The following is a 144,179-nucleotide window of genomic DNA, read 5'->3' on the forward strand; positions in this document are numbered from 1 at the left end:
GTAGGTACAGAGGACATTTTGCCAAATCGACCACATTCAGAGTCAGACGTTTGGGTATCCACTACATGTCAAAATATTTAAAGGGGTTGTCTCAAGAGGGACACATACCTAGTAATAATCAGTTTCTAAAAATGCCCCTGCCTAAACTGTTCCTTGTCATGTAAAAGTATAAAATGAGGTTATAAAGTAGTACCCACTGGATGTTGCTTACATGTGAAGAGTCCAGTGGGCGGTCCTAGCCTCCTGAGACCTGGCTAGTTTCACAGATCAGGAGGTGACATTACAATCCAGCGCATTTTGGTGACTTACTAATACTTCACCAGGCTTGTAACATTATACCTAAGCCTATGGGACACAAATCAGGACCCACCCACATGACTCTTCAGAGGGAAATAAGGTTATAATGTAGCCCATTATTTTATACTTTTTCCTGAAAGGGACGGTTTAGACAGGTGTATCTATTGAACGCTAAATCCGTCAGGTTTAGAATAAAATGCTGGAGGTTTCAGAGGAACAAATGGCTTAAAAGGCACGTGCACCTCTAGAATAATCATTTTCCATTGAGATGAGGAAAGCCCCTCTAAGGCCATGTTGGCACAACAATTATTTGTTGGGTTTTTGATATTCTGCAGCTATATCATCAGTTAGGAGAGGGAGGACGGGGAGCTTGCATCGCATCCAAATGAAAACCACTTTGGGCTGAGTTCATTAATCCACAGATGGGTGCATGAATACGCTGGTGAGCACAGCAGATGTCCACAAGAAGAAAAAAGTTCGTTCAGCACACCGACATAAATGAAAAAAAAAATGAAAAAAACTTTATTAGGCTAATATGCCATATTAAAATGCAAAAAACACCTGACGCGTTTCCGGTGCACAAAGGCACCCTTAGTCATAGGTAAATAAAAACAATATGCATAGAAAAATATATACAGGTTACAAACCAATCACAAAGCTTGCAATTAATTACAAAAAGTGACAACAGATGAAAGGAAAAGTGAGCGGTTCCTTGCAATGATACAGATCACTCCAGGATTGAAGTTCCCAAGGAAAAAAAAAAAAAAAAAAAGGGTACAATAATATAAATGGATATATCTAAAAGTAATTAAATAACTCCAAGATGATCTTCCAATCATCTTAGCCTAATAAAGTTTTTTTCATTTATGCCGGTGTGCTGAACGAACTTTTTTCTTCTTATATCATCAGTTAGTAACACTTTGGGGCACATTTAGCATGCTTTCGGTTGTCAAAAAGTTGCAAAATTTGTGATATTTTGCTATGGTATATGGTATGATATATGCTATATGCCAGCTTATATCTGGTAACCAGTTTTTCCAATCTCTGCTCTGAATCCACTCCTGTGTCTCCATTCAATATCAGCAAGCAGTTAATCCTGAATGCTATCTATGTGTTTTTAACTATGCAAGCTTATATCTGGTATATAGTTTTTTTTTTTCAACTTACTCTGCTTGTCCCCTTATGTTGTGAGGTCAAGAAACTTTTCAAAGTGCTTTATGATCCATGTAGTGCTGGACATGTGTTTATTTGACCACAACACTTTATTGGGTCCTGGTGTCTCAATTTAGTGTGATTGATTAACGAGAAGAGAGAGAGCAAAAAAAAAAAAAAAATCTTAGCCTTAACCTCCTATATATTCAGACCTAGCTAGGGGGAGCATTTATGCAGGGGTGGCATTTATGCACATGTATCAAAGTACTACTGGCAGTTATAACATGGCAGTTGGGCAGGAGACCGGTAAGACATTTATATACATCTACTCCCTGTACATTAGGAGTACAACAAATATATACCATATGCATTTGTGTAATTTTTATTCTGGCCGCTGCATTCACACACATCCACCGCCCTGGCATTAGCTCTCTACACTCCATCCATATCGGCCCCTCACTCCTTTCCTCTCCTATGTATAGCACTCACGCTCTTTTCACATTGTTAAATTGCACAGATCCAGTCAGTCCCACCATTCAACATCAGAGACGCTCTCACAAATCACTTAACCATCTGCTCACTCTTTCTATCCTCCTTCTCCTAGTTGCAGGAGACATTGCTCCCAACCCTGGTCCCCCATGTTATAGAAAGTCAAACCCCCCGACTGCTACACTTAGAAACCCCTCTAATCTTATTAATATTCCCTGCATGCCATCTGTCTCTCTTAATTGTGCACTTTGGAATTCTCGCTCAGTGTGTAACAAACTCTCCTTCATCCATGACTTCTTCCTTTCTAATTCTCTTAACCTCCTGGCTCTTACTGAAACCTGGATCCAGCAGTCAGATACTACCGCTGCTGCTGCTCTTTCATACGGGAGGCTACACTTCTCTCATACCCCAAGATCAGACAATAGAGCAGGTGGAGGCATTGGTCTGCTCCTATCACAAAAATGTACCTTTCAGGTTATCCCTCAAGTACCCTCACTAGTCTTCCCTTCTTTTGAGGTCCATGCCGTCAGACTCTACACCCCCTTCTCCATGCGAGTGGCGGTGGTGTATCGTCCTCCCGGCCCCTCCCATCAGTTCCTGGATCATTTTGCCACTTGGCTTCCACATTTTCTCTCCTTTGACATCCCTACCCTCATCATGGGAGATTTCAACATCCCCATTGCTCTTCCCCTCTCATCATCTGCTACTCACCTTTTATCTCTAACCTCCTCATTTGGCCTTTCGCAGCTTACTAATTCTCCAACGCATGAAGACGGTAACTCCCTCGACTTGGTCTTCTCGGCTTTGTGCAGTGGATGATTTTGCAAACTCCCCTCTCCCGCTCTCTGACCACAATCTTCTTTCATTCTCTATCAAGAACTGCCAGGCTGCTCAGGTCACCCCCACTGTCCAGACTTATAGAAACATACAGGCCATTAACACCCAGAAACTTATGAAGAACTTACAGTCTTCATTGGCCCCTATCTCCTCCCTCTCATGTCCAGATTCTGCATTGAAGCATTACAATGAAACACTTCAAAGTGCCCTGGATGAATTTGCACCCCCTATAAATAGAACACCACAACGCAGACGGCGACAACCCTGGCACACGGTGCAAACACATTTCCTGCAGCGGTGCGCCGAACGTCTGTGGAGAAAATCCAATCTACACGAAGATTTCATCCATTTTAAGTTTATGCTTAGAACATACAACACTGCCCTTCACCTCTCCAAACAAACCTATTTCAACACCCTCATCACCTCACTGTCCAATAACCCGAAACGTCTCTTTGACACTTTTAATTCTCTACTCAATCCAAGAGTACAGGCCCCAACCACGGAGCTCCGAGCTGACGATCTGGCCAATTACTTCAAAGAAAAATTGACCAGATTCGACAGGAAATTATCTCCCAATCACCTCATACCATGCACTGTCCTCCCTCCCCCACTGCATCTAGCTCACTCTCTGATTTTGAACCAGTCACAGAAGAAGTAAGCAGGCTCCTTGCATCTTCTCGCCCAACTACTTGCACTAGTGACTCATTTCCGTCACATCTCCTCCAGTCCCTTTCCCCTGCTGTCACCCCTCACCTAACTAAAATATTTAACCTCTCTCTTTCTTCTGGTATTTTTCCCTCCTCATTTAAGCATGCCATCATACATCCACTACTTAAAAAACCATCCCTCGACCAAAACTGTGCCGCTAACTATAGACCTGTCTCTAATCTTCCCTTCATCTCTAAACTCCTGGAACGCCTGGTCCACTCACAGAACCACATAGCCTCAGTTATCGCATTTGCTGCGGGTTCTATGGCACATATATAGTATATCAGATAGAAATGTATCATGTGTCCTAATAAAGATATAATCCCGCATACCCTTCATCTATATCAGTAACAAATCTGAATCCACCAGGTATGCATAAATATCTTAGATAGACCGTCTCTTATATAGTGAGACCAATATCTGGACACCAAAGTATTAAATAAAACACAGAACAATCTCACCCAATTAACAGGGGCATTCTCTGATTGATTGCCATCTCCGTGACTAGTCAGCGCGATACCCCCTTCTCCCGACGCGTTTCGTCCAATCTCATCAGGGGAGTCAAGTGGGGTTCATCTGAATGGTGTATCACGCATGGCCATTCTATACTTCATCCGACATTATGTGTACATACACTCATGCATGCCTCCTTTTAAATGTTGGCGCCGTGGCGTCTCGGGAAGCCGACACTTCCGGTCCCTGATCCACCTCACATCCTGTGTTCAGGTCGCGTGCATCATCAGTGTGCTCGCTCAACAGAGCGCGTCACACGCTGAGAGTGCGTCTACCACCAACTGGGCATGCGCACATAGCGCTGCCCGCTCCAAAGGGAGAATGATATATATACATTATATTATATTATAATGGCGTTATTTAATTGCGGCATCAGACAGCCCCTGTTGCACTACATATGCGCCTATCATTACCATCCATACAACAGCAAAATATCATCTCATGCTAATTGTGGGAGCCCCTTTAGAGTTTTAATTCTTGGAGATATTACCATATTTTGGAGTATCCCCTACTTCAATCATGTGCAGGAATTCATATATAAGGGATTAGTTCCATGTTTAATCAGGGGTTTTAGTTAGTACAGCTGCAGAATCAACAGACCCCTTCAGAGATATATCAGTTCTAGAAAAACAGGCAGTTATGAAAATTATTGCTATGACAGTACCGACTCACTTTGACCAGATGGGCCTTATTACCACCGAAAAGTGAAAGGGGGTGCCACTACATTCTCCCTATAACAGTTCCTAGACTACCTCTCCCTACCTACCGCGGAGATTGGCACCCTAAGACCTGCGCAGATGGCGTCCCCACTCAACGTCGGCTGTCCCTCACTGCTGACCCTATTAATCCCTTTGCTAAATGAAAGATACAAATGATAGTTGATCATTAAGGCCCTTTGGATATGTAGTTTGTAACCAGAAGATCCATTTTGTTTCCTTTTGGAGGATCATCTGGTCCCAATTGCCCCCACGTATGGGTGGTTTTATTTTGTCAATACCCATAAATGTAATAGCCTTGGAGTTACCCTGATGGTATCCATTTATGTGGTTGGCAATAGACGTGTCCCTTTTATTGCTGATGTCACGCATGTGTTCTCCTACCCTCCTCCGAAATTCTCTCTTGGTCTTTCCTACGTATTCCAGACCGCATTCACATGTTGCCTTATACACCACCCCTGTGCTTTGGCAATTGATAAACTGTCTAATAGAGTACACTTTACCAGTGTTACTGCTTTTAAAGGTTTTACCAGGGGATATAGAAAGTCTTAGTTACTCACCGGTTAACGGTGTTTTTCGGGGTCCATGACAGCACCACCTGAGAGAGGGGATCCGCCCTTCAGGAACAGGAAACCTACAGATACAAAAGGGCGGCACCTCTCCCACGCATCAGTTGGATTACAGAGCACAAGAGGACCACAATGGTTAATGGCAAAATTTATATACAGTACTTTTACACAACTATTCCTTACCAGTGTACATACAAGAGGAAGAAGTGCACACCCAAATTTAAACTAAAGGGAGGGAATATACGGGTGCGGTCATGGACTCCGAAAAACACCGTTAACCGGTGAGTAACTAAGACTTTATCGGTCGTCCATGACAGCACCACCTGAGAGAATTACAGAGAGTAATCACCACTTTAGGGGGGGACTACAGCCTGCAGAACCCTGATACCGAAGGAGAGGTCTGCAGAAGCACCCAAGTCTAGCCTATAATGACTATAAAAAGTGCTCGGAGAGGACCAAGTGGCCGCCTTACAAATCTGGTCGATGGAGACTTCCGATCTCTCGGCCCACGAGGTCGCCACGGCTCTGGTGGAATGCGCCTTCAATTTCTCCGGAGCTACTCTACCTTTTGAGGTGTAAGCTAGCGAGATTGCTTCTCTAATCCATCTGGCTAGTGTACTTTTGGACACCCTAAGACCTTTCCTAGGGCCTTGGTAGGAGACAAAGAGGGCATTGTCCTTCTTCCAGGGATCGGTAGCCGCTACATACTCCAAGAGGCATCTCCTAACGTCTAAAGTGTGTAGCTTCTCCTCTTTCTCATTAGTTGGTTTAGGGAGGAAGGATGGAAGGACTATTTCCTGCGACCTATGAAAGCTGGAGGCTACTTTTGGTAAATACGCTGGGTCAGGTCTAAGTATTACCCTATCCTCTTTTACCTGAAGAAAAGGTGGGTGCCTAGACAATGCCTGAATGTCGCTTACCCTACGGGCTGACGTTATGGCTATCAGGAAAGCTATCTTGAGGGACAGGCTCCTAATAGAGGCTGACGAGATGGGTTCAAATGGCACTTCTGTCATAGCTGTGAGGACTAGGTTCAAATCCCATGGCGTGAGTCTAGTCTTTACTATTGGTCTGGATCTACTCGCTGCTTTGATAAACCTATTAACCCAGTAATTAGCCGCGATGTTGCAGCTAAAGAGGGCCCCTAAGGCGGATACCTGTACTTTGAGGGTACTGGTGGAGAGACCCAGGTCCAGCCCTTTTTGTAAAAATTCCAAGATCTGGCCTATAGGGACAGAATCATCAGTATTTATATTTGAGCTTTGGAGGAATCTTTTCCAAATTCTGACGTAAATCTTAGTTGTCACCACTTTCCTACTTTTTAGTAGAGTGTCAATTAGGTCTGGGGAGAAGCCTTTACTTTTTAGCAGTGACCGCTCAAATTCCACGCCGTGAGATGTAGGCCAGCCACCTGAGGGTGGAAGACCGGGCCCTGGGACAGAAGGTCCGGGATGTCCGGGAGAACCCAAGGATCGTCTACCGACATGATCCTGAGGTTCGAGAACCATGCCCTTCTGGGCCAGAACGGGGCGATGACTATGACCCTTGCCCTGTCCTTCCTGATCTTCCTCAACACCAGAGGAAGTAGAGATAGGGGAGGAAAGGCGTAGGCTAGCGTGAAGTCCCATTTTATCAGTAGCGCATCTACTGCCAGAGGAGTCTCCCTGGGATTTAGGGAGCAAAACTGTCTCGTTTTCGAGTTCTCCTTGGTGGCGAATAGATCCACCTCTGGTTGACCCCATCTCTGCACGATCTGAACGAAAATGGAGGTGTTTAAGGCCCACTCTCCTTGTTTTAACAGATTGCGGCTTAGGAAATCTGCCGCAACGTTTTCTTTCCCTCTTATGTGAAGAGCCGAGAGAGATAAAAAATGCCGCTCTGCTAGCTGGAACAACTGTCCTGCCACATTCATCAGAGTTTTGGATCGAGTTCCGCCTTGGTGGTTGATATAGGCCACGACCACTCGATTGTCCGAGAGAACTCGTACGTGATGGCCCTGTAGATACATAAGGAGCTCTTTAGCTGCGTGTACTACCGCTGTCAATTCTTTTAAATTAGAAGACATTGGTATCTGATCCCGTTCCCATAGGCCCTGAACCAGAATTTCCTCCATATGCGCCCCCCAACCGGAAGGACTTGCATCCGTGGTGACCACGCGGGTAATGTTATACTCCCAAGGGACCCCTCTAGACAAATTATTTCTTTCTAGCCACCACTCCAGGGACTCTATTGTGTTTCTGGATAAGGTCAGTCGACCTTCTAAGTTACCCCCAAGAATCCTCTGATACCATAAAACTTCGCCCTGTAGAGTTCTCGTATGAACTTGGGCCCACTGGACCGCGGGAATGCAGGACGAGAGGGACCCAACAGGGACATGGCTTTCCTGAGGGACATGGAGGGGTTGTTGGAAGCGTTCAGGACCCGGCCATGCAGGTGCAGCAGCTTCTCTGGGGGCAGACGGCATTCCTGCTTTTTAGAATCTAGGGTTAGGCCTAAAAATTGTTGAATTTTTAATGGCTGCAAACGGGATTTTTTGATATTAAGTAGCCATCCCAACCGCTCTAGAGCCGCCGTTGTTTTCTGTAATTGTTCTAAACATTGCTCGGCTGAACTGCCTATTATAAGGAGGTCATCTAGGTAGGGAACGACTAGAATGTTTAGCTCGCGCAGGTGGGCCATCACCTCTGCCATCACTTTGGTGAATACTCGGGGCGCAACTGCCACCCCGAAGGGTAAGGCCGCGTACCGGAAGTGCTGGATTGACCCCTCCAACTGAACCGCCAGTCTAAGGAAAGGTTGGTGTGCTAGACATATGGGTATATGGTAGTAAGCGTCTTTCAGATCTAGGACCACCATGAAGCAGTTTTGAAACAGCATTTTTATTGCGGTGTTAATAGTTTCCATTTTAAACGGACGTACGACCAAGAATTTATTGAGGGCTTTTAGGTTAAATATAGCCCTAAATGAGCCGTCCGGTTTACGGACCAAGAACAGGGGGGAATAGAAGCCTTTCCCCCTCTCTTCCTCTGGAACTCTCGTCAGGACTTTTTTGTCCAGTAGCTCGAGGACCTCGGTCTCCAGGGCAGCTTGTTCTAGCGGGGAAGATTTGAGCGGAGTTACCCTGAACCGATCTTGGGGAACGCAGGAGAACTCTAGATGCAGTCCTGTAGCTATCACCCCCAGTATCCAGCTGCTATTTGAGATTCTGGCCCAGGCCGGGTAGAAGGCAGATAATCTTCCTCCTACCGGGGCCACTAGTCATTGGGGCGGCTTCTTATTATCCCGTGATTGACCTTCTTGGCGCCCCCCTCCTCCAAACATGAAGCCCGTACCTCTGGTTTTCTTGTTGTCCCATCTGTTCTGATCTCTGGCCTGCCTCCTGCGGGAATACCCTTTCCTAGAAAAAGGACGTCTCCAGGATGTATTCGGCAGACTCGGGAATTTCTTTTTGTCATCCCCGGCTTTCTCTAACAGTTCGTCTAGGACGGGGCCGAACAAGTATTCACCCTCACAGGGGATAGAACAGAGATGGGACCTGGCTTGGATATCTCCCGGCCAGCATTTTAACCAGAGGGCTCTTCGGGCTGAATTAGACAAACTTGCAGACCTGGCCGCCATGCTTATTGAGTCTGCCGAGGCGTCGGCCAGAAAGGCAGCAGCATTTTGGATAATTGGAAGAGACTTACGGATGGAAGCTCGCGAGGTTCCCTCCTTTAGCTGGGAGTCCAATTGATCCAGCCAAACCATCATGGATCTGGCTGCGCACATGGCTGCTATTGCTGGCCTTAGGGCGCCTGCTGACATCTCCCATGTGCCCTTTAAAAAGGAATCTGCCTTTTTATCTAGAGGGTCTTTAAGGGAGGCCATGTCGTCGAAGGGTATAGATGACTTTTTGGAGGCCTTAGCTACCGCTGCATCCAGCTTGGGGGCCTTATCCCATCGATTTACTATTGGGTCCTCAAAGGGGTATCTTCGCTTGAAAGCAGGCGGCATAGAACCCCTTTTTTCCGTTTTTTTCCACTCCCTGTCTATCAGGCTCTGGACTCTTTCGTTTAGTGGAAAAGTCTTTTGCTTTCTGGGGTCTAGACCCCCGAACATAATGTTCTGAGCAGACAGTTTTGTCTTTTTTTCTTCTATCCCCATGGTTGACCTTATGGTTCTAATTAATTTATCCATTTGGTCCAAGGGAAAACAGAACCGGCTGGAATCCTCGTCGGAAGAAGAGGAGGCTGAGGACTCTGAGGAGATATCTTCCCTCCTAGGGCCGACTGAAGATTCTGAGCCTGAACCACTAGCCCGTCTTCTTTTAGAAGAATCTTCTTTTGATAGGGCTTTTATTTCAGTCCTGATTAACTGCCTCAGGTCTGTAGCGAAGCTTGGAGCTTCTTCCGCTACCTGCATAAATAGGGAAGAGTGTAAGAGTCTGATACTCCACTCACGTTCTACCCCTCATCTCCGTCCCTACCGTCTGTCTCACGCAAGACTGACACAATCTTTTAGGGTGGCCATCTGGTAAGGGGCAACTACAGAGGGCACATTCCTTGTGCTTCTGCTTCCCTGTGGCCTTCTTCCCGAGAATCAAAAAACATAAGGGGACACTGCATCAGGGTACATTCTCGCAGATCTCTTACCCTTGCAGATGAGGACAGGTACCGGATCATGGGGGGCTGCAGGAGGATCCTTTGACCTAGAGGAACTACTGTGGCTCTGTCTACTCGAACGTCCCTCCTTCCGCCTCTTAGGCTGGTCACTGGGGTGCTTTGCCACGGGCTGCACCTCTTGTGGGTCCATGGGGGCTTCTGTCGTGTCCATCGCTGGGCCTCCAGAAGCACCTCAGCAGCGCTGCCTTCTGTCTTAAGAAGGCTTCCCCTCCGGATCAGCAGGAACTCTGTCCGGCGTTCGGGCCCCCTATTGGGCCGCTCCCCGCGATCCTCCCCCTCCCCTTCAGGTGCCCGGTCCCCTCAGGCGGCGGGCGCGCATCGGCGCGCGTCCTCAACAACCGGAAGTCGAACGGCATCCGACTTCCGGTTTCGGCACTAGGCCCCGCCCCCTCCGCCGCGTCACTTCCGCCGCGCGCCAGAGGCTGCGGGGACGCGCGGCAAGGGGCTAGCACTGCGCCGCCGGCTCGGAACCGCCGCTCCCTTTGTGGGACACAGCCGGCGGCGCCCGCCCAAACGGACCTCACCCCCGGGGGAAGGAGACACAGGGGGACCCGCTTACCTCACCGGCTCCATGGAGAAGGCGCCCACCGGACCCTGTCTCCGCCTGCTCTTACCACTGGCCGTGGAAATCCTACCCGGACCCACCGTGGCGCATCCAGGGCCTCCAGCGAGACCGAGGTAGGAGAACCCCCCGCTACCTGAGTCGGTCCGCTGGCTTGGGAATTCGGTTATCCATGACGGACGATCTGTAGGGAGTTCTGTCCTTGTCAGGAACAGGAAACCAACTGATGCGTGGGAGAGGTGCCGCCCTTTTGTATCTGTAGGTTTCCTGTTCCTGAAGGGCGGATCCCCTCTCTCAGGTGGTGCTGTCATGGACGACCGATAAACACATGCTTTGCATTTCCCACATCTATGGCATCCCAGTGGAGGTGACCCCAACCATGTCTGGTTACACGGATTCTGAAAATGACTGTGGACCAATCTATCCCTCAGTGATCTACCTCGACGAAAGGTGACCTGAGGGGTAGGGCCCACTGTATCCCTGACATCCACGTCCATACACAACACTGCCCAGTGTCGTTCTAAGATTTTACGTATCTCTTTAGCCCCACTAGAAAACTTCGTTATAAACCTAGAGATATTATCCTCCCGTTTCGGAGGTGCATGGCTCAATAGATCTCTTCTGTTTTTTGTCAGAGAGTTTTTGTAGGCTTCAGTTAACACATTCTTAGGATAGCCTCTATCCAAAAACCTTTGCTTTAAATCATCAGCCTGTTCCTTATAATTGGCTGTATTTGAGCAATTCCGACGAATTCTAAGATATTGTCCCTTCGGAATGCCTCTCTTCAGGGAGTTGGGATGCCCACTTTCCCATCTCAAGAGGGAATTTGTAGCCGTAGGTTTACGGTAGTTTTTTGTCATAAGCTCACCATTCTCATTCTTTTGGACTAGGATGTCTAGGAATGTCAGACTGCATTTATTAACCTCATAGGTGAAATGCAAACCTATCTCATTGTCATTCAGTCCCCCAACGAACTGACCAAAGTCAACCTCTGTACCTTTCCATATGACGAACACGTCGTCTATGTAGCGTACCCACATCACTATCTTCTCGCTGAATTCAGTGAATGTATCATTGAATACTATATTCTCCTCCCACCAGCCCAGGAGCAAATTTGCATACGTAGGGGCACAGCAAATGCGATAACTGAGGCTATGTGGTTCTGTTTTATGCTGTATAGCAGTATTGTACCCTGTAATATATAGTACTCCTGATGAGGAGAGGGAAACGGGTATGCCATATTTGGGAACATATTGATGGCATGACACCGGTTTCCAATAAAAGACGGCCAATGCTATGATATGATAAGCCTAGAGACTATTTTGAGAACTATGTACTTTATGTCTTTAGAAGAGGTCGGCTGTTTTTGATTGATTTCAAGTACCCAATGAATATGCTTGATAATTGGGATACCTAGTAACGATGGGCAATACTAGCTTTTTTCATTTATGCGTTCTTTGTTGTGTTTAACGTAACTTGAGCACCTTGCACTTTATTTTATATAAACTAATAAAAGGTATATTTTAAATATTCTATCCATTGGCTGGTTATATACAGTAACTATAGACCTGTCTCTAATCTTCCCTTCATCTCTAAACTCCTGGAACGCCTGGTCCACTCCAGTCTTATCCGCTATCTCTCAGAAAACTCTGTTCTCGACCCTCTCCAATCCGGTTTCCGCTCTTTACACTCCACTGAAACTGCCCTCACTAAAGTCTCTAATGATCTACTAACAGCTAAATCAAATGGTCATTACTCCATGCTAATTCTCTTGGATCTCTCTGCAGCATTCGACACTGTGGATCATCAGCTCCTCCTCACTATACTCCGTTCCATTGGCCTCAAGGACACCGTTCTCTCCTGATTCTCCTCCTATCTCTCCGACCGCTCCTTTACTGTATCTTTTGCCGGTTCCTCCTCCTCTCACCTTCCCCTTACTGTTGGGGTCCCCCAAGGATCGGTTCTAGGCCCCCTCCTCTTCTCCTTGTACAGTGCCCCTATTGGTCAAACAATCAGTAGATTTGGTTTCCAGTACCATCTCTATGCTGATGACACCCAATTATACGCTTCTTCTCCTGACATCACGCCAGCCTTTCTAGAAAACACCGGCGATTGTCTAAACGCTGTGTCTAATATCATGTCCTCACTATATCTGAAACTGAACCTGTCAAAGACTGAACTCCATGTGTTTCCTCCCTGTACTAATGTACCTATACCCGAAATTGCTATTTCTGTGGGTGGTTCCACTATTACTCCCCAGCAACAGGCCCACTGTCTTGGGGTCATGCTTGATTCCGAGCTTTCCTTTGCCCTCCACATTCGATCACTGGCTTGCTCTTGTCATCTGCACCTCAAACATTTCTAGAATTCGACCTTTTCTTACTTTTGACTCTACAAAAACTCTTACTGTTTCTCTTATTCATTCTCGTCTCTACTATTGTAACTCTTCTAATCGGTCTCCCTCTTACCAAACTCTCCCCTCTCCAATCTGTCTTGAATGCTGCAGCCAGGATCATATTCCTCACCAATCGTTACACCGATGCCTCTACCTTGTGCCAGTCACTACACTGGCTACCCATCCACTCCAGAATTCAGTATAAACTTATTACCCTCACCCACAAAGCCCTCCATGGCTCAGCACCACCCTACATCTCCTCCCTTGTTTCAGTATACCACCCTACCCGCGCCCTCCGTTCTGCTGATGACCTGAGGTTAGCATCCTCAATAGTCAGAACCTCCCACTCCCGTCTCCAAGACTTTACACGTGCCGCGCCAATTCTTTGGAATGCACTTCCCAGGTCAATACGATTAGTCCCCAATCTCCACAATTTTATGCGTGCCCTGAAAACGCATTTATTCAGACTGGCCTATCGCCTCAACACATTAACCTAATCTATCCCTGTGTGGCACAGCCAAAAGTTTTACCATAACCAGATTTCCCGCATCATGTTCCCACATGCTTTATGCATCCATTAGCCCTCTGTGTCCGTACTGTCACACACCTAACATTATGGCTGGTCCATACAATCAGGGCAACTGTTACCACCCACCTTTCGTGTCTACCTCTTTCCTCATAGACTGTAAGCTTGCGAGCAGGGCCCTCTTTCCTCTTGGTATTTGTTATAATCTATGTGATTATTGTTATGCTGTAATGTCTATTGTCTGTACAAATCCCCTCTGAAATGTAAAGTGCTGCGGAATATGTCGGCGCTATAAAAATAAAATTTATTGTTATTATGATGGTGTGTGCCAGAATATTGGCGTAAATTGTAGCCAGCTCAGGGCTTGGATACATTTCAACCCTTTGTTGCACAGAATCCAGTGATGAACCAATTGAAGGGGCACACGTGCCCTACTGAGCTTTAGGTCAAGTTCAGACCAGTGCAGAACTTTAGAGACCAGACACCAGTGCAGAATTGACCGGCGTCACGTTATTGTCCGCAGCACTGACAAGTGCACTAGATCGCTCTGTAAATTGGATGCTACAATTTTATTCCCATGCGGACAATAGCCCACTTGTATGAGCAATAGCCCAGCAGAGTCTCGTCTGGACTTGGCGCACGGTTGGGTTGAGACTGGCGCTGTATGAAGGGTCCGAATGCTAAAAATTCCCCAAAAATTGTCTAATTCACCTGTATAACAAAAAAAAAAAAATGCTGAGGATGGTTGTGTCAAAATCTAACATCAAATGTGATTAATTCTTAAGCTTGTGGTTAACTATTTAATATTCCTTCCGTCCCTTTTATGCCTGATGAGACGACAGGTTTAATAAAATCCTCGGTAAGATATCTGATTAATCTACATCTCACTGGTCGCTTTTATGAGGTTTGTGGTTTATGTGGCGGGTCTTAAACTGAACACAAGAGTGAAAACAAATGTAGCGACTAAGTCTTTTCTTTATGCTTTTTCTATTATTTTTAGTCCACTTTTGCACACAAAACATTAAACATACCAACTTAATTAACCGCTTAAGGCCTCTTTCAGACGTCACTGTATCCGGTACGTGTGGTGACAGTTATCACACGCTGACCCATTCAAGTGAATGGGTCTGTGCACATGTCAGTGTGTGGTCACGGACCTTGGGGCAATGAGCCAAATACGCTGACATGACAGTTTTTTTTTTTTTTATAACAGTAGCACAGGCCGCAAAATGACCCGCACACAGGGATGTCATCCATGTGAGGTGTACTGCCACCTGGGAAACAGCGGTACTGTTAGCGCAGTTCCTCGGCACCAGGTGCTGAAGAAGACAACTCATCTCTGTCCCCGACTTGTGCTGCAATCAGCGGAGAATGTTGAGTTACATTCAAATGACAGTGAGAGCAGTGTCTGATGGGACTACTTCAACAGCCACCACCTGCACTATGAAGAAATAAAAAAAACTATATGCCACTTTTTTTTTTTGATAACCAGCCAGGCAAAACTGACAGCTGTGGGCGGCAATACTCTGCGAGGCTGGTGATCAAGAGTAGAAGGGTCCCTGTGTGTTTTTTTTAAATTAAAAAAAAAGTGGCGTGGGGCCCCCCCTTTTTAGACAACTAGCCTTGCTAAAGCAGACAGCTGGGAGAAGGTATGCTCAGGCTGGTTAAAGGGCCATTAATATTGACAAAACAAAGATGATATCAACCCCACAAGTATTACCCCACTTGACACAGCCACAGGGCAAGTGGGAAAAGCCGGGTAAAGCACAAGTTTTCCAGGGCTGCCATGTTCAGGTTGGGAGGGGCTCAATATCCATGGCCCCCTTACCAGCCTGAGAATACCAGCCCCCAGGTGTTTGCTTTAGCTTGGCTGGTTGCCAAAAATGAGGGGAACCCTGTGCCATTTTTTAAAATTAAAAAAAAAACAAAAAAAAAAACAGCATTAGCGAGGCTGCGTAAGTGTTGCAGCACCCAGTTGTCAGTTTTGCCTGACTATTTATCCAAAAAATACAGGGGAACCCACATCTTTTTTCATTTACGCAGGCGGCCGCTGATGAACAGTCCCCATCAGCCGCCGCCCGCTCTCCCTGTTATTAGCGGCAAAATGATGAGAGCTGTGTTCAGCATCCAGAAACAGCACTAACAGCACCACTGCTTCCCAGGTGTCAGTACATGTGATACTGCTGTGGCACACGGTTGCCACACGTATTACACACATGGACTATCTTCGGTATTGTTTTTTTCTGGTACCAGAAGTATCGGGTTGTCTGAAACCGGCCTAATACTACATGTGATGTGGTTCTTCATGGGCATTTTTATTATACATATAAGTTTTGCAATTCGGTGTCATTGAAAACGTTGAACCAATCAGCTTCTATGTATCACTGTCCGCAGCTGGCTGCAGAATGAGCTAATTTTAATAGCAGTCTGCATCTCGTCAAAGCAAACTTATGACGACATCAGCGTTCATCTCAATTTTGGCTTGGATGTGAAGCAGTTTCTAAGAGTTCACATGAGCGAAAGAGGTTACAGATTCTGAACGAGCTCACCAACAAGTTCACTAGTAACTCATCTGCAGCCGCCTATGTAGAGAATGTAGAACAGTAGAAAATTAAAGTTCTAATGTAAAAAGAGGGATTTTTGGGTTCTTACCGTAAAATCTCTTTCTTGAAGCCTTCATTGGGGGACACAGGTTACCATGGGGTGTATGCTGCTGCTAGGAGGCTGACACTATGCAAAACGAGAAAATTAGCTCCTCCCCGGCAGCATACACCCACCGATAGGCACCAAGTACCTCAGTTGGTGAAAAAAGCAGTAGGAGAAGCAACAATAGCTCTCAAAATATGTACCAGCCCAACAAGGGACTCGTAGGCCCAACATGGTCCAACTTAAACAGGGAGGGTGTTGTGTCCCCCAATGAAGGCTTCAAGAGATTTTACGGTAAGAACCCAAAAATCCCTCTTTCTTTATCGCCTCATTGGGGGACACAGGTTACCATGTGACGTCTCAAAGCAGTCCCAAGGGTGGGAAAAGAGCTTAGGGGAACGTGAAGACAGGACTTAGGTCGGCCGGTGTGCTACCGCCGCCTGCAGAACCTTCCTACCCAAGCCTGCATCAGACGAGGCCTGGGTATGAACCTTGTAGAACCTCGCAAAGGTGTGTAAGGATGACCAGGTCACGGCCTTGCACAGTTGTAAACCCGAAGCCTGGTGTCGGACAGCCCAAGAAGCACATACAGCCCGGGTGGAGTGGGCTCTCACTCCCGGAGGGGGCCCGTTTTTCCTCAACACGGTAAGCTTCCAGGATAGTAGAACGAACCCAGCGAGAGATAGTGGATTTGGATGCCGGGAATCCTTTCCGGCGACCTTCAGGGATGACAAGCAGGGAATCGGATTGACGAAAGCAAGCGGTCCTAGCTAGATAGACATGCATTGCTCTCACCACATCCAGCTTGTGGAGCGACTTTTCCAGCGGGTGAACAGGCGAAGGACAAAAGGAGGGGAGGACGATGTCCTCATTAATGTGGAAGGAAAATACCACCTTGGGAAGGAAGGAGGGAACGGGCATGAGAACGACCTTATCCTGATGGATTAGGTACGGGGAACGACAGGATAAAGGCGCCAGCTCAGAAACTCTCCTAATGGATGTAATGGCAATCAGAAAAGTCACCTTCCATGAGAGAAGGGAAAGAGGAATGTCCTGGATAGACTCGAAAGGCGCACTTTGGAGAGCGCCGAGAACGAGATTAAGATCCCACGGATCTATCAGAGAATGGTGAGGAGGGACAACATGGGCAACTCCCTGGAGAAAAGTCTTAACTTGAGGCAAGGGGGCCAGATCCCTGGAATAGAATTGACAGAGCTGAAACCTGGCCTTTGAGAGTACCGAGGGACAGGCTTGCATCTAGGCCGGATTGAAGGAAGCCAAGTAAGGATGGAATAGAGAACGACATTGGAAAAACATTGTTGTCGTCGTACCAACGGAAAAAGGCGTTCTAGTACCTATGGTAAATGCGGGAGGAGGCTGGTTTTCTAGCTCTAATCATGGTCTGAATGACCTGGTTGGAAAAACCTGATTCTCTTAGAATCGCGGCCTCAACAGTCATGCCATTAAACTCAGAGACTGAGAACTCTGGTGGTAAAGGGGGCCTTGTGAGAGAAGATCTGGACGGTCTGGAAGCATCCAGTGGACGTCCGAAAGCATGTTCACCAGATCTGCATACCAAGGTCGTCTTGGTCAGTCTGGGGCTACCAGAATTACTGGGATGCCTTCTGATTTTATCTTCTTGACCACCCTTGGGATCAAGGCAAGTGGAGGAAACAAGTACGGGAGTCGGAACTGAGACCACGGGATTACCAGAGCATCGCAACAGACGGCCAGAGGGTCCCTGGACCTGGCTACGAAGCGGGGAACTTTGTGGTTCATCCGAGACGCCATGAGGTCGACGTCCGGAGTGCCCCAAACGCTGGCATATCTGATTGAAGACCGTGGGGTGGAGAGACCATTCGCCTGATGCTAGGCTCTGGCGAATTAGGAAGTCGGCTGCCCAATTTTGCACCCCTGGAATATGAACGGCGGAGATTGCCGGAACGCAACGCTCAGCCCAACAAAGAATCTTTGCTACCTCTGTCATTACTTGTTTGCTTTGAGTACCGCCCTGGTGGTTTATGTACGCCACAGCCGTGGCGTTGTCTGATTGGATACGGACTGGTTTGCCCACAAGGAGAGGATGCCAGCTGAGGAGAGCAAGGAAGATCACTCTGATTTCCAGAAGGTTGATGGGGAGCAGATACTCTTGGGCGTTCCAGCGCCCTTGGGCAGTCTTCCGCTGGAAACCCACTCCCCACCCGAGAAGACTGGCATCGGTAGTGATGACTTGCCACTGAAGAGGAAGAAAGGACCTCCCTTGCCTGACTGACGAAGGCATTGACCACCAAGTCAGGGATTGCCTCACTCTTGAGAGGCAGGAGTATGGGCAGTCCAGGGAGACTGAAGTCTTGTCCCAGACTGAAAGGAGGGACAGCTGAAGGGGACGAGTGTGGAATTGGGCAAAGGGGACGGCCTCCATGGAGGCTATCATCTTCCCCAGGACCCTCATGAAGAACCGAAGGGGGACGGGGACTGTCTGCTTCAGGGATCGGATACCTTTGCAGAGAGCTGAAAATTTGTCCCTCGGAAGGAACATCCGGGCCAGGTTCGTGTCGAACTCCATGCCCAGGAATGTCAGTCGCTGAGTTGGGAGCAGGTTGGACTTCTCTCTGTTGATTATCCAAGACGTGTGAGAGTATCCAGGGTAATCTGAAGACTCTGAAGGCAGTCTCGGCGGGACGAGCCCTTGATCAACAGATCGTCCAGGTAAGGGATTAGGAGGATCCCCCTGGTGCGAAGGATGGCCATGACTGCTGCCATGACCTTTGTGAAGACCCGAGGAGCCGAGGCTAGGCCAAAGGGGAGGGCCGTGAATTGGTAGTGATCCTCCTGAATCGCAAACCGAAGAAATCTCTGATGTTGCAAACAAACAGGGATGTGGAGGTAGGCATCCTGTATGTCTACAGAGCAGAGAAACTCCCCCGGCTCCATTGAGGCGATTACCGAGCGAAGGGACTCCATCTTGAAGTGGAGGATCCTCACGTGGCGATTGAGTAGTTTGAGATCCAAGATTGGACGAAGCGAGCCGTCTTTTTTCGGGACTATGAAGAGATTTGAGCAGAACCCCGAAAATCGTTCGTTTGGAGGAACGGGAACAATTACTCCAGTGGATAGGAGGGAAGAGACGGCCTGGAGGAACCCTGGGGTGAGGGACGATTGTTTGGGAGGATGAGACAGAAAGAAGCGTCTCTTTGGGAGGGAAGAAAATTTGATTTTGTAGCCGGATGTGATGATTTCCCTGACCCATGCGTCGTTGACAACAGACAGCCACGCGTCTTTGAAAGTAGAAAGCCTGCCTCCCACCCTGGAAGAACTTCCAGGTGGGGGGTGACCCGTCAGTTGGAGGAAAATCTACTGGAGCGGGACCCTGAGGGCTTGGAGGGTCGGCCCTTTGGTCTCCAGTGGGGTGCGGGTTTATACGATGGTTTTCTCCATTCCCCGGAGGTAGAGGGCCAGTCCTGCGGGGAGGAATTTTCCGAGGAAGGAAAGGGGCGAAAGGACCTAAACTGACAAGGAGCTTTTCTGTTGAAAAAACTTCTAGGCCGAGACTGAGGAAGGGAGGTACTTTTACCTCCAGTGGCATCAGAAATGATCTGATCCAGCCTGGCGCCAAAGAGCCTAGATCCCTGAAAGGCTAGGTTAGTGAGCGACTTCTTAGAGGTGGAGTCTGCACTCCATGTCTTCAACCAAAGGATACAGCGTATGGCTACTATGCTGCTGTTAGCTCTTGCTGAACACCCGACTGCATCCAAAAAGGCGGCCAAGAGGTATTTACCAGCATGATCAATTTGGTCAGCCAACTCTGCTAGCTCATCTTGAGGAGCTGAATCTAAAATACCCTTGCGAAGAATTTTTGCCCAGGCTGAAATGGCTTTCGTTACCCATGCGGAGGCGAAACTGGGACAGAGAGAGGCGCCAGTTGCCTCAAAAATCTATTTGGCCAGCGATTCGATCTGCCTGTCCGTTGAATCCTAAGTGATGCGCCGTCCGGAAGGGAGAACTGTTTTTGAGGAAAGACGGGAAACTGGTGGGTCCACCTCGGGAGCTTTGGCCCATTTCGTGAGAAGGTCCGCATTAAAGGGATATAAGACGTCTAGGTGCCTGCGTCCAGGGAACCGCTTTTCAGGATGCTCCCAGTGTTTGGTTAACGTAGCCTTGAACTCCTTTGAATGGGAAAGGTTCGGGAGAGAGGTTTCGCTCGTTTGAAGGGGACAGAGCATTCTTGTGGGGGCGTCTTGTCCTCCTTTATTTTGAGCGTTTGGGTAATTACCGATATGAGACTATCTACCATGTCCTGTGTTTTGGACATGTGGTCCGAATCCGAGTCAGACCCCGATTGGGAGTCTACGTTTGACCCAATGTCGTCCTCCGAAGGTGACTGAGGCGAGGAAAGCAGCCTGGATGATGCGGAGGGGCCTTGTGAGCTGGAAGAAGAGTCAGACACATTGCACACTTCCTGGAACTCCTACCCGGTCTGTCCCTCTGAAGGTCACGGTTAGGTGCGGACGACTCACCGTGTGAGGCGGTCGGAGCACAGGTGGCTGTAGATAGCCGAGGTAATCGTTCTAAGACCTGGACCAGGGACTGAGACACTTTAGTCAGGTCCGCAACCGACAGACACTGCAACAGCCCACTCTGGGGGCGGGGGGGTGCTCTCATCCCGGGGTTAGGTGTGCTCCTGAGGGGCAGACATAGTAGAAGGACTGCAGGACGGGCAGAAAGGTGACGACTGACCTGATGCCCACTTTTTACAGGGCGCACAGGCGTAGTGAGTAGCGGTGGGCCTAGAATAGGGAGCCCTTGCAGGGTCGGGCATATGTGAAGTCTGCGGCAGTATAGCAGCACGTATCTGGTGAGAGTACTGCCGAGGGGTGCTAATTAGAGCCTCAGGAAGGCAGAGCCTACCGTAGCCTTATGCGCAGCAGAGCGCCGGGTAGATGTGTCCCCCAGCAGAGGTCCGTGGGATGAGGAACGCAAGATTCCAGAGCAGAAGGACCTTAGCGGTGGGCAGAGCTTAGCGGCCGTGCCGCGCGATTGGCTTAACACTGCGGGAGGCGCGGTTAAGGGGGGGAAGAAGCTCTGTGATGGGCTAGGAAAGAGGGAAAAGAGCATGCGCAGAGCGGGGGGGCGTGAGCAGATGAAGCCGCCCGCAAACGAAAGTGAAAGTAAAAAAATCGCCCGGAGACGCTCTTGAAGCCCGTGACGCCGCCAATACCAGTAGGTACCGGGAGACTAGCTGCGGGGGTCCCTTGCCGAGCTCCCGACTGCGGCCGATGAACAGAGAACCTGGCGAGGCGCGCGCCTGTGAAGAGAAAAAGGCGCAATTTTTTTTTTTTTTTTTTAAAGGGAGCGCAGGCAATGAAGGGCTACCCGAGGCCCGATGACTTCTATGTGACAGGAGCACGGGGCCGGTGGGGGGCAGTCAGACCACTTACCTGACGCCCACTTCTTGAACGTGAAGAGGATGACCACAGGGGCCCACGAATTGGGGAAAAGCCGCTAAGAGGGAAGATCCTCTGTACCCACACTCTGTCCGAGCAGTGCAGAAGACTGCGTCAACCCCTTGCTAGAAGGGGGAAGGTCACCGCTGATGACAGTCTTCCTCTCAGCCCTCTCCCGGGAGAGGGGTGAGGAGGGGAATTGGCTAGGACCGGCCACCTGTCATCAGCCCGTAGCACCCGAATGATGATAGGGAAAGGGTCCTGCCTGCGGTACTGAGAGTTACGATGTGGGCGACACCACATTGCTCGCTCAGCCGCCTGATATGGGAAGGCAGGGTGAGAAATTACACCGTTTCCCGACGCTGTATCTGGAAAATAAATGGAAAAGATTAATAACACACAACTAAAACCTGAAAGGAAAAAAGGATAGTTAACTGTGGATCTGGGGAGATCCCGGTCCGCCTCCTACAGACACTAAGCACAAACTGAGGTACTTGGTAAGAGAAAAAAAAGCCAGCTCACCTGAAGGCATGTGTAGTGGATAGCCCGGACCACGTGCAGTCTTCACGCAGTAACCAAGGAAAAAAAAAAAAAAAAAAGGTCCAGCTTTGCAAATTCAAGTCCAATTTATTGTTAAAAACAAGTCCAAAACAGAGCAAAAAATGGTGTTCACATGAGTAACAAGTAGTAGATTACGCGTTTCGAACAATAGCTTGTTTTGAGAAAGAACAAGCTATTGTTCGAAACGCGTAATCTACTACTTGTTACTCATGTGAACACACCATTTTTTGCTCTGTTTTGGACTTGTTTTTAACAATAAATTGGACTTGAATTTGCAAAGCTGGACCTTTTTTTTTTTTTTTCCTGAGGTACTTGGTGCCTGTCGGTGGGTATATACTGCCGGGGAGGAGCTAATTTTCTCGTTTTGCATAGTGTCAGCCTCCTAGCAGCAGCAGCATACACCCCATGGTAACCTGTGTCTCTCAAGGAGGCGATAAAGAAATTATTTTTTTTAGCCATAAATGTATGCACAAATAAATGCCCAAATTGTCCTTATAGGATTAGGGTGTGAGGAATATTGGAGATATAATTTAACATCAATCATTTGTATCATATTTGGCATGGAGTTATAAAACCCCCTTTCTTTGTACAGCTATAACAGGACACACAGCTCAGCAGAGGTGCCAGCCTTCTGAACTTCAAAGAAGAAATTTACACCCCCACCAGCTAGCTAGGAACCAAGCTCCTCCAGGAAGACCTCGTCGATTCCATGTGGTCTAACTGCTTTGTTAAGGCAGCTATAATTTCATAAGAACATGGCCTTGTCGTACATCCCAGCCACACACCCTTGCTCAATACAAGTTTATGGAGAACGAGGTCGCACCCACTGGCCAGGGATGTGTTTAACTCATACATACTCTCCCTTCCCAGGTTGGAAACCGTCGCATCCCCCAAGTGCACAGTGCTTGCGTCGGGGGGCTTCTCAAGTCTGCAGACTTATCGGTTTTGACCAGACAACCCCTTTAACTATTAACACTTCTCTTTTGAAATATTAATTACACAGTTCTTTACTGCATGGGAAAAAAATTTTTTTTTGAAGAAGAGCTACACTTGTCTATTACTCTTCAAAAAAAAGCACTGCTGTTCCAGTCTCGGCCACTAGGAGGTGCCAGTCCGTCACTTCGCCATCAGACTCGGGGATGGCTGTTCCTGCCTCGGCCACTGGGAGGCGCCGTGGTTCGCCCGTGGGTGACTTCTCAAGTCTGCAGACTTATCGGTTGCACAATGTAGAGAAAACACCAAGGTTACTTACCGGTAGCCGGTTTTTCCGGAGCCCATGACGGCACACATGAGAGAGGGGATCCGCCCAGTCAGGACAGGAACCCTACTGAAGATAAAAGGGGCGGTACCTCTCCCTCGCTTCAGTTGGTTTACAGAGCATGAGAGGCCCCCCCAGGTTAGTACACATGGTAAAACTATCACATTATATCTAACTAAAAAACACCCAAACTATAGTGCAGACCAAAAGGAGTGAAAAGGGGGGGAATATACAGGTGCCGTCATGGGCTCCGGAAAAACCGGCTACCGGTAAGTAACCTTGGTGTTTTCCTGTCTCCCATGACAGCACACATGAGAGACTTTTGTAGAATAAGACACCTTAGGGAGGGACCACCGCTTGCAGCACCCTTCTACCAAAGGTTAGGTCAGTAGAGGAAGATCAGTAGTGCTTAAAAAAGGTTGAAGGTGAGGACCAGGTAGCAGCTTTACAAATCTGCTCAATCGATACCTCAGCCTTCTCTGCCCAGGAGGTAGCCACGGCTCTGGTGGAGCGCCACTTGCGGAGTAAGATAACATAATGGCCTCCCTGATCCATCTGGCAATGGTACTCTTAGCTACCCCGTGCCCTTTTCTACTACCCTGAAAGGCTACAAAAAGGGACTGATCTTTCCTCCACTGACTAGTTACTGACATATATTGTACTATGGCTCTTCTTACATCTAATGTATGGAACTTTTGCTCCCCAGGGTTTCTAGGATTATTACAGAAAGATGACAAGGAGATCTCCTGAGTCCTATGAAACTTTTGGACTACCTTGGGGAGATAGGCCGGGTCTGGTCTTAGAACCACTCGGTCATCCAAGATCTGTGTATATGGAGGACATATAGAGCTTGTAGGTCGCTCACTCTTCGGGCTGATGTTAAGGCTACCAGTAAGAGTTTTAAGTGTAAGTAGCTTTGGTGACAGCTCTAGTAGTGGTTCAAAGGGGTCTTTGGTTAAGGCCTCTAAGACTAGGTTGAGGTCCCAGGGTGGTATCTTTGGGATAATGACCGGCCTTGACCTGCCACAGGATTTTATGAATCGGGACACCCACCTATTGGCTGCTAAGTTGCAGTTATATAGGGCCCCCAAAGCTGAGACTTGGACTTTGAGTGTGTTAGTGGCTAACCCCAGTTGCAGCCCCGACTGTAAGAATTCTAGGATAGGTCCCACTGGCGCTACATCCCCTAAAGGTTCCCCCAGGAAGTCTAGGAACTTTTTCCACATTCTACCCTAGATTTGGGATGTTATAGGTTTCCTACTTTTCAACAGGGTGGAGACTAACCCTGGAGAGAATCCTTGGCGACTCAGTAGCACCCTCTCAAATTCCAGGCTGCTAGATGGAAGCCCTTCACCTGAGAGTGGACCACTGGTCCCTGGGAAAGCAGGTCTGGAATCTCCGGTAATATCCATGGATCTGTCACCGACATGAGTCTCAGAAGGGAGAACCAAGGCCTCCTCGGCCAAAACGGAGCTATAAGAATTATTCTCGCTCGATCCTCCCTGATTTTCCTGACCACTACTGGGATCATTGTTATCGGGGGAAATGCATAGGCCAGGATGAACTTCCAGGGCATCTACTGCGAAGGGGTTTTCCCTTGGATTTAGTGAGCAGAACTTCCTGACCTTCCGGTTGTGTGCGGTAGCGAACAGGTCTATTTCTGGTTTGCCCCAGGCCTGAACTATTTGTTGGAAGACTTGGGGGTTTAGGGACCATTCCCCTTGTCTTAGGTGCCTGCTACTCAGGAAGTCTGCCTGTATTTTCTACCCCCTTTATATGCAGTGCTGTGATGGATAACAGATGTTGTTCTGCTAGCTGGAAGCGTAGATCCGATATTTGCATGAGGCCCAGAGATCTCGTTCCACCCTGGTGATTGATGTAGGCTACTACTGTCTGATTATCCGTCATGACCCCATGACCCGGGTGTGGCGGCCCCGATGTAAGGGAAGGAAATGTTTCATGGCTTTTTCCACTGCCCATAGTTCTTTTACATTTGAACTCTGATTGTTTTCTAGTGAGGACCAGGTCCCCTGTATTAAGTGGGATCTCAGGTGTGCTCCCCATCCTGTGGCACTCGCGTCTGTTGTAATGATGTCCTCGACTAGTTTTTGCCACAGGACACCGGCTGTTAAGATTCTTTTCTACAGTCCACCAGAGCAGGGAATCTCTTACAGCCACTGAGAGACATAGTTTGCCTTCTAAATGCCCTTTTAATTGTTTCTGTGCTGACAGAACTTCCCACTGTAGTTGTCTTAAGTGGTACTGCGCCCATGCTACTGCGGGTATGCATGATGTCAACGAGCCTAAAAGGGACACTGCGTTCCTCAGTGTCATATTTGGTTTTTGTATTGCTGTGCGAGCTAGGCCCCTTTTCTTGGTCACTTTGTTCTCTGGCAGGAGGCAGTGTTGTCGCTCGGAGTCCAATATCAACCCTAGGAAGGATTGCTCTTTTACTGGGGTTAACCTTGACTTGGGGACGTTTACTATCCATCCTAGTCCTACTAGAGTTGCTATTACTTCTTTCACTTGATATGCACAGTGGGACTCCGATCTCCCTATTACAAGAAAGTCGTCTAGGTATGGGACGATCACTATGTCCCTGGAACGAAGAAAAGACATTACTTCCGCCATCACTTTGGTGAATACTCTGGGGGCTGTAGACAGGCCAAACGGAAGGGCTGCATATTGGTAGTGTTTCACCTGCCCCTGGACATAGAGCGCTACTCAAATATTTTTGATACTCCCGATGAATTGGGATGTGATAGTAGTCATCTTTTAAGTCTATCACTGCCATGAGGCAATGCTGGAACAGGATCTTTGTGGCCGTGTTGATTGACTCCATTTTGAAGGAGCAATTGTCTACCCACTGATTGAGTCTCCTCAGGTTGACAATGGTTCTCCAAGAGCCGTCTGGTTTTTGTATTAAGAAGAGGGGGGAGTAGAACCCCCTTCCTTCTTCTTGCACTGGGACTTCCTGTAGGACTTGTTTTTCCACTAGTCCCAAGACTTCAGTCTCCAGGGCCAGCTGTTGCTCTTGGACTTTCCTTCGGGGTGTCATTATGAAAGTACGCCTGGGCGGACGGATGAATTTTATTTTTAACCCGTCCTTTATTATGTTTAGGACCCATGTACTGGGGGAGATATTCGCCCAGGCGGAAAGGAAGAGAGAAAGCCTTCCCCCTACCTCCGGCCTGATGTCATTGGGGAGATTTTTTGGATGAAGTGGAGGCCCCTTTAAACATATAGCCCGATCGATCCTCTTCTTTCTTTAAAGTCCCAGTTTTTTCTATCTCCCGGGGGACGACCCCCTGTTAAATCTCCTCCTCCGAAAGGGCTGCTTTTTAGGTTCTCCCGGAAATTGGAGACAGCTTTTCTTCCAATCCCCTGCATGTTCCAAAATCTCTTCTAGGTTTTTTTCCGAAGAGGAATTGGCCATCACATGGAATGGAACATAACCTATGTTTTGATGGTAAATCTCCAGGACACCCTTTAAGCCACAGGGCTCGTCTTGCCGCATTTGACAGGCTTGCTGCTCAAGCTGTCAATCTTGCGGAGTCTGCAGAGGAATCCGCTAGGAAAGCCGCTGCTCCGTGTACCAGTGTCAGATTAGACAGAATTTCGTCCCTAGGAACGCTATCCCTGATCTGGTCTTCTATTTGTTGTAGCCAGACCATGAGGGCACGAGCGGTACAGGTACCAGCTATCGCTGGCTTTAACCCTCCTGCTGAAGCTTCCCAGATATGCTTTAGGAAACCATCTGCTTTTTTATCAAGCGGGTCTTTCAACATGCCAGAGTCCTCTAATGGTAGAGATACCTTTTTTGAGGATTTGGCTACAGCCCCATCAATTTTTGAGACTTTTTCCCAGGTCTCTGAATCCTTTTGTTCAAAAGGGTACCTCCTTTTTGATGTAGAAGGCAAGCTCCCTGACCGCTCTGGTTTTTTCCATTCCCTGTCAATTAGGGCCTTTACTTTCTCATTTACAGGGAAGGTGCGTTTTTTCCTTTCCTCCAAACATCATATCCTCTAACGATTTAGGAGTCTTTTCCGCCTTCAGGCCCATCGTAGCCCTAATAGCTTTGACCAGCTTTTCCACATCTTCTGTTGGGAAACATGGACGGCCGCCTATATCGCTGTCCGAGGAGGATTCTGAGGACTGAGTAGAGTAAGAGGAGGTGGACGGGGACAAGGATCTTTCCCGCCCCTTCTGCCCTGGCGAGGCCTCTGAATCAGAATCCCTTCTATGACTTCTTTTATCCTTTTTTTTTTTAAGGGCTGCTTTTCGGGAACCTTTCACCTCATGTTGTATTAACGCCTTAAGGGTAGTTACCAAATCAGGGGTTTCCTCCTGTATAGTTTTATTTATACAGTCAGCGCAGAGGTCTTTCTGCCACTGATCTGCCAGCGGGTGTTTGCATAGGGCGCATTCTCTATTTTTGGTTTTGCTGCTGGCCTTCCTCGACCCCTAGTGATCAGAGAAAAATGGAACCCCGTTACTATAAGGGTGACATTCACGTAGATCACTCACCACCGCTGTCAATCTGGGGTACCGATCTCGGAGGCTCCTCAGATGCACTCGTGACGTTTCTTCTGGACGTCTCAGTCATGCCGGTTGTGTTTACGACTGCCGCTCACACCACTCGAGCGGCTGCTCCTGGTATGCTGGCGGCTTGGCCTGGCATCTGGAGAGAGCTCTTGCTGCTGACGCTGTTGTCGCTGCTGCTCGTCTTGCCCCACTTCCATCATGAAGCTTTGGCATGAGTGCGTCTTCTGTGGTCATCTCCCTTATGTAAGGGAGATCCACTGCACTCTTCGCCTCCTCCGGTTACCCACAGACCCTCCCCCCCCCTGCCACGCCGCCGGGATCTTCTCTTGCCGGCCGGCGTTTTTTCCTATGGGCGCCGCCATTTTGGATCCTGGCGCCGCCTCCCGACGTCATGCGGGCACGCCCCTTCCCAGCGTTCCCTGCGTGTGACGTCAGAGTGGCGCGACCCGGAAGCGCTGCGCTGTGCTTTCTGGATGCGGCAGAGGGGGAGAGGGTGGCGCAGCAGCCACGGCAGAGCCCCAGGACCCCAGGCCGTACTAACTCTGCGCCTGCTCGGACGCTGAGCCCCCGGGGGACCCGCGGACGGCGCTTCCCCCTCCCGACACACAGCGCTCAGGAACCAGCCTGATCTTCCACACCGGCACGAGAGAGTGGCAGGTACGTGATCTTCAGTGCACGGGTCCCTGTCAGGACAGGAAACCCAACTTGAAGCGAGGGAGAGGTACCGCCCCTTTTATCTTCAGTAGGGTTCCTGTCCTGACTGGGCGGATCCCCTCTCTCATGTGTGCCGTCATGGGAGACGGGAAAACCACCATGGTTACTTACCGGTAGCCGGTTTTTCCGGAATCCATGACAGCACCACATGAGAGAGGGATCCGCCCCGCCAGGACAGGAACCTACTGAGACATAAGGGGCGGCACCTCTCCCCCGCTTCAGTTGGGTTACAGAGCATTGAGAGGACTTCCCGGTTAGTTACATGTTTATCCAACACCACAACACTCAAAACACCCTACTAATTGTGCACACCATACAGTGAAAAAGGGGGGGAATGTACGGGTGCTGTCATGGGTTCCGGAAAAACCGGCTACCGGTAAGTAACCATGGTGGTTTTCCCTTCACCCATGACAGCACCACATGAGAGATTTTTGGAGACTTCGAAACACCTTAGGGAGGGACCACCGCTTGCAGCACCCTTCTACCAAAGGTTAAGTCAGCAGAGGAGGATAGATTTAATCTATAGTGCTTAAAGAAGGTTGAAGGTGAGGCCCAGGTAGCGGCCTTACAAATTTGTTCGATTGATACCTCTGCCTTTTCAGCCCAGGAGGTCGCCACGGCTCTGGTGGAATGAGCCTTGATGCCGTCAGGAATCGGAACACCACTAGCTGAGTAGGCTACACTAATGGCCTCCCTGATCCATCTGGCAATAGTCCCTTTTGAAACCCCATAGCCTTTCCTGGCACCCTGAAAAGCTACGAATAGGGACTGTGACCTCCTCCACTGGCTAGTGGCAGATATATATTCTACAAGAGCTCTTTTAACATCCAGACTATGGAATTTTTCCTCCCCCAGATTTTTTGGATTTTCGCAAAAGGATGGAAGAACAATTTCCTGACCCCGATGGAAATCTGACACTACCTTGGGCAGATAACTGGGGTCTGTTCTTAACACTACCCTATCCTGAAAGACTTGCGTATAAGGAGGATTTACTGAGAGAGCCTGTAAGTCGCTTATCCTGCGGGCTGATGTGAGGGCTACTAACAGGATCGTTTTTAGGGTCAAAAACTTTAGGGGTAGCTGATGTAATGGCTCATACGGTTCTTTTGTAAGGGCTTCTAACACCAGGTTTAAATCCCAGGGGGCTATTCTAGGTATTGGAATAGGTCTAGCTCTATGGCAGGATTTAATAAATCTGGCTATCCACCTATCTGATGCCAGTTTGCAATTGTAGAGCGCCCCTAGTGCCGACACCTGAACCTTAAGTGTGTTTACTGCTAACCCCATCTGCAACCCAGATTGTAAGAACTCTAGGATGTCACTAATCGGAGGTTCTTTCCCTAACGGCTTACCCAAGAACTGTAGGAACTTATCCCATGTTCTGCCGTAGATGTTAGTAGTCACCGGTTTCCTGCTTTTTTGCAGAGTGGCCACCAGCCCAGGGGAGAACCCCCTATCTATTAAAAGCGACCTTTCAAATTCCACGCCGTCAGATGGAATCCTTTGACCTGAGCGTGTAATATTGGACCCTGAACTAGTAGGTCCGGGATTTCTGGCAGAACCCAAGGATCGGAGAGGGACATCTTCCGTAGCAGAGCGAACCAGGGCCTTTTTGGCCAAAATGGAGCTATTAGAATCACCCTGGCTTGATCGTTTCTGATTTTTCTTACCACAGTCGGGATCAGAGCTACTGGGGGGAACGCGTAAGCCAGTCTGAAGTTCCACTGGATGTGCAATGAGTCCACTGCCCATGGGTTTTCCCTTGGGTTTAGAGAGCAGAACCTTTCTGTTTGCCTGTTGTGCTTGTTTGCAAAGAGGTCTATCACCGGTTCCCCCCAAAGCTGAATTAACTTTTGAAAAATGGATCGGTTTAGTGCCCATTCTCCTTGCCTCAGGGTATTGCGACTCAGGAAATCTGCCTCTATGTTTTCTGCCCCTTTTATGTGTAGGGCTGTCACGGAGTGTAGGTGATCCTCTGCCCTGCTCAGAATGTTTGTTGCTGCTTCCATTAAGGAGTGTGATCTTGTCCCTCCTTGGTGGTTGATGTATGCCACTGCTACCTTGTTGTCTGACATGATGCGTACATCTTGACCCTGGAGTAGCGGAATGAAGTGGTTTAGGGCCTTGCCCACTGCCCACAGTTCTCTCAGGTTGGAGGATGCCTTCCTTTCTTGAGGTGTCCAGGAACCCTGACCTATGAGGCCCCTTAGGTGTGCCCCCCACCCCGAGGAGCTTGCATCTGTTAAAATTATATCTGTCGCCTGTCTGTCCCATGGTATTCCTAAGGTCAGATTTGTCTCGTTCAACCACCAGTTGAGAGAGTCTCTGGTTTTTAAGGAAAGCTCCAGCTTTCCTTCCAAACGCCCTCTTAGCGATCTTTGTGCTCTTAGTATCTCCCTCTGGAGTTGCCGGGTGTGAAACTGAGCCCACCTGACCGCCGGAATACAGGATGTTAGGGTACCTAGCAGGGACATTGCTTTTCTTAATGTCATACATGGTTGGTTTCGGCCCGCCAAGGCCAGATTTTGCACCTTCTCTATCTTGGACTCTGGGAGCAGACACTCTTGCCTTTCTGAGTCCAGTATAAATCCTAGGAAGGTCTGTTTCTTTAGGGGTTGTAATTTTGATTTTTTGAAATTGACTATCCACCCTAACTCTTGCAAGGTGTTGATCACCTGAGTCAGCTGTGCTGTACAGTGGTCCTCTGAACTGCCCACTATAAGAAAATCGTCCAGGTATGGTATTATGACCGTATCGTGAATCCGGAGAAAGGCTGTCACTTCCGCTATGACCTTGGTGAAGACCCTCGGGGCTATGGATATGCCAAACTGAAGAGCCCTGAACTGAAAGTGCCTTAGTGTGCCCTGAATATAAAGCGCTACCCTCAGGTATTTCTGGTAATCTGGATGGATAGGGATGTGGTAATACGCATCCTTTAAATCGACTACGGCCATGAAGCAATCTTGATGTAGCAGCTTCACTGCCGTAGTTACTGATTCCATCTTGAAGGTCGGGTTCTTTATCCATAGATTGAGGCGTCTGAGATTTATGATTGTCCTGAACGACTGATCCGGTTTTTTTATTAGGAAAAGGGGCGAATAAAACCCCTTTCCCTCCTGTAAGCGTGGCACCTCGGACAGTACCCGCTTGTCTATCAGGCTCAGGATTTCTGTTTCTAAGGCCAGTTGTTCTTCGGTCATCTTCCTGATAGGTGTGATGACGACCACGGATTTTGGCTGACGAATAAAGGGGATTTTCAGGCCTTCTTTTAGGATGCTCAGAATCCAGGTGTTGGAGGAGATCTTTTCCCAGGCCTGGAAAAAGAGTGCCAATCTCGCTCCTACTGGAATACTGGCGTCACTGTGGTGACTTTTTGGAGGTGGAGGTGCCTCCACCAAACATAAACCCTGATTCTTTCTTCTTTTTATCCTCCCATCTTCTCCTGTCAGCGGGAGGACGTCCTCTATTGAATCTTCCCCTCCGAAAGGGCTGTCTCCTCTGATCCATAGGGAATCTGGGGAAGCCTTTTTTCTTATCGCCTGCTTTCTCCAGAATATCGTCCAAGTTTTTGCCGAACAGGAATCGGCCATCGCAGGGGAGAGAGCACAATTTGGCCTTGGACTGAAGGTCACCCGGACAGCCTTTAAGCCATAACGCGCGTCTAGCAGCATTTGATAGTGACGCTGCTCTGGCTGTTAATCGCATAGAGTCCGCCGAGGTATCTGCCAGAAAAGCCGCTGCCCCGTGCAAGAGATACATGTCTGATAAGATCTTCTCTCTTGGGACCCTTGACGCCAGCTTCTCTTCTAACTGCTGCAGCCAGATCATGAGGGAGCGTGCCGTGCAGGTGCCCGCTATCGCCGGCTTAAGACCTCCTGCTGTTGCTTCCCATGCGTGCCTCAAATATGAGTCCGCTTTTTTGTCTAGCGGGTCTCTAAGAACCCCTGCGTCTTCCAAGGGCAGGGCCGACCTTTTGGAAGACCTGGACACCGCTGCATCTATTTTTGGGACTTTGTCCCATATTTCCGTATCCTTGTATTCAAAGGGGTATCGCCTCTTAGAAGCGGATGGAAGGGCCCCCGATTTTTCAGGCTTTTTCCACTCCTTCTCAATAAGCGCCTGGATTTTCGCGTTTACTGGAAAGGTTCGTTTTTTCCTCTCCTGAAGCCCCCCAAACATGACGTCCTCTAGGGTTTTGGCCGCCCTTTCTTCCTGTAGGCCCATTGTGGTTCTAATGGCCTTTAGGAGGGCATCTGTATCTTCTACAGGGAAACATGGCTTACCCCCTGTGTCACTATCTGAGGAGTCTGAGGAGGATGATTTTTCCGCCTGAGATGATACTGATGCGGAATCTGAGGGGGAACTAGGGAAATCCTTCCTGCTTTTTTTCCCTTTTTTCAATAAGGACTTAATTGAGCCTTCCATTTCTGACCTGAGGGCAGATATTAGATTGGCTGCGAAACTAGGCGCTTCCTCCGCCATAGTTCGCTGAATGCACGAAGCACAGAGATCTTTTTGCCAGTCTCTTGCTAGGGGAGATTTACATATAGCACAATCCCTATTGTTCTTCTTGCTTCCTGCTTTTCTGGGCCTTTCCTACAGGGTGAAGCATACAATAGAAAAACTCCCTATTAATATACTGCTGACATTCACGAAGATCACTCACCACCCGTAATCAAGGGTACCGGATTTGGAGGCTGCGTCGGAGCACCTGACCCGCGCTCTTTGGACCTTGAGGAGTGCCCCGACCTGCGGCTGGGGCGACTGCTGCTTGAATGGCTTCCATGCTTTCTGCCAGAGGGCTGTGAGGGAGGCAGGGACGCTGAACGTTCCTGCTCGGACTCCATCTTGCACCGCCGATCTACCGCTGTCTTCCCCTTTTAATTTGCATGCCTCCGCCTGGTGAGCGTCTTCCTCCCCTCCCCCCTGCGACCGCCGGCCCAGCGCTTCAGAAAGCCGGCCGGCGTCGCACCCGGCGCCATTACACCGTCGCCTTCTGCTGACGTCAGCCGGCGCACCCAGCATTCCAAGCGCCGCTGACGTCAGCGGCCGGAAGACGCCAGCGTCTCTCCCCTGCCACGGGGATCGAGATGCGGCGTGCGCGAGGGGAGGGCGGCGCGGTGGGGGCTTCCCGGAGCCACCGGGATCCCATCCACGCCCGCACGAACCCGGAGCCCCAGGGACCCCGGGGACTGCGCTTCCAGGACCCGACGGCCGGCGCTACAGGTAAGCTACCTGTTCTTCCCGCGCCGGGACGGGCCTGGGTCTTCTTTCTCTTCGCCCATGACAGGCACCGCCACAGTGGGATTCCTTCCAGGACAGGAACCCAACTGAAGCGGGGGAGAGGTGCCGCCCCTTATGTCTCAGTAGGTTCCTGTCCTGGCGGGGCGGATCCCTCTCTCATGTGGTGCTGTCATGGGTGAAGGGAAAACAATCTTTTTCTGAATCGCCTCTATAAAAAGAGAATCACATCAGACGTCGGCTGCCATCAAAACCGTAGCCGTGATTCTAGCCTAAAGTGCATCTTGAGTATGTGATGGACCCTAGAAAGCAGTGATCGCTACACACAAAGCAAAATAAGTCCACACGAGCGCATGATTTGTTACATTTATTTCCTTAATCAAGCACATGACAATTTCTACAGTCATATAGTTAACCTTCGAGAAGGGTCCTGAAGCGTAAGGGACTGGAGTTATTTTTGTATTTAGTTTAAAAGGTTGTATTCGACTCAAACTCTCAGCTTACAGATGAGGTGGACATCTTAAAATGAGTGCACCTTCCACCCACCCAGGCATTGGGGTGCGAAGCCAACCAGCTTAGAAAAAAATGAAATAGAAAACAGAACCCACAGAGATGGAATGCTACGGACACAGCCCGAGTCCAGAAAATGTCAGTAGATAAGCACTGTCCCTAATCATGCCCGGCATGCAAAAATATTGGCCACCGTACAATTGCTATGTCATTCCAGTGCCTGCAGCAACAGACAGGATTGGAAAGCAAAACGTAAGAGGGAAAGAGCGCACTTCTTGGGGGGGTCTTCATTCAGATATCAAGCCCTAGGTACAAGTATACAATATCGGATATGGAAATATTGCAAGAATAGAGCGTGAAAAGGAATCCAATCTGTAACAGTTAAAGGGGTCACCAAATATCACATACACTGAGAAAACTGTTCAATCCTCCGTTCTTCTATGGAAGACCAAGGGAAATCTACCGAAGTAGCAGGGAATGTATGCACGATGGCCGCAGTCTTGCGCAGGTGGCACATGCACGATGCAGCGCTATGCAACTTGTTTTGGCCCTTAAGGTGAGCTACTGAAAAGTTCCCCCATTCTGGTGATCGGTGGGAGTTGTGTCGTAATAAATAACACTTATTCACTCAATCTTGTAGAGACCAGAATACTCCACACCCGCCAATACTTCTAGAATCTCTTCACCCCTCTACAAAATCCTCACCAATATGGACCTATGCACAATGACCATGGAGGCCAAAAATGGGCAAATCCACAATCAAATATTAATTTGTGGCACCTGATATATTCGAGAAGATTAAAACAAGGAAATGCCCGACAAATCAGGAGCTCATGACTGGGTGTTCATCTGACTGAAGACTGCGCTGTCTGCCCTAACCAAAAACACCAATACCCAATAATACACCGACCACCACCAGTAACAAGTAAGACTCCTGTGTACTGCAAATAAAAAGGAGACTGGAAATACATAAATAAAATAGGTAAAATAATAATAATAATAAAAAAAAGTCTTTTAGAAGAGGCACATATGCAGGGAATGTGGTCTTCCAACAGTAGTTGCCATTTGTTCCTGTGAGGTCTTGGATGGTTGTTCCGCAGGTTCAAAACATCATTCTACTACATACTGAACATACACGGAGGGGACGGGTTGGCTGAAACTTCTTATGCCAAGGCAAGAACTGCAGAGAGAATTAAAAGGGTAAGTAACAAGACTATGTCAAAAGCTGTGGAGCAGGGACCACTTATCAGAATAAATGTAACTATTGATGAATCTTTGATTATTCCCCATTACATTATTTTGCTTCATTCTAACACCAAGCTGAGAGTGCTGTTTTATCTGCCTAGTTCGTTCTCTTTTACAAGAATCTGTACTCAAACACTGAGCATGAGTGAACATGCTGAGATAAGGTGCTATCCGAGTGCTTAGGCGTGTTCAAATGATATGATTGAGTTCTCGAGTCTGCATGGCTCGCGGCTGTTAGGCAATTCCTGCATATGTTGCGAGTGTCGAACAGCCGCGAGACATGCAGCCGCGGGGACTCGAACACATTTCTCGAGCATGCTGAAGACACTCAGTTAGCACCTTATACCAGCACATTCACTCGTCACTGTTAGCAAGCAGTTTGAGTGGGAATCCTTCCTACAGCTGCAGATCAAAGCAACTTGTAAAAGCACATGTACATGCACAAGTAAAAGAACAGCACAGGCTGTTTAACACAATGTTGAAAGTGCTGTTTTGAGAGAAGGAAGCAAAATAACATCATGGAACAAGTTACAAAGAATCAGAACTTTGCAAAGGCTGATCAATAAATATAAAGCCAGTCCAATGCCGCTCATAGATAAGGAGTCAAATCGGTGCCAATGACGTTATCTGTCGGAATACATGTAAGACTAGCAGGTAGAGTTGAGCGACTTTGGTTGGATCGGGTTTCAAGAAACAAAATTTGAATCGGATGAAACTGGTCCGACTAAGGCAAAAAAAGTCGGAGTTTCGTCCGAAACCGGACCCCAATGCAAGTCAATGGGGAATAAAAGTTGGCATTGAGTGGATGACATTCATCCGCTCAATGCCGACTTTTATTTCCCATTGACTTGCATTGGCGTCGGGTTTCGGATGAAACTCCGACTTTTTTTGCCCTAGTCGGACCAGTTTCATCTGAAACGAATTTTGTTTCATGAAACCCGATCCAACCAAAGTCGCTCAACTCTACTAGCAGGTACTATGCATGCATATTGGACTGATGCACAATACGTGCAGATAGCGCAGATTAGTTACATGATGGCCACTGTGCTTTGTTTCTTACTTTTTTGGGGTCAATGAATGGAACGACTGCTCCGCATTTCCATCGACATTCAAGATAAATGTAAAAAAAATGCCGCCAAAACTACTTTGCTCATTATGTATAAATGTATAAAATCAAGTCATAAAAAACCCATACCAGTCATGGCTTCCTGGGCAAAATATTTCACATCCATATCTTCATCCTGGCCCAGTTTCTGAAGTACAGGCTTGACGTCTGATTGTAATGTACTGAAATAATACCACAGAGAGCAATCAATGTTCGCTTCAATTTACCCAGACAAGACAGATAAAAGTTTAAAAGTTACAACCTCCATGACCGGACAAGCTCACTGACAAAATATCAGCCAACTCATTTTGTAACCAACAATATAAGGAAAAGCTGAAGCATAAATGGTGCAAAAGTGTTTATTAAAATCCAACTGCAAAAATTAATTTAGCCTAAAATACATGCATTTAAGTTATTAAAAAGAAAAAAACTTGTTTGGCATGGAAAAGGCAGTTGCACTTAGTCCAAGTTTCCCACTTTTCTCTTGTGGACATACCCCCTCCCATCAATAGATGCTGGATGCCCTGAATTCTGCTGCTCCCTTCACTAGCTTTCATGATCAGCGCAGCATTATTTTTGGAGCAATTTGTTTCTTTTGTAGCTCATAGAAATCTTTTCCCTGAAGAAGTTTGAGATTTTCCACCTCCCTCCTTCCCTCTAAAGAAGCCAACAGTTCCAATCGTCTCTGTACGCAGTCTGTGGTCCATCTCCTCGTCTGTTGATTGCAGTGTGCACCATCCCCTATGTTTTAACTGCAACCTGTGTGATCTGCCCTCTCTGAGGACTGAGTTTTACAATCAAAGGTGAAGAGAGCAGCTTATACAGAAACTCTTTATGAAGCATTTGCTGTATAATTTCATAATATTACAATGAGTTGGACTCCTAAAACATTCATTTTAAATATTATACAGCAATTCAACAGATTTTCAATGTAAGTACACCAGCCTCATCCCAAGATCTGATGCCATCTTCATTACTGAAAGGTGGGGAGAGTACAAACCCAACAGTGCCAAAAGCAATCTGCAGTGGAATCTGTGTAAAAAACAGCAGGATAATATGCTATGTGAAGGAGTTACACTGATCTGCGGCAGCAAACTGGTAAGAATTTCTTAGACTAATTATAAAATTGCAGAATTTTACAACAAAGAAAAAAATACAAAAAAGTATCCAAAGCCTTTAAAGCAGATCTATGAAATTGCATACAGCATTAAATAGATCTTAGAGCGGATGGGGCCGGTGTATATTCTTTGAAAACGTAAGAATTGCTGTAAAGTCCTTAGGGATTGCTTTACTGCCTGATATTAAAATGAGCATTTTAGGAGCCCAGTCATGACGTTCCCCAAGTGCTAAGGCTGGTTTCACATTTGCGTTTGGAGGCGCAGCGGACGCTCGTCGTGAAGCTCCGCCCCCTGCCACACCTACGCCTATGCAATGTGTTCCATTTTGGTGCGGTCGGCGCACTGTCAAAAGGACACATGCGGCGGCAAAAGCATACCTGCGCACGGCCTGCGTACCCAATGCTAAAGATAGGGAACGCAGGCCGCATGCCGTGGCATGCACCCATAGGCGGAGCTGACGGAGGAAGCGCGGCAGGGGGCGGACCTTCACTGCGAGCGTCCACTGTGCCTCCAAACGCAAATGTGAAACTAGCCTAAGTGATGGGAAACACAGGATCAACCTGAACTAAGACAATGGTGAGATTAGTAATGACTCTTGAAAAAGTACTTTTTAAAAAATATTTTAGACCCTTTAATTGACTGCAGGTCAAGGTAGGTCCCAGTACGGAGATACAGCCCCCATCCCAACGGATCGCTGAAAACACCTCTGAGGAGCGAGCAACTCAAGAGTGCACAAAACAGAGCACAGATTCAATAGAAAGTCATAGGCTCAGGCTTATTATTGATTCCATAATTCGTTCTAAGAATGAATAAAAAATAGAGAAACCAAATTTTTGACTTTTTTTTTTTTTTTAACACTAGTTTTAGACTACAGAATTGACTGATGCATAATTCCCATATGAGGACCCCCTGTATGTAGGGGAAACACGCACTTGCTATCCAGGACTGGCCCTATCCTTTGTAGTGATTTGGCTACGTTGAATCGGACATTCGCCACTTGATCGGCTGCCATCTTTAGTACAATAGGCAGCATCAGTTTAGTGGTGATTTCCTTCCCGCAAGCTTCAGAAAGGGCCTGTATGTAGAAGGAAAAAAACAAAACAAATGAAATAAAGACTTCCCACTAACACTGCCCCTAATCCCGCGACGGCAACATCAGCAGCCGAACACTTACGTTAACGCAGAACAGAGTCGTCATTCGATGCAGGTAGTTGGGATCGTTAGCCATGGCCAGGACCTTCGGGACAATGGTATTTTGGGCCCACTCTGCTCCAAACTTTTCTACCAGCTTCATTAAATTGTTGGTGGCAGCTTCTCTGATTGCATAGACTGAAAACAAGTTGCGGACATTATGATTTGCTCAGCATTTCACGCCTGCATTATTGGACCTCATAAATGTGTCCTGTGCAGGCTACAGACCGTTAATCCCTTGTTTTCCCGTATGCTAGTGTTGTCCTATGAGTATGAACCAGGTAGGAGGAAGATTGCAGCCACAGATTACTGCCCAGGCCCTGTGCATAATATTCCTGGGAATCGAACTGCTCTAATAAATACCAAATGAAATTAAGTAAAGAAAATCTGGTGCCTATGATAGGCGCCTTGCAGTGCCAGACGTGGGGATTTACCGGAAGAACTCTGCACCTTGGTTTATTTATTAAGTTGAATAATTCAGCACTACATTATAGAAGTGGACGTCTCCAACCATTACTGAAAATCTCCAGCAGCCATACGGCGTAAATCGAGAGAAATCTGCCAAAATCAATGTGCTTTTGTGCAATCCAAACTAACGCTGTGATATCAGCGGCAGTTCCTGCTATGCCTAATTATGATAAGAGAATTGCTGACTGATAAAAGCCACCACAGGAACCCAGACCGAGACATAATTAATACCATTATCTTTGGCTCGCTCGTAGCACTTACCGTGGTCAACAAGCCAAGCCATGCACAGAGAATTCAGCTTTTCATCGAAAAACTCTACACCCTATGAAGACAGGAGGAGTAATGCTCAATACAGGAAAATAGACCCTGACAAGCGTCAGTAATAGTATCACTTACCAGCTGCCCAGCCAGCAGAGGCATGTATTCGATGATTGCCAGTCTCACTCTCCACTTGGTATCTTCTGCCAGCTCCACAATAGCCGGCAGCAGGGACTGAGAAAGCTGGCGAATGCCAATCACCTCATTGACACAGTCTAGGTTAGATATGATGTTCAGCCGCACTTCAGGACACTGGAGAAAAAAAATTCAACGAACATTTCAGGATGTGCACGTTTTCACGGAAATAGACAATGATCACGTATGATCATCATTTATCCACATCACCTCATCTTTCAGCTGCGCCAAGAAGAGAGGTAGAAGGTGCTCTATGGTGTTCTCTTTGCCTAAAATTGTGGATAACCCCATGATTACTGAGGCCAGGGCAGATTTCACGTGTTGATTGGAGTCCGATACCAGTTCCTGAAGAGAAAAAAAAGAAAATGTCTTGTGCCATGTGCGAGCTTACAGGACGTCCGCACGTAACAGAATTTTAATTTTGCGGGAATTATAAGGATTGTGATGAAAATTTTGCCCCATTATAAAAGGTAAAATCCACAGTGGTCAGCAACTAGCTGCAGTGGTCACAAGTCAGGAAATCATTATAAAGCAGGAAGTAAAAATCGCCAACTGGGTGGCGCCGCAGTGTGAATGGTAGAAAACAGTGAGTACTGGTATTATTTAACCCATTCTGACCATCTGGTGAAAAAGTCCTGCTGTCCGTATAATTCAATATGAGAAGTGTCTATATGCCAGGACTGTAGACTATACATCAGTACAGGAGACATGATGGGATGAGTGCCATCGAAAGAAAAAACAGAGCCGCTTACAATGCGCATGTGATGTCCCAGCTTTCCACTAGACATCAATGTGAAGCTACTCTGCAAAAAAAAAATTATACCATCGCAATCTGCCCCTGCGCCAAGCCCCTGCGTCCAGCCGTGAAGCAGTCATGATCACCAGTTACCTGACCGCCACTTACTGGTGGTCATGCTGCTGTTCCTGGCAGTGCCATGACATTGCTGTGTCACATGACAGCTGCAACAAATGAGTGGCCGCAGCTCATCAATATTCCATCAGGATGAACATCCGCTCTGATGAAATAGTAAAGGCTGAAGCGGACTAGCGTCCGCTCACTGGCTGCGGTATGCACTTGATGCAGACATCACAGGAACGGCGTCACTGCAGGTGGGCAAGTAAAGGATTTTTTTTAATCAAGGTCCTGAACTGATTAATCTGGGGTTGTCTGGTAATGAAGCACCTCCTTTATTAAGAGTATGTTAATAATTCTTACCTTTACATAGGGCAAAATGTGGTTCATGATTACGGCCTCTCTCCCGTCAACAGGCAGGTTCTCACAAAATTCTTAACATGAAAAAAATAAATCAATTTCATCAAAGCAAATTCAAGAACAGAGCCAAATTCTTGCAAAAAGGAAGCTACAACACTAAAGTGAATACAGGCTTAGCTATTTAAAAATGGTGTTTTTCTCCTAAATTGGCCACATCATTCATTACTAGTGTTGAGCTTTCCGATACCGCAAGTATCGGGTATCGGCCGATATTAGCTGTATCGGAATTCCGATACTGACTTCCGATACTTTTTTCGTATCAGATACCGGAATCGGAAGTTCCCATAAAGCTATCAGCCTGCTCGATTTGATTCAGCCAATGGGAATCCTCAGAAATGTGGGCACATCCTGTTAGGCATGTTAACTATTGGCATGGCTGTGTTTGGCTGCTGAAATGACATCATCATGATGCGCGGTCTGTGCCGACTGCGGGGGGTCTGTGCCGACTGTCGTGGGTCTGTACGGGCCTGCTGGGTGCCTGTGCCGGCTGTCTGTGCAGGCCTCTCGGGGGTCTTGTGTGTGTGTGCAGGCATCGTCCGATGGGGCTACAAGTCTGCCTGCTACACTGACAGTGATTGACACATTAGCCAATGATGGGACAGTAGTAGTCCCATCATCCGGCTAATGTGTTGAATGTAAAAAAAAAAATACAACATACATACATACAGCACACATACATGCTACATATATACAACATACATATATACTACATACATGCTACATATATACTACATTCATATATACTACATACTACATATATACTACATACAACATACATACTACATACATGCTTCATATATACTACATTCATACAACATACATATATACTACATACATGCTACATATATACTACATTCATACAACATACATACCGTATATACTCGAGTATAAGTCGATCCGAGTATAAGTCGACCCCCCTAATTTTGCCACAAAAAACTGGGAGAACTTATTGACTCGAGTATAAGTCTAGGGTGGGAAATGCTCCATAGATTATTCCCCCATATGGTGTCCTCAGAAGAAGCTCCATAGATTGTTCCCCCATATGCTGCCCCACAAGAAGCTCCATAGATTGTTCCCCCATATGCTGCCCCCATAAATAGCTCCATAGATTGTTCCCTCATATGCTGCCCCCCATAAATAGCTCCATAGATTGTTCCCTCATATGCTGCCCCCATGCTGCTGCTGCATGTAAAAATTAAAAAAATGACATACTCACCTCTCCGTCGCTGGGTGTCAGATTCTCACCTGTCCTGCGTCCATGGCTGCTCACCGCTATCTGCACGTCATCAGTCAGTGACGTTCAGACTGCAGGGGGCGCGGCGCGCACTAACCACGTCACCGCGCCCTCTGCTGTCTGAAGTCACTGACCGATGACAGACAGCAGCAAGCAGCCATGGACGCAGGACAGGTAAGTATCGCTATACTTACCCGTCCTGACGCTGTCGCTTGAGTCCCCAGCTTCTCCGCGCTCTCTCTTCCTGCATTCAGCAGTCTTGTGATACCGCTCATTAATATGCGCATATTCATGAGTTTTAATGAGCGGCACCACGTGACCGCTGAAGGCAGGAAGAGAGAGCACGGGGAGAAGCTGGGGGCTCAAGACACAGCGTCAGGGCGGGTAAGTATGACCTGACACCCCCGCCCCCCCTCCCCCTCTGACCCCCTTTGTATATGACTCGAATATAAGACGAGAGGGGGACTTTCAGCCCAATTTTTTGGGCTGAAAATCTCATAGTAACATAGTTATTAAGGTTGAAGGGAGACTTTAAGTCCATCTAGTTCAACCCATATCCTATCCTAACTTGCCCTAACATGTTGATCCAGAGGAAGGCAAAAAAAACCCATGTGGCAACAGTAAGCTTCACATTGGGGGAAAAAATTCCTTCCCGACTCCACATACGGCAATCAGACTAGCTCCCTGGATCAACGCAATATTAAGGAGACTAGTGTATATACCCTGTAATATTATACTTAAACTTTAGTAGTGAATCACTCATTACAACATCATATGGCAGAGAGTTCCATAGTCTCACTGCTCTTACAGTAAAGAATCCGCGTCTGTGAGTATGCTTAAATCTTCTTTCCTCCAGACGTAGAGGATGCCCCCTTGTCCCCGTCACAGGTCTAAGAGTAAAAAGATCATTAGAAAGGTCTTTGTATTGTCCCCACATATATTTATACATTGTAATAAGATCACCCCTAAGCCTTCGATTCTCCAAACTAAATAACCCCAAGTGTAATAACCTGTCTTGGTATTGCAGACCCCCTACTTCCCTAATAACCTTGGTCGCACTTCTCTGCACCCGCTCCAGTTCAGCTATGTCTTTCTTATACACCGGAGACCAGAACTGTACACAGTATTCTAAGTGTGGTCGCACTAGTGACTTATATAGAGGTAAAATTATGTTCTCCTCATGAGCATCTATGCCTCTTTTAATGCATCCCATTATTTTATTTGCCTTTGCAGCAGCTGCTTGACTCTGGCCACTAAATGTGAGTTTGTCGTCCACCCATACACCCAGGTCTTTTTCAGTGACTGTTTTGCCCAGTGTTTTACAATTAAGCACATAATTATACAACTTGTTCGTTCTACCCAAGTGCATGACCTTACATTTATCCCCATTAAAGCTCATTTGCCATTTATCAGCCCAAGCTTCTAGTTTACATAAATCCTCCTGTAATATAAAATTGTCCTCCTCTGTATTAATTACCCTGCAGAGTTTAGTGTCATCTGCAAATATTGAAATTCTACTCTCTATGCCCCCTACAAGGTCATTAATAAATGTTAAAAAGAAGCGGGCCCAAAACTGACCCCTGTGGTACCCCACTGCTAACCGTGACCCAGTCCGAGTGTGCTCCATTAATAACCACCCTTTGTTTCCTATCCCTGAGCCAGCTCTTAACCCACTTACACATATTTTCCCCTATCCCCATTGTTCTCATTTTATGTATCAACCTTTTGTGTGGCACCGTATCAAAAGCTTTTGAAAAGTCCATGTACACCACGTCCACTGCATTCCCTTGGTCCAGTCCGGAACTTACCTCTTCATAAAAGCTTATCAGATTAGTCTGACAGGAACGGTCTCTTGTAAACCCATGTTGATATTGGGTCATAAGGTTATTCTTCTCCAGATACTCCAGTATAGTATCTCTTAGAAAACCCTCCAGGATTTTACCCACAGTTGAGGTTAAACTTACTGGCCTATAATTTCCAAGTTCAGTTTTTGTCCCCTTTTTGAATATTGGCACCACATTTGCTATACGCCAGTCCTGTGGTACAGACCCTGTTATTATGGAATCTTTAAAGATTAAAAATAGTGGTCTATCTATGACTGTGCTTAATTCCTGCAGTACTCGGGGGTGTATCCCATCCGGGCCTGGGGATTTGTCAATTTTAGTGATTTGTAGACGCCGCCGTACTTCCTGCTGGGTTAAGCAGGTGACATTTAATGGAGAATTTTTATCCCTGATCATGTTATCCGTCATGGGATTTTCTTGTGTAAATACTGTTGAAAAAAAGTCATTTAGCACATTGGCTTTTTCCTCATCCTCATCCACCATTTCACCCAGACTATTTTTAAGGGGACCAACACTATCATTTTTTAGCTTCTTACTATTTATGTAGTTAAAGAATATTTTGGGATTATTTTTACTTTCTCTGGCAATGAGTCTCTCTGTCTCAATCTTTGCTGTCTTGATTTGCTTTTTACAGAATTTATTTAATCTTCTGTATTTATTTAATGCCTCATCACTACCTACTTGCTTTAATTCTCTAAATGCTTTATTTTTATCTCTTATTGCGCCCCTTACAGCTCTATTTAGCCATAGTGGTTTCCTCCTATTTCTCGCATGTTTATTCCCATACGGTATATATTGTGCACAGGTCCTATTCAGGATGCTAATAAACGTCTCCCATTTTCTTTGTGTATTTTTATGTCTCAGGATATCGTCCCAGTTAATTGCACCAAGATCATCTCTCATCCGTTGGAAATTTGCCTTCCTGAAGTTTAGTGTCCTTGTAACCCCTCTACTACACATCTTATTAAAGGATACATGAAAACTTATTAATTTGCGATCACTATTACCCAAGTGACCCTCAACCCTTACATTTGATATGCGGTCTGGCCTGTTTAATATTAGGTCTAGCAGTGCCCCCCCTCTTGTTGGGTCCTGAACCAGTTGTGAAAGGTAATTGTCTCTCATCGTTGTCAGAAACCTATTACCTTTGCTGGAACTGCAGGTTTCGGTTCCCCAATGTATTTCAGGGTAGTTGAAGTCCCCCATAATAATGACTTCTCCTTGAGTCGCAGCTTCATCTATTCTCTGTAGCTTCCATTATTTTTGGAGATTTATAACAAACCCCTATCAGTAATTTATTATTTTTCCCCCCTCCCCTTATCTCTACCCACAGGGACTCTACATTTTCATTAGATTCATATATATTATCACGAAGGATGGTTTTTAAGGATGATTTTACATATAAACACACGCCTCCACCTCGCTTATTTGTTCGGTCATTTCTGAACAGACTATAGCCCTGTAAATTAACCGCCCAGTCATGGCTCTCATCCAGCCATGTCTCAGATATCCCCACCATGTCATAATTATGTTCCAACAACATTAACTCCAATTCCTCCATTTTGTTGGCAAGACTTCTGGCATAGTATACATGCACTTTATGTATCTCTCTGTACCTCTATTCTTTCTTAAATTATTAACTGTTCTAACCCCACCCCCCATGCCACCTCCACCCCCAATTTCATTATTTGTGCCCAGGTCTCTATCTGCACTGTCTTCCCCTCCTATAAAGGGAATACCCCCCCCCCCCCCCCCGTCCCTAGTTTAAACACTCCTCCAACCTTCTAGCCATTTTCTCCCCCAGCACAGCTGCACCCTCCCCATTGAGGTGCAGCCCGTCCCTAGCGTAGACCCTGTAGCCAACTGAGAAGTCGGCCCAGTTCTGCAGGAACCCAAACCCCTCCTTCCTACACAAATTCCTGAGCCACTTATTAACCTTATTATCTCGACTTATATTCGAGTATATACGGTACATGTTTCATATATACTACATTCATACAACATACATACTGCATACAACATACATACTACATTCATACTACATACATGCTTCATATATACTACATTCATACTACATACATGCTGCATATATACTACATTCATATACATACATACTACATACATGCTACATATATACTACATTCATGCAACATACATACATACTACATACTGCATACATACAACATACAGACAATACATACATACTGCATACAATACATACATAGACATACAGTACATATAACATAGAGAACATACTCACCCTTACTTGTCACATTGTTCCCCGACGCCAGTGTCATCTAAGGAAAAATATGAAAATAACAAACAAGCCATATACTCCCTGATCCGCAGAAATCCACGCGTGTCCCACGCCGATCTCCTGTGGAGAGCAGCAGCATTAGCTGATGCGACCGCTCTCTAGGGGCTCAAGGAATCCAGTGTCGGGAGGTAGGTATCCTTCCGCACTGTAAAAAAATAGTCCCTAGTCTCACTTTTGGCATTGCTGTGTGAAAAAGTTCCCACGCAGCATTTGCCATAAAGTGAGACCAGGGACTATTTTTTTACAGTGGCGGAGGAATACAGTGCGGAAGGATACCTACCTCCCGACACTGGATTCCTGAGCCCCGTAGAGAGCGGTCGCATCAGCTGATGCTGCTGCTCTCCACGGAAGATCAGCGTGGGACACTCACTCGTGGATTTCTGCGGATCAGGGAGTATTTGGTGGTTTGTTATTTTCATATTTTTCCTTAGATGACACTGGCTTCGGGGATCAAAGTGACAAGTAATGGTGAGTATGTACTCTATGTTGTATGTACTGTATGTCTATATGTATGTATTGTATGAATGTATTGTATGTAGTATGTATGTTGTATGTATGTAGTATATATGTATGTCGTATGTATGTAGTATATATGTATGTCGTATGAATGTAGTATATATGTATGTCGTATGAATGTAGTATATATGTATGTCGTATGAATGTAGTATATATGTAGTATGTATATAGTATATATGTAGTATGTATATATGTAGTATGTATATATGTAGTATGTATGTAGTATGTATATATGTAGTATGTATGTAGTATGTATGTAGTTATATATATATATAATATGTATATATGTAGTATATATATATATATATATAGTATGTATATAAGTAGTATGTATATATGTAGTATGTAGTATGTATATAAAAAAATGTAGTAAGTATGTATATATGTAGTATGTATATATGTAGTATGTATGTAGTATGCATATATGTAGTATATATGTAGTATGTATATATGTAGTATGTATATATGTAGTATGTATATATGTAGTATGTATGAAGTATGTATGGTTTGTTTTTTGTTTTTTGTTTTTTTTTACATTCAACACATTAGCCGGATGATGGGACTACTACTGTCCCATCATTGGCTAGTGTGTCAATCACCGTCATGGTAGCAGGCATAGCCCGATGGGACTTGTAGTCCCATCGGACGATGCCTGCACAGACCCCCGGACAGTCGGCACAGCCCCCCGGCAGGCCGGTACAGACCCCCGGCAGTCGGCACAGACCCCCGGCAGTCGGCACAGACCCCTGGAAGGTCCGTACACACCCCCGAGAGGCTGTACAAGGACAGAAAAGAGTTTTTCTTATTCCGATATCGGAAGTCCCATAGACTTGAATGAGACTTCCGGTATCGGAATCGGCGATACCCGATACTTTTTTTTAGATCGGCCGATCCATTCCGATACGATATTTTTCAGTATCGGCTGGTATCGCTCAACACTATTCATTACATAAAATAAAATAGTGTTAAAAAAAATGCCTGAATATCATTAAATAGACCCACGATCCCAAAAGAAGGGGGCTCTGCAACGTATGCACACCTCTGCCCTATTAATTCTTGATAAGAGTACGGGGGTCTGCCAACGCTGTAGACAATGAAAAGCACACAGGGGGACAAATCCTCAACTTCTGCTCCATTCAGGCCGTTCCCTTCTGCGTCTGAGGTCCCAGTAATCAATAAGTTATTGGTAACTTAACATTTGTTAGCCTGATACAAGTCTATTATCATCCTCACCTTTTACTTTGTGGGCCCCCGCAGCCCGGACCTCAGCTTCACAATCTTTCAGCAGGTTCTGGAAAGCCGGCACCAGGTCGTTCTTGGTGATCTCTGGACCGACTGCTTTTTGAAGCTTAAATAAGACATAGTACATATTAATTTCACTACTTGAATTTTGTTCATCAAGTTTATCCTGCAAATATTACCTTTATGTTAGAAATGACATATCATATGCCGTATTTTTCGGATTATAACTTGCACTTTTTTCCCAAAAAATTTTGGGGGAAAATGGGGATGCGTCTTATAATGCCGGCCACTGCTGGAGGAGGAAAGAGTGGCTCGTTGTTGCAGGCCGCAATGAGGTGGTGTTCCGATGTGAGCCTCTGCGGGTGAAAATGGCTGCGATACTCTGTGGTGCGGGGGGGCTCCGCCTGGATTTTATGAAAGCCCAGAGCCCCCGCATACCCACTACTGCCATGTGATGGCCTCCGGGAAAATGGCCGCTGGGGGCAGCACATACTCAGATTGAGATCTTGTGAGACAAAATCTCGGCACCCGGGATTCTCAATCTGAGCATGCGTTGCCCCCGGCGGCCATTTTCCCGGAGGCCACCACATCGCAGTAATGGATATGCAGGGGCTCCAGGCTTTCACAAAATGCTGACGGAGCCCCCCCGCAGCCATTTTTACCTGCAGCGGCGCACATCGGAAAACTCCTCATCCCAGCTTGCCATAACTTGTCACTCCTGCCTCCTCCAGCAGCGACCCTGGGACCTCGCTTCATCACAGCCACCACCCCCGGTAAGCAATAAGCCGCATGGATTATAAGAGGCTCCACCATTTTATTAAAAAAAGCTTTTTTCCTATTTTTCTTCTCAAAACTTGGGGTGCGTCTTATAATCTGCAAAATATGGTGTATACAGCGCGGACTGAGCAATTAAATGACATAGGCAGCGCAGGTGGAAATGAGGCGCAGGCAGCACTGGTGGAGACACAACATTCTCCCTGTGCTACTCTCTACTTTAAAAAAGGCAGGCGGCACTTTTGCACACAAAGTGATATCGGCTCCAGTACTGAAGAAACTTCAGTCATCAAAATAAAAAGCATTTTTCCCCAGAATCTTCATAGGAAAATGAAAACATTTCCTCATTAATTTAGTGACAAAGCTCTGGCTCTTTAAGAGAAGATTGATGTCTGCCCTAGTCAGGAGAAGTCGGCGCTCAAACGCAGGAGAGTCTAAACTTTATGCAAAATGTAGTTATTGATGTGACAAAATAAGACTAAACACTGTATATTATACAGCAGAAGTAAATCCTACAGCCTTCTCTGAATTATATACCTGCACCTGACTAACCCTTTACAAGCAGTAGTGTCCTCCTATTAGCAAATTAACCCTTTATAAACAGCTATGGCCTCTTGCTTTAGCAGATCTGCAGTATACACAGGATATCTTACTGCATGCATAATAGGGTATAATGTATTTGAGAAAAAGCTTACAATCTCATCTACGGATACTTCTTGTGCTTTTTCTCAGAACAGATATTTCTACTTTCAATGAGAAAATGAATTCAAGAAAATCATGTGCATCATCGGGAGGTTTACCTCAGAAAACTTGTCAGCTACCATATAGCGGACGCGCCAGGATTTGTCCTCCGTAGCTTGGCGGAGGGTAGGCATCACCAGGGCTTCAAGATCTTCTTCAGGGAGCAGCTGGGCGATGCTGACACAGGCTTCCACTGCCAGCAAGCGGACAGAGTCCTACAGGGATAGAGAAACTTACCTTTAAGGCACGTCCAGATGACTGTAGTTTTGGTCAGAGTGAGATCTGACAAAACACCAGATTGCACTAGGACCAATGTTATTCTATGGGCCGTGAACATGTCCAATTTTTCCCTTGTGCAGACTCTTGCAGCATAGCCGTGTTTGATCAGATATTCGGATCACACTCGGCCATGCGAGTCAACATTAGAATGCACTCGGCAGATCATTCAGCCCATACCCATCGCTCGCCTACCTGCTCGTCTGAAGCCAGGTTTGTAAACAGAGGAATAATGTCATTTTTCACATACTCCAGTTCAAGTACTTTAGCAAACTCCCCAAGCTTGGAAGCGGCAGCGCGGCGGACCATCGGAGTGTCATCAGAGCACAAGTTGCGGAAATGTCTATAAAAAAAAAAAAACATTAATATTTCTACAGGAAGAGCAAGCTATACTGAATGACCTATGCGGGATCATTAAACTGAAAAAAACATAATATATAAATACCTGTCCTTTCACTTCATATATGTTTCCTTCCATTCTAAAGACTTCTGTTCATTATTAACCCCTTAGTGACAGAGCCATTTTACAGCTAAATGACCGGGCCAATTTTTACAATTCTGACCACTGTCACTTTATGAGGTTATAACTCTGGAACGCTTTAACGGATCCCGCTGATTCTGAGACTGTTTTTTCGTGACATACCGTATTTTCCGCTTTGTAAGACGCACTTTTATTCCCCCAAATTTAGGGGGAAAACGGGGGGGGTGTCTTACAAAGCGGACATGCCTTACCTAGGCTGTGATCGGGGGCATCTGGCGGTTGCTGGCCAGTGCTGCGGGTATCTACGGTGCCGCGTTGTGTGCCCGTCGATGCCCGGGGCTCTGCCGACATTGTGCGACAGGCCAGAGCCCTGGCATTTCCTCGGTTCCCTGTGTGCCGGTAAAAAAATGGCCGACGTCGCGTGCGCAGATGGGATCTCGGGACCCAGTTCTCGAGAGATGAGATCTGAAATCTCATCTCTCGAGAGCAGGGTCTCGAGATCCCATCTGCGCACGTGCCGGTGGCCATTTTCCCTGGGTTCCCTGTGTGCGCGCGGTGGTGCCGGTAAAAAAAATGCCGCCGCGCATGCGCAGATGGGATCTCGGGACCCAGCTCTCGAGAGATGAGATTTCAGATCTCATCTCTCGAGAACTGGGTCCCGAGATCTCATCTGCGCACGCGCCGGCGGCCATTTCTTTTTACCGGCACCACAGCGCGCACACACAGGGAGCCGAGGAAATGCTGGGGCTCTGGCCTGTCGCACAATGTCGGCAGAGCCCCAGGCATCGACAGGCACACAACGCCGCACCACTGCTCACCGGAAACACCCGCAGCACCGGCCAGCAACCGCCGGACAAGCGGAGAAACCAGGCAGCAGCACAAGACCCTGCAGCAGCAACAGCACACATCGGAGCCCCCCCTCATCCCTGAATGCGGCCTGCAGCATCACTCCACAGCTGCCTCCTCCAGCAGCGAGCCTGGGACCCCGCTACACCGCAGCCACCAACCCCGGTAAGCAATAAGATGCAAGGATTATAAGAGGCACCATCATTTTATTAAAAAATATTTTTTTCTTATTTTTCTCCTCAAAATTTGTGGTGCGTCTTATAATCCGGAGCATCTTATAAAGCGAAAAATACGGTATTGTACTTCATGTTAGTGGTAAAATTTCTTCGATATGCCTTGTGTTTATTTATGAAAAAAAAGGAAATATGCCGAAAATTTTGAAAATTTTGCAATTTTAAAACTTTAAATTTTTATGCCCTTAAATCAGAGAGATGTGTCACATAAATTTCTTAATAAATAACATTTCCCACATGTCTACTTTACATCAGCACAATTTTGGAAACAATTTTTTTTGTTAGGAAGTTATAAGGGTTAAAAGTTGACCAGCGATTTCTCATTTTTACAACAAAATTTACAAAATCATTTTTTTTTTTTTTTTAGGGACCACATCATATTTAAAGTCATTTTGAAGGGTGTACATGACAGAAAATACCCAAAAGTGACACCGTTCTAAAAACTAGACCCCTCAAGGTGCTCAAAACCACATTCAAGAAGTTTATTAACCCTTAACGTGCTTCACAGAACTAAAGCAATGTGGAAGGAAAAAATTAACATTTAACTTTTTTTGCAAAAAATTTAATTCAGAACCAATTTTTTTTATTTCCGCAAGTGGTAAAAGAGAAAATAAACCACAAAATTTGTTGTGCAATTTCTTCTGAATACGCCAATACCCCATATGTGGGGGTAAACCACTTTCAGCGCACGGCAGAGCTCACAAGGGAAGGAGCGCCGTTTGACTTTTTCAACGCAGAGTTGGCTGCAATTGAGATCGGATGCCATGTTGCGTTCGGAGAGCCCCTAAAGTTCCTAAACAGTGGAAACCCCCAACAAGTGACTAAATTTTGGAAACTAGACCCCTTAAGGAACTTATCTAGATGTGTGGTGCGCACTTTGAACCTTCAAGTGCTTCACAGAAGTTTATAACGTAGAGCCGTGAAAATAAAAAAAATTTGTTCCACAAAAATGATCTTTTCGCCAAAATTTTTATTTTTACAAAGGTAACAGGAGAAATCAAACCCCCACAGTTGTTGTGCGATTTGTCCTGAGTACGCTGATACCCCATATGTGGGGGTAAACCACTGTATGGGCGCACGGCAGAGCTCAGAAGGGAAGGAGTACCGTTTGACTTTTTCAATGCAGAATTGGCTGGAATTAAGATTGGACGCCATGTCGCTTTTGGAGAGCCCCCGATGTGCCTAAACAGTGAAAAAACCCCACAAGTGACACCATTTTGGAAACTAGACCCCTGAAGGAACTTATCTAGATATGTGGTGAGCACTTTGAACCCCCCAAGTGCTTCACAGAAGTTTATAACGCAGAGCAGTGAAAATAAAAAAATCACTTTTTAAAATGATTTTTTAGCCCGCTATGTTTTATTTTATCAAGGGTAACAGGAGAAATTGGACCACAAAAGTTGTTGTGCAATTTGTCCTGAGTACGATGATACCCCATATGTGGGGGGAACCATTGTTTGGGTGCATGGGAGAGCTCGAAAGGGAACACCATTTTGGAATGCAGACTTTGATGGAATGGTTTGCGGGCGTCATGTTGTGTTTGCAGAGCCCCTGATGTGCCTAAACAGTATAAACCCCCCACAAGTGACCCCATTTTGGAAACTAGACCCCAGAAGGAGCTTATCTAGATATGTGGTGAGCACTTTGAACCCCCAAGTGCTTCACAGAAGTTAATAAACGCAGAGCCGTGAAAATAAAAAAAGTCTTTTTCCACAAAAGTGATTTTTTTTTAGCCCCCAATTTTTTTTATTTTCCCAAGGGTAACAGGAGAAATTACATCCCCAAAGTTGGTAAATAGTGGAAACCCTTCAATTCTTGCTCCAACCCCAACACACCCCTAACCCTAATCCCAACCCTAATCCTAACTTGCCCTAACCCTAATTCTAACCCTAGCCCTAACCCTAATTCCAACCCTAACCCAAACCCTGACCCTAGCCCTAATGGAGAAATGAAGAAAAAAAAAATATTTTCTTTATTTCATTATGTTTGCCTATCTAAGGGGGTGATAAGGGGGGGGGGGCTATTTACTATTTTTTTTATTTTGATCACTATGATAGTTTATCATAGTGATCAAAATGAATGAAATCTGCCAGCCGGAGCCTGCAGATTCCCGGAGGGCGCACTACGCATGCGTCCGCCATTTTCTCCGGATCCAAGATGGCGGCGCCCACCGGAGGAAGCCGCAGGGACCCAGGATCACCGGGAGGGAACAGAGGACCACCGGGAGGTACCGGGGGGGGGTGAGATCGGGGACCTTATTTCTCTCCCCTCTGATGTGCGATGACAACAGAGGAAAGAGAAATTAAATGCAAAATCGCGGCTTTTTTGCAGTCGCCGTTATAGGGTTAATAACGGTGATCGCAAAAGCGGGGTCGGTAAAAACCGACCCATGTTCTCTGGGGTCTCAGCTACCCCCTGCAGCCGAGACCCCGGAGAAAATCCGACACTGGGGGGCGCTATTTACTTACTCCACAGCGCCGTGAATTAGCGGCGCTGTGGTTTAAGTACCCTTAATTACCGCCGTTAAAAGGCGTATCGGCGGTTGTTAAGGTTAAGCCCCTCCTAATAATCAGGTCTATTTCCCGCGCAACTCTCGACAGTGAGGCTTGTGTGCGTGATTTCTGCGGCGCAGTGAGGACACTTACTGCCGGATCTCCGCCTTCACAGTACTAGACACTCTCGGGTAACACACGCTGAAGAGGCCACATGCCGACGTGCGAGAAGTGAACCAGTCACCGCTGGCAAGACGTTTCACCAGTGGCACAAAGTGAGCTTCAAGGTCGACAGGAGAGTGTTCATGAGAGATTTTCCTCAAGGATTCCACCGCTTTGTCACGAACCACGGTCTCTTCAACGGTGGCCAGGCTTTCCAGGGGCGGCTGCGAACACAGGAGACACCGATAAATCAGATACTAATCACACAATTATTACTGCCCCAAAGGCCATCTATCGAAATTATCACAAGGTGCCATATACAATGACCAGCAAGACACAGGCACTGCAAAATAGCAGCCGACCGCATCACTGACCGTTCTAATTAAAGGATAAAGCAGATACAACTCAGTGGCCATAGCAGCTGCTGCCGGCTATTCCTGCCTTACCCACATGTACATGCTCAGTGCACCATGTCATTTAATAGGAAGCAGATTCCAGACACTTATGCAATTCAGATCAGGTATATTGAATCCAGCATGCCCAACCTTCCTCAACATGTGTCTTTGGGGGCAAGTATCGGGACCCCCCCTCCCTTAATTCAATACACATTACATGGTCAGCAGGTCCCGCCACAATCAATCGGCCTGGTGATGTCCATCTAACGAGACCACATGATCAGCTGATCCGGAAATAAATATGGGGACACGGGACGTGTTAAGCCACGCCCCCCCCGAGGAAGGAACTTGTACCGAAACGTACGTCAGGGATCCGGTCTCCTGCCTCCACGTTTCAACATGACGGGTAAACATTGAATTACTTTTCTCAAATTATTTACTTTGTTGCCACATCTGCTCCTTATTAACCCTATGGCTTCCCTATGAGTATGGTCTGCATTAACAAATTGTATAGGACCAATGTAAAAGTACGCTGGTCCAGGGTGTTACACTTTAGCAGCAAGCATTTGGGGAAACAGAGCATTATGCCAATTTATATTCCGTTTTTGGAACCACCTGTTATGGGGCTTTTTCACCGGTTGAAGTATACTACATACTGAGGCATATACCGTATATTTCATATTTTATATTGAGGCACTAATACTTTATACCCGAAATGTATGAATGTGGAAGCAGGGTTTTCATGCTACGATAATGGGATCAAGTCACTAACTGATGTTTACATTTTGTCATATTTGTATCTGCTCATCTTAACTAATTTAGTGTTTTTTTTGCATATGACTAGTTATGTCCTTTAATCCTCTAAATAAAATCTACTATTTTTTTGTAAATTAGCTTAGACTCAGGTTCTCTGTTCTTTTCAATACATGTATATGAGTCGCTGCTGTAATGCAACATAAGGTGGAATGTGTACCGCAGCTAGGTTCTAAATACCGATTTGGAGAATTTTTACATTATATGGTCAGCAGGTCCCGCCACAATCAATAGGCCTGGTGATGTCCACCTAACGAGTATAGGGGGGGTGGGGGTGGCGACAGCTTCTCTATAATGTGTCTTCTTTGATAAAAGAGAGAACAGAGGATCACACATGCTGAAATCAAGCATTAGTCATCTGTCGCAACAGCCCCATACACATTACATGGTGGTCCAGTCTTATCGATTACTCCACAAGGGCAGAAATAAATTTATTATAAGACCAAGGTATCAAACATGGGAATTTTAACCAGGAGGCCGGGCAGCACCATTCACCATGCAGAAAGCAGTGCTGCCGGGGCAGAAATCATATGACCCATGTCTGCACATGGCTCAAGATCAAACCAGTCTCTGACCCCGTTCGGACATGAAGCAACGTCGCCGACCATCTACATTGAAAAAGTCAGGCCAAACAATGCTCTGCAGACACATCTAATGTATATAGCCACAGTGAGGGCAATCCCTTCTCAGGAGGTGAAGACAATGGCTAGGACAGACCATCGGTCACTTATCTCACAATGCAGAAGTGAGGATAACCCCATAATGATGGATGGTGGGAGGAGGGTGAGTAAAACCGCTGATCTGGAGAATGAAGGGCTACAGAGGTGGGCCCCCTTCATAGGGGCATTCCTAGTCAATCAGTGAAACATGTCTCCATTTAAGTGTTTGGGGCCAGCTGCGTTTTCCTGCACAGGTGAACTGTGAGCCCCACTCGTGAAAGGGACGCAGCTCTTCGGCCCATCATTCTCAGGATTAGTGGGGGTCCATGTTGGTTGATCAATAAGCGATTGTTTATACAGAATAGCCGAGATTGCAATACCCGTTTTAAAACTCAGCTCTTTAGGGCATTTTTTTTCCCAAGTGCTTGCGACTTTTTAATTCGTATCTGTGTGTGCTCAGTGACTTCTAGTATAGGTTCTAGTCTGATCCTAGGATCTGAAAACCGCTGAGCGATAATCCGCCAGCAAATGAGAAAATCCTATCTAAGATGCAGGTCAGGAGCGCGAGGACTCACGTGGAGAATGCGGTGTGGCCAATTAGGTGCAGTGTCACTGTGTGCGGATTACAAGAACTTTCCTCCGACGCGCACAGTCTGAGCAGCCGTCGATGACTACTAATCCCGCTGCACCATAAGCTTATTATGTGTACACTTATAGGACCACCTGGAGCTGCCTGTTATGTTCCTGCCACATCTGCTACCGACATACATAAATTACTTTCAACTGAGCCGGTGACGTAGAGAGAAATATTTCAGAGCTGCCAAACTGAACGCAAGTGTGGGCCGGGAGCCAGGAGAGTAGGGCCCCCCAGATGGCACCTAATGTCTCAATGCCAGCACTGCTCGCAAGCCTTTCGCTCCAGAAGGCGGAAAAGGCTCAGAAGACATCTAAGACTTTGGCAGCTTTACTTGCTGACGCACAGAGTAGATTGACAGGGAAGTGGGGAGCCAGATGCGAGCTTTGTAGCTGGAGCCAATGGAGGACAAAGCAGGACGAGGCAGAAGTCTATTAACAACTTTCATGTTTGATGGAGTTAAGGCCATGAAGAACTAGAGTAGAGAAAAAAAAAAAAAACACAAGAGCAAAGGACGAATTCAAACATGGCCGCAGACGGTGTATGAACTAAAGCTATAAAACGGCCCATCTATGCAAAGAAAAGTGAACCAATGGTGACAAGCCATATAAGCACAGGACGGATGTGGGCGAATGGAAAACCTCAGGTCTAGTAGTTGCTGTTTAACTCTTTAGATGCAACTAACAATTGCTGACAGCAGCACTTAAGCAGTATGTTCCAGCTACACTGCAATCGTGGGATGGAATACCAATGGGGTTACACCGGAGGCCCCCCATCAATGCCATCCCTTTACACATACACAGGCCAGCAGGTGGACAATAATCTGCAATGCTTATATTGTTACAACAGACTGCAAGGTCAAATCACCTAGTGGGGCTAAAAAGAAAAAATACTTATGAATAGAAATGCACAAAACTTTGTAGGACCCCTGTTCTAGCAGCCACATCAGTATTTCTTGACCACTGGACGGGAGCCCGGCGAACGGCCTCCTACCTCCCGACATACATGGCTCTTCTTCTGGAGAACTCCCCCACATCACCCTGGCTTCATTCATTATGGCATCCGACATCTCTGATATCGCTATTGTGAAGGCCTCGTGATGCATCGTGACAGTGGGGAAACGCGTCAGGGCGCATCCTGTGCACGATAAGTGATCCCTATACTGTGGCATATAGCTTTTGCCAATGCATTAATTACATCTGGCCTATGATTTAGGCATTAATCATCAAATGCCATTGTTATTTTTGGAGTACAAAACCGCTGTATGGGATGACAGTCTAACATTGCCATCAATTTTTTCATTTGTATTTTATGGTCTACAATATACCTGCAAGCTCTCTCTTCTTATGTTAATTTTCTTGCTTTTTTCATCTCTTCCCTATAAAATATTTTTTTCCCACCTTTATTGCTAGGGAGAGGTAGGGGAGTGAGGAATAGTCCTTGGTGAGTGGGGGCGCCAATTCGTTTCTTAGGGCGCCAACCTTCACAGCAAGGCAGGTTCTGAGCAAGGTTTATCACACTGTCATTGTAGGACTTTATGTGGTCTTTTTTCAATTTTGGTATTTTACCAATTTGTTCACTGGGTAGGTGTTTTTTAAGTATTGGATAATTAAAGAATTGTACAATGTTATCCTCAGAGGTGGCCGGTTTCCTTGGCACTTACAAGCGTTTGGCTATGTAGTTTGCAAACGCTGCTCTGAAGTGGTCTAGATGGATGGGCTCCATTCAGCCTCCAACCCCCTGCACTTCTCCAATGCTACAGAGGCAGAACAGTTTCCCCTTGCAATTTTGGAGACTGTATATTTTTATATTTGGAAACTGTATATTTTTGTACAGTACCATTTAAGGCTATGTAAAACAAAAAACGCTGTGCACATGCTACAGATTTTTCCGCGCAGATTTGGTGCGGATTTAAAACTGCAGCATGTCACTTCTTTTTACATCTGCTCCATTATAGAAATCCGCAGTGTAAAACTGCAGGGGAAATCTGCAAACAAAACTGCATTAAATCTGCAGGTAAAACGCAGGTCATTTTTCCTGCGGATTTAGCAAAATCTGCGAGGAAAATTCCACAGGAGAATCTGCAACGTGTGCACACACCCTTAGGCTAAAAGCTCAATCCTGCCGCTGGTCCATATTGGCAACCTACACAACAAACCCCAACAAGTCCATGTACTTTCACCATGTACAATGTTTCCTACTCTAGAGACTAGCGTAGGAAAAAGTAACGGAAGCTGGTCTAAACAATGTCTACAGTATGAAATCGAGAATCAGAAAGAAAGAAAACGAGTGCTGCAATTTTTTTTTTTTTTTAGTTTCTCCTTTAAAGAACAGCTAAACGATCCATATATTGACCACTTAATTACAAAAGCAGCCTGATAATAAAAAGAAAGAACCAAACACTCACAAGCAAACAATGCACAAATTCCGGTCCGCCAACCAGAGTGGTGAAGCTTCCCAGCTGCTCGGCAAGTGCCAGGAGCACCTCGTCTTCATCGTATATGGTATCTGGGAAAGGAGAGAAGAAATACTGAAAAGCTCTAAATCATCAGCAGTCCCAACAAAGATAAGAAGTAGATGTACATCACACCAAATTGTTCTGATTTTTTCAGATTATCTGCAGCAGATTTGAACTGCCACAGCATGTGATTGCCGAAAGCCGGAAACAGACCAGCGGGGGAACAGACCAGTGTGGCCAGAGAAGAGGCAGATAGTTGTTTTTCAGTTATGCATCAGATTTAGTTTTTTTTTTTCCTCCAACCGCCTAATGCCGGCCAGCTCACTGTACAGCTAATATGGAGCACAGCTGTGCAGAAGCAAACTTCATGCAGGTTCCAGCACTGAGTCTGCATGTTTTCATCAGCTGACACATGCCCCTAACAGCCACGGGTGGAATCACTATCCATCCGCGGCTGTTAACATGTAAAATGCCGCTGTCAAACTCCTACAGCAACATTTGACATGAGCGAGTTGAAAGCATGTCACAAACCCCGCCTATCGGCACCCATGTCACATGAACGTGGGGTGCCTAAGAATTAGCATGACTACCCAGGGTCTGCAGGCGACCCTTGTGGTTGTCCTTGCCGGATTGCTATGAGCGACGCCCTGTTAATGTCGCTCATAGCAGATAAGCATTTTTGTTACAGAAACCAGGGCTGAAGCCCTGCTACGTGTAGCACAGGTGATAGGATGATTGTAGATTCTGGTCTGCCATGGAGACTATTGAAGCAATTAAAAAGTTTTTAAAAAAAAGTTTTAAAAAATATTAAATAAAAAATATATAAAAGTTCAAATCATCCCCATTTGCCCCATTTAAAATAATAATAAAAAAAAAATCAAATACACATAATTGGTATCGCCGCGTTCAGAAACGCCCGATCAAAATATAAAATGAATTAACCTGATTGGCTAACAGTGTAACAAGAAAAAAAAAATCACAACGCCAGAATGACGTGTTTTTGGCTGGCGCAATAAACTGCAATAACGGGCGATCAAAAGATCATATGTACACCAAAATGGTATCAATAAAAACATCCACTCGGCGTGCAAAAAATAAGCCCTCACCGAGGCCAATATCCCCAAAAAATGGAGATGCTATGGGTCTCGAAAATGGCACCAGTTTTTGGTTTTTTTTTTTTTTTTTTTTACAAACTTTGATTTTTTTTCACCATTTAAATAAAACAGAACCTAGACATGTTTGTTATCTACGAATTTGTAATGAACTGGAGAATCACAATGGCATTTAGTGAACATGGCAAAAGAACCCGACAAACAATTGTGGAATTGCACTTTTCTTTTGCAATTTCACCGCACTTCAAATTTTTTTCCTGCTTTCCAGCATGCGAGATGGTAAAACCATGCATGTTGATCTCATATTCCCACGATGGCGAAACTGGATCCAGCTTAACGGCTTACTGATCTACATTAGTGTCAGATATCAGTCTAATTTGGATTATATATATATATATATATATATATATATATATATATATATACACATACATACATACAGTGGGGAAAAAAAGTATTTAGTCAGTCAGCAATAGTGCAAGTTCCACCACTTAAAAAGATGAGAGGCGTCTGTAATTTACATCATAGGTAGACCTCAGCTATGGGAGACAAACTGAGAAAAAAAAAATCCAGAAAATCACATTGTCTGTTTTTTTTTTTCATTTTATTTGCATATTATGGTGGAAAATAAGTATTTGGTCAGAAACAAAATTTCATCTCAATACTTTGTGATATATCCTTTGTTGGCAATGACAGAGGTCAAACGTTTTCTGTAAGTCTTCACAAGGTTGCCACACACTGTTGTTGGTATGTTGGCCCATTCCTCCATGCAGATCTCATCTAGAGCAGTGATGTTTTTGGCTTTTCACTTGGCAACACGGACTTTCAACTCCCTCCAAAGGTTTTCTATAGGGTTGAGATCTGGAGACTGGCTAGGCCACTCCAGGACCTTGAAATGCTTCTTACGAAGCCACTCCTTCGTTGCCCTGGCGGTGTGCTTTGGATCATTGTCATGTTGAAAGACCCAGCCACGTTTCATCTTCAATGCCCTTGCTGATGGAAGGAGGTTTGCACTCAAAATCTCACGATACATGGCCCCATTCATTCTTTCATGTACCCGGATCAGTCGTCCTGGCCCCTTTGCAGAGAAACAGCCCCAAAGCATGATGTTTCCACCACCATGCTTTACAGTAGGTATGGTGTTTGATGGATGCAACTCAATATTCTTTTTCCTCCAAACACGACAAGTTGTGTTTCTACCAAACAGTTCCAGTTTGGTTTCATCAGACCATAGGACATTCTCCCAAAACTCCTCTGGATCATCCAAATGCTCTCTAGCAAACTTCAGACGGGCCCGGACATGTACAGGCTTAAGCAGTGGGACACGTCTGGCACTGCAGGATCTGAGTCCATGGTGGCGTAGTGTGTTACTTATGGTAGGCCTTGTTACATTGGTCCCAGCTCTCTGCAGTTCATTCACTAGGTCCCCCCGCGTGGTTCTGGGATTTTTGCTCACCGTTCTTGTGATCATTCTGACCCCTCGGGGTGGGATTTTGCGTGGAGCACCAGATCGAGGGAGATTATCAGTGGTCTTGTATGTCTTCCATTTTCTAATTATTGCTCCCACAGTTGATTTCTTCACTCCAAGCTGGTTGGCTATTGCAGATTCAGTCTTCCCAGCCTGGTGCAGGGCTACAATTTTGTTTCTGGTGTCCTTTGACAGCTCTTTGGTCTTCACCATAGTGGAGTTTGGAGTCAGACTGTTTGAGGGTGTGCACAGGTGTCTTTTTATACTGATAACAAGTTTAAACAGGTGCCATTACTACAGTTAATGAGTGGAGGAAAGAGGAGACTCTTAAAGAAGAAGTTACAGGTCTGTGAGAGCCAGAAATCTTGATTGCTTGTTTCTGACCAAATACTTATTCTCCACCATAATATGCAAATAAAATGAAAAAAAAAAACAGACAATGTGATTTTCTGGATTTTTTTTTCCTCAGTTTGTCTCCCATAGTTGAGGTCTACCTATGATGTAAATTACAGACGCCTCTCATCTTTTTAAGTGGTGGAACTTGCACTATTGCTGACTGACTAAATACTTTTTTTCCCCCACTATATATATATATATATATATATATATATATATATATATATATATATATATATATATATATATATATATATATATATACACACACATACACTCACACACACATATTAGTGTAATCGACTGCAGGCTGTCAGGGCACACTGGGTGGTAGTTTCACAACAGCTTACTGGAGTGTCACAAATTGGCAATCTCTGGGCATAGGATATATGGAGAGCAGCTGCATACTACATTATATACACCATAAGTTCAGTTGAGTCAGATCAACAATAAAAGATTAGGATCCAGAGGGGACCCTAACCAGGTCACAACACGCCAGGATACTGGGATAAATAGGACTTACTATACATGTATGGCTGCACAAAGCTGGGGGTCCGCTCCAGACTCCTATGATAGCCGTACCCTACATCACAATATTACTATATACTCACCAGTGAGAAATGGAAGCAGCTCCGTCCTGGTCCTCTCCACCCCCAGAGCTAGCGCTATGGTGGACAACTTCTTGATGCTGTTCAGACGTAGCTGCAAGAAAAGAACCGAGCATTATTGTGGGTACTGATAAGATCACAGGGATGTAAAACAGAGACACCGATAAAGTTTTTCCTTCATCAGAATTTTCTCACAGCAAAGCCTCTCAGCTCCGGCACCTATAAAGTTGGTCAATGGGGCCGATATATCAATAGAATAATTTTTAGACAGTTCAAGTTGGCAACAAAACGTGCTGGATTTATCACACTGGGGTATGTCTAGTTTTAGGCTATGTGCACACGTATGCAGAAAATTTCTGCATAAAAACAGGACTCCTTCCCAGAAAACGCACGTTTTTGCCGCGATTTTTTCCGCGCGTCCCCAGACACATAGAAAATAGCCAGAATTTACCGCGAAATTAATTAGCATGCTGCGTTTTTTTACCGCAAAGCGTTTTTTTTCGAGGTAAAAAACGCATCAATATGCACGAAAAGTGCAAAATGCATTAAAATGAATGGGAAGCTTCTTTTAAGCGTTTTTTTGAGCGGATTTTTTGGTAAATCCGCGGGAAAAACTCGAAAAAAAATGCTGTGTGTGAGCACCGCCTTAAGGGGTTTTCCACTCTCAACAATGTAGTTATCAAACAACTTGAAACAAGTAAAAAACCCACATTGTACTCACAGTCCCCTGGTTCAGGAATGGCTCTCCACCGCTGCCCAATCTGTGTTCTGGCTACATCATGACTACAGCCGATCACTGAACACAGGGGCTCAGCTGATGTGGCGACATCATGACTACAGCCGATCACTGAACACGGGGGCTCAGCTGATGTGGCGACATCGTGACTACAGCCGATCACTGAACACGGGGGCTCAGCTGATGTGGTGACATCATAACTACAGCCGACAACTGAACACGGGGGCTCAGCTGATGTGGTGACAACATGACTACAGCTGATCACTGAACACAGGGGCTCAACTGATGTGGCGACATCATGACTACAGCCTATCACTGAACACGGGGGCTCAACTGATGTGTGGTGATATCATGACTACAGCCGATCACTGAACACAGGGGCTCAGCTGATGTGGGACATCATGACTACAGCCGATCACTGAACACGGGGGCTCAGCCGATGTGGCGACATCATGACTACAGCCGATCACTGAACACGGGGGCTCAGCTGATGTGGTGACATCATGACTACAGCCGATCACTGAACACGGGGGCTCAGCTGATGTGGCGACATCATGACTACAGCCGATCACTGAACACGGGGGCTCAGCTGATGTGGTGACATCATGACTACAGCCGATCACTGAACACGGGGGCTCAGCTGATGTGGCGACATCATGACTACAGCCGATCACTGAACACGGGGGCTCAGCTGATGTGGTGACATCATGACTACAGCCGATCACTGAACACGGGGGCTCAGCTGATGTGGTGACATCATGACTACAGCCGATCACTGAACGTGGGGGCTCAGCTGATGTGGTGACATCATGACTACAGCCGATCACTGAACACGGGGGCTCAGCTGATGTGGTGATATCACAACTGGAGGAAATCACTGAACATGGGGGTCAGCTGATGTGGTAACATCACACCTAGAGGCAATCACTGAACATGGGGCTGAGCTGATGTGACGTCACTAGAGATTATTACTGAACATGGGGCTCTGTTGATATGGAGACATCATGACTATAGGCAATCACTGAACACGGGGGCTCAGCTGATGTAGTCGCTGTAGTTGTGATGTTACCACCGCAGCCAAAACATAAGAGACCAGAGCAGCGGCAGACTACCAGGAGCTGAACCTGGGGGAGTAAAACCTAGCTTTCTTATTTTACTTGACTGCAATAGTTTGGGGGCTGTGCTGACGAAACTAGAAACCCCTTAAAATTTTACACCCTCTTTCAGCTGGTTTACTTTGAGCCAGAAATTTGCTTGAAAATATTAGCGCTTTTTGTGTGCACTGGTCAGAATGAGTTACGCTATCTTTCCAGTGAGGACATGCCCCTTATTAGACAAGGCGCAGAAAATATCTAAAATACATGAATATAGTTCAAGTCAAACATTTTTGCACATTCTGCTTGATAAATCTCCATCCCAACATATCAGTAAGTTAATGGGTTAATTCCATCATTGTAAGTTTTCACTATCACCTATCCACAGAATTGGGTTTCTGTGACCGGAAATGCACGGCCACCGCTGCATTCATTATCTATGGGACTGCTGCAGACGAAGGTGACAGTGCATTTCATGCCCCGTTCTTCGGATCGGTGGGGGTCTCAGCAGTCAGACCACCACCACCATTCAGTAAGATTCACCTTTACTGTGGATAGGTAACAACTTGCAATGCTGGGAATAACCTTTTAAGCCAATTACTGAGCCCACACATTGCAATCAGGGTTGCTCTAACTCCCCCACGGACTCAATCATCACAGGCAGATTTACCACCTCTCAGAATAGGGGGTAGTCTTATCCTGAATTTATCATGTCACTATCGGAGGATCCAGGATCAGATCCCGCACCGTGGGCGTCACTGGCTCACACACAAGTCATTATACAGGAACACTCCACAGATTGCAGCTATGACTACGGGATGACTTTATACCAGGACGGGCCATAATGGACACATGCTGATGAGTGTGCACAGCTAGGGGGAGGAACACGTCATCCATCAGCCTTTGTTGATGGTGCCTGAAATGCTCTTACATTGATAAGTTGTACAGTAAGCAAGTCCGGACAGGCAATGTTATAGAGCATTCCTTTCTAAGGACTAACCACCTGTGTGTAAATAGGTACAACCCCCCCGTAATCACTTCATCAGTGGTCCCTTAACCCACCAGTCCAAAAAAGTTTACGGTTCATTCCTACTCCAGTCAATTCAGCGCTGAGCAGTGGCTAATAAACGGGACGGGTGCATGGCACCCGCCGATCGCGAGTCCAGCAGACGAGACGTCACCTCTCGATGTGCAAGTGAGCGGAACCGGAACAGGTATAACCTGTGATCAGCACAGGAGGATCCAATTGTTTTAAGAAGTCAATTATATTTCACAAAATTTGACACATCATAGAGGAAGGTCCAAGGATTTTAGAAGTGGGGCTCCTAACTGCTGACAAGTGCTCAGCTCTGATCATTTTCTCTGGCCTCCATAGGTGCTACTAGGGAACATGTCAGGGCACATTTGACAACCAAAAAAAAAATAAAAAAAAAATCAATCTTGAGGCATCAGATTAATTACAGCTCTCAAGAATAAAAGCTGGTGACTGACCGATTACAATAAGTCACTGCTCCACCATAAAGCTGTAATGTGCTGATATACAGAGAGGGGGCGCTGTCACTATTGTCACCCAAACACAAGCCACACTTACTATACTGACCGACCATAGACACGAGATACACTTTAATACTGTGGCAACACAGTTACACCTGACTACCAAGCAAACACTAGAGCAGCAAGACACCCTCAGGGACATTTGGTTTTTTTCTTTATTACGGTACATTTAATTTTGGGTTAAAAATATATTTTTAATTGGATTTCAATGAAAATTTTGCACAGTTTTGTTTCTTGGTTCCCTGCACATTGTCATTGCTTGTAAGGGCACATGCACACATCCACGTGACACGTCCGTGTGTGGCCGGATTACATAAACCCATTGGGTTTCATTGATCTATACACACTTCTTTATAAAAAAAAAAAAAAAGGATCCGCGTCTGATCTGTGCCTCAAAGAATCGCCTTTTGTATTCTTCACTGATGCCAAATCTGGTAATAAATCAGATTTTTTTGCAAGCAAGAATAGTCTCTCTTTTGTGCAGTGCTTGGGTTCTCTATATTTATGTCACGGGATCCATATCCTTTTCACAACCACTTTCATAGAGTACAGGCTTCTTGTTATCTACATGGATGCGTGAATTTGGCTTTAATTAAAAAAAAAAATTATAATATTATATATATATATATATATATATATATGACACAAATGTAGAACAGAGGCAATGTGAAGTAGATGAAAAGTTGGAAGCCACATCAAAGTTTAGCTTAACGTTCATGTGGTCATTTTAGAACAGAGAAGTTTAGAAAAACCCAAATAAGCCTACGTACCTCCTGGCTGCCTATGGGACCGTGGGAACATTACAGTATATGTTGGGAAAGGCTCCCGATGTATACTGCTGGCACAGTGTGCACATAGCCTTACAAGCTCCCAGACCGAACAAGCTCACTGACAGATTCTCAAGTCAACTAATTCTGCAGCCAGCAATGTTCAAGTGAACCTATAAATGGTCAATGTTTTTAATATAATCCAACAGCAAAAATTAATTTGAGCCAAAAACACCTCCATTTAAGACTATGTGCACACGCTGCAGATTCACCTGCCTTTTTTTCCGCGCGGAACCGCAGGTAAAGTGACCTGCGATTTTGCCCTGCGGTTTCACACCTCTACTATGTTAAAGTTGTGAAACCGCTGCGGAAACCGCCCAAACAATTGACATGCTGCGGTTTGTAAACCGAGGCAAAACCGTGCAGAAAAAACTGCACCGTCAGCACAGCGTTTTTGAAAACCCATAGGGTTTCATTGTACTGTACTTGGTCTGCGGAACTGCTGCGTTTCCGCAGGGCCAAAACCGCTGCGGAAACGCAGCAGAATCCGCACCGTGTGCACATAGTCTTAGAAAACAAACGTCCATGGGGGGTGGCATGCTTGCAAATTTGTCTAAGACATACTTTTGATGATAAAAACATATTTATGGACACCAACATTAAGCTGGAGTCACACATAGCGACTTACCAGCGATCCCGACACCGATATCAAGGTGTCAGGATCGCTGGTAAGTCGCTATGTGATCGCTGGTGAGCTGTCACACAGACAGCTTCACCAGCGATTAGCACAGCGATGCCGAGCGCCCGGCATCGCTGGCCATCCCTGTAAAAAATAGAATTAAAATAAAAAATATAGTTATTCTCACCTTCCGACGTCCCGCGCAGCCATCCTGCCTCTCTCCGGTCCCAGTAATCCTTTGCGAAAATGACCAAGAGACGTCACGGTCTCGCGGGAGCGCGAAGTCTCGCGGTCATTCGTGCAAAGGATCACTGGGACCGAAGCGTGGAGAGAGGAATGCTGCACAGGACGTCGGAAGGTGAGAATAACAATATTTTTTATTTTAATTCTATTTTTTACAGCTGATCGCTGGTCTCCCGCCTGTCACACACAGCGATGCGTGCTGGCCAGCGGGAGACCAGCGACGAAAAATATGTCCAGAGGTTTCTTACAGCGATCAGCGATACCGGCAGGGGGGCCGCTCGCTGATCGCTGTCACACACAGCGATCTCGCTGGTGAGATCGCTGTTACGTCACAAAAGTTGTGACTCAGCAGCGATATCGCTAGCGAGATTGCTATGTGTGACTCCCGCTTTAGCCGTGCTCTGATATCACAGTTTATAAATGATTTATTCTTGTTTATTTTTCTTTTACGGCACCAACAAATTCTGCCGCGCAGTACAGGGATAGATCCCATTCAAATCAGTCCCTCTTCCCAATCTAATTAACTTATTTCAGTCATATTGGAGTCAATCCCAAAGGAAACCAAATAATATAATTTACTCAAACATTGTGGATGATCCAGTTGATCTAGAGTTGGAGTGATATGTGGGAATCCATTCACACCATTAACCATGACGGTGATTTGTGGTCGCTGCAAAGGAGCGAGAGAATCATCTTTTACCTGTCAACACCCACTGCTATTATTTTGCTTTGCCAGCTCAGCATGACATCATGGTTGCGGCATGTTGCACGCGTGACATCACATCAGGTTGGCTAATCCATAGAAGAGCCCCGGATGCTGGCAGGAAAAAGGTGGTTCTCCTGCTCCTGGGCAGCAGTCACAGATCACTGTGATGGCCAATGGAACAGGCTGTGCGAACTGATTAACACAACACACTCACAGGGGTAAATCTGCCCCGTTATGTTCATGGAGTGTGGGAGGAAACCCATGCAAAATAAAATTCCATCCTTTGACGATCTTGCCAAAAGATTTGCCACTTTACACATGGGCAAAAAAACTGACCTCATAAAAGCAAATAAATTGCCTGTTTTTTTTTTTATTTGACACTATTGAGTACTGCCTGCATTATTTCTTTTTTTTCCATTCATCTGTATAGATAGATTTGCACTAGGGAAAAATAAAGTCAGAGTCACTGGCCAGTGTTGTCTCTGTTCTTGCTCTTTGTTGATTGGTTGCAGTGGTGATATAATGCTTTAGTCATGACATCACTGGTGCAGTCAATCACTAGGCTCAATGTCTCAAACTGTCTACATTGACATTTCTGTTGGATCTAGCGATTGACTGCAGCAGTACGTGCTGTAATCGTGATGTCACAGCTACAGATTGTCAACAAAGAACGGGTGCAACAGCTGATGTTCTGATATGTTGCCACTATACAGCCAGAGGATGTGAAGTGGGAATATGGGTTCACCCAACCTGTGCACCCCTGTGCTACAGAAGAGAGACTACTTGCTCCTGCATAGCTCACACACCTTTTTATACAGATTTCTAGAGATGCAACAAAGTCAAGAGAAAAACTAAAAAAAACCCCAAAAACATTATTTGAAGCAGTTTCCAGATGGACTGTGCCCCCGAAAACTGCAGCAGAGCCACATGAGGATAGCAGACCCATGGCGGCTCCAAATCCACAGATCAGCCCCATATTTCTGCAGCGTATACTGCAAACACAAAGGCGTATTCTCACCTCACAATTATAGCAAATCCTCAGGAAGTGGCAAAAATGCACGGTAGGAAAGTTCCACCGATGGGACACGAATCAATCTTGAGAACAGGGTCCAGTCATGTGCAGCCGTCAGTGGAGAGGTGGTCAGACTTCCAATGCAAAGAATGGACGTGTACAGAAAGTATGATCCCCCCCCCCATTGACAGCGGCATGCATGAGGGTCCTATTCTTGACCACCATATCTTTCATACAGTTATGACAAATCTTGTGACTACAAGCTGCAAATACCCTTTAGGAGGAAAAAAAAAATAAATAAACCACACACTGCTTGGGCTACATGGATGCAACACACTCTGGGCGAGTCAACCTATATCGTGTGTAGTAATATGGTTGGGGGAGGGTTTACTGTATAATTAAAGGGAGTATTCCATTCTGGACAACCCCTTATTAAATGGCTCCAGGCAGAAACAAAATAAAAAAAAAAAAATTATATATACAGTACAGACCAAAAGTTTGGACACACCTTCTCATTCAGAGCGTTTTCTTTATTTTCATGACTATGAATTAACACATGTGGAATTATACAAGTAACAAAAAAGTGTGAAACAACTGAAAATATGTCTTATATTCTAGGTTCTTTGCTTTGATTACTGCTTTGCACACTCTTGGCATTCTCTTGATAAGCTTCAAGAGGTAGTCACCGGAAATGGTCTTCCAACCAGGGCTGTGGAGTCGGTAAGCCAAACCTGCAACTCTGACTCCTCAATTTCCCTTCCACCGACTCCACGACTCCGACTCCAACATATACTGCTTATATTTAAGTGAAAAATGTATTGCAGTAGAATGTGAACATCAGACATTTAATCATTTTTATGATACAATAATCAAGACATTTAGGTAGAACATAATATATATTTATTGGAATACAACTTTAGAACACAAAAAACTGTAATAAATTGTAAATATGTAATACACTATGTAATATCGATTACATATAAACATACAGTATATATATACACTCACTGGCCACTTTATTAGGTACACCTGTCCAACTGTGTGTTAAGACTTAATTTCTAATCAGCCAATCACATGGCGGCAACTCAGTGCATTTAGGCATGTAGACATGGTCAAGACAATCTCCTGCAGTTCAAACCGAGCATCAGTATGGGGAAGAAAGGTGATTTGAGTGCCTTTGAACGTGGCATGATTGTTGGTGCCAGAAGGGCTGGTCTGAGAATTTCAGAAACTGCTGATCTACTGGGATTTTCACGCACAACCATCTCTAGGGTTTACAGAGAATGGTCCGAAAAAGAAAAAAAATCCAGTGAGCGGCAGTTCTGTGGCCGGAAATGCCTTGTTGATGCCAGAGGTCAGAGGAGAATGGGCAGACTGGTTCGAGCTGATAGAAAGGCAACAGTGACTCAAATTGCCACCCGTTACAACCAAGGTAGGCAGAAGAGCATCTCTGAACGCACAGTGCGTCGAACTTTGAGGCAGATGGGCTACAGCAGCAGAAGACCACACTGGGTACCACTCCTCTCAGCTAAGAACAGGAAACTGAGGCTACAATTTGCACAAGCTCATCGAAATTGGACAGTAGAAGATTGGAAAAACGTTGCCTGGTCTGATGAGTCTCGATTTCTGCTGCGACATTCGGATGGTAGGGTCAGAATTTGGCCTAACCAACATGAAAGCATGGATCCATCCTGCCTTGTATCAACGGTTCAGGCTGGTGGTGGTGGTGTCATGGTGTGGGGAATTTTTTCTTGGCACTCTTTGGGCCCCTTGGTACCAATTGAGCATCGTTGCAACGCCACAGCCTACATGAGTATTGTTGCTGACCATGTCCATCCCTTTATGACCACAATGTACCCAACATCTGATGGCTACTTTCAGCAGGATAATGCGCCATGTCATAAAGCTCGAATCATCTCAGATTGGTTTCTTGAACATGACAATGAGTTCACTGTACTCAAATGGCCTCCTCAGTCACCAGATCTCAATCCAATAGAGCATCTTTGGGATGTGGTGGAACGGGAGATTCGCATCAGGGATGTGCAGCCGACAAATCTGCGCCAACTGTGTGATGCCATCATGTCAATATGGTCCAAAATCTCTGAGGAATGCTTCCAGCACCTTGTTGAATCTCTGCCACGAAGAATTGAGGCAGTTCTGAAGGCAAAAGGGGGTCCAACCCGTTACTAGCATGGTGTACCTAATAAAGTGGCCAGTGAGTGTGTGTATATATATATATATATATATATATATATATATATATATATATATCTCTATCTATCTCACTATGTAATAAACTATGTAAGTGGCAAAAAACAGTTTTCAACAAAAACATACTAAATAACATTTGTGCAGTGTATGAATTTGTTCTAAGAAATAGAATTGCCTCCATCAGATCCTCCTTCATAGATGACCTAAAATCAACCTAATAATTTTAACCCCTTCACTACCAAGGGTGGTTTGCACGTTAACTACCGGGCCAATTTTTACAATTCTGACCACTGTACCTTTATGAGGTCATAACTCTGGAACGCTTTCATGGATCCTGGTGATTCTGACATTGTTTTCTCGTGACATATTGTACTTCATGTTAGTGGTAAAATTGCATTCAAATAACTTGCGTTTATTTGTGAAAAAAACGGAAATTTGGCGAAAATTTTGAAAATTTCGCAATTTTCCAACTTTGAATTTTTATGCCCTTAAATCACAGCGATACGGCACACAAAAAACTTAATACATAACATTTCCCACATGTTTACTTTACATCAGCACAATTTTGCAACCAAAATTTTTTTTTGCTAGGAAGTTATAAGGGTTAAAAATTGACCAGCGATTTCTCATTTTTGCAACACCATTTTATTTTTAGGGACCACTTCACATTTGAAGCCACTTTGAGGGGTCTATATGATAGAAAATACCCAAAAGTGACACCATTCTAAAAACTGCACCCCTCAAGGTGCTTAAAACCACATTCAAGAAGTTTATTAACCCTTTAGGTGCGTCACAGGAATTTTTTGAATATTAAAAAAAAAATGAACATTTAACTTTTTTTCACCAAAAAAATACTTCAGGTTCAATTTTCTTTATTTTACCAAGGGTAACAGGAGAAATTGGACTGCAAAAGTTATTGTGCAATTTGTCCTGACTACGCTGATACCTGATATGTGGGGGGGAACCACTGTTTCGGCGCATGGCAGAGCTCAGAATGGAAGGAGCGCCGTTTGACTTTTTCAATGCAAAATTGGCTGGAATTCAGATCGGACGCCATGTCACGTTTGGCGAGCCCCTGATGTACCTAAACAGTGGAAACCCCCCCAAGTGACCCCATTTTGGAAACTAGACCCCCCAAGGAACTTATCTAGATATGTGGTGAGAACTTTGAACCCACAAGGGCTTCACAGAAGTTTATAACGTACAGCGGTACAATTAAAAAATCATATTTTTTCCACAAAAATGATCTTTTCACCCACAATTTTTATTTTTCCAAGGGTAACAGGACCCTAAAAGTTATTGTGCAATTTGTCCTGAGTACGCTGATATCCCATATGTGGGTGTAAATGACTATTTGGGCGCATAGCAGAGCTCGGAAGGGAAGCAGCGCCATTTGACGTTTTTGGCTAGAATTGAGATCGGACACCATGTCGCGATTGGAAAACCCCTGATGTACCAAAACAGTGGAAACCCCCCACAAATGACACCATTTTGGAATCTAGACCCCCCAAGGAACTTATCTAGATGTGTGGTGAGAACTTTGAACCCCCAAGGGCTTCACAGAAGTTTATAACGTACAGCAGTACAATTAAAAAATCATATTTTTTCCACAAAAATGATCTTTTCACCCTCAATTCTTATTTTTCCAAAAGTAACAGGACCCTAAAAGATATTGTGCAATTTATCCTGAGTACGCTGATACCCCACATGTGGGTGTAAACCACTATTTGGGCGTATGGCAGAGCTCGTAAGGGAAGCAGCGCCATTTGACGTTTTTGGCTGGAATTGAGATCGGACACCATGTCGCATTAGGAAAGCCCCTGATGTACCAAAACAGTAGAAACCCCCCACAAATGACACCATTTTGGAAACTAGACCCCCCAAGGAACTTATCTAGATGTGTGGTGAGCACTTTGAACCCCCCAGTGCTTCACTGAAGTTTATAACGTCCGGGCGTGAAAATAAAAAAAATCGTATTTTTTCCACAAACATGATCTTTTAGTCCCCATTTTTTTATTTTCCCAAGGGTAACAGGAGAAATTGGACCCCAAAAGTTGTTGTCCAATTTGTCCTGAGTACGCTGATACCTCATATGTGGGAGAAAACTACTGTATGGGCACACGTCGGGGCTCGGAAGGGAAGTAGTGACGTTTTGGAATGCAGACTTTGATGGAATGGTCTGCGGGTGTCATGTTGCGTTTGGAGAGCCCCTGATGTACCTAAACAGTGGAAACCCCCCACAAGTGACCCCATTTTGGAAACTAGACCCCCTAATGAACTTATCTAGATGTGTGGTGAGCACTTTGAACCCCCCAGTGCTTCACAGAAGTTTATAACGACCGGGCATGAAAATAAAAATATCGTATTTTTTCAACAAACATCATCTTTTAGTCCCCATTTTTTTTATTTTCCCAAGGGTAACAGGAGAAATTGGACCCCAAAAGTTGTTGTCCAATTTGTCCTGAGTACGCTGATATCTCATATGTGGGAGAAAACTACTGTATGGGCACACGTCGGGGCTCGGAAGGGAAGTAGTGACGTTTTGGAATGCAGACTTTGATGGATTGGTATGCGGGTGTCATGTGCGTTTGGAGAGCCCCTGATGTACCTAAACTATTGAAACTCCCCACAAGTGACCCCATTTTGGAAACTAGACCCCCCACGGAGCTTATCTAGATGTGTGGAGAGCACTTTGAACCCCCAAGTGCTTCACAGAAGTTTATAACGCCTGGGCGTGAAAATAAAAAAAACATTTTTTTCCGCAAAATTATATTTTTGCCCCCAATTTTTTATTTTCCTAAGGGTTACAGGAGAAATTGGACCCCAAAAGTTGTTTTGTAATTTGTCCTGAGTAGGCTGATACCTTACATGTGGGGGTAAAACACTGTTTGGGCACATGGCAGAGCTTGGAAGGGAAGGAGCACCATTTGACTTTTTCAACGCAGAATTGGCTGGAATTGAGATCAGACGCCATGTTGCCTTTGGAGAGCACCTGATGTGCCCAAACAGTGGAAACCCCCAATTATAACTCCAACCCTAACCTCAACACACCCCTAACCCTAATCTGAGCCCTAGCCCTAACCCTATCCCTAACCCTAACCCTAGCCCTAACCCTAGCCCTAACCCTAGCCCTAGCCCTAACCCTAGCGGGAAAATGGAAATAAATACATTTTCTTTTAGTTTTATTATTTTTCTCTAACTAAGGGGGTGATAACGGGGGGTTTGATTTACGATTTATGGCGGTTTTTATGTTTGGCGGCTGTCGCACGCTAAAAGACGCTTTTTATTGTAAAAATAGTTTTTGCATCACCACATATTGTGAGCTATAATTTTTCCATATTTTGACCCACCGAGTCATGTGAGGTCTTATTTTTTGCGGGACGAGTTGACGTTTTTATTGGTACCATTTTCGGGCACGTGACATTTTTTGATCGCTTTTTATTCCGATTTTTGGGATGCAGAATGAACAAAAACCAGCTTTTCATGAATTTCTTTTGGGGGGTGCGTTTACACCGTTCCGCGTGCGGTAAAATTGATAACGCGTTTTTATTCTTCGGGTCAGTACGGTTACAGCGATACCTCATTTAGGTCGTTTTTTTATGTTTTGTCGGTTTTTTGCAATGAAAACAATTTTATATAAAAAATAATTATTTTTGTATCGCTTTATTCTGCGAGCTATAACTTTTTTATTTTTTTGCGGATGATGCTGTATGGTGGCTCGTTTTTTGCGGGACAAGATGACGTTTTCAGCGGTACCATGCATATTTATATGCGTCTTTTTGATCGTGCGTTATTGCACTTTTTGTTCGGTGGTATGATAATAAATCATTATTTTTTGCTTCGTTTTTTATTTTTATTTTTTAAGGGGTTCGCTAAAGGGGTTAACTAATGGGACAGTTTTATAGGGCAGGTCATTACGGACGCGGCGATACCAAATATGTGTACTTTTATTGTTTTGGGTTTTTTTTATTTTCAAAAAATGGATTTATTGGGGAATATTTTTTTTTTTTTTAACTAATTTATTTAGCGATTTTTTTTAAATTATTTTTAACACTTTTTTTTTTTTTTTTTTTACTTTATTACCTTGTCCCAGGTGGGACATCACTGTCCTGTGACAGATCGCTGATCTGTCACATCACAGATCACTGTGACAGATCAGCGATCTGTCACAGGCACTGCTGCAGACTTCCTCATGCCTGCGCTTTGCAGGCACTGAGGAAGCCAGCTTCCTCAGGCCCCCGAAGGCCCCCGTCGCCATCTTGGATTCGGGGGCCTGGAGGAAGGGAGTCCCCCGCAGCAGCGCTGCACATTGCGCTGCCGTGGGGGGCTCAGGGAAGCACGGAGGGAGCCCCCTCCCTGCCGATGCTTCCCTTTAACCCCCGGTACACCGCGATCGCGTTTGATCGCGGTGTGCAAGGGGTTAACGTGTCGGGGGCGGTCCGTGACCGCCCCTGACACATTGTGCCGGGTGTCAGCTATGATAATTAGCTGACACTCGGCCGCGATCAGCGGCGCTCACCACGTGGGCGCCGCTGATCGCGATGACGTAATATTCCGTCCATGGTAATTAGGTCCATGGTCACATGGACGGAATATTACGTCAATTGTAGGTAAGGGGTTAAGGCCAGAGAACAACCTTTCTACACTAACTTGAGTTGGAGGCAAAGCCGTAACCACATGGGCAACATCTCTAACAATTTCCGTGTATAAAGGAATTGCCTCATGCACAGTCAGTTTTGATGAACGGTTGAATTTTTCTTTGAGAGCAAGTGAAACATTTTGCTGAAATATGGTCAATATGCTTGCTATAGGAGACAGAGTGAAATCTTTTTCCTTGCAGCAACACTTTGCCTGCTCCATATCATCCAAATACTTGTCAAAGTCAAACTCCTCATCTGATGAGGATAAAGATATGGCAGCAGTAGCACTGTCAGGACCCAAGTCCTCTTGCGCCTGGCAGTCCTCCTGTAGGCCACTCATCCTAACTGCTACCTCAGTCAGAGCTTCTTTTCCTTTAGTAAGCTGTTTATCATCAAACAATATACGATGACTTGGGTCCACATAAACAGCTGCCAGAAAAATTTTATTTTCCAATAGCTATGTCTCCGTTTCATTGAAGCAGAAATGCCATCTGCGATTAAATCTCCTCTTTGGGACAGGCAAAATAGCAAGTTCTTCCACTCCCTTATGAAAATGCCAGGAGTTAAATCCTCAGCTTGTAATTTTTTAGTCACGGTAAATTGGTGATTAAGAAATTCCTTCAATTCAGCCACCTGTGTCCATTGACCTTCATTTAGGGTTACCTGAGGGTTCACCATATCTATAAGAAACGGTTTTGGCCAGGATCAAAACCGGGGGGGGGGGGGGGGTGGGGCAGAACCTCATACTGCACACCTCAGCTGCTGCAGAACCTTATACTGCACACCCCTACACTTGAAAATAAAGCCTGCACCTTAAGATGTGGTGAATGCAGTCTATTTATTCCAACTATCAATTGATGTTGATGTGTTACTGAAGACGAGCAATGCCTGTCCTGGGCGTCCTTTTGGGCAGCTATGAAGTGTACCTGACTGGTGCTAAAAAAAAAAAAAAAAAAAAAAAAAAAAGGAGTGTTAGTCTGTGTGCTACCCGGATTTCATTCTTTTGGTACAGATAAGATATGGATAGACAGATATGGATAAATGGATAGAGCAGATTTCAAATCTGCTTTTGCTATTGAAATTATCTTTGAGCTCAAAAACCTTTCAGGTGATGCGGTTTTTAAAAAGCTGATCTGCTTTTGCAGCTGAAAAACATGTCCTCAAAAAACGCAGCAAAAACGCTGTGTGAATGTAGCCTTAGATCAGGAATAGAACAGCCATTTATAGGACATTTCATAACTTTCCAAGATTCCTATGAAAAAATATTCATCACATTCTGCATTGAACTAGTGTACCCAATTTATTATATATTTTAGGAGTCAGACCATTTTATACAGACTCCAACTCCACCAAAGTGAGCTCCGACTCAAACTCCACAGCCCTGCTTCCAACAGTCTTGAAGGAGTTCCCAGAGATGCTTAGCACTTGTTGGTCCAGCTCACCCCAATCCATCTCGATTGGGTTCAGGTCTGGTGACGGTGGAGGCCAGGTCATCTGGCGTAGCACCCCATCACTCTCCTTCTTGGTCAAATAGCCCTTACACAGCCTGGAGGTGTGTTTGGGGTCATTGTCCTGTTGAAAAATAAATGATGGTCCAACTAAACGCAAACCGGATGGAATAGCATGCCCCTGCAAGACGCTGTGGTAGCCATGCTGGTTCAGTATGCCTTCAGTTTTGAATAAATCCCCAACAGTGTCACCAGCAAACCACCCCCACACCATCACTCCTCCTCCTCCATGCTTCACGGTGGGAACCAGGCATGTAGAGTTCATCCGTTCACCTTTTCTGCGTCGCACAAAGACACGGTGGTTGGAACAAAAGATCTCAAATTTGGACTCATCAGACCAAAGCACAGATTTCAACTGGTCTAATGTCCATTCCTTGTGTTCTTTAGCCCAAATAAGTCTCTTCTGCTTGTTGCCTGTCCTTAGCAGTGGTTTCCTAGCAGCTATTTTACCATGAAGGCCTGCTGCACAAAGTCTCCTCTTAACAGTTGTTGTTGAGATGAGTCTGCTGCTAGAACTCTGTGTGGCATTGACCTGGTCTCTAATCTTAGCTGCTGTTAACCTGCAATTTCTAGGCTGGTGACTCGGATGAACTTATCCTCCGCAGCAGAGGTGACTCTTGGTCTTCCTTTCCTGGGGCGGTCCTCATGTGGACCAGTTTCTTTGTAGCGCTTGATGGTTTTTGCCACTGCACTTGGGACACTTTCAAAGTTTTCCCAATTTTTCAGACTGACTGACCTTCATTTCTTAAAGTAATGATGGCCACTCGGTTTTCTTTACTTAGCTGCTTTTTTCTTGCCATAATACAAATTCTAACAGTCTATTCAGTAGGACTATCAGCTGTGTATCCACCAGACTTCTGCACAATACAACTGATGGTCCCAACCCCATTTATAAAGCAATAAATCCCACTTATTAAACCTGACAGGGCACACCTGTGAAGTGAAAACCATTTCCAGCGACTACCTCTTGAAGCTCATCAAGAGAATGCCAAGACTCAAGAGTGTGCAAAGCAGTAATCAAAGCAAAAGGTGGCTACTTTGAAGAAACTAGAATATAAGACATTTTCAGTTGCTTCACACTTTGCTAATTATATAATTCCACATGTGTTAATTCATAGTTTTGATGCCTTCAGAGTGAATCTACAATTTTCATAGTTATGAAAATAAAGAAAACTTATTGAATGAGGTGCGTCCAAACTTTTGGTCTGCAATATAAATAAATAAAAAAAAAAAAATATATATATATATATATATATATATATATATATATATATATATATATACACACACATACATACACACACACACACACACCAGTGTATAAGCCGACCCCCCTAATTTTGCCACAAAAAACTGGGAAAACTTATTGACTCGCGTATACGCCTAGGGTGGAAAATGCAGCAGCTACTGGTAAATTTCAAATATAAAAATAGATATCAATAAAAGTAAAATTAATTGAGACATCAGTAGGTTAAATGTTTTTGAATATCCATATTGAATCAGGAGCCCCATATAATGCTCCATACAGTTCATGATCGCCCCACAAGATCCATAAAGGTTATGGGGTTATGGCCCCATAAGATGTTCCATAAAATGCTCCATAGATTATGCCCCCATAAGATGCTCCATAGATTATTCCCCCATAAGCTGCCCCATAAAATGCTCCATAGATTATGCCCCCATAAGCTGCCCCATAAAATGCTCCATAGATTATGCCCCCATATGCTGCCCCATAAAATGCTCAATAGATTATGCCCCCATATGCTGCCCCATAAAATGCTCCATAGATTATGCCCCCATATGCTGCCCCATAAAATGCTCCATAGATTATGCCCCCATATGCTGCCCCATAAAATGCTCCATAGAATAGGTCCCATATGCTGCCGCTGCAAATAATAAAAAATTAATTACATTGCCATTCTGCCATGAAGGCCAGGATCCCGGAGTCGCCTCTTCACTGTAGACGTTGACACTGGCGTTTTGCGTGCACTATTTAATGAAGCTACCAGTTGAGGACCTGTGAGGCTTCAATTTCTCAAATTACAGACTAATGTACACTGCTCAAAAAAATAAAGGGAACACTAAACAATAGAATATAACTCCAAGTAAATCAAACTTCTGTGAAATCAAACTGTCCACTTAGAAAGCAACACTGATTGACAATCAATTTCACATGCTGTTGTGCAAATGGAATAGACAACAGATGTAAATTATCGGCAATTATCAAGACATCCTCAATAAAGGAGTGGTTCTGCAGGTGGGGACCATAGACCACATCTCAGTACCAACGCTTTCTGGCTGATGTTTTGGTCACTTTTGAATGTTGGTTGTGCTTTCATACTCGTGGTAGCATGAGATGGACTCTACATCCCACACAAGTGGCTCAGATAGTGCAGCTCATCCAGGATGGCACATCAATGCAAGCTGTGGCAAGGTTTTCTGTGTCTGTCAGTGTAGTGTCCAGAGGTTGGAGGCGCTACCAGGAGACAGGCCAGTACACCAGGAGATGTGGAGGGGGCCGTAGGAGGGCAACAACCCAGCAGCAAGACCGCTACCTCAGCCTTTGTGGAAGGAGGAACAGGAGGAGCACTGCCAAAGCCCTGCAAAATGACCTCCAGCAGGCCACAAATGTGCATGTGTCTGCACAAAAGGTTAGAAACCAACTCCACGAGGATGGTCTGAGGGCCCAACGTCCACAGATAGGGGTTGTGCTCACAGCCCAACAATGTGCAGGACGCTTGGCATTTGCCACAGAACACCAGGATTGGCAAATTTGCCACTGGTGCCCTGTGCTCTTCACAGATGAAAGCAAGTTCACACTGGGCACATGTGACAGAGTCTGGAGACGCCGTGGAGAGTGATCTGCTGCCTGCAAAATCCTTCAGCATGACCGGTTTGGCAGTGGGTAACGGTGTGGGGTGGCATTTCTATGGAGGGCCGCACAGCCCTCCATGTGCTCGCCAGAGGTAGCCTGACTGCCATTAGGTACCGAGATGGGATCCTCAGACCCCTTGTGAGACCATATGCTGGTGCGGTCGGCCCTGGGTTCCTCCTAATGCAGGACAATGCCAGACCTCACGTGTCTGGAGTGTGTCAGCAGTTCCTGCAAGATGAAAGCATTGAAGCTATGGACTGGCCCGCCAGTTCCCCAGACCTGAATCCGATTGAACACATCTGGGACATCATGTCTTGCTCCATCCACCAACGTCACGTTGCACCACAGACTGTCCAGGAGTTGGCGGATGCTTTAGTCCAGGTCTGGGAGGAGATCCCTCAGGAGAACATCCGCCACAAAATCAGTACCATGCCCAGGCACTGAAGGGAGGTTATACGGGCACGTGGAGGCCACACACACTACTGAGCATCATTTCCTTGTCTTGAAGCATTTCCACTAAAGTTGGATCAGCCTGTAATTTGATTTTCCACTTTGATTTTGAGTATCATTCCAAATTGATATCTCCATGGGATATTAAGTTTTATTTACGTTGATCATTTTTATGTTTTATTGTTCTGAACACATCCCTGTTGTGAATTCTCTTGATCTGACTTCTGAGTCGGGGCTCCCTCTGGTGGTTACTGCTGGTAATGGAGCTGGCCGGGTTGAGAGAAGTCAGCCACCTGATGACGATGATTGGAAATCAGGGGTTACTGACTGGGAGGATATAAGTGAGCAGGCTTCCCTCATTTGCTGCTGGTGATTAGTTTCTTCCTGTGTATTTTGAGGTTTGCGGTCTCCTGCCTGATCCTGCATTTTTCAGTTAAGTTGCTCATTTGCTAATCCTTTGCATCTGATCTGGTTTTGCTTCTTTCTGCTTTGCTGTTAGGGTTCAGCGTGCTCCCTGCTGGGGCAGTGCTGGACCCCGCTCCATATGATACAGCTTGTGTCAATTTGTTCAGTCCCGTTTTATTAGTCTCTTTTGCTTTGCTGCCAGTTCACACCAGTATGCTGATATAGTGGGGGAGAGGTCGTGAGACCTCAGTGTTTGTTGTACATCAGACGTGTTGGATTTTTTAGGGTTTTTGCATGATTACAGACAGTGTCTTTCCTTTCCTATCCTATCTAGACAGTTTGGGCCCCATCATTTGCTCAGTCTATTTTCTGCCTGCGTTTGTGCCTCATTTGTCTCACCGACATTACATGTTTGGGGGCTATTTCTTTGGGGTTCTACTCCGGGGCAGTTTAGATTTCACCTCTCTTGCTTTAAGCTTAGTTAGTTCTCTGGCTGTGCCGAGGTGTCTAGAGCATCGTAGGTACGCCCCACGGCTACTGCTAGTTGTGTTGTTAGGATCAGGGGTCTGCAATCCGCTTAGTTACCAACCTTTCTGATTTCCTTGTGGCCTAGCCTATTCCTGCTATCCTCCTCGGTGACCTATTCATAACACATCCCATTATGTAATGAATAAAGATTTTCAACTGGAATATTTCATTTAGTAATATCTAGGATGCAGTATTTTAGTGTTCCCTTTATTTTTGTGAGCAGTGTACTTGTTTTGTTGCTCAGTTGTGCAGCGGGCCTCCCACTTCTTTTTCTACTCTGGTTAGAGCCTATTTGTGCTCTCCTCTGAAGGGAGTAGTACATACCGTTATAACAAATCTTCAGTTTCTTGGCAATTTCTCGCATGAAATAGCCTTCATTTCTTACACAGTTAGCAAACACAAAGCACCGTAAGAACACTGGAGTGATGGTGGTTGGAAATGGGCCTCTATACACCTATGAAGACGTTTGCAGCTATATAGTCATTTACCACATTAACAATGTATTATTTCTGAATCATTTAGGCTAAGTCCACACGTACCGGAACTCTCGCGGAAATTACCGCGAGAATTCCGGAATTCCATTCCGCGGGAAAATCGCATTTTAAATTCCCGCGATTTTCCCGCGGAAAAACTAGCATTTTGCAAGCGTATTTAGCTTGCAAAATGCTAGCGTTTTCCAAGCGATCTGTAGCATCGCTTGGAGAACTGATTGACAGGTTGGTCACACTCGTCAAACATAGTGTTTGACAAGTGTGACCAACTTTTTACTACTGAAGCCGCCTATGCAGCATCAGTAGTAAAAGATAAAATGTAAAAAAAAAAATGGTGTTATTCTTACCTTCCGACGTCCCGCGCAGCCGTTCCCAGTAATCCTTTGCGAAAATGCCCGCGATGACGTCCGTTCTCGCGGGATCGCGATGTCTCGCGGTAAATCGTGATGACGTCGTGCGAATGACCGCGAGAACAGACGTCATCGCGGGCATTTTCGCAAAGGATTACTGGGAACGAGAGCTTGGAGAGAAGCGGGAAGGCTGCGCAAGACGCCGGAAGGTAAGACTAACAATATTTTTTATTTTAAATTCTATTTTTTACAGGGATATGGTACCCAGAGCCCGGAGGACAGTCTCCTCTCCTCCGGACCGTGGGTACCATCCGCAAATGTTCTACTTACTTTCCGCATGGTGTGCACAGCCACATGCGGGAAGTAAGCGGAACAATGCATTCCTATGGGTGCGGGATCGCCGCGATTCCGCAAAATTAATGAGCATGCTGCGGTTTTTACCGCAAAGCGATTCCGCCGTGGTAGAAACCGCAGCATTAGCACAGCATTGCGGAATCCCATAGGAATGCATGGGATGCTTATTTTTCGTGTTTTCGCGGCAAAATCGCGGGGTTAAAACCGCCGCGGAAACGTGAAAAAAACGCCACGTGTGAACTCAGCCTTAATGATAGCTTCATTGGAAAAAAACTGCTTTTCTTTCAAAAATAAAGAAATTTCTATGTGAAAGAGAAGGGTGCTCCAGCTCCTAAAATATATCCTTTTATTTTTCACAAATTAAAACATGATGTACAGGCAATCTCCTCGTACAGAAGTGGATGTAGCTGGCTGGTTAGTGCCCGCGAGCACATCCACTTCTATACGAGGAGATTGCCTGTACAACATGTTTTAATTTGTGAAAAATAAAAGGATATATTTTAGGAGCTGGAACACAATTCTCTTTTCCAGTTAAGATATGTCAAGTTTGGACGTGGTTCCGTGCTCAAGTGGTGGTTGGTGAGCTGACTAGGGCTTATTGCCCATTTTTTTTCTAATTTCCATTTGACACTAAACTTTTACACGGTAGTGTATATGAAAGAGAAAAGCCAGCACCTTCCTTCTACAGAAAACTGTTTATCGTTAACTTTATTCCATATGGGCTAAACCCACTGACCACCAATCCTCAGACACCCAACGCGTTTTGAAAGTAAACTTCCTTATTCATAGCTATAAAACGCGTCACACGTTTGAGGACCTACATTGAGTGGTTTTAGCACAAACAGAATAAAGTTACAATAAACATTTGAGTTTTCACAGGTAGAACAGAGTGCCGGCTTTTGTCTTACTTGATTATATTGACAAGCTGCCGAGTGCCCTGGATGACGCCCTTACATGTGTGGTGGTTTTCTTGTGTTAGATAAAACGACACCAACCCATTGATCTAGTGCCGCAGCTCCACTCCCAGCTCTGTGTCCCCTGCTTGTCTGACATAAAAAGACTGACCGTCACTTCCAAACAGAGAACAGGTGGGTACACGTGCATACTAAGAGTATCCATCTCCCTATATAACTAACAAATAAAGCTGCTCTCTAACACTTTAGCATGAAAACATGAAATATGAAATTTAAAATATATTACTCTAGAAAATAGTAAAACACGAAGATACTTAACGCATAAATTGGCCAATCCATGTGTGACCATGAGACATGACAAGGTGATCCTCTTTGTTGGGAACCTATCCTAATGTGAATACTCCCCTGGGTGGTTTTAATCATCGAAGGGACCTACCTACCCAAATAAGTGCAGGCTTCAGCCCAGGAGAGGAATCACATTAGGCTGGATTCACAGCACAGAAGATTGTCTTGTCATGGCTGCTGGGCACACATGAACTGGCCAAATTATGAACTAAGTGCCTTTTCTTTTTAATTTTATAGAGCTGTAATGCAATTCCGATTTCATGTATTTCATGTTTGCATGCTATAGCGTTACAGAGTCAAACTTTGGCTGCATCCTTCACAGTTTTTGTCCAAGTCAAATCTTCTGTTTAGTCAAAGATCTGAGAGCTGCAGCCCCCGCAGCAGCCGCCCACCAGCAGCAGCCGCCCCCGCAGCCGCCGCCCACCCGCAGCCGCCTCCGCCCACCCGCAGCCGCCGCCCACCCGCAGCAGCCCACCAGCAGCCGCAGCAGCCGCCTCAGCAGCAGCCCACCAGCAGCCGCCGCAGCAGCCCACCAGCAGCCGCCGCAGCAGCCCACCAGCAGCCGCCGCCGCAGCCGCCGCCGCAGCCCACCAGCAGCCGCCGCCACAGCCCACCAGCAGCCGCCGCAGCAGCCCACCAGCAGCCGCCGCAGCAGCCCACCAGCAGCCGCCGCAGCAGCCCACCAGCAGCCGCCGCAGCAGCCCACCAGCAGCCGCCGCAGCAGCCCACCAGCAGCCGCCGCAGCAGCCGCCTCAGCAGCAGCCGCCTCAGCAGCAGCCCCCTCAGCAGCAGCCCACCAGCAGCCGCCTCAGCAGCAGCCCACCAGCAGCCGCCTCAGCAGCAGCCCACCAGCAGCCGCCGCAGCCGCCCACCAGCAGCCCACCAGCCCACCAGCCGCAGCAGCCGCCCACCAGCAGCCGCAGCCGCAGCAGCCCACCAGCAGCCGCAGCCGCCCACCAGCAGCCGCAGCAGCCCACCAGCAGCCCACCAGCAGCCGCAGCCGCAGCAGCCCACCAGCAGCCGCAGCCCACCAGCAGCCGCAGCCCACCAGCAGCCGCCGCAGCAGCAGCCCACCAGCAGCCGCCGCAGCAGCAGCCCACCAGCAGCCGCCGCAGCAGCAGCCCACCAGCAGCCGCCGCAGCAGCAGCCCACCAGCAGCCGCCGCAGCAGCAGCCCACCAGCAGCCGCCGCAGCAGCCGCCGCAGCCCACCAGCAGCCGCAGCCCACCAGCAGCCGCCGCAGCAGCAGCCCACCAGCAGCCGCAGCAGCAGCCCACCAGTAGCCGCCGCAGCAGCCCACCAGTAGCCGCCGCAGCAGCCCACCAGCAGCCGCCGCAGCAGCCCACCAGCAGCCGCCGCAGCAGCCCACCAGCAGCCGCCGCAGCAGCAGCCCACCAGCAGCCGCCGCAGCAGCCCACCAGCAGCCGCCGCAGCAGCAGCCCACCAGTAGCCGCCGCAGCAGCAGCCCACCAGTAGCCGCCGCAGCAGCAGCCCACCAGTAGCCGCCGCAGCAGCAGCCCACCAGTAGCCGCCGCAGCAGCAGCCCACCAGTAGCCGCCGCAGCAGCAGCCCACCAGGAGCCGCCGCAGCAGCAGCCCACCAGCAGCCGCCGCAGCAGCAGCCCACCAGCAGCCGCCGCAGCAGCAGCCCACCAGCAGCCGCCGCAGCAGCAGCCCACCAGTAGCCGCCGCAGCAGCAGCCCACCAGTAGCCGCCGCAGCAGCAGCCCACCAGCAGCCGCCGCAGCAGCAGCCCACCAGTAGCCATGGACAATCCTTATAATAGCTCACCCCTAGATCAGTGGACCGCAGCGCCATGTAAAAGTAACTAAGTTGGGACGTGTCTTGCTGCCAAAAATCACCGGTTACTAGAAACGAGCAAATCAGATGGTGGAAAATTCAATTTAGTCTTTAGTTTTACACACACAAAAAAAAGATTCTTCCAAATCCGATGAGTATGACCTTTTTTTTAACCCTACGTTTTGGGGCCAGGAGAGACCTACGAACACTTACAATGGTCGGAGGGCGATGTGGTCATCCGGCGACATGTGTGGCGATTACGCTCCTATGTGACATGGGCAAAGCGCCATAACTGGTCGCCATGGTAGCTGTTACTCTGCTTTTCCTGGCCCTGAGCGGCAGCCAAAACGGGGGTCACCCAGCTCTCCAGGGATACATAACATTACACTGGGGGGGTCACGTACCCAAGACACAGGCAGGATGGCCGCTCTCAGGCTGTCGGCTCACTCCCTCACTCCCCGACTCAATGGCCGCTCACCTGCACGTCCTCGTTCCTCAGCTCATCTATGAGCACGGCGATAGGATACAAAGAATCATCTCCGTCGGCTCCTGCCATCGTGACACCGGCTACAGCTTCGCCTTTCTCGCCCGCTCTCGGCCTACTTCCGCTCTGGAACGGGAGAGGAGCGCCGAGTACCGGAAGTGACGACAGGCTGCGGCGGTAGAAAGCCACACACCCTCATTGAGGAAGTAACGCGCAGGCGCAGTAGCCTTGTCTTGTGTGTCGTCACCCAGCTCACTAACTGTAGTATCTGCAGGAAACCTCGTGTCGTGTTTACTGCGGCAGAGAGTATGTTGGTTTGATTGGGCAAAATGTAGAAAAAATACTGCCATGGCAACCAAAGATAGGGAAGCAACCAATCAAGGAACACCTTTTATTTTTTTAAAGGTCTGTAAGAATTGAAAGCTGCACTGTGATTGGTTGTACAATGAAGCAGTGGTTGCACATGCTCAGTGAATGTCTGTAGAGGGTATAGCCAATTAAAGGGGTAATCCAGGAGAGATGACCATTTGACTAGTGTTGCCTATGCTTAAAGGGTTACTCTCAAGTTTTGAGTTAAGTTTGCCAGGTCTTGAATAAAGTCAGTCCATTCCTCTATTACTGAGATCTCAGCGTTTCAATTGATAAGCAAATGAGGCTGATGGACTATGGTAGATCTGAAGCCTCTGTCAATCCAGTTCTATTCTTCCCCCACCTCCAGGCTGGGGTTCATCTCCAATAAAACTAGTTCCCCCCTCACACCTTTCATATAGCGTTCCCGCTATGTGTTGCACCCAATGTCCCACATCAGTCACATGTTAGTCACAGCAGCGATTAGAGCGATTTCGGACAGCAGCATTGAGTTGGCGCCATCCTGGTGAAGCATCTGCTCATGTAAGCTTGATAAGTGCAAAGTAGTAAAAGTTTTTAATGAAAATGAAATGAAATTGTGTCCATCAGAAGGATCCATCCCGGTCACCATGGATGGAGAGTCTTTGTGCTTTAATATGCCACAGCAGGATGTACTCAATGCAACAAAGTCTTCATCATACATCCCAACTTTTGAAGAAGGGAAAGAGGGACAAAGGCTGCGGCGCGCGCAGCGTGCCGCCACAAATTTTAGGCCACTCCCCCGACCACACCCATTTCACGACTAATCACACCCATGTCCACGCCCAGTCGCACCCATTTAGCACTGCTGATTACACTGACTGCTATTAGGGGCATAGTGGCTGATACTGTGGGCACACTGACTGGTACTAAGGAAAAGAAAGAAAGAAAACAGAGAGAGAGAAAAAAGAAAATAGAGAAAGAAAGGAGAGCGAGAGAGAAAGAAAGAACAGAGAGAAAGAAGAAAGAACAGAGAGAAAGAAGAAAGAACAGGGAGAAAGAAAGAGGGGAAAGAGAAAAGAGAGCGAAAGAAAGAACAGAGAGAGAAAGAACAGACAGCGAAAGAAAGGACAGAGAGAGAAAGAAAGGAGAAAGAAAGAACAGAGAAAAATAAAGAGGGGAAATAAAGAAAGAACACAGAGAGAGAGAGAAAGAAAGAACACAGAGAGAAAAAAAGCTGGGACAGAAAAAAAGAGAGAGAGAAAGAAAGAACAGAGAGAAAGAGAGGGGAAAGAAAAAAGAACAGAGAGAGGGAACAGATAGAAAGAAAGAGGGGAAAGAAAGAACAGAGAGAGAAAGAAAGAGGGGACAGAAAAATAGAACAGGGAGAGCGAAAGAAAAAGAGGGGAAAGAAAGAATTGAGAGAGAGAACGAAAAAGAAAGAAAGAGAAAAAAAAGAAAGAACAGAGAGAAAAAGAAAGAAAGAGGGGGAAAGAAAGAACAGAGCGATAGAGAGAAAGAAAGAAAGAAAGAGGGGAAGAAAGAACAGAGAGAGAAAGAAAGAGAAAAACATGAAAGAAAGAACAGAGAGAAAGAAAGAAAGAGGGGAAAGAAAGAAAGAAGAGAGATAGAGAGAAAAAAAGAGGGGATAGAAAGAACATAGAGAGAGACTGAGAAAGAACAGGGAGAGAAAGAAAGAAGTAAAGAAAGAAAGTACAGAGAGAAAGAAAGAGAGGAAAGACAGAAAGAAAGAAAGAAAGAAAAAAAGAAAAAGAGGGGAAAGAAAGAACAGAGAGAGAAAGAAAAAAGAAAGATTAGAGAGAGAAAGAAAGAACAGAGAGAGAGAAAGAAAAAGAGGGAAAGACAGAACAGAGAATGAGAAAGAAACAGAGAGAAGAAAGAACAGAGAAATAAAGAAACAGAGAGAGAGAAAGAAAGAAAGATTCTATAAAGATACTATAGCAGCCCGACTCCCATTGAAGTGCCCACCTGAGCCTCCCGGTGCAGGACATATCATAATCCGCTCACATGGCCGGCATCCCTGATTCCAAGGTGATCCTGCTGTCTGCGCTGTCAGAGGAGGACACGGTGATGGTTCCGTCACAGTCTCCTCATGAAATTACCTCATTTCCGGTCAGCTTCCAGCACATCACTTCCGGTGGAACGTCATGTGCGAGTTTTAAAGTGCTCCTTGGGGCTCCGCCATCTACTCTTGTGTTCGTGGGAAACGCCCACTTTGTATGCCTCGTACACACTTGGCTCCGCTCCGTACATCCAGTACACATATGGCTCCACTCCGCACACACACGGCTCCGCATACCCCATACACACGCGCTTCCGCTCTGTACACCAAGTACACACACGACTCTGCTCCGTACACCTCGTACACGCGTGCCTCCGCTCCGTACACCTCATACACGCGCTGCTCCGCTCCATACACACGCGACTCTGCTCCGTACGCCCCGTACACACGCGCTGTTCCGCTCTGTACATCTCGTACACATGCGGCTCCGTTCTGTACATCTTGTACACATGCGGCTCCGTTCTGTACACCTCGTACACATGTGGCTCCGCTCCGTACACCTCGTACACATGCAGCGCCGCTCCCCACACCTTGTACACACGTGGCTCCGTACACCTTGTACACGCGCGGCTCCTCTCTGTACACCTCGTACACATGCGGCTCCGCTCCGTACACCTCGTACACATGCGGCTCCGCTCCGTACACCTCGTACACATGCGGCTCCGCTCCGTACACCTCGTACACATGCGCGGCTCTGTACACACGTGGCTCTGCTCCGTTCACCTCGTACACACACACAGCTCTGCTCCGTACACCTTGCACACACGTGGCTCCATACACCTTGTACACGCGCGCTCCGCTCTGTACACCTCGTACACATGCGGCTCCTCTCCATACACCTAGTACACATGTGGCGCCGCTCCCCACACCTTGTGCACACATGGCTCCGTACACCTTGTACATGCGCAGCTCCGCTCTGTACACCTTGTACACATGCGGCTCCGCTCTGTACACCTCGTACACTCGTGGCTCCGCTTCGTACACCTCGTACACTCGCGGCTCCACTCCATACACCTCGTACACACATGGCTCTGCTCCGTACACCTCGTACACACACACAGCTCTGCTCCGTACACCTCGTACACACACACAGCTCTGCTCCGTACACCTCATACACACACGGCTCTGCTACATCCACACTGTAAACCTCTCCTGACCCCACACAGAAACTTTACCTCATCCAGCATGACAACCAGCACAGCAGACCAGACTCCTGCAGAGTGCAGACAGACATGGAGGCAGACACAGCCCCTGATCATGTGACCCCTGACTCCTCCCCTCTCACAGGTCCTCTGCACACAGACAGAACACACAGAGCTAAGCCACATCATTGCAGGCTGCGGTGTGTCTATCTGGGACGGCGTGCATGGCGTCGGTGGAAGGGGGGCGTGGCGTGGCGGCTCAGTGCAATGTGGGAAAAATACTGTCCCGGGTGGGACGCGGGACGGGGTTGTCAAAAACGGGACTGTCCCACGGGAATCGGGACGCTTGGGAGCTATGCTTCATGGGAAATACAAGAATTGATGCCGAATCTGTGGTGAAGCTGATACAATTCTTCCTCGCCCCTAATTGCTTTACATTTGATGACAACATATATTTATAGGAGATGGTACAGTGATTGGAGGTAAATTGGCTCCACAGTACGCAAATCTGTTCATGACCAAGCTTGAAAGTGACTTTCTGTCCTCTTGTCCCCTCAGACCTCTGGCCTATTGCTGATACATTGTTGATATTTTAATCGTCTGGTCGGAGTCTGAGCAGAAGCGGAAGATGCTCAATGAACACCTTAAAGGGGTCGTCCACTACTAGGACAACCCCTTCTTGATCAAAATGGTTGGCCCAATAAAATAATAAAGCCTATACTCACCTCCCGTGTTGTCGTAGTTCCTGCAGTGTCGGCACTCGCTCTCCCCGGGACTCTCGTGTGGTGATATGATACGTGACCCCAGTGTCCAATCAGCGCTAGCGTCACAGTCTCCGCCTTCGGACAAATCAAACATGAAGATCTCACTTCTTCTTCCTGTTCAATTTGACAGGAAACGGGGACAGTGACGCCAGTGCTGATTGGGGGCCAGAGTCACATGTCACCACCACCGCACTGGAGCCTTGGGAGATGAAGTGCCAACACCACGGGAACGGCGCCAGCACCGGAGGTGAGTGGTGATTTAAAAGTAATTCCCGTGCCCCCTATGTCACACACAGCTTTCATCTCCTTAATCATTTTCCAGCTTCACTCCTGTCGGTCACAGGCGAAAAGTGACCTGCCGGCTGTAACAGTGTTCCATGGAGAGCATCGGAGGTCACCTGTCAATACAAGTCTGATGTTAGGAGCGGCGGAATGCACTAAATAATAAATAATAATAAGTGTGTTCGCCACCCGGGGTCCACCATGCAGAAGGAGTTACTCTGCTGCTAGGTAATGGCAGACACAATATGGCGGTATATCGCACGCGGGTTGAACTTCACCCGGTGTGCGCTGGGCGTACTATGTTGATTCACAGAGGCGCCAAAGCAATAAACATAAATACCGAGCATGTTGGACTCACAAGTCTCAGCGCAATGCACACACGGTATATGGTCACAGGACTGGGGCCCAAGACACTGGGTCAGTGTCCATCTAGACCAGGGGTTGGGAATCTTTTTTTCTACCAAGGGCCATTTGGATATTTATACCATCCTTCGGGGGGCCGTACAAACTCCGCCCACGAAGTACATCCTGACTCTGGCACTGGTGTCAGGACGCAATCTTTCATTGCATACCCTCAGTGTTCAGTAGTGAACACTGCGTGTGTGTGCTAACAGAGCAAGAAGAAATTAATGAGCTTGTGGCAAACAAAATACAGCTCCCTGCCCAAGAATGTGGTCCCTGAGAATCTGCTCAGGGGCCTGATAAAAGGTCACCGAGGGCCATAAATGGCCCTGGGGCCTGAAGTTCCCCACCCCTGGTCTAGACTTACCGTGAGTGCGGCGTCGCTACCGCGGATGCCAGCAAGTGCTGCTGATTGCAGTGCGGCGACTGACACCGCCGCTATGCGACAATGCCCAGGAGAGGGTGCACTGTTGGACGCTAGTTCAGTGGAGATATGCACTGTGGCCTGTAGCGTGCCACTGACTGGTGCTGACTCTAAGACTAAGTCCCTATCCACACACGTAATATCAGAGGGAGGGGAATCTTAATGAGTCATTTGCAGGTTCATGCATCCATCATCATTCACACAGGTAGCAACTAGAATCTATACTAACGCATGGCCGAGCGGCCATGCGAACCTTTTATAGCCAGGACCTTCCGGAAGCTTCCAGATCCCTGAGATGGACCAATCAGATCTGGAGAAGGACCTGTGCATGTGACTCCCGATTTCCAATGGGAGATTGTCTCGTGAGCATGCTCAGTGGAGAGACAGAAGGACTTAGCCTCTGGAGTGGTTTGCTGCTGAACAGCCTGCATTGCGATTGCTGGCCCAAAGGTGGCAGCAACAGCCAGACCCACAGAGCAGGTCTGGGCAGAGCGTCGGGAATGACGGGGCTGCTGAGCAAGCTCCTCTGCGGTCGATGGGGAATGGCAGACTGCAGAATGTGAGGCTCTGGATTCCTGCTGTGCCGCTGCAGGAACCCGACGCCTAACATGTGAAAGCCTTGTTTCGCCCCCGCTCTGGCTCCTATAGACTTGCACTGAGAGTTTGTGAGTTGTGACGAAACTTCTGACTTCTGACCAGTCAGAAGCTGCTCTCACAAGATGGCACAGGGGGACCAAAGCAGTGCTGAAAAATGGTAAAGATGCCAGAGGGTGAGTCTATGACCGGGGGGGCAGGGAGCTTACATTTAAAGCACCACTCCAATGCTGAAAAAAACTCAAAACACTGGAGTGGTGCTTTAAATGAGACAGATTTCACCCAAAACACATAATAAACTATAGTCTACAGTCTGACCATCAGATACCATCGGATATGGTCCAACCCTATAGATGGAGACAAACACTTTGGTCACCTCAGAAAGGCCTTTGTGAATCAGGGCGACCATCCAAGAACAATTAAAAAAACAGATTATAAGAGCCACCAGAATATCCATGAATCATCTCCTACAATACAACACCAACGAAGAAAGCAACCTGATCCCTCTAGCACCGTAGTCACCTACAATCCAAATCTGGAGGTGTTGAGGGGAGCTGCACGGAAACTACTACCTTTAATACAAAAAGATGCCCGATTTACATCGATATTTCCAGATCCCTCACTGCTGTGTTTTAGGAAGCCATCAAATCTAAGAAGTATCATTCTTAGAAGCTCCCTGTCCTCTCCAATAACAGGAACCTTTCCCTGCACCCAGAAAAAAGGTAAAACGCCAAGTATAATTGTAAGGAGGTGAAGTACAAGAGCAGCTGGGGGGGCTGCCTCCTCTGCTCCATGTACAGAACCATTGGATAGGGGAGGGGCTGAGCACAGGGGGCCAGGAGAGGAGAGCAGAGAGCGGGAAATCTGCCCGGGCTTTCTCTCAGTGCAGCCTGGGGAGCTGAAGGGGAAGGATGCTGATAGAGACTGCAGAAGAGACAGAGCTCCCGGTCACAGAGAAATTCCGGGGTACCGTGCATAGGGACAGCTGAACATTAGTACATGAGACTGTGTACTGTGGAGACAGTGGAGCTGTGCCCTGACCCCATGGACAGACAGAGACCTGCAGAGTTAGGCTATGTGCAGACGTACCGGAACTCTCGCGGAAATTACCGCGAGAGTTCCGGAATTCCATTCCGCGGGAAAATCGCATTTTAAATTCCCGCGATTTTCCCGTGGAAAAACTAGCATTTTGCAAGCGTATTTAGCTTGCAAAATGCTAGCGTTTTCCAAGCGATCTGTAGCATCGCTTGGAGAACTGATTGACAGGTTGGTCACACTTGTCAAACACAGTGTTTGACCAGTGTGACCAACTTTTTACTACTGAGGCCGCCTATGCAGCATCAGTAGTAAAAGATAGAATGTAAAATGGCCAAGTTCTCCAAAAAATATGACATAGTTGTCATGGGAGATTTCAACTATCCAGACATTTGTTGGGAATCTCTCTCAGGCAAAAATAACAGGTCAAGGAAATTCTGATCCACTCTTGCTGACAACTTTATCTTCCAAAAGGTAAGGGAGAAAACAAGGGGAACTGCTACCTTGGATCTAATCCTTATAAACAGGGAGGAAATGGTTGAGGAGGTAAAAGTGGCTGGGACCCTAGGAGGTAGCGACCATGCTATTTTAGAATTTTGGATAACTAGAGGCGGAAGACCTGTGAAGACTCAGACGTCAAGGTTAGATTTCAGAAAGGCAGATTTTAAGGGATTCAGAAAGAGAATTGGAGGGATCCAATGGCTGGATATCCTTAAAGACAAAAATGTCCAGGAAGGATGGGAAATCTTGAAAAATGAAATTCTCAAAGCACAGTTGTTAACAATTCCGAAAAGAGGGAAGAATAGGAAGCAGTTAAGGAAACCAGGATGGATGAACACAGAACTTAAGCACATGCTAAAAAGGAAGAAAAAAATGTTTATAAAATGGAAAGAGGGAGGCATATCTAAAGAAGAATATAATGCTGTCTGCAGAACCTGCAGGGCACAAATCAGATTAGTAAAGCTGAATATGAATTGAGGCTTGCAAGAGATGTCAAAAGCAATAATAAAGGATTTTGGGGATATGTCAAAAGTAAAAGAAAAGTCAAAGATGCTATAGGATTTTTACAGGATGAAAATGATGAAATGGTAAGACAGGATGCTGAGAAGGCTGAACTTTTAAATTCCTATTTTGCATCTGTTTTCTCTCAGAAACGAAATGTAACATCAACTGTTATTCACTGTCCTATTAAGGGAATAGAAGAATCCAGGATATCTATAAACAGAAAGATAGTGAGGAAACACTTAGCTAGCCTAAATGAATTCAAGTCTCCAGGTCCAGATGAATTACACCCCAGAGTACTGAAGGAGATAGCAGAAGAAATTTTTGAACCCCTCTCTATAATCTTTGAAAATTCTTGGAGAACAGGAGAAGTGCCAGAAGACTGGAGAAGAGCAAATGTTGTTCCTATCTTCAAAAAGGGGAAGAAGGTGGACCCAGGCAACTATAGGCCGGTGAGTCTGACTTCTATACCAGGAAAGATCTTTGAACAAATTATTAAACAACATGTATGTCAATACCTGGATAAGAATGAAGTGATTAAACAGAGTCAGCATGGGTTTGTAACTAATAAGTCATGTCAGACTAACTTAATTTCCTTCTATGACGGTATCACTGATTGGGTGGATCAAGGAAATTCTGTAGATATAGTATATCTTGACTTCAGCAAAGCATTTGACAAAGTCTCTCATACAATCCTTATTGAAAAAATGATTAAGTATGGAATGGACAAGGCAACTGTTAGGTGGATTCATAACTGGCTTAGTGATCGGACCCAAAGAGTGGTCGTAAATGGCTGCACATCCAGTTGGAAGAATGTCTCAAGTGGGGTACCACAGGGCTCTGTCCTGGGCCCTGTATTGTTCAACATCTTTATCAACGATTTAGATGAAGGAATTGAGGGTAAACTGATTAAATTTTCTGATGACACAAAGCTAGGAGGGATAGCTAATACTAGAGAAGAGAGAGAGAGGATTCAAAAAGATTTAAATAAACTGGAGAAGTGGGCAGCAACTAACAGAATGGTTTTTAACAGGGAGAAATGCAAAGTACTACATCTGGGCAATAAAAATGGAAAAAGCATATATAGAATGGGAGGAATAGGGCTAAGTGACAGCACATGTGAAAAAGACTTGGGTATACTAATAGATCACAGACTGAATATGAGTCAACAGTGTGATGCAGCAGCAAAAAAGGCAAATGCAATTCTAGGATGTATTAACAGAAGCATACAGTCTAGATCACGTGAAGTCATTATTTCCCTCTACTCCTCTTTGGTCAGACCTCATCTGGAATATTGTGTCCAGTTTTGGGCACCACATTTTAAAAAAGACATCAACAAACTGGAGCAAGTTCAGAAAAGAGCGACCAGAATGGTGACCGGTCTGCAAACCCTGTCTTATGAGGAAAGGTTGCAGGATTTGGGAATGTTTAGTTTGCAAAAGAGAAGACTGAGAGGAGACTTAATAGCTGTCTACAAATATCTAAAGGGCTGTCACATTGTAGAAGGATCAACTTTATTCTCATTTGCACAAGGAAAGACTAGAAGCAATGGGATGAAACTGAATGGGAGGAGACACAGATTAGATATTAGAAAAAACTTTTTGACAGTTAGAGTGATCAATGAGTGGAACAGGCTGCCACGAGAAGTGGTGAGTTCTCCTTCAATGGATGTCTTCAAACAGAGGCTGGACAGACATCTGACTGGGATGATTTAGCGAATCCTGCTTTGAGCAGGGGGTTGGACCAGATGGCCCAGGAGGTCCCTTCCAACTCTACGATTCTATGATTCTATGATTCTATGAAAAAAAATAAAAAATGGTGTTATTCTTACCTTCTGACGTCCCGCGCATCCGTTCCCAGTAATCCCTTGCGAAAATGCCCGCGATGACATCCGTTCTCGCGGGATCGCGATGTCTCGCAGTCATTCGCACGACGTCATCGCGAATGACCGCGAGACTTTGCGATCCCGCGAGAACGGACGCCATCGCGGGCATTTTCGCAAAGGATTACTGGGAACAGAAGCGTGGAGAGAGGCGGGAATGCTGCGCGGGACGCCGGAAGGTAAGAATAACAATATTTTTTATTTTAAATTCTATTTTTTACAGGTATATGGTACCCAAATCCCGGAGGACAGTCTCCTCTCCTCCGGACCATGGGTACCATCCGCAATTGTTCTGCTTACTTTCCGCATGGTGTGCACAGCCACATGCGGGAAATAAGCGGAACAATGCATTCCTATGGGTGCGGGATCGCCGCGATTCCGCAAATTAATGAGCATGCTGCGTTATTTACCGCGAAGCGATTCCGCCGCGGTAAAAACCGCAGCATTAGCACAGCATTGCGGAATCCCATAGGAATGCATGGGATGCTTATTTTTCGCATTTTCGCGGCAAAATCGCACGGTTAAAACAGCCGCGGAAACGCGAAAAAAACGCCACGTGTGAACTCAGCCTTAGGGCTGTATGCTGTGATTAGAGACTTCCCTGTGAACCTCCATAAAAAGACTGCGATAGTGGCAAGAAGCTTCCTTGCAGACAGGCTGCATTCAGTAGCTGAGCTGAGACCTGTATAGAGAGACTGAGCCACGGACAAGGGGCTGTGATTCATGTGTTAATGTAGAGCCCCTGATGCTGATGAGAGAACACCTCGGCCAAAGCAGGGAGTAGGACTTGGGGAAAAAGGGGTATATCGTCAGCCTCAGACCCTTTTGGCTCCTGCGTTAACCCCTCATACTCCAGCTGGACTTCATTAAGGACCCCAGAGACAGAGGACATCAAGCACCGCTTGTGCCTCGGTGCCAACGTTGGACAAGAGTGATCCCCTCCAATCAAGACCCCCGGGACTGATAAGTTTGTCTCATAGGAGAATACCTTTTCTACTGATTGAACCCCATATATGTCTCTCTGCTGTTGTTATAATCTGTTATATCTCATTCTCTGTTATACTGTATGTTTTACCAGTATTATCCCCTGTAAATAAACCTCCCCTTTTACTGTTGGTCTGCCTGTTCGTGGTGACATATATCTCTCCAGCACGCTATGACACTATGACAACGGATAACTCACATCAGGACTACAAGATCCCAGGTACATTCAGCTGCAACACACCTAATGGGCTGTACTTAATTATATGCCCCAAATCTCCGACTGGAGGTCTGTATGTGGGCAAGATGGGACGAAAACTTAGAACAAGGATTAATCCTCATCGCCACACAGTAAAAGAAAAAAGAATAGATCTACCAGTGTTCAAACATCTTTGTAGCCCTGATCACAGCATCATGGACAACAAATTACTGGTTTTGAAAGGAAACTCTGAATCTCTGAGAGACAGAAGAGTCTGCGAATACAAAATTATAACGGCTGGAGACACTCACAGAAGGAATCAAGGTATCGCATGTGTTTATGTCTGCCGGAGACACTCAGAGCAGGAATGAAGGTATCACGTGATTATGTCGGCCGGAGACACTCAGAGCAGGAATGTAAGTGTTGCATGGGTTTATGTCGGCCGGAGACACTCAGAGCAGGAATGTAAGTGTTGCATGGGTTTATGTCAGCCGGAGACACTCAGAGCAGGGATTAAGGTGTCTCATGGGTTTATGTTGGCCGGACACACAGAGAGAAGGAATGAAGGTGTCGCATGGGTTTATGTTAGCTGAAGACACTCAAAGCAGGAATGAAGGAGTCTCATGGGTTTATGTCAGCCAAAGACACTCAGACCAGGAATAAAGGTGTCTCATGGATTTATGTCGACCTGAGACACGTAGAGCAGGAATGATGGTGTCTCATTGGTTTATGTCAGCTAGAGACACTCAGAGCAGGAATGAAGGTGTCTCATGGATTTATGTTGGCCGGACACACAGAGAGAAGGAATGAAGGTGTCGCTTGGGTTTATGTTAGCTGAAGACACTCAAAGCAGGAATGAAGGAGTCTCATGGGATTATGATGGTCAACGACACTCAGAGCAGGAATGAAGGTGCCTCATGGGTTTATGTCAGCTGGAGACACTCAGAGCAGGAGTGAAGGAGTCTCACGGGTTTATGACGGTCAGAGACACTCAGAGCAGGAATGAATGTGTCTCATGGGATTATGATGGTCAATGACACTCAGAGCAGGAATGAAGGTGTCTCATGGGTTTATGTCAGCTGGAGACACTCAGAGCAGTAATGAAGGTGTCTCATGGATTTATGTCAACCTAAGACACTTAGAGAAGAAATGAAGGTGTCTCGCGAGTTTATGATAGCCAGAGACACTCAGAGCAGGAATGAAGGTGTCTTATGGATTTATGTCAACCTGAGACACTTAGAGCAGGAATGAAGGTATCTCACGGATCTATGATGGCCAGAGACACTCAGAGCAGGAATGAAGGTGTCTCATGACTTTGGTGTCTCATGAAGTCGGTGGATCGATAGTTGTTAGGATTTTTTTTTAAAGTTGGCGGACCCCTTTCTCACCCTCCTTACATGCATATGATTAAAGTGTCTTTAGCATTCTGTAAATCACCCATTTACGGAATTTTACGATTATGATCTTTGAACATTCCTTAGTTTATATAATGTGGACACATTTATCCAAATTTGTTTGCTGGTTGGTTACAATGTCTCCTTCCATCCACTTTGCACAAACGCACGGATCTCTAATGGATCTGCTCCTTCCAGAAGGATAATACTGACCTCGGAGCCGGCGCTGCATTTACTCTGCAATGTTTAATATCAGAGGAAGTTGGAAAGTTAAGTGCATTCACTGTAAATATTTCTACTGCAGCGATCGTGCGATCTACAGCACGTAGTACTGCCCCGATAACAGGTTCACGTTCACAGCTGTCACATCACTATTTTACAAGGGATGTTTGGGCGGAGGGGGATAGAGATGTGCTGAGAGTTTTCTTCTGTAAATATTCTCTTTCTGGATACATTTTTTACATTAGCATCTCTGCTAAAAAAAAGGTAAAATTAAGACTTAAAAAAGAATCCATCGGTCCTTACGAATATTTAGATTTTAGCCGGGGTGGCCATATAACGAGACGACTGCAGACGTTTTCATCTAATGCTCATTTATCTTATAAATGGTTTATTAGACTGTAAGAAAAATAAAAAGATGTTTTTTTACTAGAGGATCTACTGCAGAAATCCGAGCGTCAGTCTGTGCCACAGATCCACATTAGCCCAATGCTCATTAAAGGCTTATTCCAAGTGATATCGAAGGGGGTCCCATCCACACAACTAAGGCCTGTTTCACACTTCCGGTTTTTTTGTTCAATTGCAATCCGTGAAAGATGTGAAAAACGGATCCGTTTCCATCGTGACACCAACGTATGCACCGTTTTTTTGATGGATCCGCTGAAGTCGGAAATTTAAAGGTACCGCGTCCTGGAGAGAGAGAGATTTTTTTTGTTTGGCTTTTTGTTTGGCTTTTCCGTAACGCAATTCAGGGGTTAAAATCCCTGGCTGACCAAATCTGCCGGGCATGCGCAATACAAAATAGCGGACCGTCGCTCTGAAAAAACGTTTCAGAGTCCGTCTCATCCGCCCGGGAGCCGCAAAAATTCTGACGGATCCGTCAAAAAACGGGTGAGACGGATGACCGTCAGTCAAAATCCGCCGCTAATGTAAGTCTATGGGGAAAAAAAAGGATCCGCCAAAAAAGGGGTGGATCCGTTTTTTTCTAAAATTGCTGGATTTTGACTGACGTCAAAAAACGGAAATGTGAAACAGGCCTAACGGGTGTACTCTTTCTTGCCGTGACTTAGATCAGGTGGTGTGAGGTGGTGGCATCACTGCACCATCCATGTCAGGATGCTGGCCTGCACCATAAAAGACTCCAACAACCTGCAGGATAAAAGACTGTAAGGGGGTACAGCAAAGATCCCACAGATGTCCGGGTGGGCCCCATCATGTAAGTGGGCTCAGGACCCCTCCTCGCTAGCTCTCCAGAGCTACACTGCTGATCAACATGCAAGTTATTGCAAGGGATGGTGGTGGAAAAAAATATGTGCGCAGAAAGCAGAAACCTTATTCACCGACAAGGAAAGTGGACTGGTGGTAAATTCCTTGATGAGTGAACAGAGCCTTACTGCAGCGATGTCCCTGCTGTCTGTGTAGAACATGCAATGTTGGCAACTGGTCAGTAATAGAAATGAATCCACTGAACAGTTAATAGGTTTCTCAGTGGGAACGTCTCATGGAAAGGACGGGAAGACATGGATAACAATCAGCAATATGGAATATTGCCTCTGAGAGATGGACGGAGATAAGTGGATTTCTAAAGAAGAGGAAGTCACAGAGCCATTACAATAGCAGCTCCACCACAATGAAGTCTATGACGTACATCCCTAAATCTCGGGGGATTTGTAATTATTTTATCCAAGTCAGGCAGGGGGTTTGACCAGATGGCCCAGGAGGTCCCTTCCAACTCTACAATTCTATGATTCTATGATTCTATCAACACAGCCAGCTGGATAAAGAACATTACACAAGTGTGTCGGGTTAATTTTTAATGCAGATTTTCAGTACATACTCAAAATCCGAGTCTGAAACGTGATTGAAAACCATTGGGGGTGCCTTCAGTAAGAGGTCCTGTCTGATCTGCAGAGGAGTTTTGCAGCCTCTCAAACCTTCTCCTAAATAATTAGTTTGAATAACAACTAGTGGTTCCGGTGAACAGGAATCTTCATGCTTTACCACAAGACGATGTGAACAATTGTGGCTTCCAGATTTATGGGAATAGTTTGGGAACGGACCTTTTCTGTTCCCTATGATGGTGTCCAGTGCACAAGCTCCATACAGACATGGTTGAGGGAGTTTGGTGGGAAGAAAATGATGGCCGTACAGAGACCGGACCCCAAACCCATCCATCACCTTTGGGATGACATCAGCGTTGGACTGGAGCACCTTGGACCCACCAGAGAAAATCATTCTTGGGGCCCACTATGTAGCTACATAGAAATAAATACAAGACAACAAATTGTGTGGTAAAACACACTAATATCAGGGTATAATATAAGGTAGAACACATCTTAATTATGTAGCAGGGGTTGGGGTAGCATCATAGAGGCGTAGTCCCCTCATAGAATATAATGTAGCCTCTCTCATATATTATAATGTAGCCTCCCTCATAAAATATATTGCAGCCCACCTCCTAGGGAATAATGCAGCACCCCACAAAATATAATGCAACCCCCTCATAAGGTATAACATAGTCCCCACCATAGAATATAATGTAGCACCCTCATAGGGCATAATGCAGCCCCCCTCATATAGTATAATGCAGCACCAACACAGAATATAATGCAGCCTCCCCATAGAGTATACTGTAGCCCCCTCATATAGTATGATGTAGCCCCCCAGAATATAATGTAGTCCCCTGAGAATAATGCAGCCCCACCACAGAATATAATGCAGCCCCCCATAGAGTATACTGTAGCCCCCTCATATAGTATGATGTAGCCCCCCAGAATATAATGTAGTCCCCTGAGAATAATGCAGTCCCCCATCAGAATATAATGTAGCCCCCTCATAAAGTATAATGCAGCCCCTCTCCACCCCCATCATTGTCCTCATCACCACCTCCATCATTGCCTTCTCCCCCACCACCCCTATCATTCTCACCCACCACCCCATCACTGCCCATTTCATCACCTCAATCATTGCCTCCTCCCCACCATCATTGTCCATTTCATCACCTCCATCATTGCCTCCCCCCACCACCATCATTGCCCATCACCTCCATGATTGCCTCTCCCACCACAATCATTGTCCATCACCTTCATTATTGCCTCTCCCCACCACCATCATTGTCCATCGCCTCCATTATTGCCTCCCCCACCTCAATCATTGCCTCCCCCACCTCCATCATTGCCCATCACCTCCATCATTGCCTCCCCACCAATCATTGCCCATCACCTCCATCATTGCCTCCCCCCACTGTTATGAGTGGGTCACCGAGGAGGAAAACAAGACCAAGCTAAGTCACAGAAAACCAGAGAGGTTGGTAACTACGCGGATTGCAGACCCCTGATCCTAACCATACAACTAACAGCAGCCATGGAGCTTACCTACGATGATTCTAGACGTCTCGTCACAGCCGGAGGACTAAATAAGCCTAAAGCAAGAAAAGGGGAAATTTAAACTGCCCCAGAGCAGACCCCAAAGGAATAGACAGCCCCCACACATGTAATGACGGTGAGACAAGATGAAAGCACAAACACAGGTAGGAAAATAGGCTAACCAAATGATGGAGCCCACACTAACTAGAAAGGACAGGAAAGGAAAGATACTGTCTGCGATCACGCCAAAAAATCCTGCAAAAATGTCCAACACTTCTGATAGCAAAAAATACCCTGAAGTCACTAGACTTCTCCCACTATATCAGCACTCTGGCATATTCTGAGAACAGAGCAAAAAGAGGCCAATCTAATAAGGGACAAAAAGCAAACTAGCACATACAATGACATAAGAGTGGAAATTCAGCACAGCCCCAGCCGGGGCTGGCTGACCACACAAAAAACTGAATAGACCAAACCAAATCAAATGTGAACATAAGCAGAGAACAACTTAGCTTGAGGAGGCAGGAACTGAGCTGGAAAGTAAGACCTCAGGAGGCAGGAAAAAATCACCAGCATGAGAATAGGGAGACGGCTGTCTTAAATCCAGTCTCTTAGGAATAAATTCTTGGACTTTAAGTGCGCTGCCAGACAAATTCCATAACCACACAAGGTTAAAAAAGTTAACCCTTTAATCCCTACGCGTTTCGAAGCATAACACTTCTTCAGGGGTTGACACATGAATACAGAGAGCTGTCACCACATTTATACATGCAGGATTCAAATTTGGCACCATGAAAGACATGAGGTGCGCCGCAAAGGTCAAAGATCAAAACAGTTCAAGTGTCAAAGAAAATTCATAGAAGTTAACTACTCTGTAATTAATAAAATCAATTATACTGTATGTTTATTTTATTTTGCAGATAAAGAGAAATGGGAAAAGAAAAAGAAGAAAAAAATATATATATATATGAAAAAAAGAGAAAGGAAATGAACCCACAACGTGGGAAAAAAAAGGGAAGAAAGGGATCGCAGTCCAACAGACACACCACCACACCAAGGAGAGTGCTTGGATTAAAAACGGAAAAAACAAATTGTAATGCCAAACGATCAAAAGGGAAATGTATCTCCGAAATAAATATGTCTAAAAAAAAAAAATATATATATATATATATACGATTAAAAATGCGTATAAAAATGACGAAAATTTTTTTTGTTTATATATAAAAGTATTGAATAAATAATTAAATAAATAATTGAAATGTCCCAGTTATTTTGCTTTAAATTCCAAAAGAAATCAGTGGCGCAACTCAATGGGCGAAGATGCACCTGAAAGGAAGTCCCATAAGAAATCATCAGATCGCTCACCACTAAGGGCAAAAAATGATATAATAAAGTATAGATTTGATGTTAATATTATTAAAAAAATTGATATTAATATTATTAAAAAATTGATATTAATATTATTAAAAAACGGGGGAAATTAATAAAAGGGGAAAACCCTATACCGAAAGATCAAGTTAACCCATGACTATACATCAATGGAAAAGAAAGGGAAACTAAGGAGAAATATGTCTATGTGCATACAAAATATATAAAAAATAAATAAAAAATAAAAACAAAAAAACGCATTAGTTATTTTATTCCAAAGATCCAGTGCAGATCCGAAATTTTTAGGAGCATGAACCAGACTGACAGGAATAAATTATTGGAAACGAAAAATTATGATTATAATACCAAAAAAAATAGATAAAATTAACCCATTGTGTTTTGTATGAAAGGAACACATTGAGTTTTATATAAAAGAAAGGGGTACTAAGGAGAAATATATGTCAGTGTGTGTACATGATTTTGAAAGTTTTTGATGCATTAGTTAAAAACAAAAAAATCCAGTCTGAGACTCCAGATGTCCACTCCTCATCCTCATTATCAGGTGGCAGGTCTCTGTTAATTAGATCAGCTTCATTACCTCCTGCCACCACCAGAGGGATCCGGAAAGAGAACTCACAACTCCTCTGTCAGCACAACCAGCTCCCTCGCCAAAAACCAGAGGCAGACCAGAAAATGAGTTCACAACACCCCACCATCATTGCCCATCACCTCCATCATTGCCTCCCCCCAACGCCATCATTGCCCATCACCTCCATCATTGCCTCCCCCACCGCCATCATTGCCCATTACCTCCATCATTGTCCATCACCTCCATCATTACCCATCACCTCCATCATTGCCCATCACCTCATCATTGCCTCCCCCACCGCCATCATTGCCCATCACCTCCATTATTGCCTTCCTCACCACCATCATTGCCCATCACTTCCATTATTGCCTCCCCCACCAATATCATTGCCCATCACCTCCATCATTGTCTCCCTCACTGCCATCATTGCCTCCCCCCACCAATATCATTGCCCATCACCTCCATCATTGCCCATCACCTCATCATTGCCTCCCCCACTGCCATCATTGCCCATCACCTCCATTATTGCCTCCCTCACCACCATCATTGCCCATCACTTCCATTATTGCCTCCCCCACAATATCATTGCCCATCACCTCCATCATTGTCTCCCCCACTGCCATCATTGCCTCCCCCCACCAATATCATTGCCCATCACCTCCATCATTGCTTCCCCCACCAATATCATTGCCCCTCACCTCCATCACTGTCTCCCCCACTGCGATCATTGCCCATTACCTCCATCATTGTCCATCACCTCTATCTTTACCCATCACCTCCATCATTACCCATCACCTCCATCATTGTCCATCACCTCCATCATTGCCTCCCCACCGCAATCATTTTCCATCACCTCCATTATTGCTTCCCCCACCAATATCATTGCCCATCACCTCCATGATTGCCTCCTCCACCGCCATCAATGCCCATCACCTTCATTATTGCCTCTCCCCACCACCATCATTGCCCATCACCTCCATTATTGCCTCTCCCACCTCAATCACTGCCTGCCCCACCTCCATCATTGCCCATCACCTCCATCATTGCCTCCCCACCAATCAATGCCCATCACCTCCATCATTGCCTCCCCCCACCATCAATGCCCATCACCTCCAACATTGCCTCCCCACTGCCATCATTGCCCATCACCTCCATTATTGCCTCCCTCCACCACCACCATTGCCCATCACCTCCATTATTGCCTCCCCCCACCAATATCATTGCCCATCACCCTCATCAATGTCTCCCCCACTGCCATCATTGCCTCCCCCCACCAATGTCATTGCCCATCACCTCCATCATTGTCTCCCTCACTGTCATCATTGCCCATCACCTCCATCATTGTCTCCCCCACTGCCATCATTGCCCATCACCTCCATCATTGCTTCTGTGGTGCCCCTGAGGGTTCAGTTGCCACAGAGGTACTGCACCTCCTCCTAAGCTGCGGTGCCCCACCATCCAGGTAAGCTGAAGTCTCCTGACCACACTCCAACACCTGCACCCATCATCACAAAGTAGTGTAGCAAAGTCACATTGCGGCTCCCTGCTTGGAGTGTAGCAGAGCACCTTTGATGGCTCTCTGCTTGGAACACGAAACGTGCTGAGAGGCGGGTGGAGTTAGAATACATAAAAGAGTGGGAAGGTTTAGGATTTCAGTCAGTCAGTGAGTCAGTCAGAGAGGAGTGAGGAGTGAGGATCCCTGAGAGAGGGATGGAGGAAGGAGATGCTGCAGCAGATCTCAGTGACCTGGGTCTGCTGGCACGGGAAAGGAAAGAAAGGGAAAGACATTGAACAGAAACCTGAGCTTCCATGGGAAGGAAAGACTAGTATGGAACGTAGGAGTAAAAGGGAACAGAGGATATGGGTTAGAGGAAGAACCCTGCCTAGAAGTTCTAAGCGCAAGGCTTGGGCCCGGTCCCCGAGGTTGAATGGATACTAAGGGTCCTACAGCAGACACCGGTGGAGTAGTGGGCTGTAAATGCAGTACTCCCATCTAAGACTTGGGGGAACAACAGCAACAATGATTGTGAGCCGGGACTCAGGAGCAAGGAGTCCCCGAAGCAGGCTACAGCTGTCTGCCGTACAAATATAGTTCTTGGGAACATATGTCAGGAGGATCTCCAGTGTAACTCAGTACTAGAATCATAGACTCATAGAATCGTAGAGTTGGAAGGGACCTCCTGGGCCATCTGGTCCAACCCCCTGCTCAAAGCAGGATTCGCTAAATCATCCCAGTCAGATGTCTGTCCAGCCTCTGTTTGAAGACTTCCATTGAAGGTGAACTCACCACTTCTCGTGGCAGCCTGTTCCACTCATTGATCACTCTAACTGTCAAAAAGTTTTTTCTAATATCTAATCTGTGTCTCCTCCCATTCAGTTTCATCCCATTGCTTCTAGTCTTTCCTTGTGCAAATGAGAATAATGTTGATCCTTCTACAATGTGACAGCCCTATATAAATAAAAAGAGAGGAAAAATAGAGTAACCATAAACCACGACAAGAAAATATGAAAAATAATAAGAACAATCTTTATTTAATCACATTAAAAGAGAATATCAAACATTCATAATTACATCAGAGGTGAATAAAGAAAAAGACAATCCTGATAACAACGAGGGTAATCATCCCCACCTACGGTCAGAGTGACGATAAGCCATAAAGACCACATACATAATTGTGGTCATAGCACATATAAGTTGCTAAATAAACGCAACAGTCAATGACTGGCGAAAAATGGCCCCAAAAAGATGTATAACATCGGTAACAAATACCTATTTTTTACAGCCGTAAAAGATATAAATTTATTTTGTCGAAAATTAATCCTTACCAAGGTGCACAATGCACGGCGAACACACACGAGCCTGGACGAGGTTACTGAGCACCAAGCACTTTTAGCCCTTGAGGATCTGCTAAGGGAGCAACAGACTGAGCCGACAGGTACGTTTCCAAAGGCAGTGATGCCCAGATCTACGACATTTCCTGCCCTATCTGTGTGCCCACAGGTCGAGATATTCTGCAAAATGGTTATTGAGGAATTTAAAAAGCTCCCCACAAATATTTGTGGGGATAACTTGTCATCTAGGCAGAGAACGGCATTGAAAGAGTTACAACAAATTAATGATGTGGTTATTAAGGCGGCAGATAAGGGCGGAAATGTCGTGATCTGGCCCATTGATAAATATGAAAAGGAGGCTTTTAAGCAACTCAAAAATAAGGATACGTATGAGCAATTAGTAAGCAATCCCACGTTATCATTTACTCAGTCTTTACAAAAGATTTTAGATAATGCATTTGAGGCGGGTCTAATTCCTAAAAAAATCTTTGATGGGCTTATGACAAGGAATCCGAGGGTACCAACTTTTTACTTGCTGCCCAAGGTCCACAAGGATCGGGTCAATCCTCCGGGTCGTCCTATTGTTGCTGGCATAGGGGGGCTGTGTGACATGGTGTGTAAATTTATTGACTATTATTTAAAACCTATAGTCGAGACGCTGCCCTCCTATGTCAGGGATACGACTTGATTTGTTAAATAAGATCAATGGGATCACCCTGGAGGATGATATGATCCTTGTGGCCATTGATATAGAATCATTGTACACTTCCATCAACCATGTTGATGGATTGGCAGCAGTTCAATTTTATTTGGAAATGACCTGTCAGGATGGCCACTGGTGTGAATTTCTCATGGAGCTTCTGGATTTTGTTCTTCATCACAATTATTTTGTTTTTAAAAATCGTTTTTTTTTTTACAGAAGCGCGGCACTGCCATGGGTGCGGCCTGCGCTCCGTCCTATGCGAACCTCTTTCTTGGTTTCTGGGAGAGGCAGGTTCTTCAGGGGGACGGGGCGCATGCCGCTGACCATGTGCAGTACTGGCATCGATATATTGATGACGTCTTTGTCATTTGGCAGGGGTCGTCAGTTGAACTCCAGGAATTCATGTGTGACTTAAACTCTAATAATTTTAATTTGAAGTTTACTTATAAGTGGCACAAATCGACTATCGAATTCCTGGATGTTCTTATTAAGGTCGACCATCAAAGGTTGATTCAAACTGACCTGTTTCGTAAAGAAACGGCAGTGAATTCATTACTCCATTCTCATTCTGCGCATATTCCACCGGTTATTCGTGCCATCCCCACTGGCCAGTTCCTAAGAACACGGCGCATCTGTTCCACAGAGAGATCGTTTGAATTACAGGCCAGGGAGCTGAGCCAACGTTTTAGAGCTAGAGGATACAGCAACAGATGTATTAAACGAGGTTATCAAAGGGCCAAGAAAACTCCACGTGTTAATTTATTGGCCAATTATAACACTCGGCGAGATGAGAAGGATGATACGATTTGTTTCGTTTCTACATCCAATTGTCAGTGGGATCGCATTCGGGATATTTTGGCCAAATGTTGGCCTATTTTGCATACCGATACTACATTGTCAGCATGTCTACCACTTCAGCCTAGAGTAATTCCTAGACGGAGTATGAACCTTAAGGATTATTTGGTTAAAAGCCATTATGTACCTGTGCTTCCATCTGCTCAGTCTTCAACCCGCACACAGGGATGTTTTCCCTGCGGGAGGTGTGTTGCGTGCCCTAACATTTGCAAAGCTAGATCCTTTACTTCATCCGATGGGAGAAAAACTTTTTATATAAGATGTTTTATTACATGTAACACGTCCAATGTGGTTTATTATGCGATGTGTCCGTGTAATAAGGTTTATGTTGGGCTCACGTCTCGTGAACTGAAGGTTCGAGTGCGAGACCATGTCAGGGACATAGTGGCTTCAAAGGATATTCAGGATGTTTCTACCCTCAAAACACTCCCAAAACATTTTAAACTATTGCACAATGCTAATCCCAGGGGCCTGATGGTTCGTGGGATTGACAGAATTGATTGTGGTGTTCGGGGGGGCAACATCAAGAAGATCCTAGCACAACATGAGTGTAGATGGATCGTTACACTTGATACCCTGGCCCCGGTTGGCCTAAATGAGACCAACAGTTTCCAACCTTTTTTATGAACAAGGGGTTGGGTTTGGTTTTGTATATTCTGAGGATGTTCTTGCACTCTTTTGGTCATGCGATGTGTGCTCGATTATAAGATCGCCCTGTCCTGTCATTAATGAGATGTATGTGTGTCCTAGTTGTGATTTTAATTTGTGTTTGTCTTGTGTTATTTTTTTAATTATCAGGCATTTATAATTCTTCTCTATCCATGTTGATATGTGGGTTGGCTCTTCGGCACGTCTCAGGGTTTCTTGGATCAGCAGCTTGTCATCGATGCTTTGCTTTGGGATACGGCTTATTGTTCGGTTTCCCATATTTTGGAGATAACCCTATGAAGTTACCCGGAAGTGGACATTTCAAGTATTCAAGAATTTTACATCTCTAGGGACCTCTTTGTGCAATACTATAGTCATAAGCTGTAATGTCTTTCTTAGCTTGTAAGGTTTAATGTTTGTTGATTTATATATATAATATTTATTATTATCACCTTATGGTGCTATTTGTTAGGGAGTTTTTTCATATAAATAGGCGCCTTATATATATTTTTCTGGAAGGGTTATAGCGTCTATTATCTGTAACTCACTTTAACATTCCCCTATATATGACGTTTAGTGTATGTGCATTTTTTTCTCGCGGATATGTCGCACACTGCCTGGTCATTACATAACGGGCTGTGGTGATTTTTGTGAGGATGTACTGGGTATATAATATATCTAACCCCGTTTTTCTTTAATAGCACGAATTAGGGCGACACTACGACCTGTTTCAGACGCCTGTATTATGGCTGCTCCCAGTGAGTCTTCATGAAAATGCGCGCATACTGATGACGTCTGTGTGGACATTTTTCCACTTATGCGCGCGACTCAGGGATGGCGGTGAGGCATTGCAAGCTAACCGCTCGGTTCAGCTGGGCATGCGCCATTTTGATTACCCACACCTGGGACGCCGCTTATATAACATGGATAGATGTTGTTAGACAGACACTTCCCCTTGAGAAAGCCGTGGCAAAACGCGCGTCGGGGTCGAGTGGGTCATCCCCCTACCTACACAGCAATAGTATGGGTGAGTGACTATGGCAGCCGGGTACTGGGCTTGATTTTGGTATTTACCGATTAATGCCCCATTTATGGTAGTACATACTGCTGCTCTTATAGGTATTTGTTACCGATGTTATACATCTTTTTGGGGCATTTTTCGCCAGTCATTGACTGTTGCGTTTATTTAGCAACTTATATGTGCTATAACCACAATTATGTATGTGGTCTTTATGGCTTATCATCACTCTGACCGTAGGTGGGGATGATTACCCTCGTTGTTATCAGGATTGTCTTTTTCTTTATTCACCTCTGATGTAATTATGAATGTTTGATATTCTCTTTTAATGTGATAAAATAAAGATTGTTCTTATTATTTTTCATATTTTCTTGTCGTGGTTTATGGTTACTCTATTTTTCCTCTCTTTTTATTTATATATGTCTGTGAGTACTCCACGTTTGATGGTTTGTCCGTATTATTTAGTGGGGGAACTACTATGTTTATTCTAACTGGTTCCTGGCCACTTTTGACTAACATGTTAGTTTTGAACTTTTTTTCAATGTGACAGCCCTTTAGATATTTGTAGACAGCTATTAAGTCTCCTCTCAGTCTTCTCTTTTGCAAACTAAACATTCCCAAATCCTGTAACCTTTCCTCATAAGACAGGGTTTGCACACCGGTCACCATTCTGGTTGCTCTTTTCTGAACTTGCTCCAGTTTGTTGATGTCTTTTTTAAATTGTGGTGCCCAAAACTGGACAGAATATTCCAGATGAGGTCTGACCAAAGAGGAGTAGAGGGAAATAATGACTTCACGTGATCTAGACTGTATGCTTCTGTTAATACATCCTAGAATTGCATTTGCCTTTTTTGCTGCTGCATCACACTGTTGACTCATATTCAGTCTGTGATCTATTAGTATACCCAAGTCTTTTTCACATGTGCTGTTGCTTAGCCCTATTCCTCCCATTCTGTATATGCTTTTTTCATTTTTATTGCCCAGATGTAGTACTTTGCATTTTTCCCTGTTAAGAACCATTCTGTTAGTTGCTGCCCACTTCTCCAGTTTATTTATATCTTTTTGAATCCTCTCTCTCTCTCTTCTCTAGTATTAGCTATCCCTCCTAGCTTTGTGTCATCAGCAAATTTGATCAGTTTACCCTCAATTCCTTCATCTAAATCGTTGATAAAGATGTTGAACAATACAGGGCCCAGGACAGAGCCCTGTGGTACCCCACTTGAGACATTCTTCCAACTGGATGTGCAGCCATTCACAACCACTCTTTGGGTCCGATCACTAAGCCAGTTATGAATCCACCTAACAGTTGCCTTGTCCATTCCATACTTAGTCATTTTTTCTATAAGGATTGTATGAGAGACTTTGTCAAATGCTTTGCTGAAGTCAAGATATACTATATCTACAGCATTTCCTTGATCCACCCAATCAGTGATTCTGTCATAGAAGGAAATTAAGTTAGTTTGACATGACTTATTAGTTACAAACCCATGCTGACTCTGTTTAATCACTTCATTCTTATCCAGGTACTGACATACATGTTGTTTAATAATTTGTTCAAAGATCTTTCCTGGTATAGAAGTCAGACTCACCGGCCTATAGTTACATGGGTCCACCTTCTTCCCCTTTTTGAAGATAGGAACAACATTTGCTCTTCTCCAGTCTTCTGGCACTTCTGCTGTTCTCCAAGAATTTTCAAAGATTATGGAGAGGGGTTCAAAAATTTCTTCTGCTAGGAGTACTTCACACCAAAGGTGCTATAAGAGGAGACGTTCAGAAAGGCACATGTTGGCAGAGTGTTGGAAGGGAGCATTCCATCTGACCTGGAGGTTGACTGAGTCCCTGACCCGGAGGACACAGCACGGAGGCAGGCACCTGTGTGTACTACAGACTGTGAGTAAAGCTTTGGAACTACAAGCCCTGGTGTCCTACATTCATTCCTGCGCTAACACACTCAGCACCGCTACATCTGGGTACCAGCTTCTACACCGCCTGTGCCTCTCCTCTACCCCTACATCTACACTGCCCTGGGACTACAGCTCCACCTGTGGGGAGCTTCACCATCTTGGCTGCAACACACCATCAGTCCCAGAGGATCTGCATGCAGCGTCGGCTTAACATCTCACTTGCCGAGCACCACAGGTGGCGTCACGAACTATTCATTCAAACCATTACATTCCACCATTTCAATTCCCCCATTACTTGGGCGCCCAGGGCCACGGACCGGGTCACCGCCGCTGTGACACATTCCACTGACACCGGCCCGGTACTGAGTACCCCACAGCCCTGGGAGGGCGAACCACTTCCCCCAGCAATATCATTGCCCATCACCTCCATCATTGCCTCCCACCACCTCTCACACACACACAGCACTGGTCCGCATCACTCACTCACATAGCTCATAACTCACAACTCATCACACACACACAGCACCGTATCACTCTCACACACACTCACAGCACCGTATCACTCTCACACACACACAGCACCACATACACACGCAGGCTCACAGCACAACTTACCTCCCCACAGCAGCAGCACATCCCGGAAGCCTCTTTCTCTCCGGCAGCTTTCCCTCTTATACAGCACGCTGGATGATGACGTCAACCAGCTGGGCTGTCACAGACAGGAAACACCCAGAAGGCAGGAAGCCGGGATGTGCTGCAGCTGCGGGGAGGTGAGATGTGCTGTGTGTCTGCGTGTGTATGTGGTGCTGTGTGTGTATGTAAGAGATACGGTGCTGTGTGTGTGGTGCGGTGCTGGGGATGGGCTGCCCGTTATTAAAGAGGAATGGTATTCACGCCTCTCCATGCCCATAGGGGCGTGGAGAAGCGTGAATATTCATTTCGCTTTAGCAGCAGGGACAGAAACTTGTCTCCCGCTGCTGCTAGCTGGCACAGGGCGGGCCCCCTTGACTCAGGGGCCCCATACCCACTGACTTGGGCCCTTGGAGCAGTGGGGGCCATAGGCACTTGCTTTCCAGTATGCCAGCAGGTGTCAGTGCCTGGGCCCACCGGAGAATCCTCCGGTTCTCTGGTGGGCCAGTCCGAGCCTGGATGACGTAGACCAGAGATTGTGAGTCCGGCCTCTCCCCAACATCTGTGTCTGACTTCACAAATGCTCTTCTGAGTGAAGGAGAAAAAGTTCCCACAGACTACTCCAAAAACCTGTAGAAATCCTTCGTAGAAAAGTGGAAGCTGTTATATTTGCAGATGATCGACTCCATATTAATGTCTATGGATGTGGAATGGGAGGTCAGAAAAGCCCCTGTGGATGAATATAAAGGGGGGCACATACTTTTCTCCATAGCACATATGTCTCTGTACTTGCCAACAGACCCAGTTTGCCAGGACTGTTCCATGTACCAAGCCTCAATAAAACCATCCCCAAAAGTGGACACTTTAGGCTCCTCCAAGAGCAAAACTTTACTGTCTCTAAGGCTAAGTTCACATTTGCGTATATGTGCACAGCGTATCATCTGCATGCGTAAACGCATGCCAAAACGCAGGCTAATGCAGAGTTTTTATCCGCATCAGCTTACGCATGATGCAAAAAAAAAAACGCTGCGTGTGCATGCTTTTGCATGCATTTTGGCATGCATTTACGTTATATATGCGCATGCGTTCGATAGGACAATGCTTTTCCAGGAGAATTTCCTTGACACAAGCCACGTCCAATGGGCATGTCTCATGGAAATTCTGTATATAGACCCTTGTACAGATGAAATCCTCAACTTTTGTTGCTGTATCCATGGAGAGCTTCTATCGTAATCTGGATTTGGACTTGAAATTGGCTGTTGCCTTTGTTGTAGCTTGTGAAGAAGAAAGAAGAGAAAGACGGAGAAGACGTCGTCGTCGCTACTGGCAACACCCCATCATTGAAGTCTGAGAGAGTCGTGGAGCCTACCACTCGTTGTACACCTACATCGAGCTGCGTTCAAACCCTCAGAAGTTTTTCGACTACACGAGAATGTCGGAACAGAGCTTCGATGACTTGCTGCTACGTGTCCGAGGATCCATCACCAGGCAGGACACACAACTACATTGAGCAATTCCTGCTGAGGAACATCTGTTGGTGACCCTAATTTTGAAAAAGAAACACCTGTCATCGATATTATTGTTATAAAAGCCATGTACTGATTTTCTTTCCCATTTTCTGTTCCGCAGATTCCTGGATACCGGAGAGACCTTATCATCTCTACATTTTCAATTCCGCATTGGAGTGTCCACCCTTTCTGAGATTGTTGGAGACACCTGCCATTCTTTATGTGACGTTCTGCATGAGGAATTCCTCCCCCAATCCACAACTGAACTCTGGCTGGAAAATGCTGCAAAATTCCAGGACATTTGTAATGTTCCTAACTGTTTGGGGGCTGTGGACGTCAAACACATTCGGATTAGGAAACCTGCTGGAAGTGGATCCGAGTATTTCAATTACAAAAAATATTTTTCTATTGTTCTCATGGCGATTGCAGATGCTGACTGTCGATTTGTCGCCATGGACGTTAGCTCATTTGGACAAGGAAATGACTCACAGACTTTCAAAAACTCTGACATGGGCCAACGTTTGTATGGGAATAATTTCAATTTTACATAGCTGTAGGGAAGGTGACCTGACGGACAGACTGACTGGTCAGATTTAAAAAGGGAAAACAGCTAGGAAAGTGTAGGTGACGTGCAGTACCTTGAATTAACATTAGAAGGCAGGGAGGAGTGTGAGCATAGGACTTGACATCAGCTTAGGTCTAAGAAACCGTTGGTCATGGGGGGCAGAGTTATAGGGAACCGGGAAAGTTATAAATTTGACAGGAGGGTTCCAGAAAGTTCCAGTCCCCAGGGGGAGCTCAAGTGACGAGGAGACTGTGACAGTTGCTGCACTGTGAGTAAAACCTAACCAGGGGGACTGAGGAGAAAGGAAGTCAGGGGGGTGGTCCTGACATAAAGTACCGCAGTATAGTCGAGGCTCCGGGTGTAGGACACCGTATTTGGAACGACGTTTGACTAGTAAAATTACTATTAGTGCACAGGCCTACGGTGGCCACAGTGACGGAGTTGTCAGAAGCATTGCAGAGTGTAAAAGGGGAAGGTACGTACATATACGTCCCCGGAGAAAGTACGGTGTCGCAAGGTGTTCTGTAACCGGAGAGCTGTGAAGAGAAGTTCGGTGTGCTGTGAGGCCGTCTGGCGGACGGCGAGAGAGAGAGAATAAACTTGGATCTGTTGCACCCGAAACTTGCCTCCAGCTTGTGTCTGTACATCACTGCACGGTATCCAGAGGGACCACCCCCCCAGCCCAGCCCACCGACCCTACACAGCCACGACCTCTTCCGAACACTGAAGGACCGCCAATGCCATTTTTTGTGGTTGGGGATGAGGCATTTCAAATGTGTGCCAACCTGTCAACCTCATAAAACCGTACTCAAGTCGGGACTTAAATCACACCAAACGGATTTACAACTACCGACTGAAAAGGAGAAGAACTGTGGAATGTGCCTTTGGTTTGCTGGCATCTAACAGGCACATTTTGGGAACACCCATCAATCTAAAAACTGAGACAATTAATGAGGTTGTGAAAGCATGTGTTGTTATGCACAATTACATCCTGGCAAAAGAGCGACCCAACTTAGAACTTGATGAACCTGTTGTTACCACATTGCAAGATTACCAAGATCACCCTCTGAGGACTACAGTGGAAGTTGTCCAAATGAGGGAGCTGGGTCACCCTCCCAGGGCTGTGGGGTACTCGGTACCGGGCCTGATGAGCTTCAATGGGAGATGTCATGGCTGCTGGGACCCGGCCCGTGGCCCTGGGCGCCCATTATAAAAGGAGTTGTTGCAGTGTGCTTATGGTGATGAAAGTTTATAAGTGATTCGTGACGCCACCTGTGGTGTTCGGCAATGAAGATGTAAGCCGACGCTGCAGACAGATCCTCTGGGACAGATGGTGTGGTGCAGCAGTGATGTTATAGCCCTCCACAGGCAGGGCTGGAGTCCCAGGGCAGTGTAGGTGAAGTGGCACAGAGATGGTGTAGTGTCAGGTGCAAGGGATGTAGCAGTGCTGGGCAGGTAGGCGCAGGAATGAGTGGAGGACACCAGGGCTTGTAGTTCCAAAGCTTTACTCGCAGTCTGTTGCAGGTACAGGTGCCCGCATCCATGCCGTGTCCTCCGGGTCAGGAGCTCAGCCAACTTCCAGGCAAGATGAAGTACTCCTTTCCAACACTCCGCCAACATATGTGCCTTTTCTGAACGTCTCCTCTTATAGCGCCTTTGAATGAAGTACTCCTAGTACTGAGTTACACTGGAGTTCCTCCTGTCAGATGTTCCTATGAACTCTACTTGTACGGCAGACAGCTGTAGCCTGCTTTGGGGACTCCTTGCTACTAAGTCCCGGCTCACTATTATGTTGCTGTTGTGCCCCCCAAGTCTGGTGTGGGAATAAAGTGGTCACTACTTCTATTCCTCCTGTGTCTGCTGCAGGACCATTAGTATCCGTACAACCTCGGGGACCGGACCCCGGCCTTGCGCTTAGAACTTGGGAAGGGTTCTCTCTTCCAACCCTAATCCTTAGTCCTCCTATTCTCCTTACGTTCCATGCTAATCCTTCTTCCCAATGGAGAATCAAGCTTCCTTTCTCTGTCTCTTTCCTGTGCCAGCAGACCCAGATCACTGTGGCCTGCTGCAGCACTTCCTTCTTCCATCCCTCTCTCGGAGATCTTCTCTGTCTCACTCTCTGTCCTTCTACATCCTCACTCACTGACTGAATGAATGACTGACTGACTAACTCGACTCTTCCCGCTCTTTTATGTATACTAAACTCCTCCCACCTCCCAGCACGTTTCGTGTTCCAAGCAGGGAGCCACCAAGGGGTGCTATGCTACACTCCAAGCAGGGAGCCGCCGAAGGTGCTTTGCTACACTACTTTGTGGTGTGGGGTGCAGGTGTTGGAGTGTGGTCAGGTGTCTCCACCTTACTTGGATAGTGGGTTACCACACCTCAGGAGGAGGTGCAGTACCTCTGTGGCGACTGAACCCTCAGGGGCGCCACAGATACATTTGCTGCCTACTTTGTTTTGGATATCGGGTGTGTGGCATGGCAAGACGAAATGGTTTAAGCCGCTAAAATGTACCTGTAATGTTATGTACCTGTAATGTTTTCTGACTTTAATAATAAAACACCTCTAGTGAAACACCAGTTACAAGTTACCTCCACAATACAATACACACGTGTGTTTGCGGCGCACGAAGAGACAAAGAAAACACAGTGATTGTGCAAACAAAAGTAAATTTTATTGAACAAGAAAATCAGTAATTAGCTTTGGGGTATATCGGAGGGTGAGATATTGTGGATGTGGGGTGTGTGGAGTTGGGATGAGTGGCTACCATGAGTGGATAACGAAGGGGTTCCAGTGGAAGGGCCTATAAAATGCATGTGGTTTGGGAGGTCATGGATGAGAGTAGACACATTAGGAGTGGAATCGTGGGAATGGAGAGACACATTGGAAGGGAGATACAAATTAGAGACACATTGGTAGGTGAGGGTGGAGGTGGTTGGACAGTTTTGGGGGCGACGTTTGGTGCTCCTTGTCTTCCACTTCTGGCGGTGCTGAGTAGAGCTGGTACTGGGCATTTGTTTCCTGCTTTTATTCCTTGGGTGTGTGGGAGTGGTGGCTTCAAGCTGGTGTGCTGCAGGACTCGTCATGGTGGTGGCTTGAGGCTGGCGTGCTGAAGGACTCAGCATGGTGGTGGCTTCAGACAGGCGTGCTGCAGAACTCGGCATCGTGGTGGCTTCATACTGGCGTGCTGCTGAACTTGGCATCATGGTGGCTTCAGACTGGCATGCTGCTGGACTTGTCATCGTGGTATAGCTGGGTAGTGGTGGAATAGCCCTGGTGTCCAGCGGTGGTGGTGGAGGATAGGTCGCCGTCTTCTGCCAATGCCCTTGTTGCCGTGTTGAAAATGCCATGTGTGGCTGCAGGTAGTACCGGGACTGCTGCATTGCCTGGCTGTAAGCAGCCTGGCAGGCCTGCATCACATTCAGCTGGAGTTCAGGCATTAGGTTTTCTGAAATGCCCTGCTCTATAGCAGAAACAAAATGTTGTGTCGGTCTCTGAAGGTCGGCTTCCAGGTGATCAAGGCCAATCGCCTTCTGCCCATTCTGGAAGACCGAGCCTAAGTGAAGAAACTAGGGCATGACTGGCCTGTCCCAGGCCCTCTGCTGCTGACGAGTAGACCCCCAAAAAAAGCAGTGGCTGAGGACTGGGAAAGGGGAAAACCTGTTGGACCGGCTGCCTGTTCGCCAGCCTGTGAAGCATGCCCACTTGCTGCATCACTGGTGGATGACTGAGACTGTTCGGTGGCTGGTTGATGAGGGGCCGCTCCAACAGAGGACGATCCAGGTTTTGCTGCTCCAGGTTCTGTGTGAAAAAGAAATGAAAAACATTACTATAAAAAAAATAAAAATTTTAAAAGTGCCAACATATCTTGTGGAATAGAAAAATTCAGATGTTATACCATGGAATACAGCACAAAAATACTTACATTCGATGAGCAACCGCAGGCCTCAAGAAGGAGTGCTTATGATGGTACTTGAATTTGGAAATCTTTGGAGCAGCATCACTTCGAACTTGGTTCTCTTCTCTCATTTCCTTACTGAAGCGATCCTTCATCTAATGCCAACGGACTTTTACTCTCTTCACTGTGAAGGGGGAAAAAAAGAAATAGTAAAACAATGCACCTTTTACAGGTTCACTGCCGCGTCAGACCACAATACTTAAGAAAATCCTGTTATAATAATTGTAATAAAGTCCTTTTATGTGCGTGTATATAGATATATATATCTATATACATATGTGTATGTGTGTGAGTATATATATATACACAGTATATACACGATTGCATAAGCCATTTAATTTGCCTAGACTTTGAAACTCTTTTTAGCTTACGTATATATGGGTGTTACCTTTGGGTGTTACTTTTGTGAACGTTAGCTGGTTTTCCTTGGTATTTCAGGGGTCCTGATGTAAAATATGAGAGTTTTCATGCTCTAGATTGTTCTTTGCACACCATATACTGGAATTATAAAGGGAACTGTGCCATCAGTTGTAAACTGTCAGAACAAATTAAATTGTTGTTTTCTTATTTTTAGAGGCACCGGTGCCACTTATTTCCCTCTCCAGATGTAAAGGTAGATCATGGAAATTACTTGGTGATTTTGTTGAAGAGTGTAAGGAAAGTAACAATGGGAGGATTTGGGTGATGGCTCATTTTACAATGCCAGACTGCAGGCATGTTCATTAACCCCTTCCTGACATGAGACGTACTATCCCGTCCATGGGACCCGGGCCCCTATGCCCATGGACGGGATAGTACGTCTACCGCGATCAGCGGCGCCCACGTGGTGAGCGCTGCTGATCGCGGCCGGGTGTCAGCTGATTATCACAGCTGACACCCGGCACAATGTGTCAGGGGCGGTCACGGCCCGCCCCTGACACGTTAACCCCTTGCACACCGCGATCAAACATGATCGCGGTGTACCGGGAGTTAAAGGGAAGCATCGGCAGGGAGGGGGCTCCCTCCGTGCTTCCCTGAGCCCCCCACGGCAGTGCAATGTGCAGCGCTGCTGCCGGGGGCTCCTTTCCTGCAGGCCCCCGAATCCAAGATGGCGACGGGGGCCTTCGGGGGCCTGCAGGAAGCTGGCTTTCTCAGTGCCTGCAAAGCGCAGGCATGAGGAAGCCTTCTGCAGTGCCTGTGACAGATCGCTGATCTGTCACAGTGATCTGTGATGTGACAGATCAGCGATCTGTCACAGGACAGTGATGTCCCACCTGGGACTATTTAATAAAGTAAAAAAAAAATTAAAAAAAGTGTTAAAATAAATAAAAATCGCCAAATAAATTAGAAAAAAAAATATATATTCCCCCAAATAAATCCATTTTTTAGAAATTAAAACAAAACAAAACAATAAAAGTACACATATTAGGTATCGCCGCGTCCGTAACGACCCGCCCTATAAAACTGTCCCATTAGTTAACCCCTTTAACGAACCCCTTAAAAAATAAAAATAAAAAACGAAGCAAAAAATAATGATTTATTATCATACCACCAAACAAAAAGTGTAATAACGCGCGATCAAAAAGACGCATGTAAATATCCATGGTATCGCTGAAAACGTCATCTTGTCCCGCAAAAAACGAGCTGCCACACAGCATCATCCGCAAAAAAATAAAAAAGTTATAGCTCGCAGAATAAAGCGATGCAAAAATAATTATTTTTTTATAAAAAATAGTTTTCATTGCATAAAACCGACAAAACATAAAAAAACGACCTAAACAAGGTATCTCTGTAAGCGAACTGACCCGAAGAATAAAACCGCTTTATCAATTTTATCGCACGCAGAACGGTGTAAACGCACCCCCCCAAAAGAAATTCATGAAACGCTGGTTTTTGTTCATTCTGCGTCCCAAAAATCGGAATAAAAAGCGATCAAAAAATGTCACGTGCCCGAAAATGGTACCAATAAAAACATCAACTCGTCCCGCAAAAAATAAGACCTCACGTGACTTGGTGGGTCAAAATACGGAAAAATTAGAGCTCTCAATATGTGGTGATGTAAAAACTATTTTTACAATAAAAAGCGTCTTTTAGCGTGTGACAGCCGCCAAACATAAAAACCGCCATAAATAGTAAATCAAACCCCCCGTTATCACCCCCTTAGTTAGGGAAAAATAATAAAATTAAAAAAAATGTATTTATTTCCATTTTTCGGTTAGGGTTAGGGTTAGGGCTAGGGTTAGGGTAGGATTAGGGCTAGGGTTAGGGTTAGGGCTGAGATTAGGGTTAGCGGTGTGTTGGGGTTCGGGTTGGAGTTAGAATTGTGGGTTTCCACTGTTTGGGCACATCAGGGGCTCTCCAAATGCAACATAGCGTCTGATCTCAATTCCAGCCAGTTCTGCGTTGAAAAAGTCAAATGGTGCTCCTTCCCTTCCAAGCTCTGCCATGCGCCCAAACAGTGTTTTACCCCCACACGTAGGGTATCAGCCTACTCATGTCAAATTGCAAAACAATTTTTGGGGTCCAATTTCTCCTGTTACCCTTAGGAAAATAAAAAATTGGGGGCAAAAATATCATTTTTGTGGAAAAAAATGATTTTTTTATTTTCACGCCTGAGCGTTATAAACTTCTGTGAAGCACTTGGGGGTTCAAAGTGCTCACCACACATCTAGATAAGTTCTGTGGGGGGACTAGTGTCGAAAATGGGGTCACTTGTGGGGAGTTTCAATAGTTTAGGTACATCAGGGGCTCTCCAAACGCACAAGACACCCGCAGACCATTCCATCAAAGTCTGCATTCCAAAATGTCACTGCTTCCCTTCCGAGCGCCGACATGTGTCCATACAGTAGTTTTCTCCCACATATGGGGTGTCAGCGTACTCATGACAAATTGGACAACAACTTTTGGGGTCCAATTTCTCCTGTTACCCTTGGGAAAATAAAAAAATTGGGGACTAATTGATCATGTTTGTGAAAAAAATATGATTTTTTTATTTTCATGCCCTGGGCATTATAAACTTCTGTGAAGCCCTTGGGGGTTCAAAGTGCTCACCACACATCTAGATAAGTTCCTTAGGGGGTCTAGTTTTCAAAATGGGGTCATTTGTGGGGGGTTTCCACTGTTTAGGTACATTAGGGGCTCTCCAAAGGCAACATGACACCCGCAGACCATTCCATCAAAGTCTGCATTCCAAAACGTCACTACTTCCCTTCCGAGCCCTGACGTGCCCATACAGTAGTTTTCTCCCACATATGGGGTATCAGCATACTCAGGACAAATTGGGCAACAACTTTTGGGGTCCAATTTCTCCTGGTACCCTTGGGAAAATAAAAAAATGGTGACTAAAAGATCATGTTTGTGGAAAAAATACAAATTTTTTATTTTCACACCCGGGCGTTATAAACTTCTGTGAAGCACTGGGGGGTTCAAAGTGCTCACCACACATCTAGATAAGTTCTGTGGGGGGACTAGTGTCGAAAATGGGGTCACTTGTGGGGAGTTTCAATAGTTTAGGTACATCAGGGGCTCTCCAAACGCACAAGACACCCGCAGACCATTCCATCAAAGTCTGCATTCCAAAATGTCACTGCTTCCCTTCCGAGCGCCGACGTGTGTCCATACAGTAGTTTTCTCCCACATATGGGGTGTCAGCGTACTCATGACAAATTGGACAACAACTTTTGGGGTCCAATTTCTCCTGTTACCCTTGGGAAAATAAAAAAATTGGGGACTAATTGATCATGTTTGTGAAAAAAATATGATTTTTTTATTTTCATGCCCTGGGCATTATAAACTTCTGTGAAGCCCTTGGGGGTTCAAAGTGCTCACCACACATCTAGATAAGTTCCTTAGGGGGTCTAGTTTTCAAAATGGGGTCATTTGTGGGGGGTTTCCACTGTTTAGGTACATTAGGGGCTCTCCAAAGGCAACATGACACCCGCAGACCATTCCATCAAAGTCTGCATTCCAAAACGTCACTACTTCCCTTCCGAGCCCTGACGTGCCCATACAGTAGTTTTCTCCCACATATGGGGTATCAGCATACTCAGGACAAATTGGGCAACAACTTTTGGGGTCCAATTTCTCCTGGTACCCTTGGGAAAATAAAAAAATGGTGACTAAAAGATCATGTTTGTGGAAAAAATACAAATTTTTTATTTTCACACCCGGGCGTTATAAACTTCTGTGAAGCACTGGGGGGTTCAAAATGCTCACCACACATCTAGATAAGTTCCTTGGGGGGTCTAGTTTACAAAATGGTGTCATTTGTGGGGGGTTTCCACTGTTTAGGTACATCAGGGGTTTTCCAATCGCGACATGGTGTCCGATCTCAATTCCAGCCAAAAACGTCAAATGGCGCTGCTTCCCTTCCGAGCTCTGCCATGCGCCCAAATAGTGGTTTACCCCCATATGTGGGGTATCAGCGTACTCAGGACAAATTGCACAATAACTTTTAGGGTCCTGTTACCCTTGGGAAAATAAAAATTGGGGTGAAAAGATCATTTTTGTGGAAAAAATATGATTTTTTAATTGTACCGCTATACGTTATAAACTTCTGTAAAGCCCTTGTGGGTTCAAAGTTCTCACCACATATCTAGATAAGTTCCTTGGGGGGTCTAGTTTCCAAAATGGGGTCACTTGTAGGGGGTTTCCACTGTTTAGGTACATCAGGGACTCTCCAAACGTGACATGGCGTCCGATCTGAATTCCAGCCAATTTTGCATTGAAAAAGTCAAACGGCGCTCCTTCCATTCTGAGCTCTGCCATGCGCCGAAACAGTCGTTCCCTCCCACATATCATGTACTCAGGACAAATTGCACAATAACTTTTGCAGTCCAATTTCTCCTGTTACCCTTGGTAAAATAAAAAAAATTGAACCTGAAGTATTTTTTTTGTGAAAAAAAGTTAGATGTTCATTTTTTTTTAAATATTCAAAAAAATTCCTGTGACGCACCTAAAGGGTTAATAAACTTCTTGAATGTGGTTTTGAGCACCTTAAGGGGTGCAGTTTTTAGAATGGTGTCACTTATGGGTATTTTCTATCATATAGACCCCTCAAATGTGATGTGGTCCTAAAAATAAAATGGTGTTGTAAAAATGAGAAATCGCTGGTCAACTTTTAACCCTTATAACTTCCTAACAAAAAAAAATTTTGGTTCCAAAATTGTGCTGATGTAAAGTAAACATGTGGGAAATGTTAGTTTTCAAGTTTTTTGTGTGCTGTATCTCTGTGATTTAAGGGCATAAAAATTCAAAGTTGGAAAATTGCGAAATTTTCAAAATTTTCGCCAAATTTCCGTTTTTCTCACAAATAAATGCAAGTTATTTGAATGAAATTTTACCACTAACATGAAGTACAATATGTCACAAGAAAACAATGTCAGAATCACCGGGATCCATGGAAGCGTTCCAGAGTTATGACCTCATAAAGGTACAGTGGTCAGAATTGTAAAAATTGGCCCGGTCATGAACGTGCAAACCACCCTTGGGGGTGAAGGGGTTAAAGTGGAACACCATTTCTAAACCCAGTGTCCACCTGCAGCGAGGCAGGGGAACGAGTGAGAAATGCTGATCCTTTCCTAGAATTAGAGGAAGAATTGACCACATACCCAGGATCTTTGTGGTCCTCATGACCTGCAGATGTGGGATTGATAATAAGGGTGATTATACCCTGTCCAGCTCACCTTATAACACAGCCTTGTTTCCAGTAGGGAGGGCGCCCCCATCTGTAAACGAGGCTGTGATAACAAGAGTCCCCACAGTGCCAGACCCCCGACTGGAGGCCGCAACATAAGGTCTTTACAGTGATATCAGTAATGTCTTCTTCAGCATCCTGGTACATCCAGATAGCCAGGTTTGGTTTGTATTCACATATAAGGGGAGCAGGTGTACATTCACCAGGATCCCACAAGGGTACTGTGAATCACCTACTATTGTTTTCCAGTTAAAATCGGCTAACCTAGCTCAATGTGAGTCACCAGAAGGGAGCCAGATGCTCTTATATGTGGATAACATGCTATTGGCATAAAAAAAAAAAAAAAAATTGGTAACCAAAGGGGTTATTTTTAAAGATGACCTATATGTATAAACTGCCCAGTAACCTCCTGAGATATGTCACAGTATTGAGCCATGGCATAAGCTATGTCTCAACAGGAGGGATAGTAGAGATCATATCTTACGTATTTATGATGTATGGCTTTACTAACTATTACAAATTTTTGTTTAATCTGCATTACTTGTGAAAAAATAATTCCTAAGGGAACCTGAGACCAGAGAGAGGATAATGTCCTCACCCTGAACACTTATTCCAACACATTTGTATGGATTTTATTGAACAAGTGTGAGGGAAAAAGTACGGCCTTGTTATTATGGATGCTTTCAGCAGGTGGATTGAAGCTGTCCACCCTGGTGCATTAATGGTACTGAAGGCCCTTCTAAAGGAAATCATACCCAGATTTGGGGTTCCAGAAAATATATAGTAAACTAAGTAATGTTATTATTACCTAAAACATTGTCAATTGAGTTGGGAAACCGCTGTGCCTGTCATCCTCAGTCAGCCGGACTGGTTGAAAGACACAGTGGGATCTTGAAAAATAGGTTGACAAAGACCATGCAGGAAACAGGAAAAATTGGTTGCACTGTCTCCTATTGGTTGTACTAAATATGTATGTCACACCGACATCGGTAGTGCTGACAGGCTTTGAAGTCATATACGGGAGACCTTTTCTGTTACCTCAGCTAAAATCCTTTAGAAGGATAGATGAGGAAGTTGATTGCACATTAGCAGAATATATGGCTAAGATATTAACTCACAATGAAGTTTCTACTCATAGTTTTGTTCCAGGAAACTCACTAACAAAACCTGAGATTGTGAAACCTGCAGACTGGGTCCTTGTGAACGTGATAAAGAAGAAACACCAGCACCATCCTAAGTGGGAAGGTCCTTACCAAGTCCAGTTGACTTCTCCTACTGCGGTCAAGATTCTTGGATCCATCTCTCATACTGTAAACTTGTCAGACAGGTAGGGACAGAGTAGGATCTGACTTGCTTGTCAAAGTCGAGCTACAAAGGGAGGTTTTCCACAAGGGAAAGCTTGTCTCAAACTGGTGAAGAGTCCCATTCATCCCCCTACCTGGACAAGACGGTCAGATCTAGGATGTGTACATCAGGGTTAGTCACATGTATATTCTTCGTGACCATAGTGATGGGAGAGTGGAGGGTAATAGACCCAGCAGGAGAGGAAAGTCCAGGGTGGTAGAATGGTTACAGATTTATGACTTTAAATCTTACTTTTGAAATTGGGCAGGAGGCCGCCATGTTAGTGGATTTCTGTCTGTTGTATAAATGATACAGAGATAGGGAACAAGCTATCAAACTAGCAGAGTCTGATAAGTATGTTTGTGTTATGAGCTCTAATAGCAGAGGGGATGGATGTGTGCTGACTGGAGTAAAGCAGCGTGGACAATTGTAGCCCGAGACTATAGGTATAAGCCTTATGGCTACATAGATTTTAATGCCTGATTCTCCATTAGGAAAAAGGAGATCCCCTTACACAAATAAGAATAATTGTAATCAGCTACTGAGAACTTTTAAAAAACCCTAAGATGAGGGATCAAAGGATATAGGAGCTGATATGTCAGGAACAGACCCAATAGGACATTTCTACATAGAAGTTCAGAATAATAGCATACATAGACCCAAGGAAGGTATGCCAGAGAGAATCCATAACAGAGTCGATAGGGTTCATAGTTAGATTGTCTAACCTAACTTATGAAGATAAACTAGCTCTAGAGAGAGGCTGTGAGGAGAAAAATGAATGGTTAGAATGGCTTAAATACATTGCAAAAAGCTTAAAAAATTAAGTTATATATTAAAACTTTTGTCTGCTCAGAAAGTGAAGGAAAATGTAAAATATAATCATTTTTATATCCTCCACTTGAGAAACCGGATATCCCACCACAGGCGATTGCTAATCCTGGTAACTATACTTGTTTTAGTCTTCCAGGGTATGGGCATGACTTCGGAGAGCTCCAAGGCGACTCTTGTAGAGAATGGATCATTGTCTCCCACAGGGCCAAGTACTCAGCCATATGGTCAGACCACACTACCCTGAGAGCGGATATATGGTGGTTATGCAGTGATAAAACCATGAGAGCGAGACTACCACATGGTTCCCGAGGGGATTGTGCGGTGGTCCAGCCAATCATGCCGTTCCACCTGTTGTTAACAGGGATATGGCCAAAGGTACGTAGTGGAAGAGACAGAAGCGTGAAACTCCGCAAGGATCCTTCCATTCTAGTATCTATAGAGATGACATTGGAGTTCCCAGGGGAGTGACCAACGAGTACAAGGCTAGGATCCAGGTAGCAGCCGGGTGGGAATCCATAATTTGGTGGGTGATTATAAAAATGAATGTAGATTGGATAAACTACTTATACTATAACCAGCAGAGATTTGTTAATTATACCCAAGATGCAGTTAAAGGGGTAGCTGAGTAATTAGGACCAACTCCTCTCATGGCTTGGTAGAATAGGATGGCATTAGACAAGTTAGTAGCAGAAAAGGGAGGTGTATATAAAATGTTTGGAGGATTTTGTTGCACCCTTTATCCTTAATACAGATCCTGATGGAAGTATCTCCAAAGCTCTTGATGGACTGACTGCCCTGTCTAATGAATTAGCAGAGAACTCTGGATATGATGACATATTCACTTCCTGGACTGAAGGATGGTTTGGGAAATGGTCCGGATTATTCATTTCTGTGTTGACATCTCTTACCATCGTGGCCGGAGTGCTGATCGTTTGTGGGTGCTGTGCTATTCTATGCATTAGAGGACTTGTTCAAAGACTGATTGACTCTGCCATAACAAAAAGTATGCATCAAGGAATCGAGACCTTGGAATCCAACGAAAGAATGAACATTTTGGGACTTAATGATAAATATACTGAACATATTACTTTCCTGTTATAATAATTATAATAAAGTCCTTTTATGTGCGTGTATATATACACTCACTGGCCACTTTATTAGGTACACCTGTCCAACTGTGTGTTAAGACTTAATTTCTAATCAGCCAATCACATGGCGGCAACTCAGTGCATTTAGGCATGTAGACATGGTCAAGACAATCTCCTGCAGTTCAAACCGAGCATCAGTATGGGGAAGAAAGGTGATTTGAGTGCCTTTGAACGTGGCATGATTGTTGGTGCCAGAAGGGCTGGTCTGAGTATTTCAGAAACTGCTGATCTACTGGGATTTTCACGCACAACCATCTCTAGGGTTTACAGAGAATGGTCCGAAAAAGAAAAAAAATCCAGTGAGCGGCAGTTCTGTGGCCGGAAATGCCTTGTTGATGCCAGAGGTCAGAGGAGAATGGGCAGACTGGTTCGAGCTGATAGAAAGGCAACAGTGACTCAAATTGCCACCCGTTACAACCAAGGTAGGCAGAAGAGCATCTCTGAACGCACAGTGCGTCGAACTTTGAGGCAGATGGGCTACAGCAGCAGAAGACCACACTGGGTACCACTCCTCTCAGCTAAGAACAGGAAACTGAGGCTACAATTTGCACAAGCTCATCGAAATTGGACAGTAGAAGATTGGAAAAACGTTGCCTGGTCTGATGAGTCTCGATTTCTGCTGCGACATTCGGATGGTAGGGTCAGAATTTGGCGTAAACAACATGAAAGCATGGATCCATCCTGCCTTGTATCAACGGTTCAGGCTGGTGGTGGTGGTGTCATGGTGTGGGGAATTTTTTCTTGGCACTCTTTGGGCCCCTTGGTACCAATTGAGCATCGTTGCAACGCCACAGCCTACCTGAGTATTGTTGCTGACCATGTCCATCCCTTTATGACCACAATGTACCCAACATCTGATGGCTACTTTCAGCAGGATAATGCGCCATGTCATAAAGCTCGAATCATCTCAGATTGGTTTCTTGAACATGACAATGAGTTCACTGTACTCAAATGGCCTCCTCAGTCACCAGATCTCAATCCAATAGAGCATCTTTGGGATGTGGTGGAACGGGAGATTCGCATCAGGGATGTGCAGCCGACAAATCTGCGCCAACTGTGTGATGCCATCATGTCAATATGGTCCAAAATCTCTGAGGAATGCTTCCAGCACCTTGTTGAATCTCTGCCACGAAGAATTGAGGCAGTTCTGAAGGCAAAAGGGGTCCAACCCGTTACTAGCATGGTGTACCTAATAAAGTGGCCAGTGAGTGTATATCTATATACATATGTGTATGTGTGTGAGTATATATATACACAGTATATACACATGATTGCATAAGCCATTTAATTTGCCTAGACTTTGAAACTCTTTTTAGCTTACGTATATATGGGTGTTACCTTTGGGTGTTACTTTTGTGAACGTTAGCTGGCTTTCCTTGTCTTGCGTGACTACTCTGGTAGCGCAGATAAGGATAGCTAACAGTTAAGCAAATTGTATGTGCCATTTCTGCAAACGCAATATGTTACAACACCCTTTCGGCTCTGCTATTTAAACTCTTAAGAATTTGTATTGAGTGAGACAGAGGACGTTCCACACCTGGTGTGGCCGTCATTCTCTCTCCATGTCGGCATGTCCAATAAAGAAGCATCTTACTTATTCAGGTCTGGACGATTTCTAATTGGAAGACAAAAATCCCTGACAAATCCTTTCTGACTTGTGGCGTGGATTTGTCTCAATCATCAACAGCGATCTGGCCACTTTTTCCCAGAGTTGTCGGATCACCATGGTGTCCGAGTGCTGCCGATCACGGGTGTCCCACAACGCTACTCGCTCTTGCACCAGCGTAATCAAGAGGTCATTATCAATGGTGGCTTCCCATGTTGTGGAACCTATAAATCAAAGAAACACATTAGTCATATACTTGTAAAGATAAAACACTTAAACCAAAAACATTCAAGAATACCAACACGCCATCTTTCCACCTGAGGAACTTGGGCCCGAGTCAAGTGCTCCTGGAACTGTTCTGTAAATAAAGTACATGATTTTACCACATGTGTCATATTCACAGTCAGTACATACCTATCAGTATAGCAAATATACTCACTTCATCAGTCTCCTGTCCACTCTGGGAGGAATTCTGGTTTTCACTTGAGGACATCTTTGAAGAAGTCTGCAAGAGAGACAGAAGTGAGTACAGACTGCAGTGAGAGAGACAGACAGACATTTTAATAGCTTCCATACCCACATCCAGAGTGAAATCCAGAGTCTTGGCAGCAGATCCACTGGCTTGTAATAGCATCCAGAGATTTGAGAGTACTGGACTTCCAGTGTCCACACCCCCTTTTATACAGCTTTGTTTTGGGGGTGGCTGAAACCAGTTCCTGGACCTGCTCATTCTGAAGTACACACATGTCCTTGCGTACCAATGCGTTCCCATAGACAGTAATGCGTTGTTTTGTCGCACTTCATCCACACTCATCCGCATGTGTATGGCTGCGTATATTTGACGCCTCAAAAAATGCACACCACCGCACACCGCAAAACGATGCATGCGTACGCATCTGCAAGCGAACGCATGCAAACACATGTCCCTGCGTACACCATGTTAAAGATATGTACGCATGACGCATGCGGCTCTATGCTAATCAAATGCTGCGCACAGATACGCAAGTGTGAAACCAGCCTAAATTTGGATTGGAACTGTTGGTAAAGTGAGATATTATGATCTCTTTTCACTGGAGACATAGATTTTTTAATAATTCCACTCACCTCTATTTTTCAGAGCTACAGTGGGTACGGAAAGTATTCAGACCCCTTTAAATTTTTCACTCTCTTTCATTGCAGCTGTGGCGCCCCCAGGGGTATGGTCGCAACAGTGGCTTTGCCTTCCTCCAGGGGAGGGTAATGCCAGGCTTGGAGGCAATGATGGGTCTCTCTCGCAGTCAATCTATGCATGCAACACAGTTCCACTCCAGGCCAGCAGGGGGAACTCTGAACCGGGATTAAGGGGAGGATTACTCTCTGAGGGCCAAGAGGAAGAGGTGGTGAGGAGTTAGTCTGCGGAGGGTGAAGTGTGCAGACATGTGGAAGGAGCGCTAAGATAGAGCTGAGAGGAAGAGCTCATCTCTGGAGAGAGCGCATGAACTGGAGCCTGGTCTCCACGGTTGTACGGATACTAATGGTCCTGCAACAGACACCAGAGGAGTAGGAGGCTGTAAATGCCCTTCTCCCATCTAAGACTTGAGGGCACAACAGCAGCTTGGATAGTGAGCCAGGACTCAGGAGAGAGGAGTCCCCAAGAGAGGCTACAGCTGTCTGCCGTGCAAGTAGAGTTCTTGAGAACATCTGACAGGAGGAGCTTCACTGTAACTCGGTACTGGAGATCCCGCAAATAAGCGCTAGTAAGGAGACGGCACAACCCATCTGCTGAGAGAGAATCCCTGAATTGCTTCCAGGCTTGCCTGCTCCAATACCATCTGTAATCAGGACCCTGGACTGCAGTTATCAAGTAAAGGTACAGAAATTGCACCCCGCTGTGTCTTGTCTGCTTCCTACCTTTCCGGCCATCATTGCACCCCGCTGTGTCTTGTCTGCTTCCTACCTTTCCGGCCATCCCCGTGCCACCCACATCTACACTGCCCTGGTACTACAGCTTCACCTGTGGGGAGCTTTTACATCTTTGCTGCACCATACCATCAGTCCCAGCGGATCTGCATGCAGCGTCGGCTTAACACCTCCCTTGCTGAGCACCACAGGTGGCGTCACAAACTATTCATCTAACTACATTCTACCATTCACATCTTCCTATTACTTGGGGGCCCAGGGCTACGGTCCGGGTCACCGCTGCTGTGACACATTCCACTGATACCGGCCCGGTACTGAGTACCCCACAGCCCTGGGAGGGCGACCCACAGCTATTTAGTAAATTCAAAAAAGTTCACTTTTTTTCTCATTAATGTACACTCTGCACCCCATCTTGACTGAAAAAAACAGAAATGTAGAAATTTTTGCAAATTTATTAAAAAAGAAAATCTGAAATATCACATTGTCATAAGTATTCAGACCCTTTGCTCAGTATTGATTAGAAGCACCCATTTGAGCTAGTACAGCCATGAGTCTTCTTGGGAATGATGCAACAAGTTTTTCACACCTGGATTTGGGGATCCTCTGCTATTCTACCTTGCAGATCCTCTCCAGCTCCGTCAGGTTGGATGGTGAATGTTGGTAGACAGCCATTTTCAGGTCTCTCCAGAGATGCTCAATTGGGTTTTTGGTCAGGGCTCTAGCTGGGCCAGTCAAGAATGGTCACAGAGTTGTCTTGCATTAATGAGAGGCTTCTGTCGGGCCACTCTGCCATAAAAGACCTGACTGGTGGAGGGCTGCAGTGATAGTTGACTTTGTGGAACTTTCTCCCATCTCCCTTCTGCATCTGTGGAGCTCAGCCACAGTGATCTTGGGGTTCTTCTTTACCTCTCTCACCATGGCTTTTCTCCCACGATTGCACAGTTTGGCTGGATGGCCAGGTCTAAGAAGACTGCTGGTGGTTCCCAAATTCTTCCATTTAAGAATTATGGCACTGTGCTCTTAGGAACCTTGAGTACTGCAGAAATTCTTTTGCAACCTTGGCCAGATCTGTGTGTTTTCACAATTCTGTCTCTGAGCTCAATGGTCAGTTCCTTTGACCTCATGATTCTCATTTGCTCTGACATGCACTGTGAGCTGTGAGGTCATATATACACAGGTATGTGCCTTTCCAAATCAAGTCCTAACAGTTTAATTAAACACAGCTGGACTCCAATGAAGTAGAACCATTTCAAGGAGGATCACAAGGAAATGGACAGCATGTGACTTAAATATGAGTGTCTGAGCAAAGGGTCTGAATACTTATGACCATGTGATATTTCAGTTTTTCTTTTTTAACAAATTTGCAAAAATGTCACACATTTCTGCTTTTTTCAGTCAAGATGGGGTACAGACTGTACATTAATGAGAAAAAAATGTACTTTTTTAAATTTACAAAATGGCTGCAATGAAACAAAGATTGAAAAATATAAAGGGGTCTGAATACTTTCCATACCCACTGTAAGTTTCCGTGTACGGTCACAGTGTCATAGTTGTTGAGCAACTTCACTCTCTTCCCACATGCTCCTCTCTAGCGATTCCATGGCCAATATCTTTCCGCTTCCCATAGCTATTTGCTTCTAGGTGCCAAGAAGACAGAAGTCAGATCAGTGGTCCCCAACCTTTTAAGCATCAGGGACCGACTTCAAGCAAGACTATTTTTCCATGGCCTGGCAGCGTGGGGTGGGACAGGGGTAGGGCTTTGGTCATATGGGGGCAGGGATATGGAGGGGGTTGGAGTTTAGTTTAGTGCATGCTTATCATTTAATTATAACATTTATAATGTGAATGTGACTCAACTCACCAATAGTGAAGGGCTTCTTAGCCTAAGCAATGCGGTTAGTCACCAAGAATGATGCTCTCAGTGCAGACACATTTGTTGATGTGGTGGCTTTCAATAATTTCTTCTGCCCTTCGTGTTCACGCTTTTTCTTTCAAAAAACTCCAAAGGCTTGTCTTTTGATGCAGGGTGCTTGGTTTGTAAGTGGCGAACTAGTTTTGAAGGCTTCATGGCCTCGTTGGTTAGCCAGTCGCCACATATCACACAGAGTGGGCTTGGGGCCTGTGAATTGCCTGTTGTGATGAACCCATAATTTAAGTTGGACTCATTGTATTTTCTTTTAAATGCAGCTTTCTTTTTTTTAGCAGTCATGGATGTAATGTCCACACGGTATAAAGAATTCAAGTAAGAACGCTTTAACTGTATTTTATTCTTCTCCTCCTTCCTCCAGCACACAGCATAACATTCCTCTCCTCAGGCTAAACTGAAACTCTGCTAACCCACTTCCTGTCTATAACCTTCTAGTCACAAGATCTCCTTTCTTAAAGAGACAGGTCAAATCATTATACATTACATCATCCCTCTTTTTTTTTTTTTACATACTAACAACCTCAAAAAAAAGGTATTAACAAGGCAACAACACGAAAAGAAGAAAAAGAAAAGAGAGAAAAAAAAAAAGAAAACAAGAAATCATCCAAGAAAAGACACATGTCTGCATTGTCTTATTTGTTCATTTCCAAATCAGGCATTTTAATTACATCTCTTCAATAAGTCTCGATAGAACCCTTCTTTCCCGTGTAGGGTAATGTCTGGGTTCATTGGGGTGGCCATTGCTGATGGATCAACCACCCCCTGTTGGCCCTCTTCTCCACTGTCGGGCACCAAATCTTCCACCGGTGGGGGTTCATTATCATTGTTTGGCGGTATGATTTTAAAATGTGAAGAATTTCGGGTTATAGAGTGTCCATCTCGCTCAGCCGTCGGGCTCCTGCTACTGCACAGCAGGAATCCAGAGCCTTGCACCCAGCGGTCTCCCATTCTTCTTCGGCCACAGTGGTGCCTGCTCAGCAGATTCGTCGGTCTTGGCACTCTGCCCAGGTCAACTCCGTGGGTTTGCTTGCTGCTGTCACCTCTGGGACAGCTATGACAATGCAGGCTGCTCAGCAGCGAGATTCTCCAGGGACTAAGTCCTCATGTCGGGCCACTGAGCATGCCCGTGGAGTGATCTCCCATTGGAGATCGAGGGTCACGTGCTCAGGTCCTGCTCGTGTTCGGATTGGCCCATCCGAGAAGCCAGGAAGGTCCCGGATGCCCTTGGCTATAAAAAGTTTGAATGGCCGCTCGCCCATGTGCTAGGATAGACTATTTACAGACTATAAGGTGTGAGAGATGTATGCACGTATGAATGTATCTGGTTACTGACTCATTATGAAACCCCTACCCTTGGTACGCATGTGTTGTGCAGCCTAGCCTGCTAGCGCCCAGGCTTAGGTGTAGGTAGCTCAGGGTTTGAGTCAGACATTGCTCCACACTCCACTGCCAGCGTCTTTAGCAGCGCTCATGGCAGTGACGCCACACGCTCAGTGGGCCTAGAGGGACTCTAACCCCGTGTCCTTGGGGTAGCGTTCTGTGGCCGTACACTGTGCGCTGTTTTAGCCGAGCTCTGTGAGCACAAACAGGCTCCTGCGTTTATGTTCAGCGGTAGTGCGGCTCTGTGAAGCATCAGAGTCCGCCCCGTACACACTGGGTGACGATAACCCACGTGTTTTTATAGTATACCACCATATAGCATCCGCCATTACTGAGCAGCAGGTTACCACCCCTGCACGGTGGACCCCGGGCTGCGAATGCACCTTATTACCATTTGGTGCGTTCCGCCAGCCCTAACAGCCGTGACCATGTTGCCTCGTCTCTCAGTAACATTATATTTTGCCGGACTATATACAGCTGAGGTTTTGTTGGTTGATCTTTGACGCACAACAACGATATCACCTCTTTTGAAGGCACTTGGCTGTGCCCTTCGCCTTCTGTCTGCATAATGTTTCATGGCTTGCTTGTTAGAGTGTGGTAATTGAGCAAGAATTTGTATAGTGACTGTTTCAGTGGGGTGTGCTCCAGACTAGCTGCCTTGATTTGTTTCCCCATAGTGCACATGCAGCGTTCTACAATTCCATTGGCTTGCAGCCAGCAAGGTGTGATTTTCCTGTGGCTGAACCCTAAGTATTCAGAAAACTGTGTAAATATATGTCCATTGAATGGAGGTCCATTGTCTGTTTTAACCACTCTTAGAAACCCACATGCAGAGAATATGTCGTCCAGTTCTGGTATGACACTATTAGCAGACGTTGAAGAGATGAACGAAATAACAGGGTATCTAGAATATTCATCAATTGTTATTTGGTAATGGTCCATATATGTCGACTGCTACTTCCTCCCAGAGAGCAGTGGGAAACGGAGACATTTGTAGAGGCTCTAAATTTGATGATGGAGTAATTAATTGATAAGTGGAGCAGTGTCTAATCTTCTCTTCCACCAATTGATCCATATTTGGGAACCACACTTTTTCTCTGAGTAACTTTTTTGTACCAATAATTCCTAGATGACCTTTGTGTGCTATCTGTATGACTAAGTTGCACAAGGCCTTAGGTACAACCAGTTTGGTACCTCGAAGGATGAGGTGCTCTTCATTGACTGACAATTCCTCACGTACATTTGAAAATAGTTTTAATTCCTTCAGATCAGTCCCAGAATCAGGAAATTTTTCCTTTTGAATTTCATGCCACCTTTGATTTTGGATGATTAGTATTAAGGCACAGAGTGTCTTGTCACTTATTGATGTATTCACAAACTGAATACAACGGAGCAACGGAGCTGCGGGGGGCTTTCAGGATTTAACGAAATGCCGGCGGAGCCCCCCACGCAGCACAGAGCCCCGCTGCAGCCACACTACAGAGCCCCGACACAACCGCACCACAGAGCACAGGGTGGCTGCATTGGGACCGCCGCCACGTGACCGCCACAACAGGATTTGTAACTGTATTACGACCATAAGACGCACCCCCATTTTCCCCAAACATTTTTTGGGGAAAAAGTGCCTCTTGTGGTCCGAAAAATACGGTATCTAGCACAGTAGCTGGCCATCCCAAGAAAAGAGCGCACTTCACTGGCATTCTGTGGAATTGAGGCTGCTCTGATGGATTTCACTTTCTAGCTAGTGGGAGAGGCCAAAAAATGAACACATAATAAAACCGTTTATGGTAGCCATAGGGTGGGCCCCTAGAGTCAATTCCCCTGGTGGGTCCTAGGCACCCCAGTCCGACCCTGATGGCTCAGCTCCCCACCTCCCATCCTTGTATGCATGGCTCCCCCGGTCCCATCTTGTATGCATGGCTCGGCTCCCCCCTCCCATCCTTGTATGCATGGCTCCCCAAGTCCCATCTTGTATGCATTGCTCGGCTCCCCCCCTTCTAACCTTGTATACATGGCTCCCCCGGTCCCATCTTGCATGCATGGCTCGGCTCCCCCCTTCCATCCTTTTATGCATGGCTCCCCCGGTCCCATCTTGTATGCATGGCTTGGCTCCCCCCTCCCTTCCTTGTATGCATGGCTTTCCCTGGTTCCATCTTGTATGCACAGCTCAGCTCCCCCCTCCCATCCTTGTATGCATGGCTCCCCCAGTCCCATCTTGTATGTATGGCTCGGCTCCCACCTTCCATCCTTGTATGCATGGCTCCCCCGGTCCCATCTTGCATGCATGGCTTGGCTCCCCACCTCCCATCCTTGTATGTATTGCTCCCATGTCCCATCTTGTATGCATGGCTGGGCTCCGTTGGGCTCCCTGTTCTCCCCTGTCCTCCTCCGTCATACTTACCCTCCTTGCACCATCGCTGAGCGTCCCTGCATCTCTATCCCAGCGCGTCAGCTTCTTCCTGTACTGAGCGGTCACGTGGTACCACTCAATGTCATGAATATGAGCTCTACATCTATGGGAGTGGAGTCGCGTCCATATTCATGACCTTAATGAGCGGTACCACGTGACCAGTCAGTACAGGAAGACACTGCCGCTTCTGGATGTCTTCTGGAAGCCGGCGGCTGCAGCTGTCACTGTGCTACAGCCGCCGGCTCCCCATGTGTCACAGCATTCAAATGATGAACACTGAGTGCGTACGTGTGCTCCAGTGATAATGAACCACCAGGGCTGGCACCTGCAGTGTGCTCTGAGCTGTGGCTCCGCAGACTGGCAAAAAAACTCCAACGGCCCGGTCCTGGTCCGCGGACCGGTGGTTGGGGACCCCTGCTCTAGATGACGTCAGACCAGGTCATCCATTGTAGAGGATCTCTGCCTGGTGTTTAAGATCCGATCCCTTCCCGGCGCCTGCCCTGGTTGTCATTATTGACTTCTGGTCTTTATATTGATCTTGGCCTGTTTTCTGACCACATATCTGTCTTGTTAGCTCCTGCTTTCTAATTTTGTACATTACATTTAATCTGTCTTGCATTTGACAAAACCCAGCTTAGTCCTTGACCACAATGTGAGACCATCCTGGGTACCGTAACCCTGGTTCTTGTTGCAGCAGTCTATACCTCCAAGTAGAAGTTAGGTGGTGAAAACCTTGCCATCCCACAGCTGGGTCCCCCACCGATCATGAGAATTGGGGTTGTGATCTCCCATTATTCCCCACTCTGGTTGGGGTGGGATGGAAGGGCACGGTTGTGCATGACCACTTCTGATCCATTTAGGTGTCTGAGGACCATAGCAGTGAATATGTCTATCAACACCTGCAAATACATTTGGATTTTATAGATTGACTTCTCAGAAGTGGTGGCAGGTGCATTAGACTAGGTTCAGACAGATGGATTTCACGTTCCATATAGAGCCTTAAAGTGAATTTCCCGACCCAAATTCACAACCTTATGCATGCCTATAAGGGGTTAAGAGGGAACAATGAGTTATTTTGGCCATCTGAGCTGAATTTGCAAATGGATTGCTCCGTTTCGTAGGTTTGCTTTCTGGGATACTTTCACACAGTGTGTAGGCAGCTCGTCTTGACTCTGCAGCATTTCCACCACCTCTACTGAAAAGATCTAATCAGAATACGGCGCTTGCATGTGTTAAAATTCATTTTTTAGAAAAATTGACTGGGCCACTTAGGAAACCTTTTGAAGGATGTAAGTGGACAACTATCAGAGAGTGGTGGCAATTTGGGGGGGAGCGGAAACCTTCTTCCAGGTTCCGTTTAACCCGGCGTCATACTTTCAGGGCTTAATAAAGTAAAAGACTTTTAATTTAGAATAAAATTGTCTCCATTTCACATGTGACTCAGAAGAATATTCAGCTTTCCGTGCTGATACCATCAGCGCATACCTTCCATTTTATGCAATTAGGTGCAGTTTAAATGTACCATCCTTTATAGCATTTTGAGTGCACTGTGTTAAATTGGACTGAAGATAATGCGCTTTTTCTACTCAGATTCAGCTCCGCTGACGCCAGCAGCATATAATTACTACTGATTTCCTATCTCAACTGCCTATAAAAAAACTCTGTGTGCAAAACTATTACCCACTGACGTATCTGTCTGCAGATAAATCAATGCCAGGTGTATCTGAAGAACACTCAGGAGGAAGACAGCGGAAAGATGCCAAGTGCAATGATTGACTGGGGGGCCTCAGAGTGCAGGAGGCTCATATATATATATATATATATATATATATATATATACACTAGCTGAAGAGTCCGGCGTTACCTGGGCATAGTAACCAACTGTGGTTAGTTATAACAAATTATAATGATTATATTGCACATAAAAACCGTGCATTTAATCCTATCCTGTGTGATACTGACTGCTGAGCCGTGTATCTAATACTATTCTGTGTGATACTGTGTGCTGAGCTGCGTATCTAATCCTATCCTGTGTGATACTGCCTGCTGAGCCATGTGTCTAATCCTCTCCTGTGTGATACTGACGGCTGAGCTGTGTATCTAATCCTATCCTGTGTGATACTGACTGCTGAGCCGTGTATCTAATCCTATCCTGTGTGATACTGACTGCTGAGCCGTGGATCTAATCCTATCCTGTGTGATACTGGGCCCCCCCTGCAGTCTGTGTCAGAGGGTGGTCTGTGTTGGCACGGTAATAAATTGTGTTATTTCCAGCTTTTCAGAAGGACGATAACACCATAGAAATGATAAGAATAATAAGCCTCAGTTACCACAACTGTCTACAAAGAAAACTGTTGCTGATAGCAACCAATCACAGCTCATTTTTCATCTTTTAAACAGCTCTGGGACAGCGTGGCGAGTTTTGAGTGGCGACTTTTGTGTTTCGACTTTTATGTGGCGAGGTTGGTGTATGTGTGGTGAAATGTGTGCTGAGGGTGGTATATGTGTTGAAGCACGTGGTAGTGTGTGGCGCATTTTGTGTGTGTGTTCATATCCCCGAGTGTGGTGAGTATCCCATGTCAGGGCCCCACCTTAGCAACTGTACGGTATATACTCTTTGGCGTCATCGCTCTCATTCTGTAAGTCCCCCTTGTTCACATCTGGCAGCTGTCAATTTGCCTCCAACACTTTTCCTTTCACTTTTTCCCCATTATGTAGATAGGGGCAAAATTGTTTGGTGAATTGGAATGCGCGGGGTTAAAATTTTGCCTCACAACATAGCCTATGATGCTCTCGGGGTCCAGACGTGTGACTGTGCAAAATTTTGTGGCTGTAGCTACGACGGTGCAGATGCCAATACATACATACACTTTTACCCATTATGTACTGTAGATAGGGGTAAAATTGTTTGCTGAACTGAAACGTACGGGGTTAAAATTTTGCCTCAGAACATAGCCTAGGACACTCTCGGGGTCCAGATGTGTGCCAAATTTTGTGGCTGTAGCTGCGACGGTATATATATATATATATATATATATATATATATATATATACATATACAAAAAAACTGACCAGCACTTCCTAAGTGTCAATGGGTGCAAGTTGCAGTGACTGCAAAATATGTATAAACTGCTCCTTCAACCCCATCCAACCCCCACCCTCCCTTATCCTCCATTCTTTCGAGGTTCACTCTGTCCATATTTACTCTCCCTCTAATCTCCAAATGGCTGTCATATACCGACCACCGGGCTCAGCCACTGCCTTCATCGACCAATTCTCCACCTGGCTTCTCCACTTTCTCTCTGCTGACGTCCCCACCATCATCATGGGGGACTTCAACATCCCCATTGACACCCACCAGCCAGCAGCCTCCAAACTCCTGTCACTTACCTCATCCTTTGGAATTACTCAGTGGTCCTCCACAGCCACCCACACAGATGGACATACATTAGACCTCATCTTCACCCGCCTCTGTTCCCTATCTAATCTTAAAACCTCTCCCTTCCCCCTATCTGACCACCATCTACTCACCTTCTCATCCTTGTCCTTCTCACCTGCCCCCCATGTCCAGCCACTAGCACATCCTCGCAGAAACCTCGCACACCTAGACATCCACAGACTCTCAGACTCTCTTCTACCTGTGTCCTCCATATCTTCACTCCACAACATGGACAGAGCCACCGCTTTCTACAACGCCACCCTCACATCAGCCATAGACTCAGTCGTTCCTCTCATGCATGGCAAAGTGTGACAAACCAAAAGGCAACCCTGGCACAACAACCTCACCAAAAAACTTCGACAAGCATCCAGGGTCGCGGAGCGGCGTTGGAAGAAAACACGCCTGCCAGACGACTTCACTGCTTTCAAACAAGCTTCACTTGCCTTTAAATCAGCCCTCACCTCTGCTAAACAGACCTATTTCACAAACCTTGTACCTTCATTATCCCACAACCCAAAACAACTGTTCAGCACATTCAACTCTCTCCTCCGCCCACCACTGCCACCTCCAACTCCCCTCATCTCTGCTGAGGACTTTGCCACCTACTTCAAAAACAAGATCGACCAAACAAGGCAAACCTTTACAGTTCCACCACCCCAACCGCTTCACATACCAGACCTCTGCCCTTCCCTAATAACCTCCCTCTCCAACATCACTGAAGGAGAGCTTACTCATCTCCTTTCCAAATCACGCCTCACCACCTGTGCACTTGACCCCATCCCTTCCCACCTGCTCCTCAACCTCACTAACATGATCATTCCAGCCCTAACCCATCTCTTCAACCTATCCCTAACTTCTGGTACCTTCCCCTCTGCCTTCAAACATGCCCCCATAACACCCATCCTCAAAAAATCAAACCTTGACCCAACTGCTATGCACAGCTATCGCCGCATATCACTGCTCCCGTTTGCTTCCAAACTCCTTGAACAGCATGTCCATGCTCAACTTTCCTCCCACCTCTCATCTAACTCCCTCCTTGACATCCTGCAATCTGGCTTCCGCCCCCACCACTCCACTGAAACTGCCCTGACCAAAATTACTAATGACTTACTCACAGCCAAAGCTAACAGACAGTTCTCCATCCTCCTCCTTCTTGACCTGTCCTCTGCCTTTGACACAGTTGACCACTGTCTACTGCTACAGATTCTTTCTTCCCTTGGCATCAAAGACCTTGCCCTGTCCTGGATTTCCTCATACCTTTCTGACCGCACATTCAGCGTTTCCCACTCCCACACTACCTCCTCATCCCGCCCCCTCTCTGTTGGAGTCCCCCAAGGCTCTGTCCTGGGGCCCCTACTTTTTTCCATCTATACTCTTGGCCTAGGACAACTCATAAAGTCCCATGGCTTCCAGTACCACCTGTATGCAGATGACACTCAGATCTACCTCTCTGGCCCAGATGTCACCTCTCTGCTGTCCAGAATCCCAGAGTGTCTATCAGCCATATCCTAGTTTTTCACCTCTCGCTTCCTAAAACTCAATGTAGACAAAACTGAACTCATTATCTTTCCTCCATCTCACGTATCTTCCCTACCCGATCTATCTATTATGGTAAACGGCATCACGCTCTCTCCCGCACCTGAAATCCGCTGCCTCGGAGTAACTCTCGGCTCTGCCCTGTCCTTCAAACCACACATCCAATCTCTTGCCACCTCCTGTCGCCTCCAACTCAAAAATATTTCCAGAATCCATCCCTTCCTCAGTCCTCAATCTACTAAAACTCTAACTCTTGTACATGCCCTCATCATCTCCCACCTTGACTACTGCAACACTCTCCTCTGTGGCCTCCCTGCTAACTCTCTTGCACCACTCCAGTCTGTCCTCAATTCTGCTGCCCGACTAATACACCTCTCTCCTCGCTACTCCCCTGTCTCCCCCCTCTGCAAATCCCTCCATTAGCTCCCAATTCCCCAACGAATCCAGTTTAAGCTACTAACACTGACCTACAAAGCAATCCACAACCTTTCCCCTCCCTATACCTCTGAACTAATCTCCCAATATTTTCCCTCACGTAATCTTCGATCCTCCCAAGACCTCCTACTCTCCTCCACACTTATTCGTTCCTCACACAACCGCCTCCAAGACTTCTCCCGAATATACCCTATCCTCTGGAATGCCATGCCTCAACATGTCCGATTATCCACCACACTCGGATCCTTCAAACGGAACCTAAAAACCTATGTTTTCAGGAAAGCTTACAGCCTGCAGTGACCATTCTGCTGCCTCACCACTGCCTGAGCTGCTGCCTCATCACCATCAGAGCTGCTGCACCCCCGACCTTCTGTCTATTCCCCACTATCCCGTAGAGTGTAAGTACGCAAGGACAGGGTCCCCTCCCCTCTGTACCAGTCTGTCATTGTAAAGTTATAAATAAATAATAATAACAATATAAAAAGGCACAGCAGCACTCTGTGAATGCCAAGAGATATAGTGTCAATGGAAATAGCAACTTGCGACCGCATTGTCCCTCAGCAAGATGTATTTACAAAAAAAGCAAAGGTTCTTAGAGCATAAATTGGTCAATTCATGTGTGCCCATCAACCACGGCAAGGTGACACTTCTCTGATGGATCCTATCATAACCCTTCCCTAATCAACTGTATATGCCACTTTCGGACTAAAAAGCCTACAATAATGTGCAAACATGTCTCTCCTGGGCTGCAAGCCTACAATTTGAATGGGCAAGTAGAACTGGTTGAGATCACCTGCAGGTCAATGGGAGGTGTGCAGTGTCAGAGCAAAGCAGG

The 144,179-nt window shown here is 45.9% G+C and overlaps 1 protein-coding gene across 1 annotated transcript; it reads right to left on the minus strand.

The window, feature by feature from the left end:
- Window positions 1-34,186: 34,186 nt before the first annotated feature.
- On the minus strand, window positions 34,187-87,258 carry PPP2R1B (protein phosphatase 2 scaffold subunit Abeta). Its single transcript, XM_073585137.1, has 15 exons — window positions 87,036-87,258; window positions 62,902-62,992; window positions 59,264-59,364; window positions 54,347-54,579; window positions 50,337-50,484; window positions 49,925-50,080; window positions 48,342-48,456; window positions 41,141-41,211; window positions 40,135-40,269; window positions 39,868-40,041; window positions 39,733-39,793; window positions 38,987-39,141; window positions 38,745-38,887; window positions 36,785-36,876; window positions 34,187-35,524 (listed from the first exon to the last, which is right to left on the minus strand). Exons 1-15 carry the CDS (start codon window positions 87,111-87,113, stop codon window positions 35,508-35,510), a joined length of 1,770 nt encoding a protein of 589 aa, XP_073441238.1. The 5' UTR covers window positions 87,114-87,258; the 3' UTR covers window positions 34,187-35,507.
- Between the last annotated feature and the right edge of the window lie 56,921 nt (window positions 87,259-144,179).

This window comes from Dendrobates tinctorius, unplaced genomic scaffold, assembly GCF_039654945.1.
Source record: "Dendrobates tinctorius isolate UK_male_01 unplaced genomic scaffold, ASM3965494v1 ptg000086l, whole genome shotgun sequence".
Lineage (NCBI taxonomy): Eukaryota > Metazoa > Chordata > Amphibia > Anura > Dendrobatidae > Dendrobates > Dendrobates tinctorius.

Bases quoted from the DNA above. Each gene is read 5' to 3' on its own strand.
- PPP2R1B (XM_073585137.1), bottom strand. From the start codon at position 87,113: ATGGCAGGAGCCGACGGAGATGATTCTTTGTATCCTATCGCCGTGCTC. The intron at 59,365-62,901 runs GTGAGTATATAG...CTCCTTTCCCAG, and splicing joins GCTGCTTCCATTTCTCACTG to ATACCATATACGATGAAGAC. The intron at 48,457-49,924 runs GTAAACCTCCCG...GTCTTATTTAAG, and splicing joins TAGCTGACAAGTTTTCTGAG to CTTCAAAAAGCAGTCGGTCC.